The 144179-nt window shown below is 38.7% G+C and overlaps 1 protein-coding gene and 1 long non-coding RNA gene across 2 annotated transcripts; one reads left to right on the top strand and one right to left on the bottom strand.

The window, feature by feature from the left end:
- The first annotated feature begins 28534 nt into the window (after positions 1 to 28534).
- On the top strand, positions 28535 to 63802 carry LOC109144751. Its single transcript, XR_002045686.1, has 3 exons — positions 28535 to 28573; positions 47459 to 47538; positions 63721 to 63802. It is a non-coding gene; the product is annotated as an uncharacterized LOC109144751 (long non-coding RNA).
- On the bottom strand, positions 62762 to 132355 carry SH2D4B (SH2 domain containing 4B). Its single transcript, XM_019286512.3, has 8 exons — positions 127464 to 132355; positions 114584 to 114743; positions 113354 to 113501; positions 105451 to 105595; positions 97458 to 97668; positions 96309 to 96436; positions 72352 to 72572; positions 62762 to 69067 (listed from the first exon to the last, which is right to left on the bottom strand). Exons 1-8 carry the CDS (start codon positions 127645 to 127647, stop codon positions 68975 to 68977), a joined length of 1290 nt encoding a protein of 429 aa, XP_019142057.1. The 5' UTR covers positions 127648 to 132355; the 3' UTR covers positions 62762 to 68974.
- Positions 132356 to 144179: the final 11824 nt, after the last annotated feature.

Here is a 144179-nt window from a genome sequence, read left to right as displayed (position 1 = left end):
CTACAGGAAACTCTTAATTACCTTGATTTTAACCATTGCTAAAAGATAATCAATTTCGTCTTTGAAACAAAATAGGTTAATTTAGCTCATAGAGTGTGTCTGAATATTAATGCATCTGTTTTACATATCCTTCATGATTAGCAGGCATTTAATAAGGGAAAATAAATTGAAACAGCCTTTGAATGAATGGAGGGAGGTAAAAAAAGGAAACAGAAAATCTTCCAAGGAATGGTTAAGAAACAGGGTGGGTGAAATTGCAGTACTCCCTGCACAAAGGTCTTGACCACAACTGCATACATTTCTTCTGTGTTTGCAAATATATTTATCAAAATACCACCCTGCATTTATGTAAAAATATATCATTGCTTCTACTGACAGCAAAGGTTATCTCATTAGTCAAAACCCTGGCATTCCAGTCTCAGGCTATCATCAAAAAGACATATATGGATACACGGAACACACCATAAAAACATGCAATGAATTATGATTTTGTAACAAACCATCCCAAGAGCTCTAGTTTGTGTAAATATATTTCATTTCTCCATGGAAACATTAATATAGGTGTCTAATCTGATGGTTCAGACTTTCATGTTTGCTTAGCCTCTGTACAGTTTTAGAGGAATCGGTGTCACAGCACAACTCTGACATTAATACAGTCACAATGTAACCCTATTCAGAAATTGCAAAAACTGTTATCTCACTGCAAATTTAAGGCTAGAGCAATCTTCCCATGTCAATTGGTTGAGTATATCTCTGCTATTACAAATGTCTCATTCATATAATCGCATATATCACTTGGGGGTTTCAGCTTTCCCTGAAATTAGTGACTTTGTGACCAAACAAGTTTTGTATTAAACAATGCCTAAATTACAGAGTGTTAATATTGGTTTGTATATTTACATATACACACATAAAATACAAAAGCTCTGAGATTTTGTATTAAATATATTAAATATTAAATATTAAGACCTTCCTCTTCTTCAAAATCTTTGTTTACACTGCGTTACAGATTTGGCTTTTGGGAGCTGAGCATAACAAATGTTTCTTCATGACTGAGAATATCTGTAAAAATTACATCTTCCATAAGCATTTCCCAGTTAACTCTTCTGCTTAATAAATCAATAAATAGACTAGGACAGTTCAACTGGGTATGACTTTACAAATTTCTCTTGCCTTTGAATTATGTTTCATCTGGATGTAACGTTTTTCTCCCTCCCTTACCTTCCTTCTGCTGTAGAACTCAATTTTCAAGTTTCAATGATTTCACCACAGAAAATAATACAGCTCTGACAACAAGGTTTTATTAACCTTTATTGTTCTAAAGCCTACATCTGAGATGAAATCCCACAGCTTTAGCTGTCAAAGGTTAAAAAAGTGTTTGCTGCTTCTAATGGGTATCTGAAAGATGATCAGTTGTGTTTTCCCTTATACACACACTATTGAAGGAAAATATAGATTACAATAACTGGAGATAGAAGATTTCTAAAAACAAATCCATGGTGAGGTGTTTTGGTTTTTTTTCATTTTCTAGGGAAATAGACCTTAATTTAAAAGGGAAACTTTTACAGTTAAATAGTTTTGTCGTGCCTTCTCTTGCCTGCTCTATGTGAATTTTTCTACTAGTTTACTCAGGTAACACTAAACAGCAGACTTGCATTTTATTATGAGGGAAAAGTATGAGATTTCAGGAGGGATTTCTTCCTGCATTATCACTGAGCCACAGTGAACTTCCATGGAAAGCATAGCACAGCCACTAGTTTTAAAAAGCAACAACTGAATGGGTCTCTGCCCCAGAAAGGTAAAGATCTATACACATAATGATTATAAACACAGTTTCACCTGATTTTGCTGAAAATTCTCCAGTGAACCCATAGATAAAGCTTAATTGAGGGCTGAAAGAAGGTGCTTCTTCCAACACAGAATCAGAGTGTAGAATCCTCTTCTGAAAGTAAATTTCTCCCTCCACTTTTATGAAACACAGACAGAAGATGAAGTCTGTATTAAGGAGGCCGGGAGGGTTAATGAAGTTAGGGCAGGGGTTACGGAGCTCTTTCTAGAAGGGAAACCTTGAGTCATACCTTCTGATTTCTTCAACTGAATTGATTTATGGAAAGTGACCATTAAAAGCAGGGGCACGATTAGAGGCTGTAGAGCAGCACAAACCTTCTGGTCTGTGTTTTGCCACATATCGCAGAAATTCACAAAACAGCACAAAAATTTCACTGGCTTTAAGTTGGGTATGCTAATCTTCCTATCACTGATAAAATACAAGTGCAACTTTTGGGCATTTTAATCTGAAAATTGCTGTTGCCCTGGAGCAGAATAGAGGCAATCTCTGCAAACAGAGAAAATGTGCTGCTGTCTGCACATAGGATGTGATCTCTCTGCAGCACATCACAGGATGCAAGGAGGGAAAGGAGAGTCTTGTTCCCAGTCAGGCCATCAGCAGAATTCCCAGGGATGGCAGCAGTGCCAACCTTTCAGCTCAGCTAAAAATACAATAGAATACTTACCCAGTGATACAAGTAACACTTCATTAGACAAGTCCTGAAGTCCACATTGATCATATTTGGATTTGAAAAATTCACTCATCTTCATCACAGGCTACAGCCTGTAACTTTTATGTCTTGTTTCTCTTCATTAAAATACCCAAAAACTATATGAAGGTGAACATACTTCCATGTGTATTTCCTTGTACTGAGAATCCAAAATAAATAGATAAAGGTTCTTCTGCTCACTAATTTTGCTTCATTTTTCAAGTATCAGCTTCATAGGCTCGGTGATGCAGTATATAAATGAGGCAGGAAAAGAAAACTCCTCGCCTTCACAGTGGGGCACAGATCATGCTCACTTGCAGAGTGCCAGGTTATGATACCTACTCCAGAATCAGCCAAACAGGCTGCCCAGTACTGCCATGAACTGTAAAGCACAACAAGGTTCAGAGAGGATGACCACAGACACTTCTTTCCCTTTTTTGCCATCTATAGCAGGGCCAAATACAAGAGCAGGGCCTGCAGGCACAAACTGCTGGATGCTCTTTCTAAACACTCTGAAATTACAAAAAGACAGCACATGGACTTTGGCCTGTAAACCCTTTGCTGCAGAAAACAGATACTGTGCTCCTCTCCTGTGAGGCTGACATTTGACCCCTTATGTGCTAGGAGCTCTGGGAGAAGCTCTGCTTTGTCCTGCTCCTTTAGTGATAAGAATGAGGAAAAAGGTACACACAGAACAAGACAGAGAAACAATCAACAGAGGCTACACAATAACATGTGATTTCCCAGGGCAGGAACTTAGAAAATTTGGACTAGAACATCAGAAGTGTGAAGCACTAGGAAAGAAAAGGGGAAACTTTATACATTGAGATGCCTAGATGCTATGCAAATTCAATAGTAAAGAAAGATTTTAAAGGAGAAAACTATTTTTAAATAACCCAGGAGAAGTTTTTTCCTTTAAAATTCCATAAAACTTGAAATGGGCTGGACCATGCATCCATACAATTTCAGGCTGAGATAAAAAGCAAAGCTGCTTAGAGTATTACTGGTATTATTAGCACCATGCTCTGACTAGCTGAGTTAATGTTTCTCATTTGTGTCCATGTGTATGCATATACTTATATGTGCTTATCAATCAAACAACTTTCTGTTATAAACAAAAAGGAACTCACAAAAGTTTCTGGTGTCTCTGGACAGCTCTTTTTAAATCAGGTAGAAGTTTTTTTGATTAAATAATGTTCATGAAATACACAAACATGAGCTCAGGTGACTGTCACAACAGGGAATAAGCAGATGGGTGATGCTGATGTACTCGAAGGCAGAGGTCCCAGTACACCCTGACATGTTCAGTGGAACAGCAAGAGAGTGAGAGCACTGTTAGTCCCAGGAAGGGGCAATTTAGTCAGTCAGGTCTGGAATGATTCCTGCTACTTACGAGGTTTCAAACTAGAAGTTACACAAGTAGTTGGACTGGGCAATTGCAATGATCTCCCAGCACTACAAACTATAAATAGATGAAGCACTCGGCATTCTGTTCAAGTTGCCTACTTTTCCTCTTAATTCCTTTTGAACTTTTTCTTTAATCTGCTACAACCAGTTCTCTGAGGTTCAAACACATACATATCTCTACACCATTAAGTTTATAAACTGCGTTTTTCTTCCCATGCAATGCCAATCTGATGCTAATTTTTTTCTTTAGCTTTGATTTGTCAGCTCACATTCCTTTTTAGATGTACTTTTTATGTAAGCACATGAACAAAGGTGTCTCTTCATCTACCTTTCATCATTTAAGCCATGCCTACACTATAAGCTTTCCATAAAACACAAGTTGAAGTTCAGTAACTTTGAATCAAATGTTCCATGACTACAAGGCCTAAGAGGTTGGAGTCCTTCTAAATGTAGTACAAAGCTGTCTTGAGTAATATGTACTTCTGCAAGAATTATTTCATTGTTTCTACCGTTAGGATTTTAAATCCCCACTGCTGTTCCCGTCTGTGATCAAAATAAAGCAATGTTTCAATGGCTTCTTATACCAGAATTGTAGTGCTTTCACAACTAAAAGTAAATTTCTGGAAAGGACAGGAAGTATTTTCTGAATTTCTAAACTCAAGAATGTACATATATTAAAAAAAGAAAAAAAACACTAACAACAACAAAAACCAAGAAGTCAACCTACCAAAAACACTCCCCCGAAAAACTTCACCAAAAAAACTCAAACCTCCCAATACTGGTGGGAAGACTGCCTGCATATCTAATAGACCAAACATAGAGGAAGTTATGCCACCATCTAAAAAATGGTGAGAGAAGGTAAATACCCATTAAGCAGCATCGCAGCACTGGCTGGTTTTTGCTGTGTCTAATTCTAAGAGAAATAAGCAGTTGCCTAAGGCTGACAAGACATTCTGGTATCATCACTCCTTGCTCCCACAAGCTCCACATTTTCTTCTTCTGCCAACACTAACACAGGTACTGGTGATGTGAGGCTACTGCTGCTACTGATATTACTCTGTGCAATGTGTGTGTGGTGTGCACGTGTGCACATATGTGTGAAAAAATAATAAAGCATTCTAATACCTTTAGGAAAATCACATATTTTAAGCTTTTCTGAATCAAAAATATCTTTAAAAAGAACAAAATATTTTCAGAGCCGTACATTAAAGTTTTCATCATCCTCGGCTTTTCACTAATGTCCACTTGCCTCATAAAATTAATAATATAATGAATACACAGCCATGGTTCAGACTGTAAGAGCATTCATGCACTGCAAAGTAGAAAGAATTGCCGAAGAAGCAATTAAAGATAGCCTTTCTACAGAGATACAAGTTCTGGGACAGTCGACCTCGTCTCAAACCAGTTAAACTGAGTTGTATTGAAATGCAAATATATTGATTCTACAAGTGTTTCTGTGGAGACCTGTTAAAGAGATTTCCTTCAAAAGCTATTAAAGAGTACATTGGTTTTGCATCAAACCATACATAAGAACACAATAGGCTCTGTTAAATAAAGATAAAGGAGAGGAATAACCTTGTTAAACGCATGACTGTATAAAACAAGTTTGTGCATTTACCACTGTTTGACTGTAATTACGACTTGTAGAAAAACAGTATGTTCCTTGGGAATTAATGCAGTGGCTGCTCAATTCTTTTATACTTAAACCATTGTTCATTTTGGTTTCAACACTTTTTATTTCCATTTCAGTGTTTTGGAGGGCTTTATTTAATATATGGCAAGTAAGTTCAGTAAGCACATGCCAGCAAGAAGGAAATAACCAGGGTAGGTGTCTTATTTGTACTCTGGCTATAAGGGCTCACTGGGACTTTGTGGCCAATGGACAGCAGTGAACAATGGAGTTTGCAGGTACTTGGAAGCACATCCACAAATGGAACTTCATTTAAATCTGGTTTGCATAATCATTTAAACAGAGACAAATAAAACAGGCAGAACCCCAATAAATTTCCACTAAGGCACAGTCTAACTTTTTTATTCATAGTGGTGTCATGAAAAAATAACCAGAATTACAACTAAAATCAGGTCAGAAAACAAGCAGCTTATCACTATAGCTATAGGAGAGAACACTGGGCAACAGAGTGGCAGAACTCTGCCAAAATGAGGCAGTTGCAGAATTTATATATCTCTAGATTATTCAACTCCTTCACAAAAATTCGACCAGATGAGCCCAGTATGATAACATGAGCAATTGAGAACCTCCAGACAGCACATCCATTTACAAAGAATCTACTCCCTTTACATAATCCACTCTGTTGTTAATTAAATTGTGCTGACTGGCAAGGCCATTAGCTGCAAGTTTCTTAGCTAGCAAAGTCTCCTATGGGATGTTAACTGCTTTGCTTCCATGGGAGACTAAGGCTGAGGTAGCAGTATCCTAACTGGGTTCTCTATGTTTCTGTAGGACATGCATTTTTGGAGGGAGAGGCTCCTTCTTATTATACTTTTTTCCTAGGTTCTGAAATCTTGATAGTAAGTGAGGTCTATAGAGAGATCTGAAAAATAATTATTGCCCTGGTATAAATTCCCAGTATCATTTAGTCCCAGGAAATGAGTTTTGCACTGTGTTTCAAATGTATCTTTTTAACAACAAATGATTAAATAAATTAATTAATAAATATTGAGGATTGAAAAATTTTGCAGCAACAGTTTACAAAGATTTATGGTATAAATTAAGGTTTTTGAGTCCTTGACCTCCAGCTTATTTGTTGTATTTATATTGCTGAATTCCCAATGTTTATCACTATCTATATCAAAATGACATCATAATCCTTTTTCTGATACAAATTAGATTTAAGTCAGAGCTTTTAGCTTCAAACCATTCTGAAAAGTCTGAGGATGTATTGGTTGCCATAACACACAAGGCATCAGTTTTTCACCTCTTCCAGACTGTTACTTACAGAAATACCACTAGAAGAAATTGTCTAAATGACTTTAAAATGTTGACTGTGATCAAAATAAGCAACGCAAGATACCAGATCATTTTAGTTTGGGAAACAGATATAAATCTCCTTGGCTCTTGACATTTCTGTTGTCAAAACATATGACACAAACTCAGCTAACCTCTCTCAGCAGCTATTTTACTCCAGTGGCTTCACAGCCATCTGTTTCTAGTGTCAGCAGTGTATCAGAATTGAAATTCAGACTCCATCCTGAACAGGGAGATGATGCTTTTGAATAAACACCATCATCCCAAATATGTCCCACATCTCCAGAGCAATAATAGCAGGGGAGAAAAGAGTGGTGAGCTCTGAAAATGGGCCATCCCTCCAGCTGCAATGATTCATGGTTTTGTCTTGAATATATTGCTCATATCTGACATTGTCTTTGCACTGGCCTTGGATTTCAGTGGCTACAAAATATAAATTGCCTGTACACGTTCTGTTTACACTGGAGCAAATTGCCATGGTTATAGTACATTCAGGAAGTGCAGAAAAAGTGTGGAGCAAAAAAATGGATAAGAGAAAGCTAACACATGGTCATGGAAAAAGTAATGATCTTGATCAAAGCAAAGGAGGTATACAGACAAGAAAGGAGTTGTTTAATTTCAGTAGTTACTGGGGCTGAAACTGCTACAGATCTCTGTATACAAATTAAGCACTGTTTCAAACAGTATAATCAAGAACCACTCTGCACTTTACAGCCTCGAGAGGAGCATAACTAGAAATGTACAAAGGGCAAAATGGCAGTTTCGCTAAAAAAGTGAGATTTAAAAACACATATTCATTCAAACTGTAAGTGAAGACTGAAGTCTTCAAAATTCTTGAAGCAATAAAACCCCCTGTGTTTCCATGGGATTGTTAATATCTAATAATAAAGAACATAAAAATACATTTCAAAACATTAAAATAGAGAATTTTAATGTTGTTTGAGCTTTCAAGTATTCATCCTAAAAAGAAGTTTAATAAAATCAGCTTTGGGATTTTTTTTGTATTGGTGATGGAATACTGCCCTGACCAAGACTCAGCAAACAGTTTTGTTGCAGGGCTGGAAGTGTTCATCTAAAACTAAGTGAAATTACTTTGTCACATGCTATTCTCACGGCTTTTAGCAAAAGGAACACCTGTAAGTCAATCGATTGCTGTATGTGTGGTAGAAGACAGATCATCTCAAAAAGTCCTTTCCAACCCAAACTATTCTGTGAATCTATGATTGTGGGGATTCTGAACAAGAGTTTGAGACATACAGAATGCAGTACTGGATTGCAGGTGTACATACAATAGTGAAAACTAAGTAACATCACCTTGGCCCACACAACACTTAAAAAATGCTTTTCTCAGTTATCTGTGTCCTGCTCAGATTACTATTTACTGTATTTACTCTTCTTCATCATTTCTCAGGAGATATTGTTGTAGCCCATGGAAACTTTTGCAGCTGTGATAGTTAGCTGTCACTGATCACAATTTTTTAAAAGAAGAAAAGTTGGCAAACCTGTCTTTGTCAGCGTTTGTTGCTGTGACAAAGGGTAAGCGCTTCCTATATTGACTGCAATTGCAGTATGAGGCTTGCAATGGCATTTCAAGCGTCTCTTTCATTACCATTTTTAGATGAATTATCAACCTTGGCTTTTAATATCTACTGTAACTCCTGCTGCAATTGTGTATCTACTCTGTGAGTTCTAGTGGATTTACTTGTTAAAGATAAGCTACTTTGTATAGAAGAGACATTATAATGACCCCAGTGTTGGGCAGTAAACCATAGAGACCCAATACACTAAATTTTCTAGAAGCTCATGAAAATGACCTTTGGTCCCTACAGGTTTGCTGTATTTAAAAAAATCTGAATCAAAGTAAGAAAGATATTTCCTTTCCCCCTGCATTTTTAATGTAATTTATACTAAAATAAAGATCAGAAGCCAAACCCACCAGCCCACCTATACATGTATATGAGTTTATAACAGAAAAAGACAAAAGGGCGTACTGTAAAATCCATTTCATAGAGTAAGAAAGAGGTAGAAAGATATCAGTGGCTTTACCTAAAGTAAAACAAGAAATACACAGCAATAATAGCAACTGGCCTCCAGAAGCCAGAAAGTTATAATTCCTGCTAGAATGTGTGAATCTCCTTTGGTACCGTAATCAAGTCTCTGTCAATGATATACACACTGCCGCAAAATGCCAGCCATGAAGGAAAAGGAAAAAGTACTTACCTTGTTGTAGCAAGACTCATTATTCCCTCTTCTGACAGGGCTGGAGAGAGCAGTTTTCTTTAATACCAAGGTACTTCAATTACTTTTGCAGCACAAATACATTCCTCTTATTTTCTGCTTCTTTGGCTATAGAGAAAAGAAAGGATCGCTGTCCTGGACTGTACAGACCATGACTATGTTTTGCTCTCCACATGAATTTGAAGCCTATGTCTTTGCAGGCACAATTTTTCAGTCTTCAACTGAAACACTGCATATTGCTTTCATCAGGTCCTGTAATACTTTTAGCTATAACATTGTCACGAGTGTTGAATGTACTCAGCCTTGTGCTAAACCTGAGAAGTTTGTTCACTCCTATGGACTACTGACACTGCAAATAACACCTAAATTCTCCTCTAGGTAATGCAGTAAACACAGAAGTGGAATCTCTGTTCATCTGTATATATCCTTTAAAATTATCACTGCAGGTAAGCTAGTAAGAAAGTAATGTTCTCATGATTTTTACTTGCTCTTTTCTATTTACCATTTAACTTTTACATATAAACAAACTTGTAAAATGAAAGTGCAAAGTTAACTTGACCAAGCAGTTAAATACCCTTCTCTGCTTTTGTTAAGCTAAAGGTGATTTAAGAGGAATCCTGCTAAGAGGTGAAAAAAGACTTTGATATCACCATAACATGTATGTCTGAACACAGAGGTAAGATTCAATATTGAAGCTTTTTCAAAATATCACTACAAAGCAGACACAGTACAGATATAATAGAACAGAGAGCAAATGTCCTTTCCAGCAGAAAATGCAATGTTCATTAATTCATATAAGCAAAAGAATGCAGCATAATTCATCTTACCAACAGCTTATTATGTGAGCATAATGCAAAACTTGAAGTGCCCTAACACATTGTAAAATATAAAGTGATATAAATGAATATAAAGACCAAACTGGGAAGTATGTTACATAAGAGTTAGCATAATAATTATGAGGTGAGCCATATATATGCATTTATTATCAAGGACACACAAAACCTCTTGGATCTATCCTTGGTTTTTTAATATGGCTCTGTTATGTTAAGGGCAGAGAGGTGAACTGTGCCAACAGACAGGCAAGCATGGGTACGTGCATGACAAATCTATGACAGGCTGAAAATTTCCAAAGTATTCACATTTGTCTTTTAACATCTGAATTGATATTTTCAACACCCATGTTTCCATCCACCCACAGCTGAAAACTAACCAAAAGCTTTCAAGACACTTACTGTAAATATTTCTTTTCAACTGCATAGTATGTGAGTGCTCCCATGGTCCAGCTTTGACAAATGTCTTGAACAACACTTGCAGTGACAGAAATGCAAGAGTAAACAGTGTGAGTAAATCATATTGCACAAAATTATCTGGGAGGATATTTGCCCCAAATTATTAGTGTTAAAGTGAATCATCAGCTGAATTAAATAACTGAGAAATTACAGAGACTTCTGAAACAAAGACAGACTGAAAAGTATTATTGAAGCACAAACATTTGTAAGAGAGGGGAGATCTGGGAGGTGACACAGAGGTGGTCAAAACGTGTCTTGGTGCTGCTGCAAGTTGTCACACAAGCAGCACAGCCTCTGCCAAGGCCTGACAGAGCATCTTCATCATCAGACACCATGAGCAGTCACACTCCAACCAGGAGAATGAGACCTTGGGGTGCAGCAATTAGGCACCCAAACCTGGAGAGGGCACACACCACTCAGGGAGGGTGGGGAGCTCATGGGGGAAGGGGCTCTGAGCCCATCCTACTGGGGGTAGGATGAGTTACGAAGGGTGTTTCGAAACTTGTGGGCATTTGATAACATTTTGTGTCTAGTTTTGTGGATTACCTGGTATTGATTCTTAGTACATAGTCCACTGATTGTTAATTACATGTTGTTAAGTATTCAATAAAGTGATTTGATCCTGATTTGGTTTAGAATATGTGATCTAAGCTCTGTGAAGTATAGTTTCACATATCTCAATATTCTACTTCTTTTCTCCCTGACATATCAGCTGGACAAAGTTTATAAATACGAACTCCTAACAGTAAAAAGAAAAAAAAAAGGAAAAAAATTCAGTTCAAAAGTTTTCAGCTGGTGGTAGTGGCACTTTCTGTGTACATGATACCACACACTTCACAAGATTACTTTGAAACCTGAGAACCAGCAATCCCTAAATTCCATCTGTTACAGACAATCATATAACTAACTTTACACTTTTTTACAATTCCATAAAAATTATTTAGCTATTGCTCGAAACACTTCCAGGAAAAGTTAAATATCAGCAGTGTTAAGGAAAGCTCTCTGTCTGACCATTCAGGAGCCACAGTCCCACTCCCACAACCTGACCTGGGACCGAAGCCCCTTTGCAGCTGCACCCCCACACTCACAGAGTCAGATCAGGTTTCCTTACCCCAGGTTTCCCACAGCAAAGTCTCAGACATCCAGATCCTTCAAATGATTTAATCTTGTTGCAATAACTAAATAACAGAACAGCTTGAGCTGGTGCCTCCAAGGAGGGACCCCAAAAAAAGGAACCCCCGAGCTTTTATCCCCTCACAGTCTAAGTGTGTGATAGTCTGGGGTCCTCAGCTCCTGCTGTGTCCCTGAGGGTCCCTCAGCAGGTCCCCGAGCCCTTTGCCATGCAAAGGATCAGCAGCTGTCTTGGGCTCCCACTACCCAGAGCTCAACCTGCAGCTTCCACTGCAGCTGCACCCTGAGCTGCCTGCACCAAATGTATTTCTCAACAGTTAGTAACTCTATTTGCAGTGGACAATTCAGAGCATTTAAGTGAAGAATATTTCAGGTTCTTGAATGGGAACTAGTTCTGGAGGCATGTTACGTAATCTTTCTGGGAAAAATCTGTCTCAGTTCAATTTTAGGGACTTCTGTGAACTAATTTAACTGCCATGATTTCAGCTTCCCCACCACTGAGGAGGATGCAGTAACACTTGCTTACCTTCAGCTCCGAAGTTAGTACCCTTTAGCTGTCTTCTTCAGAAGAATCCAGAACAGCCCATGAGTTCCCTGGTTCCCTCATTTAATGACTGAGTAGATTAATGAATTCACAGAATTCATTAAAACTAGTTAAGAGAGAAGAGTAATGGGAATAATTGACTAAATCCTAGCTTTTGAAAATATCCAGGGCTTGATTCATGACTAAGGACAGCTTTGCATGAGGTGGCAATCCTACAGTCCTGCTCCAGCTGACTATAGGGAAAGTGCAACTATTTGTGTGGCAGCTGCTGAATAACCACAAATTACAGCCTGCTGTATTACAGAAACCCAGAGGGCAGTCTTGGTTTACCTCAATACCCTGGGCTCTGAAACCATGATATTTCAACTTTTGCTCATTGTGCAAATACCCAAACAGCTCAGTGAATTCTGTTTCTGACACAGAGGGTGAGCAGGGGGGTAGGAGCTGCGACATCAATCTTCTATCATGTGACTTGCACTTGCAATAACCATTTAAGTGCATGAAAATTTCAAATATTTATAGAGCTACTTGTTTTTAATGAATTAATTTCAAATTAATATAATTTATTTCTAGTTTCCTCCAGATAATTTATTCGCCATTCCCAGATTTGTCATATGTTGGCCCTTTGTTTTTCTATACTCCGTATCTAATATTTCCCAACTCAGATAATGATTTTAATTGCAGTTATATACTACTAATACATACTACGACTAAAATAATGCATTTTCAAAGCTGAAAATTATTTCATCTATGGCAAGTTGTCAGTTACAAGTGCTTCTCACACTACATCTTTTTATATCATTCTCATGAAATCAAAATGGGATTTACTATTAGAGTTTTCCCACACATTCAGAAACTTACTTCTTAATCCTACAATTACAACACATTTGTACAACACAACATAATATCACATTTGATTATTGTTGAAGAAGGACAGGCTTAATTATAACAGTTTTGGTAAATCCAGTGTGTTCTTCGTGAATTATCTCTCACACTGACAAAATTTTCACACAGTTGTCAGGGATGAAGGCCGAGACAGATCACATGGATGTCCTCCACATCTCCCTTCCTTAAACAAAGCAGAGGGAGGGGCCTGGAAACCTAAATACCTGTGTGCAACTGCTCATTGTCTCAGCTATTAGTACAATCCTGTTTATGCTGATCCCATTCTAACAGGAGAGCTTTCAGAAGACAGTTTCCAACGTGAATATAAAACTAATAGAACAGGTATTGTGAATCTAAGGTAGTTTAGAAGTGCATGGCAACTGTAGTGTAGAATAGATCTTTTTAATAGCACCTGCAAATCACCATCCACAAGTATTTATTCTCACATCTCTGCAATGCAGTGCTTTTCAGAAAGAAACCTTGTGATTATCTCAGTCTGGGAGCTACATTAACAGTTTATCAACAGGCTTAACCACCATGCAGTATTCATAGGCAAACTCACCCAAGCAAGTTTTGGAAACAAAGGCTAGAATTTACTTTTTTTCTGACTCTAGTACATCCTAGTGTGATCTTCAACAAAATTTTCAGTCTAAATTTGGTGAGTTAAAACTGAGTTTGACCAAGACTGCAGCAGAGAGAGCAAGCACAATATTGTTAAGAACTGAATTTTACAGTACTCACTTTCTGAAAACAAAATGGGGAGTTCTAATTGGGAGGGGTGAGGGGGTGTTTGGGGTTTTGGGGGTTTCTTCATTGTTTGTTGGTTTGTTGTTTGTCGTGGTTTGTTTTTTGGGGTTTTTAGTTTGGTTGGTTTTTTTTTTTTTTTTGACAGAGGAAGCAACAGAAACTTTTTAGAGGGTTTTAGCCACATTTTGTAGCTCGCACTGCTGTATTTGGTATTCAGGCAGAACATAATTTTAGATCCAGAATATAGGATAACTAAAAGTAGGCATAGCAAATTTGAAACACCACTAGTCTTAGTTCTAATCCATTCTATGTCTTGCAGTTTATGACATTTCCCAGAAGCATCAGCTACAGCTTTACCATTCAAACTGAAAAGTAAAAGCAATGCAAATTATGCATCTGAAAACTCAACTTTTTTTCAAAACCTACTATCTTTGGTGAATAAAATTATGACTCAGGTGAAAAATGTACTACATTAAAATATCATAAAGTAATGTAAAAATAAGTTTGAATGAGAAGAACTCTTGCATTGGACTGATTATGATTAGCTTTGCCAAGCAAAGTAATCTGCAGTGGAAAATTGGAAGGAAGGAAATGAACATCTCATCACATTTCCTTCCTAAAGATGATATCAAAGCTGCTCCATAAAAACAGATTTTGAAAAAGTATATAAACAACACAGACAGAGGCAAGTCTATTTGCAATTCAGTATTCAGCTCTTCAGCAAACTATGTCCAGACAAGAAACAATAGTTGCTACTTGATCGCTCCAAATTATCAACTACTGACTCAGGCAGTGTCTTCACTAGAAAAAGGACAATAACAGACTTAAACCTAATCTGTTAAAACCTGTACTTGTCCTTATTGACAGAGAAAGAAAATAAAAATTACACCTTTCTTCCTTCCGGTTTTATATGTAATAATTATGGCAATGGAAGGCATTATGATCTCAAGGAGCATCCTAATAAGGATTGCCACCTGATAGTGGCATCATAGTTACTACAACATATGGGTTTTTAGACATATATTAACTTAGTGTCCTAGTGATCCCTTCTGCAATTTCTATTTAAATGGGATTTTTGCAAGGCTACTGAAGGTAGTCGAATGTTTCCGCAGGTCACAAAGGACAGACATAAGCACATAAGTGATACTGCTGAGGTCTCAGGGTGGTATTCATCCCATGACATTGCATTTGGCAGATGATTTATGACTACAGAGATCCTTTGCCTCCACTTATAGCTCATTCCAGCATTCCTCCATTCTTCCTACTCTGCAAATGAAGCGCTGTGAATTGCTGCTTCATCATCCTGACACTGCACCAGCTCACTGCATTGTCTGCCACAGCTACCGAAATTTGAAATATACTTCTGCTGCCTTGGGGCTCTATCAATACACATCAAGGTAAAAGGAAAGGAAGGAATAAGATTTTTTCACACATAGGTAATACATTGATTCTGTGAACACAAATTCCATTTGTAAAACCCCTGTATTCGCTTCCACATTTTTTCAAAAGGATTACCACCAAAAGGATTTCCAAGCACCACAAACCTTTTAAAATCCTGCCTGAAGTTCATTATAGTCTGTAAATGAAAATCACACCTCCCTGAGAACTTCCACTGTACATCAGTCTCATTGCAGCTACAAAAATTCTGCCAGAAATTATTTTAATGGCTTTCATCCTCTACATAAACATTTCCTTCTCACAAATTGTGTCTCTTATATAAAATCTGGTTTGAGAAATAATCTGGTTTAGTCTGGGAAAATAAACAATAAACATCTTTAATCTTAGCGCAGTATTAAGAAGTGTGACATTTTGGTTTTATCTACGTATCATTCATAGTTAATTTGAAACAAAAGGATTTTCATACCAACACTTTCACCCCTGAAAATGATACATTGCATTGTAGATGTGGTAAGCAAGGCCTAAGTTGATACAAGGAAGCCATTAGTTCCTTATTAGACTGCACATACACTGATAGAGCTAAATTCTTATCCAACCTTGAATTCTCTACACAAAATACCATTTAGGATGTTTCATACACACTGAGACCTGACTGCTGTCATTTCAGGAGTCCCAATCCAATGATCAAAGCTCTTTATTCATCCCTAAATTGGATAGAAACGTGCTAGAGGAAAGTACCCAGTAGCTCCATCTGTGCTTGGCCTTGGCTGCTGCTGCTGCAAACGCTAAGGAGGTTGGCAGGGCAGCTGTGGCAGTGAGTCTTGTCTCAGCACCTGAACTTTGAGAAGGTAGCAGAGGTTATTTCCCCACAAGTAGCACATGTTGCCACGCTAGGATAAATTTCTAAGTGTCTTATTAGCTAAAAATTACAAACTTTGAGCTAATGAATGCTCCTTCTTAAATGGTGTGATGAATTAGAGTCAGTGTTTTCTTTTACACATTAATACGAACACAAAGAAAAATACCATTTTCATTTATGCCATTTGCCACGTTCTCTTACTTAACACTTAATTATCCCAGCAACGTTTATTCTCCTCCTTCACAGCAATGAAAACTGATTATTTAAAAGGAAAACAACAGAATTACACCCTTTCACTAATGTCTATGTCCTGTTTTTTCATTCAGTTCAGAGTATGGAATTTTTCTTTTCCTTTTGGATAAAAAAAGCATCTGAAGGATCAGAGTTAGAAGGAACAGTTCAGTTTTGTATATTCATACATCCACACTTTGCGATACTCTGAGGGAATAAAACATGACACAAAATGCCAGTCCTACTGAAACAAGTAGTGAAATTACCATCTCCTCTTACCAAGACTCTTCCACCTTCTGTTGCCATTTGGGCCTGGTTGTCTCGCCTCTCCTTCAAGTTCACGCTGTCTGCTGGAGTTGCAGGCTTTCCATTCCCTGCTGTAATTCCACATTCCCACTTGTAGGTCTGGAGCCTCTTCTCCCTGAGCAGGCTCAGAAGTTGATACAGAAACAATCTCTCCTGCTTCTTCCCAGTCTTCTTAAAAGAGCATTAACTCTTTTGAGTCATTGACTCACTGATGAGACAATTGACTCCTCTTTTCTCCTGAAAAGAAATTATGTTCGTAACATATTTTAACATGTAAACCCAGAGGAAACAGTGCATTTTGATAACATATGATTCTGACAATTTATTTTAATATGTTCTTACATGAAATACTTCCATCTGCTCAAAATATAACCCAAGACAGACATAACACATTATAAAACAGGTAGACAGAGATTTGAGTCGAAGTGTTCATAGAAGAAAGTACACATATCTTTCTAAGGAATTATTTAAGTATGCTGAACAGTTAAAAATATTTCATACAGCTATTTCAATAAAGCAGTGCAATTAATGCAATTACTTTAATGAACTACTCAAATTCAATCCTGGCTTGAGCTGCTTCTACTGAACATGGCCATCAACAGGAAAAAACAGAGAGGATCTTCATTTCAATTAGCTTTGCATCTGAACCAAGATTATCCCTTGTTTTGTTTGGTTTTATTGAAAGACGTTTCAATTGTTTTATGAAGGACAAAAACTGTGAACAAAATAGTTATTACATTTGTGAAATATTTAATTCTCAAGCAATTAACTGCAGCAGTGTTACCACAAATATGTTTCTTCACTGCTTTGTAGTATCTCAGAAAAATTATACATGTCAGGAAGGAATATCAAAACGAGAAAGATGGACGTTTTGAAATGAAAAGGTGAATATATGAAACTCACTTGTCACTAGAAGGGAAAATAAATCTGAGTAACACCTAATTAAAAGCAGTTTTGAATCAATTTGTTCCTTTTCTCACCTTTCTGTAGAGCTATAGTAACAATCTCTTTAAATGCCTACACATTTTGCAATATTTGCAAATTAACAGAATATTCATGAAATATACCCCCAAAGTTATACCAGGAGACCTTTATATGTAAATAAAAAAACAACAATCAGACTCCTTGAAAGTGTTTGAAATATGTCACTTATTTGCCCACTTATCTAGATCTTATCTTCATGAAATAAAGATGTAAACACCACTGACAGGTGGATATACATTCTCTTCAAATACATAATTCTACAGCCTGTAATCCCATGTGAATGGGGAGACTGAGCCCGAATTGAAAACCACCCATCTTTCCCTATTTGTATTTAGTGGTAGCTCTACTCTGACAAATGTGAAAGTTGATAAGGTAAAGGCTGAGGGAACAATGCTGGAATCCTCAGTTCTACTGGCAGGATTTTGAGCCACAAATATTATTTCTCTTTTGTCCTGTACTTCAGACTTCAGGGGCCCACTAATCTTAGATAATGCATTTTTTGGCACAGTCTTCTGTGAGATGAAATTTACCCTGAAAATAGTAACCAACGAGGTTACTGTTTTCTTTGTGGCTCTGGAGGCTGATTTTACTGGTCTGTTGTGGTTTTGTCCTGTTTAACCTTCCTTACCTTCCTTTGGTTTCCAGGTGGTAGCCTTATTTTTGAAGTTGCTAGAATTCTTTTCCCACTGTGATCCAAGTAATGGGCATTATTTCACAACTTAAATGAATTCATTAAAAGATATAAGGGGAGTTCTCTTGGTGTTCATTAAGCTTCTAATATCTTGTGGGATCTAGGGGGAGCAATACGTTACTTCTCACTGAGAGGGATCTTGACTTTCTCCACTCGCTCTCTATGGGAACTGAAATAACAGCCAACTGTGCTGTGTTTTCTGCTCTAATTAGATTTCAACTTACATTTTATTATTTCATTTTCTCTCCAAAGATATAAAAAGAAAAAAGAAAAAAAATCAATGGTCTAGTTATTGTTATGAAGTCTCATGTTAGTAAAGATGCTTCCTGCTGGCTGTAGAGATATTTTTCAGTCTCATGGCAATATTCTTCACCAGACTATTGGGTTGCCTTCCTGCAGCAGTGTACAGCTTACACTAAAAGTGGCTGTCCCTTTTTTTTCAGAGAATCTTTAGGTCTCAAGCCTTAAGTTGCAATAGTCAGCGTATTCATTTTATTTATGCCTTTTCTGACTTTCTGTTTATCCAAGGACTGTAATTATAGCTGAGAAAGAAAGATCAGATTTTAAAAAATAATTTATCACTAAAAAACTTTATTTAAGCACACAGACAAAGCATTCAGATTCCCAAATGAATTAATACAATTAATAAGTGCAATGAATATTCTAAAAAATTTAGAGATGCCATAAAGTCTGCCCTCATATTTTAGGATTTGTTGGAAATTTTCCGTTGAGGAAGGAAAAACAATATGTTCTGCTTTTTGCTCTATGAAATTGCCTCCTGCTGATAGTGCTGAATATCCTGATTTTCAAGAGCACCCTGAGGCTTGAGGGTCACCTGAAAGTGAAACAGCTACACAGCAGAACCAACCCTCTTACAAACTAACTTGGAGAATATGCCATTTCATATGTTCATTCTGCTCTCTTGGAATCCCTTTTCTGATGCCAAGTGTTATCTCATCCAGAGTTCCATTTCTTCCTGGAACCTGTGCTTGAGACTTTTAACTTGTAATGTGACCAAATTGCACATCTATAGACAGGGAAAAGAACAAATGTAATTCTAGGCCAACATTTCTAGGTAGGCTCCAGTCAAAGAGCAATTATTTATCTAACTCTTCACCTAGAGCTCAATTGAATTAATGCTCCAACAGGTGATTAAACTCCTTCCTATTTCGTTCTACAAAATGCATCCTCTACTCGCCAGAGAATATTACAGAAACTAAGAACATCTCAGCCTGTTCTTACAAAGTCAAGATAGTCCAAATCACAAATAGCTAAATGAAAGGCTCCACACAGCAGCAAAATCCAGCACCCAGCTCTCTCACCGCAGCCCTGAGAATTTCAAAAAGGGTGTATAGAAGTATGAAAAAAAATCTATGTGTGTCGTACCACAGCTTATAAACTGGACAAGCTATGGCACTGCAGTACAGGACATCTGATGTGTTCTTAATAGGGCTTGTATTAAGCAAGAAAGGCAGCAAGTTGGATACCCATTTTTACTATAATTAAGCATTCTTTGTTAATCAACAGTGAAATTAAACTGTGTCTTCAGATCATGGAAAAATTAAGTGGTATATTTCATGTGCATTGTCAAAAAAAAATCACTTTGATGGGAAAGCCATAAGAAATAAAATTCTATTTCCATTACGTAGTTTTACTGTTTTCTGCTAAAAAGAAGAAATATGTTTGGCTATGAAAACCTTCAAGAGTTGTTTTTACTCTGTGTAAATGGCAAAGTTGTAGAATCTCTAAATTAAAAATAAATCACAAAACTGCTAGATTTGTACAGGCAAAAAATGCATTAAATTTGATAGTTACACACAGCTCAATCTGTCATCTTAAAAACACATTCATTCCTATTTTCAGTATTCATGTAAAAGTGGATGTGTTTTGGAATAGTAGAAAAGTTAAACTCTTTTATTGCTTACAAGTTTCACCGACTTGATAAGAATAAAATGAAGGCTGGTATTGATATTCATTGAAAAATAGCAAAGTCCTTTGATTTAAGAATTTCGTATAACAAAAATTTATGGCAACACATTCAACCCATTGTCACCCTGGTGAACTCTGTCCTTTTGACCTGGCTGGGAAATGACTACCAAATGTGGGAAGTTCTCTTATGGTCTCAGTGGACTTATACATCTGAAATCAAACAGGTACTATTTGTTTGACTGACATGGAGATTTGTTCGTTGTTCAGAGCTTGCAACACATGAATTTACAAACAGATATCACTCTAGAACCTGATGACAATCTCTTCATTATACATGCTCCTTTGGTGATTTGGCTGCTGTATATTTTCACTAAAGTATTCAGAGACATAACTCATCTGCAAATGAGATGCCCTTTTCAATTACATTTCTGGAAAAAAAGTTGTCTAGAAAACTTTTTGACAGTACTTGGGAAAGAGTGCAAAGAATAAATTCTTGAAAAAGTGAAAGAGGTTTTTCAGGAGGGTTTTTGGGTTATTTTTCTTCCTGATGGCTAATTTAATTTCGGTTTGCTAGGTTAGTACTCTTCCCCCATACTGTGTTCCTTCAGTATCTACTACTTGAGTGATTTTGTAATTGACTGCCACACTGCTTATAGCTGTATAGGCAAAATTTACTGTGATTAAATCCAAATTAATTACTTCCACCCAAATACTAGCAGAGGAGAATTTGCTTGGGGGGGAAAAAAGGCTTTACATACCTTCAGCTGTCTCAAACAGAAAACTCATAACCCCTCCCAGAAAAAGGGTTTTTAAAAAGCAGACCACAATCTAAAGAATTAAACTGACATGTTTATTGGTGGCTTAATCAGAATTTTGAATTATGTATGACAGGTTGAATCTGATAAATTTGGCAACTCTGGACCAGTAGCCAAAGTCAGCCTCTGTAACAAGTGATCCATGAATGCACAGCGACCACAGTGGACATCCCTCTCAAACTGCAAAAAGATCAGGTGGTAGGGAAAACCGTAAGGGCACAGCTTCAGCCAGAGAGAAGCATTAGGGATTGCAATTCTTTTTCTCCTGGGGCAAGGATCACCGCACTCACTTCCAGGATTGTGCCACGACACCCTTCTGCCTTGGTAGTGTGCTAGAGGAGGTGGAGAGCAGCCATGGGTTGCTTTTGCTTCTGCATTTATATCACAATTTGCAAAGAAATTTCTGGCTTCTAAGGAAAGAATTAGTCTGGATTAGTGGTTACCACAATTTCACAGAGGGCATTTTAACTGCCGGAAACTTCCAGCAGCAAAACCAAGTCCTTTCCTGAAACCATGACCAGGAAGCACATTAAGTTGTACAGCCCGGGTTCTAGCTGGAAGACAACCACCATGATGTACTTTAAATTTTTCAGCAAAACCTTGTGATAGATTGCTTCTGGAAAAGGACTCAAAGGCTTCACTTGTAATTTGTGCTTGGTAAGAGGCATTTGTGTCACCGTCTTTACAAGTGTCTGCATAGATAAGCATAAAGAATTAATTTTGCAATAAGGGCTCTTACAATGGAATCTGAGTCTGACATTCTTAAGGCATGCTAGAGGATTTAGAAGTAGAAGCAGGCCAGCTGCACTTTCTAAATAAATGAATAATGTAGAAACAATTACTGCTTTCCACAGATACTGCACAGTATAACACACGATTATTTTTTTTTTTTCTTTTTGCAATGTGGATGTTTATGTTTACAATGGCACTTTTCTCTGGGGAAGTGACAGTTATGACAACTGAGGACAATGTGCTTTGCAATTATTGTACTACAATGGTAAAAAAGAGGAAAAATCAATGAAACCAATTAAACTACACTAACTGTAGTGCCCCAATCCAAACATCCCTCTGTATCCAAGCTTTCCTCTTAGAATCTACAGTCAAGACTCCAGTATTCGAATATCAAACCAAAACAAGCGACAGTGGCGCTGTTCATACTGACAGGAATAATCCCATTCGTTAAAACCTGCTGTCCTTAATCTGTTATTTATGCAGTTGGTAAAAGAGCTTGTTTGAAATTCAGTTTGGCTGATTTGAAAACAGGATTCTGAGAGGAAGCATTTTCAGTGGCCTCCAAGAGCAATTGGTAAAATGTGAATACACCAACCAGTTACAAACTTCTTTCCTTCCTGTGAAGCTTTCCTAGTGCAAATGTAACTGGAAGGAGTAGAGGAAGGTATTTCCCTGAAAGTATAAGGTGGGTCCATACTTGCCACTCATTCCTTATTTAAGAAGAATGTTGATTGCTATGTAAGAAGTGTTCTTTCTACTGGGTAGAAGCATTTTTACACTAAGTTCAAACACAGGGAAGCAAAATAAAAAACAAAACCAAAACAAAAAATACTGCCTTATGCAGATTAGGAAGCCATATTCTGTAAACTTAAATAATGCAGCAACTAAATCAGGTGTAAAGGTCATAACAAGTCAGGTTTGTTCTACATTCCATCTTTACTGAAAGGTTTGATCTATGATATTTTCAGAATGGCTTCTGAAAAAGACATCAGGAATGTAAGGCACAGGGAAGCAGTGAAAAGGTTACATACTAACTGCACATATAAATGCAATTTCCTAGCATTTAGCAGATTGATAAGAAGACATTTTCTAGTCAATGTTTCAGCAAGAGGCACAGTAAATAATTAGGAAACCTTTTGCCCTCTTGAGCCTTGAGTTAAATTTAGTGATGTCACCACATAAAAGAAGTTCAATATGTTTTTTGTGGATCCTAGGAAAAGTGATTCATATCACATGAAATGAAAGTGTGTGGCATCTGTCAAAGAGTGAAAGAGATTACAGCACAGGCTAGGATACTCAAAGTGGGAAATATGCTTGGATACAAACAGAAGTTCAGAGTGATGCAAAAAAGAGTGAAGTATGAAGACATGCAAACACAATGCAGTATTTCTGAAGCTCATTTCAGACAGCATTTTGGATCTTCTAATGCTTTGCGTTCTCTGATGTTTCCAAAACCTCAAAACTGAGTCATAAGAAAGGATAAAAAGCTCCTGACCTGAAGAAGTGGTGGGAGCAAACTATGGAATCTAACGTAAAAATGGGTAAAAAAAAGAGTAGCTTTTTCCATGGATATATAAAGAATGTGTTATTAGCTGCCCTTATTACAACTGTTTTTCATTCTCTGAAATCAAATTTCTATATCAAAGAATTAGGTCAGAAACAGGACTTTTTCTTTTAAAACAAATACATCATTTTACTGAATGCCTATTCTACAAATTCTTCACAAGTTATACTAGAATTTTATACAGGAAGAAAAGAACAAGCAATGAAATTATAGAATGCAACAAAATTTCAAATTTGTGATATCTTTCGTAACCCAAACAGGTGACAAATTTTGGATGGCATTCCTTTGTGTCCAAGTACCTGAAAGTGGATGAGAAGTGACACATGCAAACCTAGTTTGTCCTGTGATAAGAACAATGACAAAAAAGGGGTGACAATGCAATGCTATTACCATGAAACATTAATAACGCTAATTCTGTGCTACTCCTGAAAGATGATAATCCTTTCCTACAGTCACATCCTATTTACAGTCATTTTGCCTATGACAGTCCTCTTGCTGCTGATACTGTCTGATAGCAGGAAGCCATCTGAGACTTCATGGACCTCTTTCAGTTGTCTATCAGTTGTCATCCCCTCCCCAGTTGTCTATGGAGAGATCATTCGGTCTACCCTGAGCTATGGATGAATATAGTGTTGATAATATGAATGGCCCGTGGCTGTAGAAGCAGGCATAATTAAGTGCACTGTTTCCTTCACTGAGTTTTCTGAAAATTTCTAAAATTCATTGCACCCTGTTTGACTCCTAAGTATTGAGTCAGGACTTCATAAATCTACTAAACTCACGGTAGTAAGGCTAGTATTGAGTTGAAGGCCAATAAATTCTTAGCTAATCCACTAATACCTCTCTCAACCAGCTCTCATGAGACAGATCCAGCCGGCAAACAATCAAGCATTTCCCTGAACGCAGAAAGATTTTATCTAAAGCAGTGTAAATACATCATCACTACAAATTAAATCTTGGCCTTCTTGATAAGCAGTAAGTAAGTTAAGAAAGTTGATTCTAGCTAAGGATTTGAAGCACTTCTCCCTCCTCCCAGGCCTTCATGTTTAACCTTTAAAACTTAATACAAAAATGAATACTAATGCTTTTGTATTACTCTGCGTTTTCCCACTAGTGAGGGATAACTGAGATAACACAACACAAGGTATTATGTGATTTCTCTAATGGTGACAATAATGGTTTCAAGCTAGGAAAGGTATTTCCAAGTTAACTGTGTCATAGGTTAGCAAGCATAGTCCCGGAAGGGACGTCCTTGCTAAGGGGTGCTTACAGTTTCCTCTGGGAACTGATAGAACCTATCAGCTGGCCAGTTTGAATATGGACAATTCTCTAAGCCACTTAAAGTTGTGATCACCTCTGTTATCCACATTTAAGAATAGGCAAACTCCCCCTCCAAGCTCTCTCTCGTTTCCAGCGCTGGCACAGGTGGCTGCGGGCCCTGTGTGGTGGCCAGCGGGCCCGGCCAGGCCCTGCTTGGGCCAGGCCGGGCCGGGCCATGGCCATCCTGGAACCATGGACCTGTTCCACCTGTGGAACCCCCCCCACTGCCTTGCCGTGGGCAGCCGGAGCGGCTCGGCTCTCCCCCCTCTCCACTGCGATAAGAAACATTCAACATTCCAGCTGCAAAGTTGCAAGGCCGAGGTGAGATTAACTCTTTTATTGCTGTGAAGAGCTGAAAACCTGAGGGAAGAAGAGAGAGGAGATGCTTAAAGCTGAAATTCTGTTGTGAAGCTATGATATATCAGAGTATCCTGTTGTAAATTTCATGAAAGTATATGGGGGGTGGAGTGTTCAGGCTTGTAAGCAAAAGCACCTGCGCTGGAGATAGGCAGATGCTGAGGCAGCTGTAATTTCATGAGAAGTTTGGACAGGGAGAGATGAACCAGATGAGGACTTTTGCTCCAAATGGGAAAGGAGAAACCTCAGTCCCTAGAGATGCTCCCAGAGATAGTCCTAACGATGAAGATGATGAAGACCCTTTGCTCCCAGGGAAGGAGAAGGGCCTCTGTTTTTGTTTTCTGAACGGCTCAACCTTAAAAACTGTACCCCAAAAAACTTCAAGAGTGGACCCTCGAAAGCAGTTGTGGGAAAAGCTGCAAGTCGGGGGAAAGGACTCACACGCAGGCAGAGAGACTCCTCTTCCTAAATGGACTGAACAATATTTGGAAGTGGGCGGCCTGTTCTCGTTGTGATAATGTTTTCATAGCATGAGCAAGAAGAGACTTCTCTTTCTAAGTGGACTGAACACGGTTATTATGGAAGTGGTAAACAGACTGAACATCTCAAGGGTTGTCTTTTTACATTGTCAGTGGGAGAAGGGAGGAAGGTGGGGGGAGGAGGAGAGTTCTGAAGGTGTGGTATAATTTTTTTTCTTCCCTCTTTTAGGTCTGTTAATAAACTTCTTTATATTCTTTCAAGTTTGGTACCTGCTTTGCATTTCTCCTAATTCTTATCTCACAGCAGATAAACAGTAATGAGTATTTTGGACCAAACCACTACACTGTTGCACAGAAAAATGCAGACTACCCACCCAGCATGTGATAAAATCATTGATTTCTCCTTTCCAAGCAAAAATATCTTTGACTTCATCTTCAGAAGCAGGAAGTTCTTTAGTGAGGCTTCATATTTCAGAGTATTCTTAGAAAAGGATTTAATTAATTATGGGCAAACACTGAAGTTCTATAGATACAATTATATACGTTCGTGAATGTGTGTGTGTAAATTTACACTGAAAACATAAATTAGCAGCACTAGATCTCCAAATGTATTGAGGACAGCATAAACCTCTCTCCTTCACGAGACTGAAACGGTTTCTATTCACTCACAAGAGTCTGACGGAAGGTAGGAACCCACTTCTCAGCCTCATAAATTGAGCGGGTTATTAGGCAAGCAGTTCAAAGCAATTCAAAGGCTCTCATTTCATTCTCCCCACCCCTACATGCAAAGCTCTCATTGTGGCACTCCATGATCCCAGGCACTCACACCCACCTCTCAACTCTTACTCACTTCACACCCCCCTCTCCACGGCAAACCCTGTAATGACGAGTGCCACTGCCCCAGTGCACCCACAGGCAGCAGCTCCACAATGTGCTCTGGAGAAGAGCGGCCCATAAACCCCCAGGACAAAGCCTGATAATGAGTGAGATGCTTTATATGCAGTGGGAAGTAACAGTAGAAATAAACTACTCATAGAACCAACTGTTGAGACACAGTACACAGAGGATACAAATATCAGGAGATTAAATCAACTCCCAAGTAAGGATATCTTGGCAAGCAACTGGAAATTAATCCCTCATAGCTTGCTGGAAGCCAGTCTACAGCAGCAAAAATGACTTGGTTTGGGTTATTTTTCAGCTGAATTAATACAGAAACAGTTATTCTCAAGAGGCTGAGGTGGGATAGAAAGTGAGCTTAAAATCTGAATTCTCTGGGAAAAAAAGGCTGAAAAAAAAAGAACAGGTCAATAATATTTTTTTTAAATCTATAATATAAAGAAAATTAAGTCCTGAATAATTTGAAAAATCTGAATCTAAGGCTTCTCATGGATACATCCTGGCCTAGAGAAATTAGCATATCTCCAAAGAAACAGAGACATAAAAAAATGGCAGGATCTGGGCCCTAGAAACCTGCTTTATGTCAGTCCTGGGGAGAAAAAAATAGTTGCTAAGAACACCTTTCTCAAAACAAGTACTGACAGGTTAAAGAAAACATTCAGTTTCCACTGTTCCTTCCCAAAAAAAGAAGTGCTCACATAAACACCCATACATTAAAAAGGCAAATAATCAAATCTGTGCCAGTTCTGTAAATTTCTGACATCTCTTGTCTGACAAACATGCACAGCAATGCCACAGAGCACTGGAAATTTTTCAAATTTCAATGAGGAATTTAAGAGATTCCCCAAAAAATATTTTTTCTCACTTTCTCACACACACAAGTGTGCCACCTCTTTCTCTCCTTCCTCAACAAAATGGTTTCTTTTCAAGTGAGATTATTTTCATAGCTCTCTGAAGTTATGATGGAACAGACTGAGCTGCTGCTTCATTTCCTGTACATCCTCTATGTGGACTCAGCATTTTGAGAAGAAACTGAGAAATAAACAGTGACAGCCATGGCCTGCCTCCTTGTCCTTGAAGGGTGATACTGTACAGACTTAATGCAACATGACTTTCCCTAGTGCCTGCTTTGCTTGATGTCAGAGAGGAGTGCCTGGTTTTGTCCAGTCACTCCTGCATGCTTGTGCGACTTTGTGTCAGACGCTTATCCAAGTCCTACAATGGTTTGTTTGCCTTGAAAGTACTTGATCTTCGAAGAATGTGATAATATCAATTAAAAAAAAATAAAGTTAGGCTGCAGAGTGATGGAGAACTCTCTAAAATACTAAAGGCTTTTAAAATATGAACAAAATAAAAAGAAATTTGGATTTATTTTTTTTCTTAAAAAATATTTCAAATGTTTGGGCCTACTATGATTTATCTAGAGGAATAGCAGCAGCTCTGCAGATGTACCATAAATATTGCTAGCTGTCACACAGAAATAAGGAGGTGAGTTATTGCTCCTCAATCCCTTAAAAAAGACATATAATATAGTCTACACACTCCAGCTTCAAGGAAGTTCATATAGTACTTTTTGTTCTTTAAAGTGAGAAATACAAAGCTGGGTGAAGTCCTTTCAGGGTTGTTTTTCTTTTCTTGTTGTGAGATGCTTGCTTCCACTAATACTACAAGGTAACAATAATTGTTCATGCATTAGCAGCAAACAATCAAATTATTTCACAGCTATCTGCAGTACAAATGAATATTTTCTTCTAATTAAACCACATGAGTGTTAATAGGCTTCTAGAGGTACTGTCCTGCAAGTAACTTGGTGTCCTGGGTTGCAGTGTATTCTATTACCATCCTCAGGAGCTGTTGAAATCAGGAGGGGCAGTGTTTCCTTGCCTCCTCCCCCCAGACTATCTTTCTGTTAATGGCCCATCAATGCCCTGCTGCCTGACTCAGAGATAACTCCCTCCAGACTATCTTCTGTTAATGAGCCTAATCAATACTTGGCCTCATGACTCATTACCCCATTGTGAGATGCTCCACCCAGAGGGAGGAACCAAGCATCCCATCGTGGATAAGCTGAGACTGAACACCAGAGAGCCCCTTTTTTCCACTGGATTTCCAGAGGACAGGAGCTACACAGCCACCACTGGACTTTCTGAGGAAGAGCAGACCTTTTCTACAGGACCACTGCTTCAGGAGGACTGCAGCCACCATTCTACCAGACTGCTACCACCACCCTGCCTAACAGGGACTCAGGTTGTATCTTGACTCTGTCAGTTTGAACCAGTGTTTTCTTTTAGGGTTTTTTTTTTTTCCCCTTTTCTTTAATTTCCATTAAATTGTTATTCTGACTTGGTGCCTCCCACTGGTTTGTTTTCAAACTAGTACACTTGGTGAGACTTGAAGACAGGAAAATTCCTTTATAAGACTATTTAAGGATATATAGGTGGATATTTATGATTTATGACAGGTTATCACATAGTTGCAATGGAACTCTGTATTGTATTTACTTGAATACCTGAAGAGTTTGATAGCGTTGAAATTACTACAGTGATTCCATAGAAAACAGTTGGTCTGGTCTTCTATTTAAGATTCTCAAGCTGATTTACACCAGTAAAGAGAAGGAGAAGCAGACAGCCTCTGGACAGATGAAAACACATAATTAAACCTTGAAATTTTACCGTCATCATATCCTTACATTCCTTGAGCTCTTTTTTCTTTCAGTCTAGCTGTCACTCCTTTAGTTTTCTGTATCCTTGCTAAAAGTAAAAAGTATTCATTATGAAGAGAGACCTTTTATACCATTTAGTCCAATGGCTCTACTTTGCAAATATCACTGCCACTTAGTCTGAGTAGGATGGGAGGTTGTAAAATACAGTTTTTTACCAGTGATATCATCTTCTTTTCCACACAATTAATCTATAAATAATTAACATGAGTCGTCACCCTATTTAGAGGCTGGCATTGCTGAACTTCCATTCCTACAGAATATGCTCAGAGAAGGATGAGCCTTCAGAGCATGTCCCTTCTTGCTGCAGTAAAAAGGGCAAAAACGCTGGGAGAGAGCCATGAAAACCTGACAATATTGCACATTATGTACTTCACTACAACACAAAGAGAAGCTCACAGGTGGTCAGTTTGTCACGCATTAGAAGTTTGGTTGCTTAAATGGGATAGTGCAGGATATTACAGTGAGACACTTTAATATTCTGTGACCAGTTAAAGGAGCTATTTTGACCCTTAAACCACTGGAGTATGGGAAGAGAATTGTGCTGTATCAATCTGTATGAATCTGACACAGTGACAGGAAACCTAAACAGTGCCTAACAGGTAGAAGCCAGCCTTTAACATCACTCGTTCTAGGCTATGAAAAACTGCATGGTTTCTTTGCTTCTCCTACATCAGATACCCCATAAAACTGAATCAATGACACCAAATCAAACAGGAACTCTTGAGGAATTTTTTTACCCATGTAATTGACATTATTATTAGATTAATAAAAACCACTAAACAACAACAAAACACAAATTTAAAAAAAAGTCTGGATCCATTCACACTAATCTAATGAAGGAGCTTAATACTTGTGTGTTTCTTATAAGTTACTTCAGCTGTCACTCAGCATTATCTGTTATGAAAACACATTCTGCATTTCCCACCTGTAGTGGTAGATTATTAGCACTGTCATCTTTGTGTAATCATGTAAAACTCTGCACCTTAATTTATGCTTCAATAAAGCTACTATTTTGTCACATGAATAAGTAAGTCAAGAAATCACAAATTTGAGACAAATCCATGACTCTTGCAAAATATCCTTCTCTTTGGTCTAAAGCTGTGGTTGATTACCAGAGACATACATCATGGAGAACAGCGGGCATTAGGAAAGTGTCTGTTTTCCCAAACACAATTCTTACAATGCAACAATACTGCATGCACCTTGTAAAAACTATGTAAAAAATACTATTCTTTACCTTTTCAGTGGAAGAAAGAGATGTTAAAAGCCATAATAGCTTACATTTGTAGCTTTAGTCATCAATAAAATTCACTTGAAAAAATTTGTCTAGATGAACTTTGCTCCCAAGGGATGGACAACAAAGTTGGTTTTGTCAACACAAACTCTCCAAGAATCTTGAAGAAAAGTTGTTCAAAGCATTATAACAGTAAACTAGACAAATATTAGTCCTATTCTCCTTGAAATTTTGGGTGTTTGAGCATTAATCACACAAAGGACAATGATTTCAAATTGCATTTAATTTTTAAAACTAAGAGGAATTCAGAGAAAAATAAAAGTATTAAGTGATTTATACTGTTAGATGTTATTCTTCTAAATGATATGCTTACTTGGCTTTTTTTGTTTAAATTTAAATATTTCATGTAATTTCTCTATTGGATGGGTTATTTCTTTGAAGTGCCACCTAACCAATTATGAAGAGTATAAAATCATATCTTTGGTCTTAACCACTAGACCCCTCTTTCTAGATAATGAGGTTTTTTTTCTATCAAATAAACCAAAACCCTGTTGATGTACTTAAGCACAGCAATATAAATGGCTATAGGCTGGTACTAAAATATTTGTCCTTCTCTCCAGTTTCCTTTAGGGCTACAGACTGAGGTAATAGCTTTTGAATAAAAGGTCTAGACTAATACAATCTGGGTAGATTAAAAAACAAGTCTCATAAATCAGTTTTCCAGTGATGTTTATTTTATCATTGTTCCTGATTCTTGTCATGCAAACATTAGTCTTGTAGGATGTATCAGCTTTTGTTAAAGCCTTGATTTATTTCACATAAGAGAAAGAAACCTGTCATTGCATTAAAAGTTAATGGACTCTTAAAAAAATCTCTTTAGTTTGCTATGCAATTTTCTAAAATTCAGGCCAGTAAGGGCCCAAATAACCCTGGGTTTGTATTGCAATAACATCTTAAATATATATAATTATGTTCTCCATTAATTCATGGGGTTTTCAGTGTTGTTCAAAAGAGCTCAGATTAAACTAAAAAAATGGTTGGAAGGAAACTTGAAGGTGACATTGAATGTAGCTACCCCATGGATGAAGGACTAAGAAGTGGAGAAAAAAGGTTGGGTTTCACTGAGCTCTGGGTGGCAGTAGAAAAATCTCCCAACAGCCAAGCTTGCTGGTGACTGCAACCAGTAGTAGCATCCAGCAGTTGTAATCCATCTAAAACCTCACTTAGCTCAGCTTAACAGGAACAGAAGCAAGGCCCACTTCTCAAGGGCTGGAGGCAGGCAAACCTGATGGTGGGACCACTGCCATTTCATTTCCAGGAGTCTGTTTCTGAGTGAGAACTGCCAGATGAACAAATCTAGAACACGAATTCTTCAGACACCTCAGGGTAGGTGTAACAGAAACAGTGGAAGCATAATCTCCCTAAATGTGTTGGGCTAGAAATGGAACCACTTAGAAGCTTGGTCCTGTAACTGTAATTGTTCTTGGACCAATATCTTGTGCAGTGTTGGATACTCTGACTTGGTAGTTTTCTCAGTGGTTCAGATAGCTACTTCTGCATGGCCTTTTGCTAGGGAAACCTGTGCCCTTGAGAAGGGAGACCACTGATCCTCTACAAATGTGCATTTTTGGGATATACATAAAAACCCTCATCACGACAAATGCACAAGACATGTAAAAAAAATCATTTCTAGTCCATTTCTTCCTGCTGAAACTCATATCTCTAATACAAAATTACCATATAAGATAAAGTGATTTAAGTGACATTACCAGGCAAGGCTGTGTCAGAAATGGGAAAACAATGTCAAGTTCCTGATCCCAGTTAAGTGAATAAACTTCTAGATTATGTATTTTCAGTTGTCTAGTATGTTAGGTCACCTTATTTAACATCTAGATAAACACATCTTACCCTGAGGAATCAGATCACACGTATGAGGGAAGAATGAATAAGTTCAAAGTTACATTTTTCAGCAGAATTAAGTCTTACCTGTTGTGTTTACTGTTCCCTCTAAATATTTGCATGAATCATTAGAAGTGCACTTTATAAGTTACTTCAGTAACATTAAATTTGAGGCCAACCATGCAAAAGGAATAATATGCAGAATGGTACATGGCCTCCAGGACTAAGCAAACTCCTTCTGTATCTGGCTGTACACGAATTGTTTGTAAAACCTGATTTAGGTTTGTATTACAGTCCTTGCAAGGCTGTCATGTCAAAATATTGATGTTATTCTAAAATGCCATTAACCTGAGGGTGTCCCTGAGGGTGCATAATGCACAAAATTAAAAGGTCAATAATGACTTCGCAGCAACACCAACAGCCCGGTTCTCCAGGGCTGTTAAGCTTCTATGTCTGCCTTAATTTGTGCCAAGAGGATACAAAATGTTACAATTGGCATCAGTGACTAGGGAATACTCACTGGGTCATGGACCATGAACTCTTTTCCTGGGTAAATTACAGAGTCTTTGTGTGCAAGTGCCCAAAGTGAAAGCCCTATTGCCTCTGATAAACCAATTACAGGGTGCTCACAATATTTCATTTTGCTTTCCATCAATGGCCAGTTGCACTATTTAGCCTTAGAAAGTAGTAATTGACCAGCTGTCTGATTGCCATGTATGCCTTGGACTCTCGCACCTGGGAAGCCCCAAAGAATATAAGGCCACTAATTTTGAAAGTTCAAAGGCTCCCTCCATAATGAAAAAGCAAACACAAGAGTAATTTTACTGGCTGTCGTTCTTGTTGGATTACCTTATGCCTCGAAGCCCCGCATTACTCTGTTTAGACTGACAATGCAACCTGTGATTAGATAGTAAATTTACTGTTTGAATAGGATGAGCACCAGAACAGCAGAAAATGCCATTGACTGCAGTTGCAAATTCCAATAAAGTCTGGCATGCTCCACTGCCTATGAGCATCTCTGATGTAAAGAACTGTAGTTAAGCTTTCACCTTGCATGCTGGTCTAGAATTCAAAGAAAGAAAGGAAAGAAATCATCATAAGAAGCCCCAGCTGTTGTTCAGATTGTAACAGCTTTACTCTTGGTGAGACAAAATGTTTAGATGCTTCTCAGTATTGACTTTTTCACTCAATTTCCCTCTTCTGACCCCACTCTTTTAAAGATATTACCTACTGTGCTGCCTATGAAACACAGTTCAGGATGGAAGTTTGTTTGTGTAAGAGATTCAATGTCTTCCAAGTGAAAGGAGCATAGAGGAAAGCAATCAGAGCATACAAAACACCTTATTGCAGCAGTTACAGAATAGTGAGACTCCCTAGATATAAATTAGGTGATTTATTATGCAGTGTTGGTAGTCACTGGAGAAGACAGTCATGTAAAAGGAAATATTTTATCATGTTAAAATGCTAAATAAGTGCATTCTTGTTCTTCAGATTTTCATATCTGCTGGCATGGCAGAGTCTGATGACCCTGTGTTGTCTTCAGACTGATAAACAGTGTCCGTCATTGTCCTCTGGTTGAGACTCAGAATCCTTGCTTCAGTTTCCATGGACAAACAAACCAGGAAGTCAGTAATAATTCCCTCCAAATCTCATCCCACTAACATTTTAACTTTACTGAATTACAGTGTAGGCTGAAATGAGTGTAGGCTACATAAAGTCACTGCTCATTAGGGTCAGATGGAAATATATAATTTTCTCAATTATAAAAAAAAAAAAAAGACTAAGCTGATGGAAACATCCTGCCTGGTGGTTAATCAGCCTAATCAGGCTGACCTCTTTTGTGTCTCTATAAATAATAGACTCCAATTCATCCACACAGTGATTTTGTTTCTTTCTTGCACTGTCAGATTTTCAACCTTCCTTCAAAGAACGTGAGTACTGCAACTTCACACAGAATTTCAGTATCACTCTTATCTATGACAAAGAGAGATGAAAGTCCTTCCCTTCTCACCAATCTCCACTGTAAACAGCCAAGGACTTCCTTAAACCTCTTTCCATAGCTTTTGCTTGAAAGCTTACTTTTGTTTATCCACCCTAATACCTGTGTTTCTTGTACAACACACCACTTTAGAGAAAATAGAAAAACTCATATGGAATTTTAATATTCACCCTGCATACCTAATAAATGGATCAAATAATTTTTCTGATCAGGGACAGTAGTTTAGGTGATTACTGACAAAAAGGGCAGAAGCTGAGAGCTCTTAATAATCTCCAATAATTTCTCCTTAGCAACATAAAATACTCTTGACAGTCATGTTTTACAAAAGTCAACATATTAACATGTCAGGGAGGGGATGAAGGGAGAAATGAAGGAAATGCTTTGTCACGAGGCTGCCAAAGAAATCTTTCCTACTTCAACCTCTGCTTATGTGATTTTCTTTTTCAGTTTCTGGCCCAAACAGAATTTAGTATGTTTCTACAAAAATAAGTGAGAACTGGGCTGTATTGAGCATAAATGCTGTACTACTAAAGAGAACTCACATGGGTGAAGACAACCACTTGGATGGCTTATTTATTTCCTGTAGAACAAAGAGAAAAATTATTACCATATATTAACACCATCATTTCTTAGTCTGTTGAAATAATCCAGAACATTATGAGATGAAAAGCAATATCCACTTTCTGTACATATTTCTTTTGTTCTGTATTCTAAAAACTAAAATAGCAAGAAAGTTTTAGTGTCCTGGCCTCGAAAAGGTCACATGGGTCCCCAAAATCCAGCAGCTCTCTTACTTAATGTCTTCTAAATAAAGATGTAAGATAGCTTATATAAGATATAAGATAGCTTATAAAGATATAAGCATAGCTCATCTCCATTTCATAACCTGTCAAATGTTGGTGTCATAGTTTCAGGAATTTAAACCTTAATTTGAGTCCAGGGTGAAATCACTTAATGTTTAAGCAGACCTCACTAGTTAAGTACTATGAACCAGGGGAACCCACAAGGAAATAGATTTCATACACAGTGCATGAAGCATAGAGGTTAAAATGACTGAAGCATGACAGCAACCTCAGAAATATTCTTCCTCATCCTCTCTTTTTCTAAGAGCACTTATTCTCAGAACAACTCTAAGAAAACACAATTTCTTTTCTGGGGCTGGCAAACATCTCAGCATGCACACACAACCTGCCAAATTCCTGAAGCATGCATCGCACATACAAACATGTCCTAGCCCATTATTTCATTAAAGACATTTCTTAAAAGAAGATAAAATAAGTCACTTTTCCCCCAAAAATAAACCAACTGACAAAACAAATGGACAATACCATTTGTTTTGAATTACACTTCATTTATATTTTTTACAGTCCATTTCCTAATTTACACGCAGCCAAAATAGATGACAAAAAATGTGTTATCTGCTCAGGACTCCTCAAAACCAGAGAGCAAATACAGCCTTGAGCCCTGAAGAAGCATAAGCAGGGCAGCTACTCTGCTGGAAGCCTGACTGGAGGGGAGTTAGGATAAATCAAGCACTATGCATACAAGGAGGATGTCTTGCAATTGCAAGGTCAGCAGGAGACAAAGAGGAGCACAGGATGATCAAAACATACAGTTTGAGACATTTTCTCCCCACATCCAGCAAGCTGGGCTTGCCACAGATCAGGTGTAGTTTGCAACAAATGAAAGATGACTAGAAGAGGCTTGCTGCAGTGACAGCCTCCACTAGTGAAAAAAAGTAGGTAAACCACTACATTCTTTGCCTCCTTATAGCATCACAAAATTCTTATATCCTTGCAACTACACACAGTAATCTTGTCTGGGCAGGGAAGATGTGTTTATGTACACGTAGATAAAGACACCCTGAATGACCTCCCCTCAGCAGCAAGGCTAATGTTTTTATAAAACTAAGAACAAAATAATTTGCATGCATCCAGATGGCAATGTCATGTAAGAAATTCTCCAGAGCAGGGACTAAGCTCCACAGGGTACAAGATACACAGCTGTGCGTTATGAGAGTGCTCATGTTATTCTATGCTGTGTTGGGAAACAATTTTGTCCAGAGGCATCATATGTCCTTTGAGCAACAAAGGTTTGAAGACACATTCCTGAAACGTGCCATGTTTCATACCTCTGGGCACTGTCTCTGCAGTTTGATTATTTCTTATTGGTCTTAAGAGAGAATAAATTCTGATATTGCACTAGCATTTCACCCATGATGAGTCATATCAGATGTTGCAGAAATATCTGCACTAAAATGCCTTTTGAATATCCGGTTAGATGGAATACCTGCCTGGAAAGCTGCTAGTGTCTCAGAAGTGATGAGTAAAGAAACACTCTCTTTCATGAAGTGAAAAACATAGACAGTAACTGATTTCTGGATGGTTTCTGAAGAAAATATCAAGATCCTTGCCAAAAGCAGCCAGTTATTCTAGCTGTCCATAATACATTTTCAACGTATCATGGCCACACCCAAGTTTTCAAGCAGCTAAGGACAGACCATAGTCAGAATTGCATGGACCATGCCTCTTAGTCACTTTTTACTTCTTACTTGCCTGTATAAAGTCAAGAAAACTGAACACATAGTATACGTGTTCTTGCTCCATATAATTATGTATAGGAATATAGCTGACTTTTTTTTAAAAAGATATTAAAAATAATGAGTAAGACATCCCAACATGGAGAACCATGGAATTGTTTACATTGAAAAAGACCTTGAAGGTCCTTGAGTTCAACCATTAACCCAGCACTGCCACATCCACCACTGTCCATGTCCTTAACTACCACATCTACATGTCTTTACCTCAAGGGTTGGTGACACAACCACTTCTCTGGGCAGCCTGTTCTAGAACTTGGTCACCCTTTTGGTGAAGAAATTTTTCTATTATCCAATCTAAACCTTCCCTTGTGCATCTTGAGGCCATTTCCTCTCACCCTGTCCCTTGACTGACCCTCACCTTGTTACAACAAAGGCCAATGGCACCTGGTCGGGATCAGCAATAGTGTGGGCCAGCAGGACCAGGCAAGACATCATCCCCCTGTTCCTGGAACTGATGAGGCCACACCTTGAGTACAGTGTTCAGGTTTGGGTCCCTGATTACAAGGAAGACGTTAAGGTGCTGGAGCAGGTGCAGAGAACGATGAAGTTGGTTAAGGGTCTGGAGAACAAGTGTGGTGAGGGGCAGCTGAGGGAACTGGGTGTGTTAGCCTGGAGGTAAGGTGGTACAGGGGGGCACCTTACTGCTCTCTACAACTTCTTGAAAGGGATTTGTGGTAAGGTGGGACTCAGTCTCATCTCCCAAGTATCAAGTTACAGAATGAGAGAAAATGACCTCAAGTTGCACAAGGGAAGGTTTAGATTGGGTATTAGAACACATCCAAGCCACAAGTAGCCAGTTTGTCCAGGAAAATGCTGTGGGAAACAGTGTCAAAAGCTTTAGTAAAGCCCAGGCAGACACCATCCACAGCCATTTCCTCATCCTCTAAACAGGTCACCTTGTCATAGGTCAGGTTGGTCAAGCAGGACTTGCCTTTCTTAAAACCAAACCAGCTGGGTGTGATCCCCTGGTTGTCCTGCACATGCCACATGATGACACTCAAGAGGATCTACTCCACAACATTCCTTGGCACTGAGGTCAGCCTGACAGGTCTGTAGCTCCCTGGATTCTCCTTTCAACCCTTTTTGTAGATGGGCATCACATTTCCTGACTTCCAGCCAACTGGGGCTCCCCTGGCTAGCCAGGACTGCCGGTAAATGGCAGAAAATGGCTCAGTGAGAACTTCCACCAGCTCCCTCAGTACCCTTGGATAGATCTCATCTAGCCCCATAGACTTCTGTGTGTGTCCAAGTGGTTCAGCAGGATGCTGACCATTTCCCCTGCATCATGAAGCCCCCTTCAGTCTGCTCTCCATCCCTGTCTTCCAGCTCAGGGGGCTGGGTACCCAAAGAAGAAATATGCTATTAAAGACTGAGGCAAAGAACACATTATCCACAGGAATAACTTGGACACATCTGTGTTGTGTTGTGGGACAGTTTATCCCAGAGTGGATGTGATCAACATGAAAAAAGAGTGGGAATAACCCCTTGGTGTGTTACACAGACACATTTAATTGTGTTGTTGAATCTATTTTTTACCTGTCAACTGTTAACACATAAATGAAGTATGAAGAATGTTATTATTCACCTGCTAAGAATACTAACATTCCAATTGTAAGCATTTTTAAGTCAAAGTCTTTCTTCTTTCTTTTTCCTCTTGAGTCAATGTAGAATATCTCCTACAAGCTACACTGAGGAACTGTTTGCAGAAGTATTTATTCTTAGTTGTTATTCCTGATTCTTCTTATTCATCTTCTGTCATTGGTGTTGCTCTTTTGAAGTAAAAAAAAAAATACACAGCTCTGAATTAGCATACATTTAAATGGAAGAATGCAATTCAGACAGCAGCCATACAAAAACGAATCAGGAATTGTTACCTCCTTTAAACCCAAACTTTGCTGTAATACAATTCCACTTTAGCAAATTAGACCTTCATTGTGTTCAGTTTTACATCAATGGCAATCCTGAGATCTCATAGCTTGGGGAACAGCAGGAGTGAAATGTGGGCAACCATTGGAAGCTGGTTTGACAGGTGCAGGGAAGTTAAAAAATGCAACTGCAGTAACCACAATATTCCTATTCTTAAAAGTATTTCACATATTAGTACTTCCACAGGACGACACCAGCAGTATTGGTAATAGGATGCTTGGGAAGCAATTCCCTACAAGGCTGGGGCCAGCATTCATAAAGATCCCCCACAGGATGAATGTTTCTTCTCCAGTGTACAGGCCAAGATGCTGGGAGGACTGAACCATCTTAAATTCTGTCCACAGCTGTTTGCTGTGCCGTTATGTATTTTGTCAACATGCATGTAGTTTCTTGCAACCAAGGAGCAAAACTAGTCTTTAAAAACATGCTACAAGTAGGCTCTACTCAGAATCAGAACAGGTTTTATCCTGCTTGCAGAAAGAAACGGACTTTCAGCAGGAACAACGTGCAAATCCTTGTTCCTGTACACGGTTTTTGCTGCCCTCTGCATTTAAAGTGGTACAACACCACCTTGTCATGACTTGCAGTTTGAGACACATGCAGAAGACATCACCATGATGTTAAAAGAAAATAATTCATTAAAAAACGAGGGGGAGAGAGAAATCTGGTGCGGAAGCAGCTGTGCCAAGTTGATCAGCTCAATAGTGCCACCTGCTGAGAACGAGTTCCAGGTCCGGGCCGGTGGCTCGTTCACGCAGAACAGCTCATTTACACCGCTCATGGTGGGACCTTTCACAGTCCTGCCCTGTCCCACACACCGCAGGAAGGCTCCCTTCCCCTGGCCACGTTCCATTCTCCTTGAGAGGTGGACAAACACAGTCAGGGACAGCATCTGTCTGGCAGTTGCCTAGAAATCAGACTCAGCCTAGGTGCAAATCATCTGTGGATTTAGAAGGTGTATATTACCAACCTGTCTCTTCCTCAGATTACAACAGCAGGTTTAAAGGCTCCATCTTCAAATCTTTCCATATTTATACTTCATATCGTCTCTTTCCTTAGCTCAATAAGACTTTTGTCATCCTATATTAATAAATGCTAGTAGCTTATGCAAAAGGAGCTCTTTTCCTTTGTTACAGCTAAGAGACAAGCTACTTCAGAGAGAGATAAAACCACAGTGTGTATGAAAGAAGGAAAGGAAGCAGACAAAACATATTTTCTACTGTCAAGCTCATAAAACTGAACTACAGATCTTCTGTAAGTGAATGCTTGTATTTTCACATCAAAAAAATCTCAATCTGTGTCACCACTGCTCAGCTTCTACACCAGGTAACACAACCTTCCTATTAAATCTCAAAAAAAAAATTCTTACGAACAGGGTCAAGTACAGACAAAGAGCAAACACTGAGATGAAGATCTAAATCCTCTTTGGGACTGGATTTATTTCACTGTAGTGTCACGGCCACTCAGAAACAGGGGGTGGATGTTTTCAAGCACCTGAAAGGAGCCCAAACAACAGAAACCTTGCACCTCCAGGAGACTTGGACTGTTGTTTGTAAGACATAGCCTGCTATTCTCTATGCATATATTCAGCATTCCCATTCCCATACAAGTCCTGAAACAGAGGGAAAATTCAGGAAACTGAAGCACATGAGTTTGCTTTTTCTGCAACATCTCGTGGCAGGGAGAAACCACAAATCATCTTCCAAAGTAATGGAAGCATCAAGAAGGAAAAGGCTACAGACAGAGTGATCTGTTTCATGGTTTGTAAACTGTGTTTCCTAGTGTGGAAATGAAGCCTACATGAATAACCTGTTAGCAAGTCTAATTCAGGGAGTGTTCTGAAGAGAAAAATCAAGTGCAGCTCTCAGAGTTCATAGTGCACAGCCTCCAGAGGTACAGCAAGGAAGGATATCTTGGCCCACGGATTTTAAAGTGAAACTGGTAAACTCAGTCAACTGCCAAGATCTATCATGTAATACACACCAGTAGAAAGCACCCAGTTTCCACTGCACTGAAGCCAGTAAATCAGATCTAAGGATTCTCCTTGAAGTTTTTGTAGGTACTTGAGGAAAAAAAGAAATGAAGGGCAGGAAGAGAGAGAGAAAATTCTGATGATTGAGGCTTACTTGTCACTCATATTTTATTGCAAAGGGTGTATTAATTGGACCCCATGCAAGAAATCTGCCATAATTTTAAATAATCATAAACCTATAAAATTAAGTGCCCACAGGTGTTTTGATCCACTAGATCTGTTTTTATCTGAATTTTATGTTCTAATCCTCCTGATCTATGAATAAATGAAAACTGAACACTGCACCAAGCTTTCTGAGAAAGATGTTTCTGTGTAGTTGTGGTGGTTTTTCCTTTCAAGTGGTGTGTTCCAAGAAATCACATCACCAAAACTGCTTGGTCCCCTTGTCCACCACGGCACTCTTAAATGGACACAGTTTACTCCACCATTCAGAATACAAGTTGTTCTGTCGGCGATTGAATCGCGGACCCAGACCGGCAGGGAATCTGAATCGTTTATTCAAAGGAGTGAGTTGGTTTTATACACTTTCTAAGGCACAGTATTTCCTTATGTGGTGTGACCTATCCCATGTTGCCACATCAGCAGCACGCTTTCTCAATGTCCTTCTGTGGGATGATCACTGGCTGTTCACTGGTCTGTCAGCTCCCGGCAGGCTCCTCTCCGTAGGGCTCTGCCGTGTGACACCTCCTCCCCCCAGGGTCTGGTGGAGACAAACCTCTGTCTGCCGCCATGTGCCTCTGCAGGCAGGTTTTACAGCTCACAGCCCAATTCTCTCTTATAATTCCCCATAAGTTCTTTCACATAAATGCTCCGATCTGAAGTAGCAGCGATGTCCATTGATGACACAGGTGATCCCAAGTTCCTACATGACTTAGCTATAGGAGGGTACTCTAGACTTGGCCATCTCGTCACTTATTAAAAATTTCCGGGGAGGGGGAAGAGAGGGAGTTCTCTTTTTTTGCTGTGATGAAGAATGAATTCCAGTCTGAATAGCAAATGTCAACAGTGTGTTTGCAATTTATATCAAATCACAGGCAGACTACCATTGAGCATCACAGTATAATCCCAGTCTTCCTGCCATTTTTTTCCTTTGTGTAACTGTGACATGAACATTCAGGGTACACATAGGAACAAATGGTATGTGAAAGCATTTATAACTATTTTCATAAGTATTTTGATTTTTATTATCTCTAGTAGGCTGTACAAGACATTCTGTTCTACAAGCAAATTCTTCCAAAGGAGAAAAAGGTCCAGTTTTACCATGGGTTTCTTGATTTCTTTCACCATATGCTACCAAATGCAATGCTATTTAGGAGAAAAATGAATGCATTTGTCAGGTGGATTTACTTAATTTTCCTAGACATGTTTCAATCTGCACTTATACTACCCTGATGACTATTCTGCCAAAATATAATTTTCCCTTTAGTTTCAAATGATGAGGAAATTTTCTTATAGTTATAAGCAGGACGACAGTGACAGTTGACTTCAATTTTGCTTGTGTAAAAGTGAATGTACAAGTACATATGGAATACATGCATTGACATGACCAGCTAGGCAGGTAACTGCTAATGTCAGTGGAGCAATTTCTATAAGATGTTATCTTAAATAATAAACCAATATATCCATTCATTTTCACATAGAGGCAGCTAGAACAAACTAGGGAGTTCTATCCTGCAGAATTGTGTGGTGGAGAGGTAAAGGTAGAAGCCATTTCCCTGGTATTTACTACATATAAGCAGGCTGGAATGTACTAAAGTTACCTGACATAAATCCTACCTAAAAAAAATTAAATTAAAATTCTAGCCTACACTTCAAGGCAGTGTTATTTTTCTTCAGGCTGTCTAGGCTTCTTCTGTAAGGTACCTGTATACCTGAGACAGTGGAATTGTGGCATCATCAGTTTAGCTAAACCTGTTTTTTTATTCACTTTATAAGACCTTCAGACTTGCACAGTATTATTCAGCCAGAAATGAAGAAGAGGGAAAAGGGAATAATATCCAAAACAATGAGGATAGACAGAATAACCTTAAATAGATAATCATATAAAATAATTCCTTCATAATCTCTTTTATTCGTGACCTTTTTTTTCCTTATACTTCTAAAGGGGACAATATCAATTTGTTTGAGTTCATATTCATTGCAAATTCAGACCTCATTAACTGCCAAAACAATATCGGAGTGAATGTTTTAAATCTCTTGGTTTTGGAAGATGTTTCTGCTGAGGGGAATTTATGCAAAATTTTGTAAAGAAAAGCCTCACTCATTTTTCAAGATAACTTTTTTCTGCCTCTGGATGGTGCTGGCAGAAGGAATGAAAAGCTCTCTGTGGAATTTCAGTGCTCTGTCTTGGTGAGGCATGTGAGCCGCCTGATGAAGTGTCGAGGGATGCCAAAGCTATTCACAGAACAACATTACAGTGAGAAGAAGGTAATGTTCTAATGCAGAACAGCATTCCCAGGCACAGCAACAGCCAGGAGGACTGTACAGGGGTGGGCAACCAGAGCACACTCAAGTATCAGCTTCCTCAGCCTTTCACAGCACGTGCTGCCACCTGGTAGCATTATTCCCACCCTACAAAACAGAGCCAAGCCACAGAACCCAGGTAACCTGACACAGGTACCAAACCTTTGATAAGGCTGACCTTACTAAATTATGTTCCAGATAGATTTCATCACCTCAGTTCTCACACACTGCCTGTGCAAAGAAAAGCAAACAGACCTGTAGAATATAAGACTAGATAATAAGAATATCCATTTTGTTTGGTAAGAAGAGCTTTCAAATGTAAGGTTTCCCTGTAGAACTTAGATAGAAACCTGTTTTTCTATTAAAAAGCTTTTTGCCTTGTCCTTGAGATTTTATTTGAAACATTTATTCTTGCTGTAAAATTCTATATGAATCTTAACAAATTTTGTCTGAGATGTCAGGCACTAGCCTTACCACTGTGTTTGTTCCATCACAATAAACGTTGCAAGATTCTGTCAAAGGAAAATTTCCTGAATAATATTACACTAGCAAATAGCTTTTAAAACCATGTTGGATAAATGAAATTAACATTTGATCAGGAAAAGACAGAATGCTCTCAGAAGAGCACATTAAGAAGGACGTGAGCCTACACATTGTGTGCAGGAAATTGTCATGAATAGTAGCAAAGCTGTGGAGATAGAATGAGCCAGGATAAGAGCACCATGATCTGTAGTCAGGATGACTCGGTGCTTTTATTTATGCATTTACACCAAGGGGACAGAACAGTAATAAAGTTCATGTCTTTCTAGATCAAGGTCTTAAAAAAAGAACCAGACCAAGAATATGCACCCACTAGGAATTTCCCATGCATTCAACACACAACATTCCCCACTGCACCTCCAAGTCAAGTACTTCTGCTATGATCTGATTCCCCATCAACACTGCTTCCATGAATTCCAGTGGTGTAATCTATTCTTTTGACAGACCTGCAATTTGCCCAAACCTGTAACTTGCCCAACAACTTTGTCATCCAACTGCTTTGGCATCATGGAAAGGAGACATTGACCCTACCACTGTTATGCTACCTTGTACCAAAGCAGAAAATTATGGATCTCTTGCAAAGACAAGAAAGGAACTGGAAAAAGCATGAAATCACAACTACAAACTGTGCCACCTATGCAGGCAGGGACACAATGACCAAAGGTCACCATTACAAAGTGGATTGTCCTTCATATAACCAGATGTGAGAAAAAGCTCAGTTTGTCAGGGACCTCTGATACAGTACAAGATCTCATCTTGCAAGCTACTGTTGATGCTGCATTTGTGACTTTTTTTTTTAATTTTAATTTTCCCATACTCAGTGTCATCATCGACCATCAGTCTTCCAAACTTCTTTGGAAAGATTTTTTTTTTCTAAATCTGAAGTCAAACTATCAGGAAGGTTTAGGTTTTCCTCCTGTGTATGGGTAATAGGCATATTTTAATTGTTTGTCATATCTTTTTTAAAGATTGTCATTTTGTTCTCATTGAGTTGCTAAAATAAACAGCATTGACTAACTGCTCTTCAGACTGGATTTTTCTGTGTGCCTATGAGATACCTACTGAAGTATAACAGTGATTACCTAAAATGCTCAAAAATTTACCTGATTTGCTTTCAGTTCTCCTGACCCCATTTTGCTGGGTGCCAACAGAAATTCTTGATGGTAATAGAAGTAGGTGAGAGATTGCAAGTATTCTCTGTGGAAGGGCTCAGGGTAGCATGAAATCAGATACACAGGACTCCCAGAGAATTGATTAAGGGTCTTGACCCTTAACCATGGGGTATCAGAGCCAGATGAAATAGAGAAAACCAGCTTGATTACTTCACTCAAGTTCTAGTCACAGCAGAAGCAGCGTGAAGCTCTCTCTCTGCATGGCAACTCTGACACTGTACTATGAACTTTATAATAGTTACTTGTAAGCATGTGCTTCAAAACCAGGAGAATGGAAGTACCCAGGTTCCACTGCAACTATTTTAAGTATCAACAGCTGCATGGCACTAGGAACTTCCCAGGAAGTTACAACTGATAATGTCTTTAGTATATAGCAAAAATAGGGTGAACTCCTTAAGATATCCTTCTAAGTCACGTACAGTTTCACTCCAGGTTTTAATGCCACCTGAGCCAGCATTATTTATTTATTGATTTTCAGTAGTTTCATGGTACATCTCTACAACTTCCCAATTTGTCAACCAAAAAATTACCAAAGAGTTCTTGAATGTTATTAGTCTATAGGTATCATTCTGAAGGATTACTTGTTGGGCTCATTCTGAATAAATGTTTAGCAAGGTGTAACTAAGAAAAATATCTAATCTAGTTAGACTAATTTAAAGCAGGGAACTACTATTTTTACATTACTATGGGGACTGTTGCACATACACCATCTCCTTTCTGTATTAGCTACTAACACTGTTCTCTTTTTGAACATTCTCCCCTAGTCGCTTTTTTGATTAAGAGATACCAGTTTCACTTTAAGGCTTACATAATGTACCTTCCTCTTATAGAATAATAGAGAGTTCAGAGTGAGAACAAACAGAATTAGTAATTCCACATGTGTCTCCAACACATGCCACAATTATCACTGTCGATTATATATATTTACATACACGTTGTGCAAGTATGTGTGTGCATAAGTCTAGAAATAACTAGGGATAGAGAGTTTATTTATTTAGGTAAATGTACTCAATATGATCCTCTCTGTCACAATGTTATTCCTTTTTAAGCAACCACTTGTGGTTTAAAGCAATTCAAAACTACAAGAGCAAAAAGTTACTTTGCTTTAATGGAAAATTTGTAGATAATTTGTTACAAGATGGAAAATCTTGTATCACTTTTTTTGTACTTCTCCTTTTTTTTAACCTTAATCTCAGCTACTTAGAAAAATTTAAAGCAATTTTTTATTTTAAAAAACCCACCACCCCACAAGGCTTTTGTTTGAGGACACATGCCCTCAATATTCATTTAAGGATAGTTAGATTCATAGTCAGGAAAAATGAAAGAATAACTCAAATGTTCACAAAAGTAACAGCACTTACAATGACATCATTAAGATTTTGGAAGTTCTTTTATAGTCCCAGGCCATCAAACCAGCCCCTAAAACACACTCATAGCATATCATTGAAATTAATGAAAGGACTCTTGAGAATTTGGCTGATTCAGACATAGATACTGCGAAAGACCAGCACCAGAACTTTTCAGCTCTCACTCTTCATATTCTTATGAGGAAGAAATAAGTCATGCTGAAAAGTTGGAGTCACAAAGTTCCTACTAGAAGCCATAAAGGATGCATATAACAAGGCTTTCTGTCCCATCTCCAACGTGAAGGAGGTCCTTTAGAGAACATGGGGAAATTAATTATCATGTTGACCTACTATCCCTAAAGCTATGGTAATGTTTTATTAAACAGCAGCTTTTGACCTAACTGAAAAAATGCACATATGCAACTTGTAAGTCTCAATGTTACGAAAACAAAACAAACAAACAAAGGCGTTTGGTCTTCACTACAACTCTTGCTTTTATCGAGGCAAATCTTAGTAGAAGCACATTCAGTTTTACAAGAAACTTTAATTTCAAGGCCTAATGCACATGATGAAGTCTCAGGCAATAAAATGGATCACAGCTTGAATGTGTCATTCTTCCCTTTCAACACATAAAAAGATGTTTGCTCCTCAGCTATCAGACACGCGAACCCCCATGGGTTAGAAGAAACAGTTATTGCAACTGTAGGCATTTATTCTATTAAAGAATTTCTGAAATGTTGGAAAGACTTTTCTCAAAGTTAACAGTGTAATGAAAGACCACATATTGGGAGCGTAGAATCAGTTTTGGAATGCTGGAGTTGAAAAAACACAGGCTTAGGAAAAAGATATTAAATCCTCAAAACATTCCCTACTCACTATTAAAATTAGAAATGGAGTCTTTGATGTAGAAATCAGTATTTACAATTAAAATAATTATCTTACTTTCCCTAACTCAATCCCTTTGACCTTTTTCTGAAAGAAAAATAATGACACAGTGTATCTGAATGCCTAGTGAAAGGCATGATTATCCACTTTTAAGTTTGCTTTAGTTGCTGCTTAATGTTCATTAATTATTTTCATGTTTAAAAGGCTTTTTCTCCCCTATACTGTTAAAACTTAATTCCCAGATAAACTGTAGCTCCCAAAAAGGAAACCTGACACGCAAATTTTATCTTAGTGTCGATGCCTCTGTTGTTACAGCTCCATGGGAGAAAATCTCAGCTGGCGTACATGGCTACAATTCAACTGATCCTACGGAAGCTGGGCGACCTGCACTGAAGGTTTGATATTTGATTATGAGAATTTGCAAAACTCTGTTCTGTTGTGACATACAGAGCCTAGTTCGGAAGAGAGTATTGACTACTTGTAGCTGCCTTCCTCTAAGCTGTTAATCAATGACTAATTAGTCATTTAGATTACCTCAAAATAAGTCCTGCTTTAAGAGTATTTTCTCTAACCTTGTAGCAGTCTCAGCCTCCCACAAAGATTCCCATGGAAAGCGAGGCAGTTCCCAGAAATATCTCAGAAAAAAAATACATGGACAAAGGTCTGCTCCATTCCCTTATAAACCAACATGTTTCACCTGCAATAATCAAGCCACAGGGTTATCACCAGAGCTCAACAAGGGCGCACATTCTCACCATTCTGACATAATAGTGCTCTTTGTAATTTAGGCACATTAAAAAAAAAGCTCCTAAATTCAACTGGTCACCAAGTTAAACTTTTTCAGCACAGAAAAACCTCAGGAACAGCACTTTGACACCATTCAGCCAGGGTTACCATCTCCATCCATTGTAGTGCTTCCATGAGTTCCTGTACAGGACCTCTATTGTGAAGTGTCCTTGCATGGAATTCAGAGATGTGCTCTATGTACCAGTGGCATACATTTAACAGCTCTGCCCTGACAAACCCTGAGGACTTAGATACGCTTTAATCAATTTTACCAAACAATTGCAGCAGGCTAAAATACACTGAGTGGGTTTTTTATGCCTTTGCTCTCACTTTATTTGCTTGCACATGTCCAGTGACAATGTCCAGGCTCTAACAGTGCAGGCATTATTGTTTCAATTCTTAAATAAATACTAGCAATTAACCACCCATGCAACAGTGTTGATCCTTATCTAAATTGAAAATCACGGAGCAAAGATATCTTTTGAGACTTACATAACTCCTACTTTATTATTTTACTACCGTTTTCCACCATCTCATTTAGTTGGGGATTTCTTGTAACATATATTTCACTACAAACACCTTAATTTACCCACTGCATTTTAACTTATAATCAAAGTATATGTATATACCGTGTACGATAGCTAATAAAAATACAGGTATGTCTGTGCCCTTGCCTTCTCCCTACCCCTCCATTATGGAACAGGCAAATTTTTTGACTGTTGGGAGAATTGCGGGGTATGTTTGCTAATCCAAATTCGTTTATACAAATGGCTTAGTTTTGCTTAATGGTAAAAAAACCCTTCTATAATTCAGGCTGGGACAACGGTTTTCCTGTACTAACAGCTTTCAGCATTGTTTGCATGCCCTTATTCGTAGAAGGAGCACTGCCTATATGGTAGTCACAGCTGTAGCTCACATTTTCTGAGATGCTTCTGTTAATTTCCATCATAAGTTTAGGATGTGGAAATGAAGAAAATAATTATTCCATGTTCAGTACTTTTCATGTTCACTTACATCTATGTATAATGTGGAACCTTGGCAAGTACCACACCTATTTTACAGAGTACAAGTTAATTTCCACCTTTGAAAACATTCCTTTATGTATATTTTTTATCGTAATAGTGATATTGTGAGATAGGTTTTGAAAAATCTCTGTTGTTCTGTGGGCTCTAGCCTGCTTTTTCTGAACTCAGTTCTTTCATACAAAGACTTTTGGGAGTGCCTGAATACATGCATGCATGCAGAGTGACAGCAGAGAAATGCAGTGAGCCTGTGAGGTGAATAAAATCACAGCTGGAAGGAGCTCCCCCAGAAACACAGTGCCTATTCTTGTGCTTTGAGATCAGAAACTGATCCTGATACGGAGGGAGAAGTATGACTGAGATTGCAAAAACAGAATGAGAAAAGAAAACCTATTTTTAAAAGTGTAAGAAGCACCTGAGAATCACAGATCACCCAGCCATATGAGATATTTGGAAAATCCTGGAAGACTTGCAGCATTCTGAGAATAGCAATAAGTAAATAAAATAATTTCCTCCATGATGTAAACAACACATCTTACTAGAGCATGTGGATTTCCTTCTAGCTGGCTTAAGTGAACAAGGTTAAGCAAGAGATGTGCCACCCCTCAGGTTTAGTGAGGCATTTGACAATGACATGACAATTAACTGGAAATATTTGCAGAATGGCCAGCAAAATAATAATCTCAAAAACTCTTATGACTTACCAGACTAGGAGACTTTAAATGAGATCTTCCAGAGGTCTGCCCTGTGATTACTTTTTTTAACTATACAAGCCATAATGCCTGTAAGTTATTTGAGTAATTAAATAAACACAGAAAATTCACACATCACATTGTGCTGGGATAATTTAAAAGCATATTGAAGGAAAATATCAAAATTTGGAATAACCCTTCTAAGCCAGAAAAATGGTCTAAAGATAAATTAGGACCAGAGCAAAGCATTGCCCATTATAAGGTGAAATAAAGAGCATAAATATAAAGAAAGGAAACAAACCATCAGATTATACCAGGGAAAATTCTGGTTGTTAAGATTTAACCTGAATAGGAGTCAACTTATTCTGAATTGTATTAACAGGAATATTGTAAATCTGAAATGGAGCAAATTGCTCTGCCTTTCATCATCGTGGTGAGAGCCCAGCTAGAACCCTGACTGTAGTTTGGCCTGTCTACTTAAGGCAGACAAAAGCAAATTACCAAATCCTGCAGAGAACATTAAGGGTCAAAGTTTTAAAACTGTGAATGAAAAGGAAAAGCTTCACAAATTCAGCAGGGTTAGTCTAGAGAAGAGCAATCTTACAGGTGACATGACAACAGTTCTATAATATGAAAGCTGGTAAAAGTGCTATAGCGATAAATCATTCTCCAGTCTCACTGGGATGAGGAAAAAGAGAAACAAACTTTGGCTGCTGAAGAGATTTCAGATAGATTCTGGAAAAAAAATTCTAATTCACAGTGTTTCTCTGTCCAGGGAAGTTGTGTCACTGCTTAGACAGTGAAGGACAAAACAACTGTCATTGATGCTATCTCACTGAAAGGAGATGAACAAGATAAAAAGGTCCCTTTCTGGTGCTACACTTCTAAGATTCCTATGCATTCTTTTGCTAAAAGACACAAAACAAAATACTTAAAAATATTGTACAATACTGGTATTTGCAGTTTCACAGTCAACATGTCAAGCTGTTTTTTCTCCATCTTAAAATAACTGAAAGCCCAGATGGTCCCTGAAGTGCTTAAATTGCATTGATCATCACCTGTTCTGCATAGTACATTCTTTTGCACATTCAAGCTGTGAGCACTGTACACATTCATGCAGCTTTACAGGGAGAATGATAGTTAATAGTAACTTTTCCCAGGCTTATGTGTATGCCACCCCTGAATAGAAAATTTTACCATTAGTAGCTTGTTTGTTTTTTAAGCTTATTTTCAAGTCATTGAAAGAGTTAGAGTAACAGCTATTTTCTGCTATTCAATACTCATACTTTAAATCTGCCTAGTGTTTTGTAGACAAATTGTGTAAAAGAGATATGAAGTATTCATAGTAAACCTGTTCTGCTTTAAATCCCAGTTCACAATGTCCACTGCTATCATGTCTGAGGCCCATGGAATCTGTGCTGGTTTTCCCCTTATTTAATTACTTGTATTATGAGGACAATATGAACCCAATAATGCTGATTTCTCATGGAAATGTCAATACTGTATAATTTCTCTCTAATGATATTTGGGGCGTACAGTGCATTTTTTTAAATTAGCAAATGTGACTAATGATGCTATGCTCTTCAAGCCATTATGTCTGTAATTTAGCCTTGGCAGTACTGTAGTGCATTACAAGCATATTCCCAAAATTTAGGACTCCTTAACAATCTTGCCGTGTCTGAAAGTGTTTGCTTAAGGTATGCAAACAAGCAGGCAGACCTATATACCTGCCTTCTCCTGCCTGCTTGCTGAGTCACTTCCATCACCCTCCATTGCCAATAACCCTCCACTTACTCCTTTGATTAACTTCATGAGCTCACTTTTTCTCAGTTAGGAACCTCTTGCTCAAGTTGTGGGAGAAAGAAACTCAGGAGAACACACCAAAACCTGAGAAACTCCCCCACACACTCTTCCCCCTCAAACAACAAATTTATTTCTGGTGTCTTCACCCAGTGTTGGTGGCACAGCCACAAGGCTACAAGGTACATTAAGAAGGTAAGTTGATGACACAAATTCAGTTTCTCTTAATAGAGAAGTAAAGAAAAGGAAGGGAGGAACAGAGACAAGACAGTCAAAAGCCTGCAAATTATTTAAGCAACAACCTGATGTAAGAGACTGACATTCAAATCCTTTTTTGAAGCCAGTTCTCAGTGATGTCCATGGATTTAACTATTTTCAGTAGTCATCCGTAGTGGTGAAACTCTAGGTAATTTTCTTTCATACTAATGTTAAAATACCAAATTTAATTTGAGATATCAAAAGAAAAATCATAGTTTTAGTTCATCATGTTATTAATAGAAAAAACAAAGCATGTTTCTTAACAGCACTTACCAGGAGACCTTGAGAGCTCACACAGTCAGAAGAACAACTATTTGCAGTGATAATGCAGAAAAGAAGAAGCACCAGCAACAAATGAGAAAGGGACAGCCTGACTCCTAGATGAACTACTGTCTAGGCACTTGCTAGCAGGGCTTTATTTTCTTTCCACTTCATTTCAGTCTGCAAGGCTTTTTTATCTTGCACTGAAGTTTCCCATGCATTCCCATCAAAGGGAAAAGAGAATAAGGAGATGTCCTAAGTTTACATGAACCAGTGGAGATCCCAATGAACTGGTGGGGCAGAAGAGCACTCCTCATCACTCTCACCTGAGTTTCAGGGGCAGCTGCTGTCCTCCAGCTGCTCCACATCCACCTGAGGGTGAATCAGCCAAAAGGGCTGAAGTATTTCTTAGTATTCCTCTCCTTTGCAGGCAAACACATTTCTGTTCCTGCAAAAACAAACTCTACACATCACCGGATCAGGAGCAGCATTTTGTGTTTTGGCAACACGTCCCCATGCGTTCTCAAAAAGATGGTGGTGGGACAGATAGGACCTAAACACTCTTAATTAAGCTGGGTTACAGTGTTGCATCTGGGTACTCTATTTAGCACACATAAAAAGCATTCAGCAATTGAGCATTCTTGTTGATCACCATATTCCAGACCCTTAATTTTCTTAGAAGCTCTAATCATGAACTGTTGAGAAGGATTTTATCAAATAACATTGAAAGAAAGATTGTTCAAAAATGACTGATTTTGGGTGCCTCAATTTTTTGCCCAAGTTCCTTTGGAACGATTTGTTCTGCACAGCACTAACAAATATAAAACCCATAAAACGTCTCTAACAAAACAAGGCAATGCAAAATTATTCATCATGTTTGAAAAGCTGGGCTGTAGTATGTTCCCAGTCAAGACTGTGCTTGAAACTGAAATGCAAGTATATGAACTGCAGAGTGCTGCCAAAATGATCAACCCTGTCTGCTATATTTCTTGGAAGAGCATGCAATCACCCTGGTCCATAAATGGTACTGCTTTACAAAACAAGTAAATTTTTGTCTTCCTCTCTGGCTTTAATTTTAAAGGCATAACTCCACATGCAAGGCAAAGAACCAAACGCTATTACAATATTTATTTTTACAGAAGGTGCTGTCTGCTTGTCTCCTAAGTAGAAGGGTGATAAGAAATTGAATTCACTGACATTTCAGAACTCAGGCCTTTGGCAGTAACAGGGACTCACTAGTTAAGGAGGATTTTACGTCTGTTCCAATTTTACTGTGATCTGAAATGTTTTAAATTGGCCGTGTCTGCCAAACCCTGAGAAAGGTTTAATTGTGAATGTCCAGGCAAAACCAGAATGCAACCTACTTGACTCCACGCCTGTGAAAACTACCCTCATTATACATTTATGATAAGTTATGAACCCTTGTCAAATCCTGGCAGAATATTGCAGCAGGAGGTTCCCCATCGTATATGAAGAAAGGCTCTATTCTAGTGTAAATATATATATAATATATATATTTAAAGCCAACTACAAGGGGATGCTACCAGTTACTCAAAGATGTCCTATTATACCTAGAACAAATGGGAAAGAAATTGTTCTGGCTTTCCTCCTTCAACTTTGGCCTGTCAGGTGTTTCCTGACTCCAGCATTATGATTTATAGATGATCATCCAGTTGAGCACCCAAACTTATCAGCTGGGCTTAACAACCAGCCCAGTGTCACAGCTGAGTTAATATACACTCACTCTCTTTGGGGTTTAACAGCTTGCCTCAGCTCTGTGCTCACTGATTTCAGATCTCTGAGCATAAGAGGAACACTTCCATGTCTGCTTGCAGCAGGAATATGCAAAGCAAAAGATTTCACTCACATCTGTGTGAATAACAGTATTTAGACTATATTCTCATTTTCAGATTCTGTACTCTAGGTTCAAAAGGAAAGAAATTAGATATGCTGAACCTCTAAGAGAGTAATTTTTTCAAAGCCCTTCCCTTTACATCAATTTTAATGAGGTTTTAATTGCACTTTTCTTCCTTAGGCAGCACATACCTTTTCACAAACTCAACACACTGTTTGTGTAGCATTAAATATACCCTCCAAGCAAGCAAACATTTGGTACCTAACATTCTGCATTAAAGTATTTAGTGTTTGACTTGAAGTTCTTCCATCATTACCTTACTGCTATGGTGGTCTTTCACTGGAACTCAGCCCATCACGTAGCAAACACTCTTTCCAATTTTGTCTCCATCCCACATCCTATTGCCTTGTCCTACAGGTTGTGGAAACACTGTGTTCATGGCAAGGCACCCTTACAGTTTTTCCAGGATGCCAAGTCACCCTGCACAGCTGACCGGAAGCTTCAAAACAGTACCTAAGACGTGCACTGGCTGTGTGCTGGTGTTCTGAATGGGGCTGAATTTTTCTCTGGGAGGATAAGAGGAGCAGGCAATGTGAAGGGAAAACAATCATCTAAAACCCCATGTGGGGAATGAATTGAAGCTGAGGATTATATTCTTTAGAAGCAAAACACCCAAGGTATAGACTAGACTATGGAAAGGGCTTGCATTTACTTACTTTTACCTCAGAGGACCTGTTGTGATGACCACCAAACCCTAGAGGCCCATTTTTACATCTAAAAACTCTACTTTCTACATCTTGAAGTGTGCCTAGATTATCCTCTGGAGCTTGCATGTTCCATCCTTTTGGATGGAGATAATCAAGTAAGTTCAGCCCCAGTTGTTTCCTGTTCAAGTGTTAGAGGAGGGACACCACTGCAATAATCTAATCTGGACTCCTAGCAGAAAGCATTTTGAGATTCAGCTACACAATCCAATTTCAGCATTCTGACTGCTCAATTATGAACTGTGATTGAGAGCTGAGAAGGAAAAAGAAGCTGGAGAAAGAATCATAAAATACTTTCAGGAACCACAAGAAAAGCTACACGGGCAGTTCAGGCTTTAGTGAAATCAACCAGAGGTCTGCAAACTGTTCTAATGAGCCTGTGAGTAACATGTTTTAACAAGCAAGGTATGTGTTTGAAACTTAGCTACTATTCGTGAATTTGATTTTAAATTGGTTTGGTATTTTGAGAAAAACTTTGACACACATTTGTGGCACTATTTTACTCAGACTGGATTATTTATGGAAGTCAAATATAGTCAGTTTTTATTCAAAAACTTGATAATTTTTTCATTTCAAAAACATCTCTATTTGGAGACCTTGTACTGCACATTACTGAAAGCATGTTTACTGGTAAGCAAATATGTTTAACAGATGGATTTTACAAGGTTATTTTCCTTGTTCTTCTTTTAGCAAAAATTTTAGAGATCCACTTATCTCCTGGAAAACTTTTTTTTTTTCTGAATAAGTTATACTTTACAAGGTTCCTAATACTTCACATATGTTTCACTGGCCAGCAGCTTGCAACCAGATACCTGGACTTGCCCTTGTGAGTCATTTATTCAAGGACAACCCAGTTCAGGGTGCTCACTTACAGATGTTAATGTAAGATGAGCTGTGTTACATTAATGGGTAAACAGCTACCTAATTAGCAGTCAGAAAACCTCAGCAGGTAAGTCAAAAGTACAGAGTAAAATTCCAGCTATAAAATCGACAAAGCCAAGATGAATTTACAGTAACATGGTGCTGGAAGCCCAGCACTGTGGTTAAATGAGCTTGCACTCTGCAGTCCAACACCAATGTGTATCACTGTGCTCACACTTTTTGCCTTGAACATCACCACATTTTCTCTGATGGTATAAAATTTTCATACTATTTTTCCACTGACTTTTTTTTTCTCAGCTTCTTATATAGGTCTAACTTCTCTGCCAATTAACTCTATGGGATTTTTACAGTTGACCTACATCGAGGAAATACTGGCTTTAGGCCTATTGTGTTACAATTTCCACACAAGTAACATTAGAGAGGTGCTTTTTTCACTTCACACATGATAGAGAGCTTTTAAGGAATATGAGTGAATGGATAAGGTAACTAAACACAAGTCAGAGATCAAAACCCCCAACAAGATTAATTATGTAACATCCAAGCTTGTATTGTGAGCAGTGCAGTTTCATAAACAGTAATGACCTTTATCCAGAAAATGAATGGTACCTGAACACATACTAAAGGATTTTATATCTATTACAGTGATGCAAGATGATGACTTAAAAACAACTTCAAGTGGTTTCATTTAAAACACTATTAAAATCAAAGTTCTTTGTCCAGCAGGAGTTTTCTAACATGAACTTTACTCTAGTTCATTAGGCATGCAAAACCCCCAAAGATCCCTCTTGCATTAAACTGTATTTTGCTTGGTGCTGGTGGGACTGCTACAGGATAAAAGACTTGTGAAGATATGGATTTGAAGTATTACAAATTACTTTTTAACTGCATATCAGTGCCATTTTATTGATAATGAGGGATTTGCTGACTATTTACCACTGACATTTTGAGAAGTTGTTCTGTAATCCAAAATGATCTCCTATTCTTCAGCATTCATTTTTAAGCTAGGATCCAGAGGGAAAAAAATGGGCGTTCGGCACAATGTGACATTTTGATGTATTCTGAAGAGTTTTTAAAGGACTTACCATCCAAAATAGCAGGATAGATTAAAAAATACATAAGGACATTTTCATTAGAGATTAGCTCTTCTCAAAAAGTTCAGATGCTTTCATATGAAGCACAGGAGCTCAGACGCTCATTTGAAAGTGTTTCATGGAATTGACGTCTCTGGGATGCATCAGGGTGGTCTTTTGAGACTTCCCATTCTTTATATAACTTCTTGTAACAGATGTTTAACAAGTTGTAAAAGGAAGATAAAGGCAAACTTGTGTGGAGATCCAGGACTTTTGGATGAGGCAGGCACTCACAGAGCATCCTTTTAGCACTCAGATCAAAACTAGTAAGAACCAGGAGCTTTATGAGACCCTAAAGGGAGACTGGAAGTGGAGGCACTGAACTATTCTTAAACTTCAAGAGAGTTCTGTTATGGTTACCTATAAAACCAGAATGAATTCAATTTGTCTGAAATTGTTTTGCTTTCTTTAACTAAGTTGTTTATCCAAGGTTTTCTTCTATTTCTACAATAACTTTTCTACAATAACTGTTCTGGCACCTTTGCCAAAGGAATGTGTCAAGCACAGTTTAATGGTGCACTTACTGGCAAACATCAGATTGTAACACAAAAAAAAAAAAAAAAAGAGAGAAAAGGCAAGAGGTGGGAATTAAGAAGGGGAAGATGTCTGCCTCTGAAAGAAGCAAAATAACAGAAGGTCCTGGACCTGTAAAACTGAGCAACAAGAAAAATGAAGTAAAAATAATGAAGAAATAGTGAAGCAGTTCATAGACTGAGTTGTGCTACAATTATTAGCTGTTTATTGTCCTAGAAAACATGATCCATTCCTTTTATAGCCTTGAGATCACTAGTGATGAGGAACTCTCATAATATGTGTCTAAATACATTGACAGGAGCTGCCAGAACTTTCTGTGCCTCAACATAGGTTCAAAATTTTTTTTTTATGTCTATATAAAATCACAACTTTTCCAATATGTTAAACATACATTGTACATATAAAGTTTCATAGAATAATTGAGACTTCTCAGTTTGTCCATTTCTATTGAGGTGCCAAAATGTGAATCTTGGAGCCTAGCTCTGGACATGCAATTAAGACCTTTGGTTTTGGGATGGTTTAACGTAGTATAGTGTAATAATGTGCACACTACTTTAGAAAGAGAAAGAATTCAGGAAAACCAATAACCAAGCTGTTGATTCACACCAAAAATTCCCTGCCTGAAAGGAAAGCTCTCCATGAAGGAAGTTAATAACCCTGGTCTGACAGCCTTCCTGAGACAGGACATCACTCAGATGCTGGTACAAATTCATTGCCTATACATGTATCTATCGCAATATTTATTCATTTTCCTGCTCTCAGTAGTGACAAATTGTTTCCTTGCATTCTTTGGTTAGAAATGGGCCGCTTTTTCTTTTTCTGCTATACCTCCCAACACCTCAGACACTTTATCAGTCACATCTGTAGCTGTTACAGAACTCAGAGCAATAGCATTTTATTAGACATGCAACAACAACAATCACTGTAAAATAACAAGCTTAAAGAAGAAACTTCATGAAGCCTTCAACAAACCCTCTCGTATTCCATCACAGAGTGTTTTTTTAAAATAAAACAAAACCAAACCCAATGATAACAACCTCAACAAAACAACAAAACCAACAACTCCTCTATTGCTCTATGACTATACTTTAAGAATTTTAATACTTAATTTTAATACTTTAATACTTTTAATGCAAAAATAAAGCTTGGCCAAGAATTTTTAAAATATTTTTAAAATATTTTTCAGCCTTTTCAGTAGAACTTTTGCCCATATTCACACATAACAAAGTCCAGCATCTCCACTGCAATGTAAAACTAAAAGTTAAAAAACAAAAAAAAGTGTACAGCAAAAGCTCTACTGAAAAATGAGCTCCAGAAATGACAGCCTGAAAGACACTCATAAAAAATAAAAGGGCAGATCTGTTAGGTGGACCAATAAATTAGTCAGTTATGGTCCTCCAGAGGGTGTAGTGACAAGGAAAAAAATGAAATTCCAGCCGCTGAAAGATTAAAGAAAATTAAGCAAATTCCCAACAAATCCAGTAGATGCCATCTCAAAATTTTAGTAAAAACATGACTTCCAAAGGACCATTACAACCTCCAATTATTCCAAGATTCTACAATTCATCCATTCTGAGTCCTTTCTTTCATATCACAAAGCAGTTCCTTACTGAGTTTTGTGCTGTGCAGAACGAGGTCAGGAGAGTCTTCACCTTTTATTTGCTGCTTCTCGTCAACTACAATTACATTTTTATTTTCTCTTTTGGACTCCTTGGTTTGTTAAAAATTCAACTACCATGAAAAATACCCACAAAATATTAAATAAGCGTAAACATTTCAGCTGAACTACTTGATAAAGCATTAACTTTGTTTAGATGTTCTCTAGCTTTCTCTGTAATAAAAGGATGCATAGAGATTACTTTAGAAAAAGAAATCAGAACAGAATAATTTCATTGTGAAAACCAAGCAACACTGCATTCTTGATAGCCATTTACACTCCTTTTTATGCAAAAGCTTTATTGCATTACATTTCTGAGCATTATTTCAGTATGTGTTAAATAGTCCCAGTCTTTGAAAGTTTATAGACTGTATCAAAGTATATCAAATCATCCAGAACATAGCTGTTTGCCACTCTGCTCTCTAGCACAACAGTCCTATTTTGGACATTTCTTATTTTGACATTTCTAAGTCTTCAGACAGTTTTCCCTCTCCTGTACCTGAAATTGTGTTTAGTGCTGTCCGGAGCAAGGCAGTAGTGATAATATTTAAATTTACACTTTCAGAGACTGATACACTTTACTTCATCAAATAGAAACAGTTCCATTAAGGGAAACACAAACTCCCTGACAATGTGTGCCCCAGCTGTGACTGTGAAGGTGAGAAGGCAGATTTACTTTCTTTTGCCTTCAAGGCTTGACTCAAGACCCATTGGAACAATTGGAAAACATTCACATTTTTGTAAACATCCTTGATACTTAACTAATATATGATTTGTGTTTAGCGATTCATAGACATACAAACATGGAAAATTTTTCCTTTAGATTTGTTCTAAATCAGACTCAAACTTTGGACTTGGTTAACAAATCAGGGCACTGAACACTGACCTCCTTAGCAACCACTGTGGATGATTTTCCAGTTTCAATAATCAGCTGGTACCTTTCCTGCATTCCACCACTGTTACCCTGGCAATTCGGGGAAGCTAAACCAAAACACAACAAAAAAACGCATCTTAAGTCCGGGTCTGTCTCCATCATGTAAATATTACCGGAGAAGAGGGCTCCTTCCCTTGTCTTTGGGGACAACAGAGCAGCTTGCTTCCCTGGAGCCTTCCCACTTCTGTTGTCCAGCCACAAGTAGCCAGCTGAAGAGTAAGTCCTCTTCAGCAGGTGAAGAGTCCTTAAACCAGGACAGTTTGGCATTTCCTACTGCCAGTTTCATCCTCTCAATCTGTAAATTATCTGCTCTGTTCAACCTGAGGGGAATCAACCCATGGGGTACGATTGTACCACGCCTGCATTTCGGGAGTTGGTTTGGGTAGGGATCGGGAAACAGGAGACTTTTGGCTGAGGAAAACTGCTCGGAAAGCTTCCTCGAGCAAAGCTGCGGGATTAGGCCCCCAAGCCCCGAGCCCTCACTGCGCAGCGCTGCTGTGCGAGCTGAGACTCTCCTGCCCTCCGGCCACGGCGGCAGAGCCACAGGAAGCCGGCCCGAGCCCTCACGGGTCATGGGATGGCTCAGGTCGGAAGGGACCACGGTCCCCTGGTGCCACCTCCGTGCTCCAGCAGGCACAGCAGCGCTCCCAGACGGCTCCGGGATGTCTCCGCTGAGGGAGGCCCCGCAGCCTCTCACGGCGCCCGGAGCCGCGCCAGGGCTCCCCGCCCCGGGTGCCCACAGAGCCCCGGGCAGAGGCAGGAGCGGGGACAGGGGCGGAGCCCGCCTGAACAGGCGACAGAAAGCAAAGCCAGGCAACGAATCCCGACCGGTCCGGGCGGGTTCAAATCAATTAAGTGAATTTTACCCCCGTGAAAGCGAGAAGTGCTGTTTGTCTGGTACTTGTCTCGAATATCTCCGCGGGGCGGCCGCGGGGCTGGGCAGGCGCTGCTGCCCGGCCCCCCAGTGCTGCCCATCACTGCTCACACACCCGGCCCGGGGCAGCTGCGCCCTTACAGCGCTGCGTGGGACTATTCTGACAAAACTACAGATCCCACTGCAGTTTTCAAGAAGGGAACTCCATTCGTGACCTTGTACTTCCCTGTGCCTGGTTAATTACTGCATTACCCTGGAGATTTTTAAGCCATTTCAGATTCTCCCAGAATCCCCAGATCCAGAAGTTAATGCATTCCCTGCTACACCGCTGCAGCATTTATAAGGATACAGCTATCAGCTTCAAACGCCACGTTTTTCCATTGTCTCTAACAGCACAGTAAAAACCAAGTTCATTAATGCCTTCAATCTTTATTACAGCCGATTACAAAGATGCCACCATTCTGCAGAAACAAAATTATCAAAGAAAAAAATCTGAAAAATTATTATCCGTCTAGCCTTTGAGAACTTCACTTGATATTGAAGCAGGTAAAGAAACATAATTCAGTCTCAAGTAGGCTCTCTATTCCATTAAACTTTCATTGATTTGCTGCTGATAGAAAATGAACCACAAAAGACATTGATGAAAAATCTTTATAAAGGGATATGGCAAGTGATCATCAATTACTGAAGTGTAACTTGAATTGAACTTTAGCACTATGGGCAGGTGCAGACCCAGGACTACAAACAGAGTAATAGCTAACAGGCAGGTTTCTCCTTCATTGTTTTGAATTTGCTTCATTATTAATAGGTCTGGGGGAGGAAGAGAGATTAAAAAAAAGAGCCCTGATGCCTCTTAATTTATCGCCTTTATCTGTGGCCCAAAGTAAAAGCATCCCAGCCTTTTCAAAGCACCTTGACTGTCTCCTTGTCAGACAGAGTATTTTTAGCCCACTGGATCTGAGCTGCTCCGGAGAACAGATGGGTTAGCACTCCAAGCACTTCACGACTGTATGTGCACTGCTGTAGAACAGAATGAATAAAAAATGACCCGGCTGTGAAATCTTTATTCCCCACTTCCATCTCATTGACTTCAACAAATTGTGTACATGCCACCTCACCAACAGGAAAACAATGTCTGCCAGTTTCACAATGCCTCCTTTTCCCCCCATTACAAACTGATTCTTATCTAGGGTGGGGAAGGGGAAGTGTTTTTTTTTTTTCCTTTCATAGCAATATTTCAAGGTTCCCACTCTCTCCTGATCCTGTCTCCTCAAATAATCAGTGGTCTTTGGCAGAGGAGCTGCTACAACACTGACCTAGAATGCTGGATGAAGTGCCTGTTTCTAGTCCAGCCTGAGGAGAACAACTGGAGTCCAAGCTATTCATTTTTGCCACACCACAACAGCTGCTCTGTGGGATGTTTCACCTTTGCAAGGAGCTGGTTCATCGCAAATGTTTCCATTTGGTATTTGCATGCATAGTCTGAACTTTGTTAATCACAAGCCTTCATCCAGGAGGAGATTTCTATTGTGATTGATCACAATGACAACTTGGAAAATTAGATTCTTTTTCCTCTACAAAAGGTCATGAATAGGTTTGGTCTTTTACATAACCATTGATAGAATTAGCCTTTTTCAGAGAAACTGGAATAGTAGGTCTAATTTCCATTATGTTATTTACTATTCCATTTAAATTAATTTTTTTTTTTTGATGCTCAGACTTTTTAGTAGTGTATAAATGTAAATCATACTCTAAGGATCCAAGCATGTAACACAATACATTCAAAATTGTGGACAAGAGGCATCCATTCTTTTTTTCTGAACTTACTTTCCTAGCTTGATTTTTTTCTGGAGAAAATTATCTGGGGTCTCATTTAAACCTTCACGAATTTATTTCAGTCATCAAATCAGATATTTAATGGGCTTGACATTTTGAAGAACTGTTCCCTGGGTATTTTCATTCTCCCCTAAAAGGAAACTAGCATTAAGGGAGAGAATGGATACCTAATGAAATGTCAAAAACATGGACTATCTGCATTGAATTTGGAGCATAATGTAGCACTCTTTCTTTTAGAGATTAATAAAAATATAAAATTTTCTGTGTTGGATTTGAGCATATCTTTCATATTTTCTGCAATTAAAAACGCCTTTAGATACATTTATTCTTTTTTATTTTTTACTCTAAGGAACTGAAACAATTTTATGAAGCTTGGCATTTTGAAAACAGAACATTTCTCCATTAAATAGTGTCAATGGATTTTAGAGTAGCTCTGGGGAAAGTGAAAAGTGATTTTAACAGGCAGCCCTAATAAAAAAATTTCATATTTATCAGCTAAGGATTGTCACATGAACTCCAGTGAATGTTGTGGGAGCTCAGCATTGGAGTTCAGTGAACATTTTTGTCCCATGGAACAGTTTGCTCACATACATCCTGTCTCTACTCTTTTCTTATTTAAAAAAAAAGAGACAGATTCCAATATAGCATATAGAACACTGAAATTCAAAATTAATGAACTAGCATCCTGTGAGTACAGCACACAATAGGTAACAAAATATCTTCTAGAAGTCAGACCAGAATTTACACATTGCTGGTAGAATTTTATTTTTTTCTGGGATTCCTTGAGAGAAAATGTCAACAGTAAAAATGATAACAAAACATATACCTTAACACTTTTTCATTACATTGGATTTGAATGACTTCCTAAAAACATATCTCACATTAGCATCAGGCTATCACAAGCAAAAAGACTTTGAAAATCAAGAACAGACGTAAGTGCAACAGGCCGGCAATCTTACTAATTGTTCACTCTACAGCTCTCAGAAATGACTTGCTGTAGTCCATTACTAAGATTAAATTCCTGGATGAGAAGATATTTTCATGTTTACAATACTGACATTTCCTACAGGAGAGCAGAATAACCAGGGATACCTTTATTCTTCACCGAGTTTTTAAGTGCTGTAAAAATTACACCGACAAATTCATCATGCCTTATGTGGTATACAGTGCTTAGTTTCCACATTTGCATATCCTGATATGCATTATACATTTTAAAATTTTCTGCCCCAAATAACCTACAAGAATACTTAGTAACTTTTGTCTAAGACAACTATGTCTGATTTTCCTTTCAGGCCATCTATGCTCTACCAGTTTGTGGAATAGAAGGTGCACTACGATTGGCCACGTCTTCACATGCATTGACCATTAATGACAACAATTGTTCAATTAAAAGAATTAACTCCCACCAAACAAGAATTTGCAATCACTCCCAGTCTACACACCCATACAAAAAATAGGTCTTTACTGTGTTCTTGATCCACACTACTTCTGTATCATTCCTGTGGCGCTGTGATGTTACTTACTGAAAAACTTTTGGGTCTTTTTCTCACCCAGTAGGAATTCCTTCCTGTTGCTTTTGTGTGAGGGAAAATTAGTGACCACAGGTCTCAGTCTACGTCCTCTGAATGCTAGGCAGGAAAACCAGTGCATCTCAGGAAGTACTTAATCCAAGCTTTGCCTGATGTTATATGGAAATTTATACGGAATAAACCAGCTCTGCCTCCTCTCTTTTCTCTCCATGGCTCAAGAGCTTATGACCTTCTCCCACCCACAGTTCTCATTAAACCTGAGAACAGGGGAGAAAAGGCAGCTAAACGTTAAAGGAGACATTAACATGCAAAGTGTTTTCTTTGTACATACATCAGGAGGACACAAATAGGACCAAACTAAGTGTCCAGTCTCTTTCGAAGTTATTCCTCTTCCATAAGAAAAGTCACTCATTGATGTATAATAAAGATACCACAAAATGTTACCTTCATTTAAAACTACTGGAAGAAATTCCAAGAGAGAAGAAACCAAGCCCATTGAAGGCTCCAGCCTGGTAGAAAATTTGCATTAGCTATGGGCCATCATGTAACTATACAAGCTACAGGATTAATCACTAGCAGTAAACAAATATTTGAAGACAAGCTTTCACACAGCACTTGCATGGCAAGAAATTAGCTATAAAAATCAATTATGCATCATTATCATCTGACAGTATGTAACCAGGAGATTCATCTCAGGAAACACCAACCAAGCATCTGGTCAAGTGCAAACACCTCATTCTGCAACTGATAGCTTGGCCAGGGACACACTTCACAGAGGTCACTTACCCCATCCTCTTGGGAAGGGAAAAAGGAATCTTAAAGCAAAGCCATAATAAGACAGAAAAGAAAGCCAGTCCTTGGAAATCATTGAAAAATAAGCTGTGACCTGTAAATTATGAAAACAAATTTATTCATAGAAAGAGCTCCCACTGTGAACTACCAGAGTCTACCTAAGACCACGTCTGTGTTGTGGCTTTATGTAAATGGAAGAATTTAGACTGTAGTGAAATGTGGTGGAACTCCATTAATGCTTTATATTCAGGTTTGTGGTGACTCGAGGGAAGACCGAGCAGAAGTGGATTCCTAGTTCATACAAAACTAAAGTCTTTTACTGTAGCCAGTGTATTAGTACTGCCTTGCATTAACCAAGAAATAGATTTGTTTAATTTGATTCAAGGTAACTGAAATCTAGTGGAAATTCCCACTCTGAATCTGGTTTTTGGAAAGAGTTTCTACACAGTAAGCCTGAAAATAAATCTCTGTTATAAAAACCATTTTTATGTATCTCTTTCTTGAGGCAGGTGTTTAGCTTAGCATTCATTCAGAACAATAGGGATTTAGTACTTAAAAAATAATCCAGGACATCTATTATAAAACTAATATGCAAATACTCATACCACATCATTATTCCATTAATTATGAGAGTTAATAGACTGGCATCTACGTTCTTTGAGTACCTTGGAAATCTCATCCATGATTGCTGTCAATTTCTTGGCTTGGTTTTTGGGTTTTTAAGAGAAGAGGGCAGTACTAAATCGGAGATGCCTGTGTAAAATAACAGATTAAAACAAAATTCAAAAGAACAGATGGATCTGTGGATCCAGGAAGAAGCAAGAATAAATCCTCAAGAGATGCTTTTTTCAAAGATACCTGCAAACAAGCTTGGGACCTTGTGTGCCATATTTTATTGCTGTGAAACCAATAGGAGAAAAGTTTGATTCATTTTAAAGTTTAAAAGTTTACCTAACTGCTGTAGCATTTTTCCTTATGAAACACAATTACCATAGTAGGTGTCTCAGTGAATTCCTGGTGGTCTCATCAACAAGAAATACTGACAGGGAATCTTACAAGGAACCTTCATAACATACCCCCCTTACAACTCACCAATACCTACCATTAGAAATACAGGTTAGGAAGCAAGGCTGGAAGGTGCCAGGGGGATGAGCTAAAGCTACCCCTGGCAGCCAAGGAAATGGCAGCACCACGACCATTTTTCACTCAGTGATGAACAGCTGCAGCCAGCACTAAAAGGAGAGGCAGACAGAGGGAAGCAGATGCAGCATTCAAGGCTGTAGCACAGACCAGCCCAGCTCTTAGAGATTCAAGAGTGTCAAATCTCTCTCCAAGGTAGATTTAGCTCAAAGCTGAAATCTTGCAGACTGTCAGAGAGAAAAGGAGGTAGCAGTGCCCAGTCTTCCTCCCAGAGCAGCAAAAATCCAAAATGCTTGCAAAACAACAGGATAAGCACATTTTCCCCTTTCTTATTTCCTTAATTTTCCAAACTTACTCCTTCACTGCTTTGCCTTCTATTCTCCCTACTAACTGGGCTACCTTTCCATAGTCCCTTTATTGTCTTGTTGTCCCCTTAGGCAACAAGAAGCGCCTGTTCACTTAGACGACATCTCCATGCTTGTACTTCACTCAAGTGTATTGGCAACAGCTGCACATCTTCTGTTCCTCTTACTTTCTGCTAGCTATGATCTCCTTTTGTTTCCCTCAAAACTTGTCTTCAGTTAAGTGCACCATATTTCATTGCTGCTGCTTCTGGTTTACATATTGTTTGAATTTCTTTCTTTGTAACTCTATGAATTGGCTGGCTATTTTTCATTATTTCTGTGGGGCTATGGGGGAAAAAAAAAAGCAATTCCTTTGCTTTAGAATTCTGCCATTTATTAGGATAGTAAAACTCTCAGCAGAAATTGCAGTTTTCCAAGTAATACAATTTACAGGGGAACTTACAAGGGCTTTATTTGAAAGCTAGGTAAACCTTAGAGTGAGAAATGGATGAAATTCAGACAAAAAAATTTAGAAAATTAGAATTAGGAAATGTGCTCTGAAATGACAATGATGTTAATTACATCACAAGAGGCCACATAAGCTAAAGAGCTATTATTTCCAAGCCTTCTTGATGGCTAAACAAAACAGAAGCAGTTGCTGGGAAATGTGTCACTAGCTGTATTATTATCAGCTTCTGAATGTGAATTCCATGTGGAATAAGTTATTCAATATTCTTTCTATTAACATTCACAGAATTGTGTGCCATGAGTTGAGTAATCTTCCAAAAACTTTGGATTGCATGTCTTCTAGCATGCCTAGCACCTTTTCCACAGAAAAGGTAGCATTTCATGGGGTTTTTTTGTTGTTCTTGGTTTATTTGGGGTTTTTTTTCAGTGCATAAGACAAAAGACTGGTCTGTCAAATGCCTAGGTGTCTAATCCTATCCAGTTAGCTACTGCTTTCTGACCTCAGAGATAAGCCTATGGATACTTAACATTTTTTTTAAAATTTTAAAGGTCCCTTTCCATTCTCCTTTAAGTAGAGGTCCAGTAGTTCCATGACAAAACTGTGCAGCTGTGAATATCTTGAGGCTGAGGTGGTTCTCGAGGTGCTTCTGACAGAGGGAGCAAGTACAGAGCCGGCTTCTCAGAGAAAGCAGATCTTTCTTGCTCTTTGATTATTTGCAGTATCCTGACTTGCTTTGTCCTGAGGTGCTAACAGTAACTATTTAAAACCTCCAGAGCCAGTGTGCCAAGTGATCAGTACAGAAACTGCCCGGCTGTCTCTGTGAGAAGTTCAATAGAATTTTCTTTTCATGAAACACTGATGGATTAAATCACACAAAACCCAATGTTAACAAAGGAAAAGGTTCCTGACCAAGAATGAAGCTTGTGTGCAAAAACCTGTAATTTAATATGAGCTACACATAGAATTAATTATAAAACAAATATTGCTATTACTACCACAAGTATTTACTGTTGTAGCACCTTAAATGTTTAGTGTGCATTATTGGCTTGGACAAGACAAGTTTCTTTTCCTGGATGATTTTACCATCTAGATCAGTCACAGTATAGAAGGTAACAGTGAATCAAGAGTCAAATGATTGAGGAGAAAGGGATTTACAGGGTTTCAGGAGGGGTCTACAACAGGATTTTGAAGAGAACCCCACAGGGTTCAGAGACTGCCCAAAGCAATAGCTTACAGAAATATGCTCAGTGTGCCTTTCCTAGGTGTACTGTGATGAGATTTTACTATTTTTCTAGTCCAAACACTAAGCAACTGCTCCACAGATCTAGGCTTCTGGTCTACTTTCATGGGGCTAATATTTATAGCAAATAGATAGGAACACATTGTGAGCATCTTGTTTTTAGACATAAAATAGCATGATGATAATGTAATTAGTTGTACCTTTTCTACGTATAAATATACCAGCCCCACCTTCTCTCATAACTCAGATAAGGAAAATACCCAGTCCTACAGCAAAGTGAAGCTAACAATATCCACTGTGTCTCTTGCACATCTAAAAGTGGAAAACATGACAAGGCCAGTGAGAGAATTGCAGCAAAACAAACTGTTTTCTTTAGAATAAACTGACCACTTACTGTACGGGAGTAAAGTTCCTCCCAAGGCTGTTGGGCTGCATGAAAATGTAAATAATATGTGTATGACCTTATTCTGTTTCTGCTGTGGGGAACTTTGTAGGCCTGAATTCAAAAGCATAATGGCAAATTTCAAGCTACACCTAATTAAGTAAGCAATCAGAAACTTCACAGGGATGTTTTAAGACTGCTTCTCTTGTTAAAAGTGCACCACTGAGTAAAGAAATTGTCAACAGAAACTGTCAGACCTTGCTTTGGAACACAGAATCTGTTCACCAACACTGATACTTCATACAGTACTCTATGAATAGTTCCTGCCCATGCTTCTTGCTGTATAAAACATGAGAAAATTAAGACAGGAACTTAACATTCAGTGCAATTGGCCACAACCCCTTGAAAATTTTTTGGAAGTAGTCCTCTTTTGCAATTTGCTGGTAATTTCTCACCTTTCAAGTGCTAGCAATATGAATAATGATGATAATTCAGATGCAAACCAGAAATATTTTAGGCCTCCTAATGAGGATACTTTTTGGCCACAAGACCAGTGGCTTTGAAAGTTGGTTAACTACTTTCATTGTTTACTTTTGTAGCTATCTATTACTACAGCTATCCAGAATGCATTCCTGTTAGTCCTGGATCAGTTATTCAAATAAAGGGCTGTAGTCTGGTGGATTTTTCTGCTGTCCACATGGCTCCAGGAGTAGCTCCCCACCTGAGGATGTGATGATTTCTTCCTGGAAAGATAAAACCAATTAAGATATCAAAGATCTAAGCCACACCTATCTTCTAAGAATAGCAATGAAGGCCATCACTCCACAGTAAGTGATAAGGAATTATGAATAAACATTTGATAAAATAATTACAGACCAGCAAAAGGATCTCATCGATTAATCATTTTCTTCATGCTTTGTTTATCTCGTACTTATGCTGGTAGTAGCTTGTGCTACTATCAAACAGTGAAGTCAGTGCACACAAGAGGCTCTGATTTGTACTACTTGTAAGTTGCTGCACTACTTAGGAAACCAGCTACAGGTGCCTATAAAGGGTGTTCTCATGGGTTGATTTAACAGACAGATGCCAGTCTTACCACACTACCTCCCCAGGCAGACTGAGCAAGAGCTCAATGTTGAGTGCTCACACAGAACAGTAACAGCTTTCTGACTCATGACAGCAAGGTGAAAGACATTACCCTTGCTAGGGTAAAGGCAGTCTGTACTCATAGCTCTTACTCTCATTAATTAAATATTCGTATGCCAAGTGCATCATTCCAGTGACTGATTACCAAGGCACTTACTGGAAAAGTGGAGAACTTGGTCTTTGCATTTATTCCTACAGTAGTGATAGTTCATTTTTGTTTTTGCAGAAGTTTAAGATTGATAGATGCAACAAAATGAGCTGGAATCCAGAATTACATTGACTAAAATAGCAATCCTTCATCTGAAAGTTTAGATCCAAGTTATGGATCTATATATATGGACCCAACATTTTCAAAACCTATCTAGTTTCTATTGAAATTCAATGCAAATTTGGTGCTTGATTTCCTCAGAACACATGCAGGCTCCCAGCTGTTGTTCCCTCCCAATCACTACATAAGACTGAGAATCAGTTCAGAAAGTTCCTACACAAATTAAATTATTTTCAGAATCAAAGAATTGCAGAATCATTTAGGTTGGAAGAGACCTCTAAGATCATTGAGTTCAACCTTTGGTCAGTCACCACCATGCCAACTAGACAAGAAGGTTGCGAGGAAGTAAATACAAATATTTAGCAATCATCCACTTTCCACACCGTATTTAAATGCAAATAATGAAAAAAGAAGATGCCCATTCACACCATATTCTGTAAGCCTTATTCTTCCAGCTAACAGTTACCACCCCCTCGTGTCTGTCAGCTCAGTTGTTTGAGTGGCCTCTTAGGTTTTTTTAATCAAAATGAAACAAAATGAAGACAATAGGTATAAGCAAGTAAAAAATTAGTTATGCCAGCCCTGCTAATTTTGATTGAAAGTGAAAAGGCACTCAAAGAAAAATCCATGCAACCTTCGGGGTGGGGAAGTACCCTCTTGCCAAAAATAGTCCTGAGGAAAGCAGCACCTTATCCAAAAAATATAGCAATATCTGCAAGGGAAAGTGTGCCCACAGCCCAGCCAGTCACATACAGACTGCTTGGGGCTACCAGGAGGCCTGGGGACACTTGACAATGTACTTCACCAGAGAAGGCAGGCAGAAAAGCCTCTAAGAAAACCACGTGACAGGATAAATGCCTCCTGAAGTGATTGCCAAAGAGACCAGTTTGAATACAGGTATTAGCTAGACAGGGAAAAGAGAACTGTGTGTTGGCATTAAAATGTGGACCCGTTTCCCTGATAGGCTTACTACAGGGGCAGCTATTAACTCTTATCATGGGATGCCTAAGCAAGCTTTTTTCTTTTTTAAAATGGCAGGAACTAAAAGCCATTCTGCTTCTGACAAGCGCTCTACTGCTGACTGTGAACAGATGTGTTCCTAATACAGTGATTGCCTAACCATGAGCTGTGATGAAAATATGGGAACAAAGGTGGAACAGAGAGGGCTGGAATTGGTTGTCACTATCACCAGGAGCAGAGGGGATACTACATTAGCCAGAGGTACATCCTACATCCAACACCTGATAATCTGCATTTGAGGGGTTGCATGTCTGCTTTTTTTCCCTGACAAGACCCTGGTTAGAGTCTCTCCAGGTGCACTGGGGCTGGCTGGGATGGAGCTAACTTTCTTCACAGCTGCCTGTGCTCCATTGTGACCTTGTGTTTTGGCTGAAACAGTGTTAATAACACACTACAGCTTTGGCTGCTCCTGATCAGTGCTTGCACAGCACGAAAGCTTTTTTTTCCCACTCAGGCCCTGCTGGCAGAGTAGGCTGGGAATAAGGGAGAACTAGGAGGGGACACAGCCCAGTTGTTTAATCCAAACTGGCCAAGAGGATATTCTGTACAAGAAGGGTGTCAGGGATTTGGGCTTCCAAGGCGGCCCAAATTTAATTTAATTTCATTAAATTAAGGGAGGACATATATTTTAGTCAAATGTGATACCTCCCATCCCCCCATGTGGAAATACAATTTGTGCATGTTTAATGTCATAGTCATCTCCGAGGGGACACTAAGGCAACACCGAAAAGATGTTGTGAAACAGGTGAAATAAAAGCAAGATTTAAAAGAGAGACAATTCAGAAGAAAAATAAGCTGAGACTGAATACTTAAAATATGAAGATCTGTGAAGAAAAGGAGGAGCAAAAAATTTATACAGTTACTCTGAGAGAAGAGTAAGAAAAGGATAAAATAGGAAGGGGAACTAGGAAAGAGAGGACAAAGAAGAATTACAAGGGTGGCTAATCAAAAAGCAGAATTAAAACTGATGAAGATAGGGAGAGATGCCAGATGATGAAAACAACCTATGCTTTCAGAAACAGTGCTACTGTTTAGCTACAGTCTGGCAACAAGAAACAGAATTAAAGTAATTCAAACCCATCTAAAGGCGAATAGTAAATGACTCTTGTAAGATTGTTTTGGGTAATAAGGAGCGACCTTTAACACACCCCTAAAAGAGAACCCCTCTATGTTCCCTTCTTTACTACAGGGTCACGCTCTCTTGCTTTTGCACATTACAGCCCTCACATCAAAGGTAGAAAAAGGCTGAACTTTCATTGAAAGACCTTTCTATGGTATTTCCAATCCAATTTTCCACAGCAAAAAGGCTCAGAAAGCGTTACATCTGTCAGCCCTTATTAGTCCATTTGTAGCCAAGGAGAGCACACAGTGTATAAGGGGACACAAGTACACACTGGAGCATTTGAAAGAAGGGGAAAAGCCTTCTGATTCACTGCAACAGAAGTATGAATGTTACAGCTAGGCTTAGTGTACAATATTCTTTCCCCCACTATGGTCATTACTATTTTCCAGTGTGGTTTCAAATTACATGGCTCCTCATTAAATTATTAATCCATTCCACTCAGCTATTGATCTCCACCTAGCACGTGTTACCTTGTGAAAATCAATCAGATCTGTGAGTGTTGGGTGTCGGTTTGGATCAACCCCCAGGAAGCTGTAGAAATCCCCCGAAGCATCAACCAGGAAGTGCTTGAACCCGTTTTGCTGGCGGTAGGACAATGCGTAGCCCCAGATTTTCTCACTGACTCGCACCAGGAATGCGCCTTCAGATTTATTCATCAACAACTCCTCTGCTTCCTGACGGCTGATAATCCCTGGCAAGGAAAAACCCCATGGTTATGCAGGTAACAGGTCTGCCAGAGGCAATCAAATGCCACAAATACTGAACAGAAGTGAAATCATAATGGTGTAGCTGCTGAAGACTGGAATGTTTCTAGGAGGAGTTGGAGCAATGGAGACAATATTTATGCTGTTTGCTTCCGAACAATAGCTGTAAGAGTTTTGATGGAGTCTGCTGGGATATCTTTTTAATTTGATGATTAAGACCTGCTTTTTCCCATCCTTACTGCTTTTTCAAAGGAAGTGCATAAATGCAACTGGCCTATCAAACCAGAGAATTTTGGACACGTGATCATTTAAGCAGACTAGTATTGCAGTTTGAATTTGCAATACATTGCTGAAATTTGCAATTGTATTGCAGTTGTGTAGACTCTGTTGCATTATAATTGTTTTATAGGTCCTAAAGAAGGAATGTAAAGCAAGTGCCAGGAGAAAAAGTATTTCTCTGCTTTTGTACAGCCACACACATACATATCCATAGATGCATATAGGTAAACTGGAGGAAAAAGTTTAACAGGAGTAGAGTTTCAAGAACTTTCCCATTTTATTATTTTGTATTGGAAAAATCTTAATTTCTCTTTTTCTTTCTGATTCTGGGGCACAACACTGAAGTTTCTGGTGCTTCTGCTTGCATAGAGGTTATAAAATGCACAAACCCTGTTCTGAGCCCAACCCACAAGAAAGGTGTGATCAGAATTGCACCTGGCACTGAACCAGGTCTTACCATCCACCCAGAGAACCTGGTTCCAGTCTGTCTGGCCAGCCTAGAGGACAGTCAGCTCATGTCTCAATTATCTGTGAAACACCAGATGCTCACTTTCATCAGGAACAGATGTTGAATTAGGCCATTCGGAACGTGAACACGGCACATACATCAGTAAATAATGTATGTGAATGTTCCAAAGTTACTCTCTGTGGGGATAACTTTCTCCAAACAATACATGTAATATTTAATGGAACTGCTTGTCATCGTAGAATCCTACATGTCCTAGTGAGAGTTCCATGGAGTCCAAGTACTGAAAAGCCACACTGTTTTAGTGTAATAATAAACGTAGTTCAGGGATTATCGGTTTGTACAAAGAAGGGCTTACCTGAAAGTTTGGAATGCTCTAATTAAGTCCTTGAGGAAAATTATGCCTCTGGGAGACATAGGAAGGGACTGAGGAGATCTGGGTACAAAAGCAAGCACTGTGTGATATTAAGAAAGGTAGAAAAGCATATCCTTCCTTCATTTTTTTGTCTACTTTGAGAATATGAATTTCTTTTGCAGTTTTACTTGGTACAGTGATGAAGGGCTCAATGTCTATGGGGCTCACAGGTCCCTACGCGAATACCCTCAGTACTAGGAAGAAACACACACATATATAGTCTGCTGAATGACATACATTTCTCTTTTATGAAGGATATTGCATCATCTTTGCACCAGATATGAAAAACAGGCAGTAAACATGCAAACATAAGCATTTGTTTAAAAACAGCAAGTAACTGCTCGGCAATAGTGTCCATTGGTGCACTTTTCAAAATTAGAAATAGTTTTATTGGAGGTATTCCAAGATGAATTATTAAAAATTTTTGAACTCTGTTCAGATAAAAAGATAGCACCAGTATGAATCCATATGATACAGTGTATTATGGGAAGCTGTTCCAGCACATCCCAATACCAGGTACCCAAGAATTACACAAAAAATGATTCTGAAATCACATTATCTGTTAAACCAGTCTTCTCTCAAGCTGCCCTAATTTAAATATACATGAAAATTTTATTAGTGATTATGATGGCTACTGCCTTGACAAATCTCTGCTGGAAATAAATGTAGATGAGCCACACTACCAAGCTCAGAGCATTTAATGACAGGAAAGGATAAACAGTGCCATAACCAGCAAATGCTACATTAATTACAATAGATAAGTATTTATACTGTAATTCTAGATTGAAGGCATGCAGAAAACTTTTGAGATAGGAACTAGGTGCTGTCACAACCTCTTCTGGCACTACAGTGCCAGAACTGTTATGCAGCCCTGACAGGGGATGAGGTGGCCTAGACAATTCAGCCTCGACAGAGGATTTGTAAAACAGAGACAGTTGTAAAAAAAGAGGGGTTGTATTATACAGTGAACACTATTAGGATATTTCTAGGGTTTGAATCACTATCAGGCATATAACATGAAATTAATTTAGCATTGATTAGTTTAATGGCAATCTCTTCCCCTGCTCTGTGGAGCTGAAACACTGGAAGCTTCCACACAATGCCATCTTCTTTGCCAGACCTTGTTTTTGTTCTGGGCACTCCATATCATTGAGTAAGTGAGAAATGCTACATCGCTCACAGCCAAGTTCCTTTTTTGTTTCAATTCTCTCTTCTGCTAAAGATGGTGTAATAAATTATCAGCCAGCCATTTTCTTCCCTTTCACTCTCCTGATTCAGTTAAAAGCTCACAAGAAACCATCTCTGCCCACCAGCTCCTCCCTTTCTTTTCCTCCCAGTTATTTTATTTTTCTCTGGTTCAGTTCTTCAGAGTGTGGTTATAACAGCAATGAAAGTCTCCCTCTACCCTTTAAAAACATTATCCAAATAATGTTTTTAAAATAATATACAAATTACTGTAAAAATAAATTTTAAACAAATATTTGTTTAAAAACAAATGTTATCTAAAAACATTATGTTCTCAAGACAACTGGAAAAACAGTGGCACTACTCTCTCCTGAGATGGCTGTAGAGAGATAGACATCTGTGAAACCCCTACATTTAAAATTGTTTTAACTAAAGTCAAGAAACTTTGGTTTCCCAAGGCTCCAGTAAGAGGTATAGAATCACAGACGCTCTTGTTTGTGCTAGTTAGGGTATTAATTATAAATATTATCTTGAATAGAAACCACTGATGCTTTGAAAACTAATTTTCCCCTCACTCTCACTCTTGCTAATCTCCTAAAAAGATTTAAGAAAGGGAAAAAAGAGTCCAGTTTTGCAATGCTTACAGATATTAACATCTTGGATTCTTAGCAAGAGAATAACATTTTCAAAGACAGTTATTTCAAATCATAGAATATTCATCATCAACTGACATGTTCCTAACTAACAGCTTCATTTTTTAAAATACAGGGCCTGTAATGACAATTTGTAGATGATAGGCAAGTCTTAAATTTTTTTTGTAATTATGTTTTTTTTACTGCCACTGATCTTTCTAAAAGGAAAAAGAACATCCTAACATTTAGGGTATATTAAGCTCATGCAAGAAGTGATGAGTTCATTATTAATTTAGTGAGCCCAGCTAAGAAATCCTAATGCTGCCTTCCAAGTTTACAAGAGCCTCAACAGCAGAAAGTGCTATTCTGCAATATTCTGCAATGACCCCTCAGCTTCCCACTCTGCTCTCAGGATTATCCTACATACATCCTTGAATGAAACTCAGGAGATGAAATACATGTATATTTGTTACAAGAATTCCATACCAAGCGTGAATCCAAACTAGAAAGGCTGATAGACTCTGCCAACAAGGCACACTATGTACTAGAACTCTAGAATTATTTTTTCATTATTATACAGATAAAGTTACGTCATATCCTTGCTCGTAAAAGGAAGGGTCTGAAGTACCACATGTGATAGTCATGTCTATATAAAAAGATAATTCAGCCTTTAATGGCAAATATATTTTTAATCTATAAATATATATATAATACAAATATTATATATATTTTATAATATATTCATATTATAATATATTTGTATATGCCAAGAGGCCAGCTAAGATTAGAGGGACAGCAGGTGCAAACACAGCCCAGAAGCTTTCATTTACCCTTCTGCAACAGAAGTTATTTGCTCAGCCAATGCTTTCTCTTTTCATATTTTTCCATTAGCTTGATCTCAAACACTCCAGTGCATGAGGTCTTACTCAGAAAAAGTGTTACAAACACTGGCATGAATAAATGAGAACAATGTAATGAAAGCATTCATGCCAAAGTGCTTTCACGACCATTATGAAAAGCCTTCTATTTCGTGCAAAATTGATTTGATGAACAATTATGAATATTCACACATAATCAATGCAGAAGAAAGAGATTCATCCTGTTCATACAACTTAAGACATCTCACCAGGGTGATGTAGGTCACTAATCAGGATCCAAAACAGAGAGAAGCCAATACCAGTATCTCCTTTGTTTTCAATAGGATTAGATCAAAGCCCAGATGAATACAAATATGCCTGGCAATCATTACACGAATGATTCACACGCTAAAGGTCATAAAAACACATTACACCGAGAGCAAGTGTAAACAATAAATAAATGAGTAAACACAAGGAATTATGAGGAATTAGCAGATAACTCCTGAATAATGTAAAGGACTATATTTGTTCAATTATACAGGCAGATCTAATCAGTACTTGGAAAGATAGTGATAAAATGGCCATAAGAGGGAAGGATCAGTTTGCTAAGCATCAGCCAACCCCTCCCATTTTTTTGAACTGAAAAACTGAGCTAGGCAGACATACTACTCTAAATATAGCATTTAGAATAAGAAATTCCCCAATGGCAAAAGAGAAAATTTACCAAAAATTTCCAAATCAACTTTTCTCTTCAAGACTTAAATTTGAAAGTCAAAAGTTGGATTACACCTCACAATGAAACAAACCAAACCAAAAAAAAAAAAAAAAAAAGAAAAAAAAAAAAAAGAAAAAAAAAAAGGCTTAAATAAATTTCAGGTAAAAAAACCACTATAGAAGCTTGAAAATAACTTTTTATTAAACAGATTTTAGGGTCTTGGTCATTTTGAATCAAAACAGAAACGTTCTGGTTTGATGAGAGGAAAATACATCATAGGTTTTTTTCCCCACTTCATTTTAATTTAAAAAATCATGCAGTTGGAAGTAAATATCAAACCTACTTGGGGCCAAAATCTGAACAAAGGCAATCAGTTTTGAAATAAATAATCAGAAAAGTAATCAGAAGTTCAGAAGGGATTGATCCAAGTGCAGCCAGTCTGGTTTTGGAGGAGCTGAGAGGCTGTGTCACACAGCAGCACTAACATAAGCCACTGCCAGGAGGAGCAGGAGCAGCTTCTGAGAACACTCTATGAACCTCGTGGAGGGGGGCAGAGCTTCCATAGCTCACAGAAGATGAAGATAGCTTGTGTAGGCTCCTCATGTGTAAGATGAAAACTGAAGCTGGGGAACTAAAGTTTAAAATAGACCTGACCTTTTTGAGATCCCATAATAAGCTGGGATAGTAAAGGCTTAAAACAAGCACTCGAATGTATGGCACCAGCAACCCTCTCTGGTCTGGGAGAAGGTGAAAAACCCAGCTCCTTCAACCACTCAGAAAGATCAAAAGCATAAAAGCAGGGAAGATGATGTAATGGCTTCCCTGCAGTGCAAGAACTAGAGCGGCTATGGTTTATACTCTCCAGGAAAAGCATCACTCAAAGCAAGTTTCCTCAGGTTGACTTTTCCAGTTCTCTCCCACACGTGCAAGTCTATATGTGGACTCAAACTGAGTGACCACAGTTCTGGTTGTTCATTGGGAAGGACACAATTAATCTACAGCAGGGTGATGTCTAGACTGAATACTTTATGTCATCCTTGAGACTGCCAATGTCACACAGAATTTAAAGCACGCTCTTATCAGAATGGTGGTTTCTGGACTGCACTGCGACTGAAATAGTCAAAAAATAACAAACATAGTTAAGTCATACATCGTCACTTCTCTGGTGCTTCCAGCAGGAGTAGCATGCACAATTAAATAAGTGCACAAATATTTGCAGCAATAAGATCTTACAGTGCGCTACTATTAAAGAGGTTTCACCCTCCTTCCTTTTAGTCACAGTACTTTTTTGAATAATGCCACAAAACAAATAGTGAAAGAAGAGATCAATAGTATTGTGTGAGAAAAGCTATAGCTGAGACATAACAATAGCTCTGCCTCTGCTATTTCAGAATAGAAGCAATAAAGGCTAAAAAGCAAAGCAAGGGAGTAAATCAAAGACATCTGGTAATGGAAACAAAGCTGTTGAAGCTATTCACCATCTGCTGTTAAGGCAGAACAAACTCACATGGGACTAGATCTTCAAAAGGGTTCTGTTCCCATTTAGACATTGAAATAAATGGCCAGGTTTAGAAAAAACAAAACAAACAACAAAACAACAAAAATTCAATAAAAACTCAAACAAAAACCCAGCACAATGACAGGTACGTTTGCTGCGATTAAGGGGGAATTGTGGTTTTTTTGCTGTTTTGGGGTTTTTTTTGGTTGTTTTCCAAAATCTGGCCAGAAGTGTGGTGGCAAGAGCCCAAGAGCCAAGGGGTGCTGAATTCCTATTTACAGCTAGTAAGAATGTAGATATTTCATGCTGTGCTGCAGGTTGGCAGTCTAAGTCCTAGTAACCAGCAATATTTAAAGACACTGATAATAGAGAAAATACGTGCAATGGATCACAAAAAGCAAAACCTAAAATATGTGTACATAAAACCTTCCTGCCTCCATAGAACTGCACTGAGAGACAAAGCTGGGATGTATCTAGAAATCAACAGGTAAAATGCACTTTTGAAATATACTCACGTACGAGTTATGTCAGTGCTCAGGGGCCAGCATGGGGCCAGCTTCCTCTGAGCTACAGAAGCAAAGCTAAGCAAGGCTGCTTAGTGAAACTCTGGAGCAAATTTTCTTTGCTCCACATTCACCACCTCTTCTGCACAATTTCAGGAGTTGAGCATGCAGTACCATACCTCAGATGGAGATGAATCTGTGCTGGGGAAAGGTGAGCAGAAGCCCATTAGCCATTCCTCACCACTCTTTTCCTTTGTAACCATCCTGGCACAGTTAAGGCATAGGCAGGATTGGGAAGCAACACATCAGTGAGACTCAGCCATCTCCCCAGTGTGCCTGGCTCAGTATAGGAAGCGTGCCCTGGGCTATGCACAGGCATGTATAGGAAACCAAGGCCCAGAGGAATAATGTATTTCTGATGGCAAGAGATCCCTTTAGGCAAAGATGAGGCACACTGATAATCCATCACACCCTAAACGAGCTCTCCTTGAAGAATTACTTGGTGCATAGGATTGTCTTGAGTCTCTATACACAGGAGAAATTCAAGGAAAAATATCACAGGTAAAAATACATAGGCCTCATTTTGTTTGGGTGGGGTCTTTTTACCTGGTTGGTTTGGGTTTTATTTTTTCTAATGTGGATTCAGCTCTCTGTTTTGTCAGGGTACAACAGTTCTTAGAATAAAGCAAACTAAGTCCTCAGGAGATTTCGTAATTCCCTAAGAATAAGATTTTCTAAAGCAATTAAAAACCTACGGAAATTCTGAAAGAAATGGGTGCCTTACTCCCCTGGGAATCTTAAAAAATCCCATCTAAATGAATAACACAGTAATAATGGGTATTTTTCTTCAGGTTTGCAGAAAATCAGGTGTGTTACATTCCTTGTTGCCAGGGTGGCTCATAGTTAATTCCCTATGCACTTCATGAAAATATACCTCTTAATTGTCTCCTTCAGAGTTCATTCTACATCCAACTATAAAATACCGTAAAAACCCTTTATGCCCACTGTCAAAACATTTACACCTTATTCACTAGCAAGCAGTGCAGCACAGGAAAGATAGGTGTTGGCATTACTTGTCTGAATATACCACTGTATAATAGAGCTGTAAATTTTCCTGTTAATATCTCCTCAAAGCCTGTGTGGTTGGTTTCCTTCCTTCTTTTCAGAACAGCCTGTAGAATGCATTAGCTGGGGGGAAAACAATTTAACCTCTCTCTTCTCTTTGTACGTTATTGCCACGTATCAGAAGAGAAAATATAGCACAGAATACCTTTAACCTTTTATGTCATATATATGTATTTATTTTTTCTTTAGATGGAGGCTCTTCTGACCTGAAATCCCTGCATTAAATCTCTGCTATTACTCTTTAATTTTTGTGAGTTTTCTCTTCTTGTCTAAATAACTTCTGAAAAAAACCTTACATTAAAAGATAGAACAGTTATCTGTTCCATTTTCAGTGGTTTCTCAAACTAAGTTCCTGTGTGTAGCTTACTGTGTATGATCAGTAAATTGTCAGAAATTATGAGTCAAGAAAATTTCATTTTGTACTGTTTTCACTGTTGGAACACAGCTGTGTTTCAAAGTCAGAAGCCTCAATGTTCTAGTGAACTCAATGGGAGATCAACAACTGGAAGGTTGCGTGTTTGGTTTTGCTTTTGGTTTGTTGGGTTTTTAAATCAGTAAATACTTTCGGCCTATATAAACGTTTTAGACTCTCTTATAGATACCTGACATTTCCTGCAAGGAGCATGGAAAATAAATATATGCACGAGGATGTCTTCAAACTTGAGAAAATATCAGTACACTAATCCAAGTAGGGAACTTTGTTACAAATATCACTCCTGTAGGATGCATTCGCCTCCTTACAATACAGATGAGATCAAATTTTTATTTCTATTATGTACAAAAAAGAAAACTATACAGGCCATCAATAAACTTCTCTGATGTGACACATGCAGAGCAGATATTAAGGCCTTGTTGTATCTACTGAAACATGAAAATTTGTTTAATCAGTAAAGCACACAGCAATATCTCACTAAAGCCTGACAGGGCTAGAAATTGTACAGTGGTGTAATAAACACGGAGCAAAGAAACTGATTTATGCTCTGATCCTGGCTCAGCAAATTAAAACACATCTGTTCTGGTACAATAGTCACTGATACTGTGTTTTGTGTGTAAATGGAAAAGTGTGACAGTTTTTTTTAGAAGGTTAGTGGGCAGTATTCATCATCCTTTCTCCAGTCAGACAAAATGTTTACATTCATTCAGTCTTGGTCTTGCAAGCAATAAATGGGAAATTCTACTTTGTGGGTGTCTTTTGCAAGCACTTCACTTGTTTACATTACTCACCTTGTTACTTCTCATCTAAATTCGGAAATTTTACTGAATTTGAGAGAGAAAACCCTTCTAGTACGCAAATTAGATCTAAAGCAAGGAAAAAGATGAGAAAGTTAATACGTGAAAGGAGAGGAGGGGAGAGGAAAAGCTCTCCTGGGATCTATTTATGTTTTCACAACTCCAGCCATCATTAGGCTCTTGTTTCTCCTAAATACTTCTGAGGGAAACACAGACATGAGCAAACATGGAAGATGAGCTTTTACCAAACCAACTGCACAAAACAAAACAAAGCCCACAGTGAGATTCTTGTTTACTTTGGACATCTGCAAATAGGCAGAGTAGAAGAAGTAGTCTCTTAGTAGAACCTTCCTGGCTTTGTACAACTCATTCCAAGGCAACACTGCCAGGTGGAACTCCAGGGGGAATACATGGACCAAAGATCAAAGACAGACCAAGGACCAAAGACAGTGCATGGAACAGCACTGCTGCTAAATAGCCCTGGCTGGGATGACCTTCCTGCAGAGATCCCAAAGAGCCCATTACTGGCTGATGGGCAGTTGCTGGAGGGGACGTGGGAGGTACAGTTCTGAACACACAGAGACTGAGGAAAGTTTGTGAAGCTGGGGGTAATTCTTTCTGGAATCAAAGACTCCTTTAAAAAATAATTTAAGGAAATCTATAAAAGCAGAAATTATTTGCAATTCAAAATCAGCAGTCACTGAACACTTCACCCTCTGAAGGCATTACAATCAGAAGTGAGTGCCAGTTCTCTGACTTGCCGTGCAAGCTGCTTTTGGATCTCTACCCACTGCTCACTCAGTGCATGGAAATGTTACCCTTTCCCACTTCCTGCAAGTGGGAGACAAGGGTGAAAAATTGCAAGCGTTAAAACTACTGTCAGTCTCAGGGACTGTTTTTGAAAAAAACACATCTCCTCAAATTTTTATTAACTTGCAGCCACTTCCTTCTCTCAAGCCTGTATGCACATTTAACCACCAGGATTTTCTTTTAAAAACAGTGTCAGAAGAAATACTTGTACTTGCAAATCTCCAGGTGTTTAATCTCAACCAGAAAGACAAGTCAAGCACAAAACTTCAACTCTGCAGCCTCTTAAAACAGCTACATGTTTTACTGTCTCTGAAATAAGCATTACTGACTGAAGTGTGGAATACTTCACAGGACATGCAAATCCATAATCACTATTTAAAAAATTAAATACTAATATATATGCATATATTTACTTCTTTTAGCACCAGGTTCTGTTTCTGCACCACACATTTTATTATCCTGATGTTTCTTAACAAGTAAGATGTTTCTTTTTGTCTTCAAATAATTTTGACATAAGAAAAATACTATATACTAAACCCAAATATATATTTTTTCATTCACTGTCTTTCAGTATTGATACGCAAATTAGTTTTGATGCTTCTGAATTGTGAATACTTGGCTGCTTAGGCACATGAACATTTAAGTTTGCAATGCAGACTGGATCCTTTGTGTAACCTGTTCTAAAAATATGGCCATATTTATGGATGTATAGGAGACAGTAAATAATGAACATTCATTAAAAATGGCTGCTGTGGGCCAAGGAAAAATGAAGTTTTTCCCAGCCAAAAGCAGGGCATTACCCCACCATTTGTGTGCTCTATCATGAATATACCACTTGTAGAGGAAAATGGGATTTAATTCTGTGCCCATGAGTTTCTTAATATCTACACTGTGACTGACAGTATACTGAATAAATCATATAATAAATCAGCATAAACTCTGGCAAAACAGTTAGGGCCTGATTAGATTTTGCCTCTTATACTGTGCAGCCATTCATTCTGGGGCAGTTTTTGACCCACTATACCCATTTTTCCATCATGTAATTACGTACAGAAAATACAGAGAAATTAAAAAATCAGGCCCGTGTTCACACAGACTGGACTGAGACAATCAGCTGCCAAAAGCTTTCTAATAATAATAGCAAACAATTACTTAGAATTGTAACATGCTCTGATTTCCTATCAAAATGAATGAGTAAGACAGCAACATTAAGTCCTAGTGCAGCTCCCTGAGCCACTATTGCCATAGCTGTAAATGGCTGGGAAGCAGGGTAACTGGATTTACTAAATGCAGAAAAGGAATGAATTGCTTAGGTAATAGGAAGCTACCAGCAAATTTCATCAAGCCAAGTGAAAAGCAGCAAAATGGACGAGAATATTCTGAAATCATGGCGGCCGCATGACACAAACGATAAGAAGGCAAACAAAAGCAAAGCAGATGTATCTCTAACACCACATTTTATGGGTATTCCTGCCTTTATCACAGCATCTCCTCGAAGCATAAAAAAATCCAACAGCAACAAACCAAACAAAAAACAACCACGAAAAAAACCAACCACCAAAAACTGGAGGGAAAAACAATGCATTAGTTATGAGCCAAATTATAAAAAGCCTGCAATTCCCAGTGGTTAGAACTCAGAGAAAAACAACAGTGCCACTTTGTCGAGCTCATCTCTAGAAAAATAGGAAAGTAATTTTAGAAAAAGGTAATTCCCACGCATTCTTTCCTTCTTCACATTGTTATAAAGCTTTTCAATATGTCTGGTATAAAAGCAATATAATGTTTTCATTATAAAAACAAAGTATGTTTAAGAATACTTTCAATACATATTTCAGTTTTTCATGATTTTGTTGAATTAAGATAAATCCCAACACTTCAAATTTGGACTTAGAAACTGAACTCACTGTCTTTATTAGAGGTTTCACATGTTTTACTTGGGTGTAACAACACAACCAAAATATAGACTATAGCTTCAGGCAAACAGGAAATATATCCTAGTGCTATTTAGAAAAAATCTTTAAAAAAATAAATGGGATGTACTGAATGAAGGCACATTTTAGAACATCTGAAGAACAATTATCGTGTCGGTGTTTATAAAAAGGAAGACAACTGCACTGGCTTTAGACGAGCAGATGGATTCAAATAATTTTCTGTATGATGCATCTCTGAATGAATATTTAAATTACTTTCCATAAAGGCAATTAATCTGCAGTTCTACCTGAAACAAACAAGCTTCACAATGACTTCAATGAAAGAGTGAAGTAAAATGTTGACATGAGTGATGACTCTTAGGTATTCAAAATCTGCTTGTGTGTAAACTGAAACTCAAAGCTCTCCACAAACATCCACGCTTAGTAAGGTTTATTCAAATGTTAGATTTCTGTGAACAAGTGTCTTGAATCGTGTAACACAGAGTACATGGCTGGGTAGGAAAGGTTTTGTTATTCTACAGGTTACCAACACTGAGGCTGACGTTTTGGGCATTATGAATGTTCAGAGCCTTCTTTGGGAGCCTTCCTGCTACATTGCTAGTTTAAATGGCTTTATTTATACTAATATTGATTTACCATTCGGTACACTGGTAATGCATTATGAATAAAACATCATCAATTTAGTGGTCTAACTGTAAAAGCAGTTGCCCAATGAACAGAGGCTGAAATGTCTAGAAGATAATTGAGTTACATGGTAGTAAACAAAATACTACACTACAGCCTCTGACAAGCTGCTAATTTGCTAGAGCTGCTAATGTTTTCCACTGGCCTTTCCATATTGATACTGATTTGTATTGATGTAACTATGGTTTCATCTGACTACATGGAAGTTAGGTTTTTTTGATTCTTCATTGCATCCAACAAGATTCTTCAGACCTCTAGTTTAACCTCCAGCAGCAGGAGTTGGCTTTTAGATCCTGGCGCCCTTCCTCCATGTGTTATGTTTCTGAGTGCCTTAGGACACAGCCAAGGGCTGCTGCATGCTCCCAGGTGAAACTCTTCATTTCAGGAAGAACCGAGACTATGGCCACAGATTTGGCCCACAGTTTACAGCCACTCTGACACGCCCTCGTGAATACCCTGATACCCAGCTGATAAAGGCAGTCACATGGTGCAACTGGCTCTGCAATCACCACAGCAATTTGTGAGAAGGAGGCAAGGAAACTTTCCAGGAGGCTTTAATGATAGTGTTCTTGACCTTGAATTAGACAGAATTGAAAAGCAGTGGAAAGCATTCTCAGTTTGCTTTTAACTAATAAGGAAGCCCTCAGTTTTTAATAAAAATACAGGCCACAATCAAAAATGACTGATGAACCCTTCTCTGTTCTATAATTAAATTAATAGATCCAAAGGTACAAAATTCTGACATATATAAACACATACGCATGCTCATGATGCATGAAGCACATATATCTTACAGCTCACCTAGAACACTATGATCTCATGGGTGTTGAAGAAGCTGTCAAGACACATTTTCCAGAAACCTAAATGACAACTGTGCTACTGTAAATCACAGTGTCAGCAGAGTTCACTCTAAAGAAGGAGAAAAGCAAAAGTCACAGTTGACATGGAGCCCTGGAAAATTCAAATTTTACAGCTGAATGTTTCAACAGATAACTAGGCAGAAAATGTACTGTGTTCTTTGCTTTTCACACTTTTCTCTCAGGTGAAGGAGAATGTTTACTTCCTTAAATATATTCCCTTTGTGTAAAGTTTAAGAATACATATATTTTTTACGTATATTAGCAGTCGGAAATCTGAAATCTATTTTCATCTGTGAGAAGCTTCCAGATGACATTACTGAGCTCATAAGAAATCTTTCTACATGTTTTTTTAAATCAAGTAATTATTAGAGCTTAAGGGATATGAATTTAAATCGTGGTATACCTGGAGTATTTTCCCATATTCAAATTAAAGCAGCAGTTCCAGAGAGATTTCTACAAAGCATTTTCTGTAACTACTTAAGAAACTGTACTTCTTTATCTAGTTCAAAAAAAAGTAAATCTAGGGATACTATTGATAACTAATTTTTCTTCTCACACACTTGGCTACATTTGGGAACTTTAGGCTAACTTTGTTAATTACAGTGCTTTCTAGCTGCTTGCAGCATTCTTGCACATTGATTTTGTGTACTGCTCCTCAGGGGAAAAAATTACCTTTAATCACTCAATAAAGTGAACCAGACACTGGAGCACTGTTGAAAGTCAAATGAGAACAACATTGGGATAGTAAAAACTTCACACCTAACGAGTGGCAGTGTAATAACCATGTGCAGCTCTGACAGTGATCCAGTTCTGGACATCCTCTGGGGTCTGACACAGTTCTCAGTTAAGCCACTAAAAATCAGGCACTAAATTGCCTCATTTCCTACCAGCAGTTGAACTAAGGTAAGTGAGCTAGCAGCTCACAGCAGGATAATCTGAAAGGGGTGTTTGAAGCCACTACTTGGAAACAGAAATTACTTTAATGAAGGAACCAACTCCATCTCAACTTCTGAAAAAGTTATAAACAGAAGTAGACACAAATTTTTACTTAATTTTTGAATACAAAGTCTGGAATTAAGATTCTTTCATTTATGCTAAATTTCACAAATGAAACATGATAAAAGGAACTGATCTCATACAGCAACTGTGCAGAATAATTTGTTCCTACCACCTCCTCAGTTCTCAAAGCTTCTGTCCCCACCCTGTAAACAGTAGTGTGGTTACGAGAGAAAATAGGAGAGGGAGTTCTGTCCCATGACTAATGAACGACTACTTTCTTGTAGTTTGGATTGAATATCTATAAGTGTTTATAGTACACTTCAAGTCAAAAAGATTCCTTTCATCAAGCATATTGGAATGAATTTATAATAGCCATATGCACTCATGAAAGATCCATGCTGTGTTTAATTGTGAGAAGCAGTGGTAACAGCAGTGGCAGAAAGTTCCACGGAATTACATATAATTTAGACCTCAGTCCTCTCCATCGTGGACTAAGAACTCCTGTGTATTTTATTATGGATGTTAATCTTGGATAGAGAGCTAGGGTTTGAAGCAGAGCCAATGCCAAGCTGCACAGCTCTTTTGGAGTTTTACCTCTTCAAAAGAGTCGTGAATTTGTGATTTGACAGTCCCATTCACTGAAAGGCCAGAAGAAGAAGGAAGAACTGACCTTTCTGAAATTGAAAAGGGGAGGCAGCTGTCATCCCCTTAATGTTTGCAAGGGTAAAGGCAAATTTCTGTTTCCCACACCCCACTCCATTCTGCCTCCATGCCAGCAGCACATGGTGCAGTGACACACACAGGTTAGTTGCCTGCAGTCACAGAAATCGCTTCCCTTTGTTTTCCTACCATCTCCTACTGTTTACCTCCTGTGGGGAAAGCAGTTTAAGTGTCAGGATCTGCTCCTAACTGGGTGAACTGGAATTAAGCTAAACCAGCAACAGCACTTCACACAGCCCCACACTTTCCCCCCTGCATGACTACACACAATACCTGCTGGCACCCTCCTTGAGAGAGCTGTCTTTGCTTAGCAGGAAAATAGTATTGCTTCAAAGGAGCTGTCAAACTACTAACTTGTAATCTTTTCCCTTGAGGCTGGATCAATAGGACTGCAGGTTCAATACTTAGCAGAGCAAGAAGAAAGACCAATAAGGTGTCCAGCTGCTGGGAAACCAGGGAAATTTACTGACCTTGGCTCTGCAAGTGCTTTCTGGGCTTTAAATAGATAAAATAATAAATATAATTTAGTCTATCGTAAGCTGAAGCCTGTGAAATGGAAAGCACATTCTTGCAAGTGTGCAGGCAAAGGAACAAGAGCTGGAGGCATGGCTGATAAGCACTTAGATATAGACTAACAATAAGCAGGATATGAGCAATTCATCCAGGACTAGCAAGGTTCTAGACAGGATGCCTGTCATATGCTAGAGGGGGCGATCAGGAAACAAACAGATACAGCATTTAAAGATGCACAGTATGAGCTGAATGTCTTGTGCTGGTAGTGACTGACAGCTAAGCACGCCTTGTGCATGGATAAACTCCAACTCACACATACACAATGCCACTGGAAAGAGAAAGCATGGTCCAGCAGGTAAGGACCAGACTTCAGTGCATGTAAAAGGGCACCACTGCTCAGATTCAGGCTGCTGGACAGAGGAACAAGGCTTTCTGCATTTGCTTTGGTCACCATCAACAATCACTATGATTTCTTTCAGTCTTACCATAAACAACCTTTGTAGATGTCTGGGCTTTTTACTTGTATGCAACACTCCTTATTTTGTGTAAAAGTGTCACTTTTATATCTCTACATATGAGTTCTTCCAAATAACTCTTCCTCTTATATCACATGGTTTTCATAAATGATTCTTCATTTCCAAGCAGTAATAGCAGAGCTTTCTGTCCACACACCTCTCCTTTTTGTTTTTTTGTAATGTGATAAAGCCTGAAGGAGCTGCAGTAATAGAGAAATATACTCACACGCAGACCAGTTCAAAATGGAGAGAGAATGGTAATGAAAAATTACAGGTAAATACAGTAAGCTACCATGATGGCTTACTAAACAAAATCATAATTGCTCACAATGGCTGCTCTAATAGTAGCAGATAGAGAAGAAAATCTTAAAAGTGTTTTAAATAAAGGGGGCAAGAAGTCTTCAGAATACAAAGCAATTTGATTTTCAATATTTTTTCAGTAAATCCACCTGGGAGTAAACTCTCTGAAAAAGTTGCTGAATATTCTTCACAAATGCAAAGAACTGCCTGACACAAACTTGAAAAGACTTTTAAAAAAATTATTAGTTTTAACTAGCCCTGCACTGTATAGGCTCTGTACCTGACATGTTTGTGTCCATGAAACTGTTAACACACCACACCTGTTTCCCCTTTGGGATCACATGTTCTTGATTATCTCTCATTTTTAACATCTACCATACCTGCTAAGAAAAACTGCTGCCTTCTATCTTCAGAACATGCCAAATCTTTAGAATACAGCTTCCAGTTAAAAAGCAGTCAAGAAGGACAATGTATTGTAAAAGAATAAGAAAGCTCATTTCACATTAGCAATTAGCCTATTTACATTAATTATTCAATTGCCTCATTCTACGATTTCCCTGATGTTCTTTCGTGCTTCCTTTCTCCTTGCAGCATGTTACAGCTCACATTACCTCACTTTGATACTTTGCTCCCTTCCAATGGGAGCCATGAGTCTAAAACATTTATTTTGTTTGCTAATAACCTGCCTGTGTAGACACTTTGGAGCTCTAATGGCATAAGAAAAACAATTCCAAAGCCTTCAAAGGAACTGACAGACTGAAACAATCACTATGACCTAAGTAGAATGAATTAGTGTGTGAAGGATCATCTTATTTCTCAGAAAAGAGCAAAACACCTCCCCCTTTACTTATAAAAGAAGCTGAGAGCTGAATTGAAGCTGAGGAATCATTTGGGTTCTGTTATGTTATGGGTCTGGCTTGAGTTGAGACAACAATAAAGTACCAGAATCCACCACAGAACCTCAAAACTTAACTCCAAATACTGTGAGATCTTTGAAAAATACTATCAGAGCATTTACAGCAAATTTTTGATAGGAATATGTTCAGGAAATACAGAAAAATAATGTTCCACAGCAAGTAAACAGATTATCATGACTCTAATAACATTTCTCATGCTTATATCCACCCACATAGAGAATATCTATAAAACTGCAAGGACTGGTTCATATTTGGTGCCCCAAGAAAACCTCTATGTGTAGGTTATAAAAATTACTGCTTTATAATAAAGTAAAATTACAATATTGTTACTATTTAAATGCAATGGTACAAACCCAACATGAGCCTATCCTCAGTCCTTCAACTGCAAGACAGATTTTCCAGCCACACAGAGGGTTTAGCAACCCCTCTGTATAATACACCAGGGGGCTCTCATTCATCCTGCAGCACCACTGTGACAGGAGTATCATCATCCTGTGCCTGAACTCAGTAGTGATGGAAAGCACAGGTCTAAGCAGCCTTGGAAACTCCTGTGCTCCATGTAACCACAGGATGGGGACAACAGAGGTGACAGCTGAGCATGCCTTCCCACTCAGGCCAAACTGTACTTCTCAACCCATTTTCTAATGTAAGGTTCTGTGATGAGAGTGTCATTTGGTGTCCAAACTTATTCCACATCTGTTCTTCCTGCCAAGATTCCCAACAAAGGAAACACCCATTCCTACCAAAGTTTTCTGAGGAAACCACACAGATTGGGGATGGTGATTGACACTAATTGACTGTGGCATTACTTCTTTTACATAAAATCAAGCAGGTGGCAATAACTGGCAGCTTGTGTTAACCCAGGTGTATCCCTGCAGCAGCCATAACCCACAAAGTCTACAGATATTTGATCTGCTGGTCACAACTGTGTCAGTCCTCTCTGAGAACTGACTGGCAGACAACAGAGAACTCTACCTTTTTGATAAAGGGAGTAAAACATAATCCCTTCTAAATCTATCATCTTGAAAGTATCCTTTTCTTTTCTAATCTTTCCCAGACAATGGTTCAAAATAAATTTTGATATTCTGTAATCCTTCTTTTAATCTCACACTTTCCCTTCTCCATTTACTTGCATAAATTAGAGACCTGGAGGTGTCCTGCAAATGTGTGCAACATAACAGGTACATTGTCATACACAATTTTTATTTGAGTCAGGAATTCTCTGATTCCATTCCAGATGTTTCCCAGTCACAGTTCCAGAATGTTTTAGATACCAAGCCTTGCATATAACTATTCTTTTGCATCCTTCAGTTCCCATGGAAGACAGTGAAAAGCTCTCAGTGAATTCAGGAGATTTTAAACAAATTTTTTATCTTTTTTTCTGATAAAATACTACATCAACTACAATTCTAGAAGTGACATAAATCCCAGACCCCTAGGGCTCAGTTTACTTAAGCAGATATGTACACTTTCTCAAACAGAAGTAAAACCTAGACAATGATAAAGCAGTGAATTAGAAAATAGATCATTAATATCGAGAAGGCTGTACTTCTGCTGGATTTACTTGCTTTACATCTTCCTAGAAAGCATTTATTAAAAAACTGGAAGATTCCTCTTCAAGAGCAAAAGAAAGAGCATGCTTTTGTGCTCAAAGCAGCAAACTTTAGTCACTGTCGGAGGTTTTTCAAACAAACCACTGCCACTTCTGTGTCCTTCAAAAAATGTTACAATACAAGCTATATTTTGTAAGATATATTTCCCACAGTTCAGCTATATGAATATGCCCACTGCCCTTTGCTGCTGCTCAAGGATCCATAATGAATAGACCTTCAGAAATATTCAGCTCCTTTACTGAGAATGCCTGATTTGCAGAACCATTATCACTATTTCAGTGTGCTAGATTTTCCTCTTGAAAACAAGTTTCTTCCTGAAAACATTAGCCATCTGAAGTTAAACCTCGATCTGTAAACATCTGCAACACGTTCCTGTTAAACTGAAAATTTTCTCTTCCCTGGCTCCCCTGATGTCAGAGATTATTCAGCTTCTGCATCTCTCAGCATTCTTTCAATCCATCCTTCGACCTGCTCTGATCAGCTCCTCCACAGATGCCTGAACTACACCACCACTCTGAATTCCCCTGGTAAAATAGTTCTTCTCCACAACAGCACCCATGCTGCTGCAATTATGTTTTAAAGGTACAGCTTTTAGGGTAACTACCTCATGTTTCCAGATCTGTGATATCAGCCTCTGAACTTTCCTTTCAACCTGAAGGCAAGTGGAGACCCGATAGTGCTACAGCAGATGCTTGGCAAGCATGCACACAGCCACCTACAGACAGGCAATGAATAAATTCTGTGCTATACTCACTACACACCTGAGAGATCCCTGTTATACTGTGTATGAGCAGCAACAATCCTAAAACATTGCCCTCCACTAAAGCTGGGGAAATACTTTGAGATCAACATCCTCTGCAAAGACCAGCACTCCTATATTCTGAATGGAAAATAACCAAATGCAGAACACAGTATGTGAGGGTGAAAAGTCTAACATCTGAAGTTAAAAATATCAAAAGTATAAAAAGTAACAGCTGACAAACTAATTGGAATGAAAAAAAATGCTGAAACAGAGTTCAAACACAAGAGAAAGGTTAAAGGACAAATGAAAGAGCCAACATGGAAATAATACCTGTTTCAGCCACCTGCAACCTTTTGTTAAATACTTATGGGATGAGGAGTCTTTAGTTTTGTTGCCATATGGAATTCTATCCCCAGTGTCTTATGCCTGCAATAAACTGAAAACTACAATTTGCTAATGTCTGTGACAGTTTGGCAAAGCTCTTCACCCCATAGGGAAGGCTGATAACTTTCCCTTTACTTGGCATGGGTCCCACAGCAGTTTGAAAAGAAAAATCCAGCTCAAAGCTAAACTTGGCCAAAACAAGGAATGTGTTCCTCTTTCCAGCCTGTTTGAGACACAACTCTTCTATCCTAAATACCAATTTACTGCCCTGCTTTCCCAGCAACTGGGATCTTGGCAAAGAATGCTCTTAATTCAGACTAGCACAAAAACCTTTCATATAACTTGATACAACATTAGAATGCCCTTATAAGTTTGATTCATATGCTTATACCCATCAATTAGCAGGTAGGAAATCAGAACACAATTATTAACTTTCTGGTTATCACACTGTACAGAATTTACCTTTAATTAAATTCAGACCAATTTCTTAATTTTTATAGTCAAAAAATTGAATAATATTTCTTATCATTCAAACCTTAGGCAACTATTAGACAATACAAAAGAAATAGACACTGATTACGTTAAATCCCAAGATAGTGCTGGTGACACCTTCATCCCTTGCTCTGATTCTTGCTTGTTCTAACAGTTTGAGAATTGAGTGTAATTGCCCTGGGGCCACAAAGTAGGCATAAGTTCCTTTAAAAAAAGGTTCATTGCTTCACAACCAAAAAGAAGATCATATCATATAATTTTATGATTTATGTCAGGATTAAAATTGGTTTTAATTTATAAAAAAAAATTGAAAATAGATATTTAATTATTTTTTCTTTGCAAACTTAAAAAAAAATCATTCTAGATTGCAAGGGCAAATGAACTGGGTTTTGGCAGGGACCTGTTACTCAAACAGAGCAAAAAAGATTGAATTTACATCCGGAATTCAGCTTTACATTAAAGTTTGTATCTTTAACATGTCGATTTTTTTAATGAATAAAACAGTAAAGCCTATTTAAAATGAGCTAAAAACATCTGCTGAAATTTAGGTAACTGATGATAATTTCAAGAGACAAAGAGAGATGGATTAAATTGAAGCTGATATTCATTTAAGGAGTAACTTTTTGTGAATAAAGAAAGAAATGTTCTGATTTGAAAGACTTTTTGTTACCCCAGATTTTACTATTCTGCTTCAAATGAAACATTTTGTAGTGGTTCTTCAAATGAAGACAAAAGGAAAACTTCAGGTACATTAAGCATGCCATATGTTTCATGTACCATGAAAATGCCCCAGACAATGCACATTTTTAAACAGAATCCAGATCAGTTTGACAACTTAAAGTGGAAAATAAGCCCAATATATGAGATAAAGACATTTGCATCATTATTTTTACTTTGCTACTTTAGCTAAACACATCTGTCTCAAGGCTTCATCTCTATATAACCAGAATATGTTGTATGTCCACTGTACAATTTGAAGATAGTGAATCATCTAATGCTTAACTTCAGCTAAAAAGCTGACACCTGACAGTCAAAGCAGGCAAGCCAAGCTCTATTGACCCTGGCAAAAAACGTGTAATTCTGCAATAAACTGATATCTACTTTTTCAGTACTGCTGCAATAGCTCTTAGTGCATTGCATTCAAAAAGCCCTTTACATGAGGCAGAATACTAAACTCCCATTTAATGGTCCAAAACTGAGATATAAGAAAATACAGAAGTTGCTCAAGGATGTGAAGGACCTGATTATACCTGTTGTGAGAGATGCTCGAGGCAGCCCCAGTGGTTCGAGTTGTCAGCTGTAATTCTGGGTTTTCTGGAATGGCTTCCATTTGTACTGCCAATTTCTTAAACAAGTCAAATATATTCTGCTGTATTTTTGTTCACAAACAAAAATCACAAAAAAATCATATTTAATGTCCTGGTTTCCTGAATACAATACAAAATAACAGGAGGGCCAGGAGTTGGACTCGATAATCCTTGTGGGTCCCTTCCAACTCAGCATATTCTGTGATTTTTTTGGTTTTCCTCAGAGTTTGTGTCCATTACAAACTGTAACATAGACATCACATAACATTACCAAACATTGACTACTGCATCTGTAATAACCTCTTCAGATTCCACTACTGCAGAAGAGTTACAAGACAGTGGAGCTGTTCACAATTTACAGTTGTAACAATTAATCTGACCAGAGCTGCAGAAGCCAAAACAACTCATGTAGGAAATAGGTACCAAAACATCAGTGACATGGGTCCCTGCAAAGAAAACCACTGAGCTTTAGGGTGGGAGTGTATCTTAATTATCTTTTGTCAGGCTCGTGGAGTGAGAGAAGGAAAAAAAGAGGTAATTTGCTTACTTTTATAAGTCATTGCATTCAGTTTCTCAAGATATGAGCAGCCTGACCTGAGAAACCAAAGAATGATCATGAATGTCTCAGTTCTTGCAGTGATTAACAGACTAATTCAAAAGCCACTGAAATTAGTAGAAAGACTGCACAGGCATTGGCTTAACTCCAGACACCTCCTTAACTGTAAGCATAAATTATGTTCATAACTACTCACGGCAATTTATATGGATGTGAACTTCCCACACGCAGGGAAAACATTTATCACTGGATCATACAGAAAGATCCTGGTTGGAAGCACTTTTGGCAAATCTCCACAAATGAAATTTTAATCAGTTTGCCTCTCAGAAAGCAGCCATACCAAATGTCTTCTCTAAGAAAAAAAACAATAGTGTCTGCATCATTGTTCATAAGAAATGAAAGTATGTAGCATTTACAAGCTATACATGACTGACTTCAGTGTCTTTGACTAATTAAGCCAATGAAGATACCAGCTTGTTGATGTCTTTTAACACAGGGATTTGTGTATCATAGAAAGAAATCTGAAGTATGTGAAACACTAAACTTATTCAGAAATTTCCTTGCCTGGTTCACTTCAGAACACCCACACAACTTCATCTTAGGGTTGGAGAATCACGAATCAGATGAGGGTCAGCTTAGTGCTTTGAACAAAGCAATAAACTCATCAAAAGCAGCAATGGAAAAAAAATTGAGATTTAACTTTAAAGTCTTGCTAGTCCCTCAATTATGTCAGCTATTAAGCCAGAACTCTTTTTTTTTTTTGATGCCTAAGATTACTGACTATAAAGATCATTGCTAATACCTATGAAAGTAGGATGTCTTACCTGTGAATTTGATATCAAAGATTCAGCTGCATAGCAAATACTATACAAAGCAAAAGTCTCAGAGATGCTAGCAACTCCAGCAGATAAGACAGCAAATTTTGGATCTGGACATTTCCCATTTCAGGAAAACCGCCTAAAAATATACACTCTCAATTATTTTTGAGGAAAAAAACCCCAGTAATTTTTGTTTGCAAAAGAAAGCAAGAAATAAAAAATGCTAGCCCAGCTTATAAAGTATAACAAGGATTAAAAAGGTATGAGTTCAAGTCATTCTTGCAAATCAGGTAAATCAAAAACTTGAATGTCAGTCATCCACATACCATATCACTGTAGTATTTGCCAGTTAATTTTGGAGTACTTCTCACCCTATGTTGGTCTCAGTACCCTTGCTTGGCTTGCTATTTTGCTGCAAGAATATTTTGGCCAAAATATTCCTGAAAAAAACTTTGGTGATATGAGTCCCAAATAGGTCTACTTAATTACTAAAAAGGAAACAAGGAAATCCTATGCTAGTAGCAGGAAAGATGCACAAATCTGGTTTTAACAGGCACTCGGTTTCACCATGTCAGTAGACTTTGCTTTTTAGGATGAAAGCTGGCAAAATTCATTTCCTGAGCAGATGCTCCCAGCAAATGAGGGACCAGGTATTACCATGGAACCACTGAGCAATCCTGTTGGTATTCCTCTCAAAGCCAGCCCGCCGAGGGATCTGCTCCTCCCGGAACCAGCGAACGATGACGTCTCGGGAGAAGGGCCGAGATGGGCGCTCCCAGATGTTACTGCATGGAAAGACACAGCACCAGCAGTGTATGAAAACAAGGGGCAATATAAATATTAATCCTTTTTTACATATTTACAAAACACAGAGCTGCAACTTCACTTTTTAAAATCTGTTTAAATTACTTTGTGTTTTTATGGAAACCACAGTGGTGTGATTTTTGTATTTGCAATGGCACCTTAAACATTTTCTTACAGAATTTAAAATGAAAAACAATTTACCACAATAGACGTTTCAGTCAGCTTTCCTTTTCCACCTCATTTTTATTCTAGTGTAAATATTGCCAAGCAATTTTTTTTTCAGTATATTCCTTTTTACTGGCAAAAAACTCTAAATCAGTATCAGCTATAATGCACTCTGTCTCCAAACACAAAACACTAAGTACAACAGAGGGAATGTTTTGTTTAAATTTTTATGTTTCCTTTGCATTCTCTACTTGCCTGCCTTACTCTTTCTACCACTTTCTATGTGTTTTAGCTAGTAGGAATCATTCTCCATTTTGCATTTTTTTCCTCTCCTGCAATTCATTGTGCTCCCTAAATAGTCAAATGAAAGATTAATAAATACCAAAGACACTTGGTTTTGCCTGAAAAAATCTACAAAAAAACTAAAAGCCTCTGAAACTTAGGACTGCTCTCTTAAAAAAAAAAAAAAAAAAAAAAAAAAGCTGTTAAGCAGCAGACAGCAACAGAGAGCAGCAGCAGAGGACAGCAGCAGCTCGAGGCTTAAGACTTGCCTAAGAATTTGTCCACTTGACTTTTCAATATCACAGCTTCATATGCTGATCTCACGCCGTCTTTTCAAGGCCTCATCTCTGTGTGAATTCTAAGAAATCTGCCTGAAAAATAAATGGCATTTAGCTTGCATTAAATCTGTTTTTCTTTTCCTTTAAACATTCTTTTTCTGATCACCAGGAAATAGCAAGACTGAGGACTCCCAAAAATTGAATAGCCTGTTGAAATGGTGGGGATTGAAGAAGGAGCAATTGAACAGAAAACAAAATCACTGCAGCACAAACCAACCTGGACGCTGCAGACAGAGCCAGCAAAGGACTGGCACTGTTGTTGTTCAGTTTGATCTCCTGCTCACTGTTCAGGTTTGTCCCCTGGAACAAATGACTCAGGCCAGCCACTCTTCCCTTCTGGATGGCGCGCAGGGATTGCCGCCGGTACTCGTCCCGCGCCCTGCGCGCTTTGTGGCTCCTCTCCTCGTCGGCAGCCTTGGAGCGGCGCACTGGGCAGGAGGAAAGGGACGAGAGATTGAGGAACACAAGCAGCCATTTGCTGCTTACAGAGCTGCTTAGTGCCTTTATTCCTCTATGAGCTGATTTGAAAAATGCATAAATTGCCACACGTTACCAAAGGTGGATAACTGGATGACTTCCCCGATGCTTCAAACACAGGCCCACCACGAGAAGAAGCCTCAAATTATCAATGATCTGACCACTAGTGGCAGCAACTGAGACTCTACATATTGTGATTAAATCTGACACTTCTTTTGGCTGTAATAAGAGAAATTCTGCTTGAGGGCATCTTTCCCCCTGGAAGTGCACCAAGTGCTATGTTTCAAGAAAAGATGTTAATTACTGCTTAAAATTAAGTCTGTGTCTAACAGAGTTCTTTGCCACTATGAAGACAACTAGAATTGAAGGGTCAACTCCCAAAATTTGTCATTATAAAAACTGACATGTAGGTTGCACTTTGTCAGTGCTGTTTTCTTTCTGAAAGGCATATGCTATTTTTGTCATGGTACTTATAATCACAGACATCTCCAACTTGAAATTCACAGTCTAAAAATTGTTTCAGTAACAATGGATAAATAAATAGCCATTGGAAAGAGCATGCTGATGCTATGGATGGGGTTGTCTCACACTTGAGTCTCTGAAATTGTGTATGGAGGACCAGAATTTATGCTGGAAGATTTTAATACACACCTAACAATGGCACTGACCAGGGAGTTACCCATTTCTGTAACCTGAAATGAGACTGCTGCTCTGGCCACTGGGGCTCAGGCATCTTTCCCTAAAGCTTCTTCTTTTGAAAATTAACGTTGCAACAATCCTTTCTTTGACATGGTATAACTTAAATGTACCGAGAATTCTACTGCAAATAGTCATCATCTATCAGCTCTTTTCTGGTGCCTCAAACCCCATTTGGATGATGTTTTTGAGTCACAAATAACTGCAGCCAGGCAAATTATTCCAGTGCAAAACAAACCTTTAACATACAGTGAAGCAAATATTAAAGGAGCTAGCTATGGCCTCCAGTTGCAATTATCAATCCTGCCATGACTATCTTGGCTAGATCATACCCAGTTCATAAGGTGCACACCCCATTTCCTACTCCCCTGTGACTGTACCTGTGACTAGGAATGCATTATACAATACCAGACAGCTGCATTTCATTAGGCTGCTTGCATCCCTCTGGTTTACACTCCCAATTTAAAGCAAGCAGAGGTATAACTGGATTTAACCTCCAAATTCTGAGCAGGATTAATGGAATCAAGAAATAAAAGCACTCAAAGCCAAGTGAAATGAAATAAAACCTTGTGGGCAAATGAGGGAAAGAGAAAAGACCTTTAAGCTTAAAATTATATAATATTATCATAAGTCGAAAGATATGAAGGACTAAAAGCTCATCAAGATAGCATAATAAATGAGTCATAGATGCTTCATATGCATACAACTGGCAGGATTTCAGTTTCACTTAACTACATACCCTGCAGTTTTGGCTAAACATAGTAACAAACAAATGTACAGCACAGGAAACACAAGTAACAGACTTCACTATTGATCTCCCAGATCATTATTTTTAAGGGTAGATAATGTCATTTACATATACTGCTTCAATGGCTCGAGTATTTGTGTGATTTATCCCTTATAAAGCCACTCAGTAATGGTCACTTTAAACGTGAACTTTGTTTTTGCAGCACAAGGAGAGACTGCAAGGAAGATGAGTGCAATGCAGCTTTGCAAGACATCTAGAAACCCACAACTGTTTGTCACAATCACAATATTCAGATTGAGGGCAGACTGCCTGGAGCTTGCTGGGACTCTTTTCTACTGATGTACACGCTGCCTGGCAATGAAAAAGGCAGGGTATCTTCACGCCCCACTTCCATCACTCCTTTCAATAGACATTCCTATTGTATTTTTGCTAGCCAACAAATCTGTACCATCAGAATTCAGTGACCCAGACTACATTTTCCCAAACTATCAAACTTTAGGACTTCTTATCAGCAAAGTATGGGGTGAGGCAGCATAGTTTGCAACTGTTAAATATCAACATTCAGAAAACCTTTTGAAAGTGTGTGTGACATGCAGGCTTCCCTATGAATACATACACAGGTATGTGTGTGTGTGTTTACATTTATCTGCATACCCATACATGTGTATATGTGTCTGTACACACATAAGGATAGGGAAGGCTGCATAGAGATATCGAGATTTTATATACAGAATCATCTCTTTCACGTTATGAAGAATTTTTATTGAAATTTCCCAGCTGAGGTATCTGAAGAATTGTATCATTGACCATAGAGATGCATAGGATCTCTTAATCCATTTTTTTCTCATTACTGGAGTCCTGATTTTCTCCCTATCCCATTCCGTATAGTTACTCCCAAATACATCCCTCTCTTTCCTCTCTACCTGTAAAGTTGTCTAGCACAGCTTCAACTGTGGACCTGCGTTCCTATGTTACCCTAAATTTCTTTTAATCTCTGACTGGTCAAGGGGCTTTGTGGGCAAATAATCAAAGTCACCGGCATCAATAACCATGTTTGGTGACTGGAAATAGTATTGGGGATAAAGCAGTCTCAGTCAGGAATCTACAGAAAGGTTTTCCACTACACCCCAGACAAAATGATATATACCACATGAACCATCCTCCCACACTCACACTTCCCACAAATTGATCTATCTTGAGAAAGTCACTCAGAGTCTGGAGGTAAATCTGGATGTATTTCAGTAGCAGGTTTTTCTTACAATAGAATTTCATGACTATTCATATTTCCCTCTGTGGCTTTGAACCCATCTCACTAGGAAGAAGAACTTTATGTCTGGATCAAGTCTAGCACAAATATTTTAAGATAGAAGAAGCCAAAATTCTACATTACTTGTATTTTGAGACACATTGTAGCCTTTCTGGTAATAAGAAAGCAAAAGTAGTCAGGAATTCTAGTACTGTCTTAAGAAGAAACAGATTATTTTTCTTAGCTGGCTGTCCTTTAACAGTAAATTTACTTTTGGCACGACCCCTGTGAAAAACATGAGTAGTGTAGTCAGTCAATATCCTCAGTAGGGAGATTAGATATCTGGGAAAAAACCCTAAAAGCTCTGAATCACCATAACAGATCCATATATCTAGCATAAAGAATTACTACAAATAATAATTTACATACTCTTACACCTTTCTTTTATTTTATGGAATAATGTAAGGACTGACAAGATAGGGAAATGAGGAATTTGTCAAGCTCATGAAAGATCTACAGTGCAGCCAGGTCCTGTAAGATCAGCTCCAAGACCAGTTTTCTCTTCTGGTGTTGGTGATACCAACAACAGGTACATCCTCCAGTGCTTATAAAATGAAGAAAAATTCTGTCCTCATGGAAACTGGAGCTTGTGTAGAAATGCCTGAGCTGCTCAGAGAGGCGTGTACCACTGTGACTGGAGCCTCAGCACAGCAGGCCAAAACTGGGCAACCAAACCTTCCTGGAAAACTGGTAAATACATCCAAGACAGGTGCATGCTGCCATCATTATCCAGTTGTCATTGCTGGAAATGAATAGTTGAAGCCAGCTCAGACATGTCACTGTGCCCTGCAGTGTGAACAAACTAAAGAGCAACCCACAGAACTGGGTGTGCAGGGGCTCTTTGGATCCTAGAGGGGTCAGCTTGAGTTCCCCTTATTTTCCCTGAACAGTTTATGAGAATCTATTCTTTCTCTATTCTCACCTAAGCTGCCTTTTGCAAGACTACTTTCTATATTTTCTTAGAATTGGGAAATCCCTGTTAGCAAAGTTCTAATACCAAATCTTTTGATATAGATGTGGATTAATTCATACTGTGCTGCAGCTGAACTTGATCAAATCATTTGTGAAAGACTAGGAACTCTCCATTTTCTATAATCTATTTTGTGCTTTTGAAGAGCTTTAATTTACAGTCAGATATGTGAAAGCAGGAGAAAACCCAAACATATGCCATGAATATGCATTGTAATTTTTAAATTATTTTGTTTTAGCTTTCCCGTTCTTAAAAATCCTTGGAAGCTTGTTTATGAGCTATTTACAATGACTACCTGATAGATAAAATTCAATCTTCAGATTTTCTGAGTGCATATACAAATCACGCAGTGTTTTTCTCCCTTTCCTATTTGGAAAATAAAACTTCCCACAAATACTCTGCAATGTGGCTTCTGCTCAGCAATCTTGTCTGAAAGCACGTGAATAATCCCACTCCTATTCAACAGTGCACTGTGAGACCTATTGGAGTTCAGGGGGCACCTACTTAAGGTTGAGCACTTGCTTAGTTAATGCATAGCTAACTGGGGACCACTCACTTTGAAATTCAGCATTTTATCAATGCTCCTGCCAGTAAACTCACTTGAATTTTTGGGGAAGATAAATATCAAATGAATTCCTTTAAAAGTCAGGCAAAAATAAATTCGTAGACACATTTGTAGAAGAACATAAAAATATAACAATATAAAAGAAGTTATAAGGAATCAGCCTGGTATCCTTCTTCCAAGAGAGACCAAAAGTCAGTGCTCAGGGAAAGACATAAGAATAGATCAACTCACTCATCTCTGTCTACATTTTTACTGGAATAATTTTTTTCAGGAGATGAATGAAGCTGGTGAGATGGTATCTGAGCACTTCCCTGCCTGATGCGGTTTGCAGGGGTTTGCAAGTGTATTAACAGAATGCCTTTTGCAACATTCAATCAGATGAATATTCATTCTACAGCTTTTCCTATCATGTTTCACAAATTCTTTTTTTGCTTTCACAGAAAGAGGCCACACTTAAATACACTAGAAACCTGAAAAATGGGACAGCACACAGAAAAGTCCCAAACTAACCAGAATATGTACCCTCTGCTATACAAGCTTAGTTTTAGTTCTCATTTCTCAGTTTCAAAAAATAAGTGTTTTGAACAGTAGACCCTCTCAGTCAGTCTTTTCCACTATTCATCTTTTCACTTGCCAACCAATATCCCTGCTGCACTTACCAATTTACACCTGGCCTCTAAAATACCCCAATATATATCTGTTATATGAAATCAAAGTGCAAAATTGCTCTTACAATGTCATTTTTCCCTTTTAGCACTGATTTCCCAAGTTATCCTACATTTGTTATTTAGTATACTGAAAAGCCCTAAAATCATGTATTTCAATTAACACAGCAGTTCTATGGGCCATTATTGTTCTTTGGCAAACAGCAGAGGCAAACTGAACCAAACAACAGAACCTAATATTAGCACCACTTTGCTTATTGCCTTGGCAATTGAGGGATAATGTGAGGAGGAGAGATGAATCCTCATCACATTCTGAATTCCATCTAATAAAGGAATTAGTAGTGTCATCAATATCATTGGCTACATTTCTCTCCCCAATACCTGCTCTAGCACTACAGTTCCCCTGCAGCACTGACCCCCGGCTCCATGGAACAGGGCTCACTTCAAGGAGGTAACACCCAAAGGAGCCTGGACTTGTTCCTAATGGGCAATATTATCTGCACTGGAGGTGTGTAGTGGCAAAAAATGTAAATATTTAATCTTCTTGTAATTCTCTTATGCATTTATTTATTACTTAGAAAAGCTGACTAGTGGATAGGTTTGCCTAACTTTACTAAATTTCCTCTCAGTGCCCCATAGGAATACTTGCAGACAAAATGGAAGTATTACCATAAAAAGAAAAAAAAAAAAATCTGGAACTGAAATAAAAAATGAAAAATCTGGTGAACCTGAGGTACCAATTAATTCCATGGCAACTTCAGATGTTCCCACTTCCAAATATTTGTTACTATCTGCTGCACATTTTGGCTTCTGCAGTAAAGTTAAGGAAATGGAAGATGTTAATATGCCTGAGGAAACTCAGTGCAAAGTTGATAGCATAGTCCAAACCAGCCAGCAACTGGTCTCAGATAAGGCACTAAACACTGCATCTTCCTATCTTCAGTAGTCACACCCATTTGCTAATGGAGCACAGTTCTGAGCCCTCAAACCAACGGGCATAAATTGAGACACTGAGATAAGCATAAGAGGATAAACAAGGATATGATACACTCTAGTCATTAGTCTGCAGTTAGTTTAATGCTAAATCAATTACTGCTAACAGCATAACTCTGGCAGCACAGAATTTACAGCGGGCTGCAAACGCAGCAGCGAGAGAAGGTGCTGAGCTTTTGCTGTGCCTCAGCAGCGCTGCTGCTGGCGACCAGGCTCAGCAACTCGGGGTCACCTGGGCTGCTCTTGGTCACCCTTTGGGCAAGGGGACAGGCCTGCAGCTAATGAGGCGTACAGACTGGAGGTGATAGAATTCCTTCAGAGCCTACAGAATACCCCAAGGCTTCACAGGAAAAAAGTGCTGGTGGCAGACTATCCCCACCAGCATGTGATGCAGCCACAACTGTTTTGACTGACTAAAAATGCCATTACAGAACCCATGGTCAAAACATTTCATAGCTTATTCCTTTTTCTCTCTCCCTTCTCCCATAATCATCCTATAGCATTTTTGATGTCTATCCCTGCACAAACAGCATTCCTCAAGAAAACAGAAGAACAATTTAAAACATCAGTTACCTCATTAATGCAACAGTAAGAAAATGATACCTGGTTTTAGTAGCGTTTGCAGTATTTTGTTTTATTGCCAATTTCAGTGTAAAGGTAAGCTGGATTCATATTTTTCATTTAACAACATTTTCTCTCCTTATATATCATCAAAGAAATCCTAAAGTACATAATACCATCCTCTATGCTGGGTTACCAGCTGATGCTTATTTTCTGCAAAACTAAAGGGCTACTTTTTCCTCATTCTGCTGTTACATATCCAAAATACAGAAATTAAATTTTTCTTTCAATATGAGCATGTATACCTCGATTTAGATAATTCTCCAGGAAATAATTACCTTATCTTTATTGACTGTGTAATGTACAGAGGTTTTATTGATCAAAATTAACATACCCTGGTATGAGCTTGGAAAATGGCACAGTGTATCATATAGACTTAATTCATCTTCTACAGAATGATTCATTATCAAATCCATTCCAGGTAATAGCACTTCAGTAATTAGTCCTCAGGAGTTAATGAAGTGATGACTAAAACCATAAAATAAACTCAAAGTATATTTTGAAATTTATTCATAATGTGGACCTTTACTTATCTACAGTATAAACGTATACATCTATATAATAAAATAGTTGTTCTGCTCCTTATAGCTTTTAAAAATCACTGAAAAAATTGAAATTAATCACAATTATGATGTTAATAAAGAATTTCAGGCTATCTAAAAAGGAACAGCACTTCCATAGAGTAAGATCATCATCATCAGGTGGTTTTTTTTAGAGCAACAATCTAAGTATGATTTACTGTAATCTTTTGGAATGAAGTGAGTTTCATCACTGATATCATAGCTTCACCCCACTACCATATGGAAGCAATTAAAATACTGATGAAGACAGATTTTATCTCTTCAGAGATAGCTGAGGACAAGCTGTCAAAATAACTGTGTCCTGAATTATTATTACTAAGCCAAAACTGTTAATTAAGTACATTAGACAAAATTTAATGATCCCAGTCATCGTACATGAAAAATTTTCTATAAGGCATTGACACAGATTCAGAAAGAAATAAGAAACTTCTGCTTGTAATTTTAAGATGCCAGTTTCCACCAAAATAATCCAGCACTTTGTATTTCTCTAGGTAGAAGAGATTTTTTGGCCACACCTTCTCCATTCTGCAGGTGTCCTTTTGCCTGCTTTCAGAAATACAGTAATGCTGGGAAGGGAATTTTACTCACACTGTTCTTCCCACTCCTGGTCATCGTCGCTGTGCTGACTGTGCTGCTGAGCTTGCTTGAGGCTCAAATACAGCTCCTTTGCCCGGATTTCTTCCTGCTGCCTGATTAGCTCCTCACCCTTCTGTCTTTCCTCTTCTTCTCTTTTCTAGACAAAATGAAGTAAGCCAGAAGTGACTAAGAAGGAAGAATGTGCCAAAAGTTGAGACACTGCTTCAGTGGCTTCCTGTCACAGAGTAGCTACATTACTTTGGACAAATCACTGTCTCTTCTAACTTTGGGCTTCTCACCTATCACCACAGGCATCATTGAATTTTCCCACCTCTTAGGAATTTCTGAAGAGGGTACATTTTGAGACCACAGGTAGCACAGGAATGAGAAACATAAAAAGCATCTAAGATCTGAAAACTATACAGAAAACATTTTATCACGTGGCACCAAAGCCTGTGCTATCCTCCAGGTTTGAGTCCATGTGTACCCCCACTGAAGATACTGCTGCCTGCAAGCACTACACACATCTTCCACAGAGCCTTAGAACTCAGTAACTGATTTACTGCTGTTCTTGGTTTAGCAGCTGTCCCAATGTGCCATCATAACCAACACAGGGAATAATATTTTCCAAAAATCAAGATCACTACATTCTGGAGGAAAAGGCAGATCCTTCAGCACCCAACAGTCACTTTGCAAAATGTAACTAAGAGTAACACACCAAAAAAGTTCCCTTCCAAGAAAGCCTTAAAAGAGATGAAAATCTGATAAAGATTGCTTCTGCAGCTGGCCTCACTCATATTATCAATAACACAGGAGCTCAATTAATGCAGATGTAGGAATCTGTATCTGTTGATCCAATGAATTTTCCCAAATCCCTTTGAAAAAAGCAGATTTGAATCATACAGTTTAATTGAAGCCCACAAAAATCCCCAAACTGAACTTTATTAAGTGCTATTATATTACTGAAATAACTTGAATTACAAATAAGAACAGTTTGTATTTAATTTTATAATGGAACCAACGCTATACCCTTATGGGTAACAAAATTATAGATAAGAATTTTTTTATAAATCACTGAATAAAATCACCCTGAATGACTGTCCTAGTTGCCTGACCTAAACTATAAGTAAGGGAAACCCAAAGTAGATTGTTGCAAGATGTTAATCCTGTGAAAGTTCCAGGGTGAAGGTTAAGAGTCCAACCCTTAATATTCTACAATTCTCTGAACAATACATTAGGCTGATCTTATTACTTCTGAGAAAGAAAAGCCTAGTATTGTTCTTCAGTCAATTCTAATGCTAGTATCTTGGATTATTTCTAAAATCATCCTCCCATTGTCATTTCCTGGCTCCCAAAAACATGAGCTGAGTGGACAGTTCATTATTTTTGAAAAGTCAATGCTTTTAGACAATACTAATTTCAAAGAGCAGCAGCTTCCTCAGGAAAAAAAAAATTATCTTTTTAAATATCTCTATAGAATTAGGGATTGCATATTTTAGCTGCTAGTAAATGGCTCTATTCTCTTCTTCAAAAAAAATATGAGAGCAGCTGTTCTTTATTCTTATGAGGAGAATATTTATTCACTTAGCTTCACTACCTAAAAGAATTCAATACCTCTAGGCTATCTTTCAGGAAGATGGACAGACACAGAAGTAATCCTGGGTTATCAGAATGTTTTCTATCCAAGATCTTAAACCACAAGGTAAACATAAAATAGAAAAGAGGGAAAAATCAATCTCACAGCAGTTTCCCTGAATCCCATAAGAGTTGGTACATTTGGGCTTGGTTTTTAATGTAGCTGTTTTTGAAGCATTTCTAGTGAAAAACAAACAAAAAGCCCACACACACACATGCACCAAAAACCAGAATTAAAGCAGAGTTTGAGTTCTTAATGGAAGGCAACAATGCCAACTAAGAAAATCCTACCTTTTTAACTGAGAAGGAGATTTAAGTCAAAGAAGAGACAACAACAAAAACTTAACACTGGCACTTGATTCTGAACTCACCAAAACTTTTTCACACAATTTTCCTTTTTACAGAAAGAAAAGTTTTAACTTCCATGTATTAAATTAGTGCATGGATCTGTGTACAGGTATATTGCTCAACTCCTTAAAGGTGCATGTGAGAAGAAACAATCCTTGCTAGGATGACACAGGAAAGAACACTCATCCTTTTGTCAAGTATGACTAAACAGTACGTGTTTGTATTTAAAATGAATAACAATTGAACTTTCAAATTTACTCCACTGGGAGAATACAGCAAGCAGTTTGTCTGCTTCTCCCCATGAACCCAAAACTGCACATCAGAGCTGGGAGTGAAGAGCTGTAATACCTATAAACACCACCTTCTGCCTGACAGTTGAGAGAGATTGTACTCTGTGCCTGTCTCTTTCAGCTCTTCCAGAATAATTAGGAAGGTGACAATTCAGTACAGAGTTGCAAACTGTTGAGAAATACCAAGCTGCCAAAAAACATTGCACTGGCAATTCAACAGGCAGCAGTAATCCTCTCCAGCCTTAACTCCACTGGAGAATCTGAACATGCTAAATGATCTTATCTGTCCTCCGGCAGCTGAGAATTTACCACAAACTTGTTTCTGTCTATGGGTGTCTCACCATGTTTGACATCTTTACTAAGGGCAGCTCTAAATAATATTTAATATTAGCCATGGTTAAGTTCTAATGTTTCAGTCCAAAGCAGACAAAAGGAGATTAGGTTAGCATTTCGGTTTTGCTGCACAAAGATTTTAAAAATACACTGAGGAAAAGGCAAAATAGAGCAGTGGATTTTCTTACAGAGGAAAACTGGGCTTCTGGCTGCCACAGCTCTTGGGGCCTTTCTGGGGAGTCTTACAGGATGCAGGGCAGCTGAATGACCACCATCCTGCTCAGGGCAAAACCCACAAGATGTACTTGCTACAATAGCCCTCTCTGAAGCAAATAATGCCTGAGATTCTCTCAGTGCTTCAGGCTGGCAGGAAGTGTCTTTGGCGGCCCTGAAAGCTGCAGCCAGCCAGCTGCACTACAGCTGCAGTGAACCTCCTGAGCCCACTCAACAACCACCCACTCCAGGGAAGCCATTCAGGCCACCTAACACACAGCTGAGAGCCCTTAGGGACTCCCTGCTCTGAAGAAGGAAATCTGGAAACCCCAGGGACCCCGGCTGCAGGACAGGCTGCTCTCAGCAAGGCTGACACAGTCAGCCGAGTTCAGAGATCAGACTTCTCTGCAAACCCACCTGACAGGTGCCAACAGAGCTCTGAGTAATGGCAGAAATATGTCCATCTCCTTCCCAGCCTTTTTCTGAGAAAATTCTCTCACTTGCATCAGAAAAGAAAGCATTTGCAGAGGCATTATTTTCTTCTCTACTACCAGTGTCTCAAAAGGAACACAGGGTTTGCATCAATTCACTGTGCATGTATTTGCACAGAGACAAATGTACTAAATGCACTCATGCCTTATGCAGGAGCTACAAGATTTCAGCCATGCTTTATGCAGAAGCTGCTGTTTCAGCCATGGATGTGTCCCAGGACATGCTATTCACACATACAAGGAGGTAGTAGCACACTCCAATTCACAAAGATCCTGTTTTCCATGAGCTGGAAAACAAAGCTAAGGACTGGGAGAGATCTGACATTTACTGCACATGCTGGAACAGACTCTGCTCGAGTAATTTGTCATAGATTCAGTGACCATCTACTTAAAGTTTGTCTCTGGATCGTAGAGACTTCATAGCTTGAATTCCAAAAATGTAAGCTACCCTCATCAGTGGCTCAGATTTTCCCATTTACCCATAGAAAACATCTGAGCTTTGCTAGGTTTTACCAGCAATCCAGAATAAAGACAGTGGCTCCACCACAATCATTACTGATGTCACTGAGGAAGAGATGTTTCTTTAAAATTAATATCACAGTTACTGAAAAGTAGGATAGAGAAAATCTGAAGACCCAGTTTCCAAACAAAACTAACAGCTGCCTCATTTCCAACATTGTTCAAGAGGCAACTGCATAGGAAAAAAATTGCTGAACTGTGGCCACACAAAACAAAATGAAGTATTACTTAATTATTGTAATTGCCACTGAAATAACCCAACTAAGGCATTTTCAGAATGAATTGGGTGCCAAACCCCAGCAAGAAGCTGTTGTCATATTCCTAGATTCTAAATATGCTGTCTTTGGGAAAGAGTTCAATGTTTTCTTGGCACAGCAAAGCACAGAGCTGAAGTTACAGCTTATTTGCACTTAGAGATAAGTCCCACTCAAGTGCTTGACGTTTACTTGGAGACAAGAGTTTTTTTCAGATCAAGACAGAATGCTCACTGCTATATCATAAGAAGCCCACAGTACTCCAAATGGCAATGGTGACATTTCACTGTATTCCTAAACTCTACATCTGGCAGCAATTTTCTGAGGAATCAGGTCCACAGCACTTGGGGGCACAGTAAAGCATTCAGTCATGTGTTGAAAGCTCATCCAAGCTCAATAGAAAGTGTATTCTTTCTACTGAGCATAAGGTCAATTAGATATTTCCTGAACTGAAGCACTAATTGTTCTGTTCTCTGAAGGTTGATTCTCAACCTGTCTTCTTTGATGAGACACATTTCATCTCCCAGGGAATTTTTAAGAAGCAATTTAGCTCTGCTGTCAACTGTGCTTTTATTATTAAATTTGGCAGATATCTGATGTTGTCATAAGGACAGCACTTTACTATTAATACTCTCTTGCTTTGTGTAGACCACATGAAGAGTGAACTGAGAGAAGATCTCTTTTATTTCTAAACATAGGTGAAGGATACCCACCCCTGGCTGGATGACACTCACACCTTTAATTTGCCTTAGCTCTGCACATTGTTCAGACTCTTAATGACAGTTACTGATAATCGCAGAAAATTATGCCTATGATCTCAGAGCCTTTGTGAATTAGCAAAAAGGTTAATGACAGTAATTGGCTCTCTTATTTGTCCTTTGCAATAGGTGCATAAAAGAATAGCTGTCCTTAAACTGCAAAAATAGAATAGTCAACGTTTATATTCTAGCATCATAAATTAAAGGCATTTCTGCTTAAGAAACACCAAGGAAAGCAATACTTTTCTAATAGTGTTGGAAAAGGAAATAGGGATCATCATTCACTTTGATATGTGAGACATCATTTATCTACTGCAGACAGCCCTAACATCCCGTGTTAGGTCAAGAAGAATAAAAGCATCTTAAAAAGGAGTGTTTGTGACACAACATGGTTAGAAATTAAACATGTCAGCAGAAAGAAGAGAGTTTCAATTTCCCAAGTCAAACTGCTTCAAGAGGATGAAGCATTAGCAGAGACTGAACTTTCCATACCTCAGTCTGGAGACCTTTTTAAACATTGTCTGGTCATCATCACAGAAGGATGATTACCAGTGCATTAAATATTTTCAACCTGTTAAAGTGGGCTTGCCTATTGATCTGCATCAAATTCCACACACTTTTCTTCATTCTTTCAATTACTTCAGTCATACATCAGTAGATTCATTAATTCATCTTTTCCCAATACCATAGTTCTATTCATTCTTTGTGGTTGGATGTGGATGCCAGAAACACAACTTTCTTTTCCTGTCTAGGTACCTATCCACTCATTCAGCTTGTAAATATTTCATGTACTTCTTCCACTGTACAGAGACATTATAAAAGAGCAAAATGGGAAGAAGAAGGAAAGCTGAGTGAGCTTAAATAAGTCAGTGGGCAGCAAAGCTACCAATTCCCCCATGTTAGCCTGTGAGATTCACCTGCCTTTGAAATGCCTTCACTGTTTTGAAGGAGTCCTACAGCACAATGTACAAAATCTGATCTTTCCAGAGCAAGTAACAGATAAGCTGCTTTTCTGAGTAGCAAAGGAGTGGTGTCAAAGCATCAGGAATCAATCCTGCATTTGGATGTCTGCTGGTGGAACCCTATGTCAGTTCAAGTCTCTCCTGACAGATCTCAAATTATAGACCTAACTGAAGAGCCAATGCTGAAAGTGGAATTAGACTCTGTTGTTGGATTAATACAGGAAATACTGGGAGAACACTCAATAAAGGGCATTTAAAAAAAAAAAATCACTGCATCATATCTTGTTTCCAAACCAATTATTTAAGCCAAAGAGCTCCTTTCTGCTGGGTTTTGTTTTAAAAATTTTGGTCAGTTTATTTAAATTTTTGCAAATTCTGTCTTCAAATGCTTGACTTATGATAAACCATTGGGAAAGAAAGGGTTTCTGTTTCCTTGACAGAATAAATATGTTGGCAACTTTTTGAACAGAGATAAATCCTGGCCAAAGTCAAGTAATTGATATTCAAAGTAGAAACTGAACCATAGTCCCATCCCACTTACAGCAGTGTTCCTTGCTCCTACCAGGCACACAGCTGGAGAGCAGATGCCTGCTCATGTCCTGGGAAACAGTGGAAACACAGATCACTGTGACATTACCTTTCCATCAATATGAAAATAAGCAGAATTTGGTGCCATTCCTTTTAATTGTATCAACAACTGAACAACTAGTTTTCCTTAGTAGAAAACTACGAATACTGGCCACTGAAAGTCTCAGAAGTTGCTCACCCTGCTCTTTGAAAAAGTCTCTTTGAAACAAAACAGTAACAGTGAGCTTGTGGACATTTACCCCACCAAGTGCCCTGTAAATCAGCCACAGAGATAAAAGTGAACACTGTATCAGCCTTTGTTCAAGAGGGCTTTGCTTGCCAGAGAGCAGAGGAAAGAGTGTTTAATAAGTTGCTCTGCTCATTATTCATACATTAATAAAGCACTTGAAAGGTATACTTTCATTACTCATTGACATCGAATTTCAAAGGCCCCATTCTCTCCTGTGAATCCAAATGAATTGTGCAAAGGTAAATCAGCAACTCTGTGCAGCCTCCTCTGCAGGAGCTGCCCTGGCTTTGTGCTCCACAAGCACCTCAAACCCCAGGCCCACAGTCTGCAGAGTGGCAATTTGCTCTTTGCAATCAAACCACATGAACTTAACACCCAGTTTTCAGCATTCCTCCCGTCACAAAGGGACAAGGGGAAAAGTCTGTCCCCACTTTCCACACCTTAAGTCACTGCACCGGGACAGGAAAAAGAGAGACAGCAAGCTGTCAGCAGGGGAGAGGCATGTAGATGGAAGTTACTGGATCCTCAGAGTCATTTTCTACAGGCCTCCTCCGTGGAAACTCAGCCTCACTAATCCCAGGCTCAGAGGACTGTCATGACTTCTCTGCACACTGAAGCCATTATACTTTACTTTCTCAATTTTAAACATGTTTTTATCTTTATCAAGTAATATGAAAAGGGTGGACAGAGGCTTTTCCTATTTAGTTTTTAAATTGCTATTTTCAACTAGAAAGTGAAAAAAAAATATTATTTCAAACAAACATGAAAATACTGTAACTGAGCTCATAGAAAGTTCATTATGAAGTCAATAAAAATCAGGCAAATGAACTCCTCCCAGCAAAGCCAACTGGACTTTTCCCATATGTTGAGCAGGGGAAGGATCCACCCCTTATTATTTTGAAGGAAGTAGTGACACAATTTTGAAGTTCATTATGTGAACAAAATCATCCAAAATACACAGAATACATTCAAGCAAACTAACTTAAAATGAGATCTTTCCCAATTGTGCATTTTTTCCCCCAGTATGATTCACCCGGCACAGCTGACTGAACAATTCTGTTAATGTGTGAGCTGAATAACCAGTTTGATTGTTCTGGCACTTCTGAATGAGACCTGTAATTTTTTCTCATCACTCACCCAGCTGTTCTGGTGAACACCATGTAGCTGTATATTCCAGAATGAAAAATTACAACTCTGGATTTTAAAGCTTATTAATAAACATGCACTGAAGGTGACAAGAACTGTGAATCTATATGAAAACACTGTTAAGAAAACCTAAATTGCTCTATGCAAACCTTCAGTTCCTCCTGAATTTTTTCTTCCTCCAGTTTGGCTGCTTTCCGATCCTCCATTTCGATTTTCCATTTTTCTGCCACTATTCTGGCTTTTTCTTGAGCCATAGCATCACGGAATTTCTTTGTTATTTCAGCTTCCTTTTGTCTCCTTCAGAAAAGGATGTGAAAATAAAAATTTAATGCACTAATTTTCTTAAATTGACGATCAATACTTACTCGCTGGTTACAACAAATAACTAGCATAAGACTTCATGGAAGGATGCAAGCAAAGAATTAAAATGCACTTAATGAGAGACCTACCAGAAATCAGTTTTGAAGAAACTATCCAGAAAGCAGACAACTTACAATTTTTGATAAATTACTAATTAAAATAGCACCTTCTAAGTTAGACAAGTACTTCTTGGATGTCTTTAAGTCATACCTTATATTTTTCTATCAGTCTAGCAAAGCATGATTGGGAATTTATTGTCTATCAAGTATCAGTATAAATTTCTCCCAAATTCTTATGCTAGATTGTTTATTAGTACTGACAATTTAAAAAGAATTCAGAGCACAAGTTGAATGTTTTAATCCCTGCTTAAATATGCAATCACTCGATCAAGAAGAATCTCATATGAAAAAGGATAATATAGAATAACCTGATACTTAAATAGTCACTCTTCAGTGCTGCACTACAAAGGCAAGTGTGTGAGGCAGGTGGCCTAATTCCTAACAATATCAAGCATTAAAACACTTTTGAATCTCCCCCAAACCTGGAAAAGGCCCTGCTAGAAACAACAGCATGGCGCTTTGTATAATCAGTTTTTGAACTGCTGGAATAAGAATTAATATAAGCAAAATGCAAATAAAACCAATTTCAAAAAGGATTTTTTGTACCAAATCCCCATTGTGGGCTCAGAACTGTGATATAGCAAACATATTTAATTTAATAATCTCAAAACCAGACTGCTTCATTTTTCTTTATTTACAGGCTAGTCAACAGTTTAGCTAGATTCCCAAAAGAGAAAAAAGTTGGCTCCACTTTTTTTGTGAACAAAGGGTTTTGGTTTTCAATACTCAAAAAACACAAAATTCCATTTTCAGCATGCTGAAAAACTAACAAAACGAGTGAAATCAAATGTTCACAAAACATACTTACCAGTTTTACCCACCATTACCTGCCACCTGTCTACAAGGTCATTTCTCCCATTATGCCAAGTGGACCCTGAATTCAGATTCTTAAATCCTCACCATAGTTCTTCTGCCTCCTTCTGTGCCTGCTGCCTGGCCCGCTCTGCTATGAGCTCCTCTGAGATCTGCTCGTAGGGTTTGTCACCTGGGGCTTCTCCCATCACCCAGACCCAGACCTCACCGTCCTTCCCCCGCAGCCACTGCACGTGTTTGCCATTACCTGCAACAGCCACCAAGAAGAAGCCAAGATATAAACACTGCCTCAAATCCTATGTAAACAGAGATTAAAAGATGGGAAATCTGCTATTTAGAAAACATTAAGCTTGCAGTTTACAATTCGGAAGAAAACATTGCTCCAAGGTTCAACGAAATCTTCAGATTTGACCAAATCTGGTCAAATGCTGGGGCAAAAAAATAAAGGGGTTTGTATGCTGTGGATCACACAATCTTTAAAGACTCACTGTCCCACAAAAATAAAAATTATTACTTCAGGCATGCATTTCCCAGAATTCCAGTATTATAATCCCTTTTTAATTGCTTTATATTCTTGCTTCCCACAGCAAGAGATGAAAGAAGAGCATGGAGAAAGAGATGGGGCAAAACCAACAACCAGGGGCATTACGCGACTAGCAATGCTTTGTGCACAGAGAATGTTGAGTGTTGAGCATAGAGAGACTTCATGGGAACACCTTCAAAGAATCCAGGAATTTTCTGCTCCTACTGTGTGAAGCAGGAGATTCAGGGAGCCTGCATACTCGGAGCACACCACTCAGTGCTGCCGAGCCTGTTCTGCTCATGTAGGCAATTGAAAGGGATTAAATTTCTGCTTCGGTTTTCATGACACAAACTACACAAAAATCTACAGTTACTGTGTTGACAGAGTGATTTTAAGGATATCAAAAAAAGCCTGAGAGCTCTTTACAAAACAGACTTCATTTGGTGAACCACCAAGTACAAGAACCAACTACAGGACTACAAAGGGCACTAGATTAGATCCTACCTGAATACATTTTAATAGTTATTTACACTACCTGGCTTAGTGTGGTTTGGTCTTTTCCTTCTGCTTTTATACATAGAACACTCAAATATTATAAGCATTTTAGAGATTTGTAATAAGGAATTTGTAGAAACACCTCTTATGTGTCCATTTGTTTTATTTCTTGCAAATTTGTTGAAACTGTTCTTCACAAAATGAGACTCTGCCACAAAGACCATTGCCAAGATAGACAATGCATTTATTTTAAAGAATCCAGACTGCAAGGCCATAAAGGGTAGCAGTTTGTATCATTCCCTGTACATTACATCCCCTAGATTTCACCCCCTCACCCAAATATTGATATGAGAAAATTGTGCATCACAGCATAGCTTCTAAAGGGAACCTTGTCTCCTTTGAAAACATAAACACAAAGACAGGGCACCATTTTCTTAAGTAGTTTTTCTCCAGTGTTCCCATGAGAGTTAAAAAAATCCCCATGTCCTATTTGAACAGGCAGGCTTTGCTCCCACTTTTCCTCCATCTCTCTCTACTCTTACATCAGCTTAGCTACTCTCACCTTCAGCTACCACTTGTTCTGCACGAGGACATATCCATTTAACCAGATTAAGTTCCCCAATGCACAATCAATAAAGTGTTTCTGACATCCCAGGCTGAAGGGAGAAAGCTGCAGGAGGCAGTGGAGTGGGGTTGTTGACAGCAGGCAGTGTCAGTGCCAGCCCACACTCACCAGTGTTGACAATCCAGACTGAAGGCAATGAACGGATCGAATCTCGCCATGAAAGCTAATATTCTATATCAAATTTGAAAATGTAATTTATACTAATCCCCAGTGTTGGCCTAACGGTACTAACTTCAAAGAGGGGTGGAAATTTAAGCTAATAGTGTTTTCCTTCAATAACTCTCAAAAGCATTTGCTCTTTCACAGTCTATCAGATTATGTCTCAGGTTATAAATGTGAATGTATTTCATTGTGGTTCTTATTCTGTACGTTTCTGTGTTCCTGTCAACACAGCATTTATGTTGTATTTTTTGGATACAGAATTAGAATACCATCTGCTGAGACCTGACTGGCCATATCACTATTTGCCTGCAAGGTTTTCACCTACTGCTTTTTATGGTAAAGTATCTTGAAAAGTATGGAATAACTTCCCAGGAGTACTGATCCCATATAACCAATGGCAGCTTCTGTTTTAAAAGCATTCCACGTCCTCTGGAATCTGAATATCCTAGTTGCTCTCCTTTATTTAGTACTGTAAAGAAAACATTGCAAACAACACAGCTTGTATTAATTGATCTGTACCATAACTGGTAGATAAAAAAATACTACTCCTGGTTTGAGACAACTTCACTACTTCTGTTAATTTATGAGCTTATCAGATGGAGCCAGGGGGAAAAAAAAAAACCACACCAAAAACTTTTCAGGTAAGCAGACAAATTTTATCTTTGCCTCTCTCAAGGTTTTCTGTGCCAAAGGTTTATTAATGTGTTTCTCAGAGGCACAACTTACCCATTGCAACCCAGCCCCATAAAACAAGTAGCTGGTTTGTACACATTTCTTGAGAAATTGTTCTCTTTCTTCTTTTAAAACAATGGATCTTTTTAATAAAGTTCTAGCCAGTAGATGTATAAACTCCTTTGAAACCACCAGTATAACATATTTTTGGTTCAGCACTACACACAGTACAGAACTCTACTGTATATGCGTAAAGTAGAGTTCAACTATAGTTCAAGTTAAAAAATCACAGCAGTATTAAATAATCTGGCAATTTTAACCTTCAGCATTAAACAGATAGACCTCCACATATATTATTTTAAAACAATTCAACTTGAGCATATATGCCTTAATTCAGGTTTTTCTCTAGAAAAAGACAACCTTTTCACATCCAACCACCGATTTTACTTCAAGAAATGACTCCCATGCAAACCTTCCCTTAAACCTATGCTCCCATAAAGCTGGGCTTTACTGTACAATCTGATCATAAAACTCAGTAGCTTCTTAGCACAAAATAACATCAAAAATGAGTGTGCAGAAAAAAAACAAGCACCTCAGGGAGAAAATCTGGCACTGTGAAAACAGAATTTCTGCCACACAAAAAGCCTTTGCAGCCTGAAGAATCACATTCACAGTGAGAGGGTTAGCTCTTCTAGGCTAATGATATTGGTCTTGCACTTTTAAACTGCAGAACCTATGGCAGGATCAAAGATGAAAGTACTGAAAATTATTTTCCCTAACACTTGTAGGAAACTAGTGTTGTCTGCTTTGCAAGCAGAGAATTACCACTATTGAGGGCTGATTATAACAAAATAATTCCTGCTTTAAAGTACCTCTCGAGTATTAATTTCTTTCTGCAAAATAAGATGTTTTGTTAATACACTTTATTTCCAAATGAAACAGAAATTAAAAAAAAAAAATAAAAAAAGGAGCTACAAGCCCTGACTAAACAAATTTGAAATGTAGGTGAAAAGGAGGCAAGAGAACCCCATGTTTCCTGTTCAGAAGCAGGCTTCTGAGCACAAAGTCTAATGCAGAGTCAGGAAACAAAAATTAAATCTCTTAAGCCCCAGTCTTGTGCCTTGACCACAAAAATACTTTTCTCTTCCTGGAGAGACTGTGGCAGGCTGCAAATAATAACCCTTAGGAAGCAGTGGACATCAAAATTAGGCTGGATTGGAGAGTAGAAATGGAAGTATTTTAGAAACAGGCACTGCTTACTTACAGGAAAACTTACTGAATAATTTACCAGGTCTCCTCCATCCCTACTTTTCAGATCAATGATTTATCAGCTTTAATATTTCACCATTTTTAACTTAAAACAACTCTGTAGCACTGGAAGAAGACAACATAAACTCTTGAAGTTCTTTTTACCTGAAGCCCATCCATGAATTAGTATCTCACATGGAGTTCCTCTAAACTTACACCTATACTGCTCTGAGACCAGTAAACTGGCTTCTGGATATTGCTCCTTACTCCAGACAAATGCCAGGTCGGAAAATGCAAAATCAGGTCTCTCAAATTTGCAGCACAAAGGGATCACAGCAAAACCTTTCTTGGAGACCTAAAGCCAGAACCAACAGCAACTCAAGCTTGTACATACGAACACACAATCAAATATAAGACCAAATCATGTTTTCTATTTGTCTGTTATTTGCACAGTCAATTCTATAACAGCAATGAAAGTGTGAAGCAACGCCCTAGAGAGCAGTAGGAAACTCAAGCTCTCACCTACAAGAATTACGAGGCTCTGCCAGCAGCGCTCCTGATCTCATACACAGAGTGCTGGAGGGCTACCACGAGCTGAGCCATGGGGCACCACAGGCTGCCTTTGTGCTGCCCCAGGGTCAGCAGGGCATTGTCACATCGTCACTGCCATGGCTGGACACTGCCAGGGAACACTGACACTGCCTGCATACCTGGGGACAGAGAGAAGCACCACGGCCAGTGGGGATGGGAGGGGGAATCCCAGCCGTGTGCAGAGCTCAGGCCACAGTGGGTTCCAACCCTATCAGCTCAGAGCTCCACGTTGTGCCTAAGGCTTGGAACAAACAGAGATACACCAAGGAGACCTGGGCCTCACGCTGCCTCTGCTAACCAGAACAGAGCAGCTGAGCCACCCACTGGGTGCAGGAGTTTTATGGGTTCTTGGGCTCCATTTTTACATCTCCAAATAAAAGTGCTTTAGAAATAATGGTAATTAAACAAACAGAATACTTCTGGAGTCAGCTTCCTTTCTCCAAACTTGTTCACCATTGCTTTAACAGTTACAGAATCCCCAGCAATCCCCATTCATGATCCATGCCCAGTGTTTACAAGAGAACTACTCCAAGGGGCACTAGAAACCCGATTTGGTGTCAGGATTCCCAGCTGTGCCATCAGCCAGCCACAGTCTGCCTGCTTAGTCCAGCAAAATGACAGAGAGCACCAAGCACCCCTACTGCCTTACTGTGGTAAGGGATACCACAGGCTGTAAATTCAGAAAATTATGGGATCACTGGTTTATAATCTCAGAAACAGGGGACAGCATTCAAAGTCTGCTGAAAGTTTTACTAAAGAATCTGCTATTTCCTTGAACAGCCTTGTTTCTCTGAGGTTGGGCTTCCCACCATAATTCTTCTGCTTGGAAGCTACAGATCTCTGCAGTAGCAATTGAGCATCCTTCCTCACCCACTGAAAAGCTTTGTAGTCATACAAGGATCTTTTGACTCTCTATAGAAAACATGTCTATTCTTCTCTGTCTGGGCTAGAAAAAAACTCCTGAAATTTATTATGCATCTGAAATAGCATTAAAAGCTGATCAGTCTGATTTACCATGGAGAGCTAAACCATTGCTTGTTGAGTTTGCTGTGTTTGTAGGGTTGTGGGGTTTTTTTTCTTCTGCAATTCAGATATCTGGTATACTCTGGTCTAAGAACAATGTCCTTTACTTGAGATTTCTTGGCTTTCCAAGCAAATTATTTTTACAGCTTCTTTAAAGTAGAGGCTTGAATTTTGTTAATCTGCAGGGTAGATGAGGTTCCATTCAGAGTTTCATTAGCTAGAGGACATGTGTTGGAAGCACACTGATTAGGATGAAAATGAGGATGTGAGCTTTAGGCTGTTCTCAATTCCTTGAGCTTAGCCAATATAAGTATTGAATTATCCTTTTTTTATACAAACACACAAATAGGCACACATAATTTCACTTCTTTCTAAGGAGAAAACCTAGGAAATTACCGTGAATGTTTTTGAGAGACTATTCAAAGGACAGAATGCACTTCTCAAAACATTAACTGCTGTAAATCCATTAAAATACACACAGAATAACTAGATGGTAATGAGGAAAGTAATGAAAATAACATCATCCCACAATAAACTGAAGACCTACAATTAATTTGTGCTCTACCCCCACTAATAGTCATGGGAGCATAGAATCCCTCTCTCCCCAAAATACATTCAAAAAACCCCTTCATTTCAATTCTTAAGAAGAATGGGGGAAAATTCTGCCCCTAATATTTCAATTTACACACCTTTGAATTTCAACACTGTGTTATGTGCCTTTTTATTTAGGGGAGGATTTGCAAAGGGAGAAAGAAATTCAGCTGATTACATTAATATATCAATAAGGGTTGCAGGATTTCAGCTTTGCTGAAAAATCAGCTCTTTATGGCTCTCCAGCTGCTTCCTGATCATATAACAAACTCAATCTTCTGTTTATGGAATTACAGCCTGTTACCATGGAAATAATTATGCTGCAATAAACCCCTGCAGGATCAAATAAAGGAAGAGTGACTGAAGAGAGCAAATATTAAGGGAGGAAACGGTTAGTCAAATAAGACCCTGGTAATTAACAAATGTAGCAGGGATAACAGTACACAACACTCAGAGGTAAGTGGGTTCGTGGCAGGACATGGTAAGTAAATATGCAATGTACACATATAGGTTTGCATGTTGTAAACCAAAAAGAAGAAGGAAAAAGGAACACAGAAATAAAATATCATTTATGTGGTGTCTATCCCGTCTGTTCAAAATAATTTTGTGGCTCCCTGGCCAAGGCAGAATGTTACATGGAACAATTTTGTAATTGGCCCAATTTCAACCAGGAGATAACATTGAAAACTCTTTCTTAAAGACACAGTTCTAATGCCTTGTACAATCTAGAGTCAGCCTCTTGTCTGTCCATTTTAATGGCTGACTCTTTCCCTGTAAACAGCATAAAAATATAGGTAAACATCAGAGGAAAACTGAAGGTCTTAAAATCATTCCCATCAGTATTGCTCATTTGAGATTCTTTTTCTTCATTAAAAAAACTTAAGAACATAGCACCATATTTTCTGATTCTTCATCCAAACTGAGTTTTGCAAAGTGTAAAAGCTATATACGGGGCTTGGTTTCTCACACAGACCTATCACAAAGCTTCCAGGTTTTCCCTCCAAGAATAAAATAAAACCAAGTCCTCATGGCTGCTTCAGGGTCTGCTGGAAAGTCAGAGCAGGAGGACAAGTGTTCTGTGTCACAGAATGAACAGAGAATGATGGGTCATTTTCTGCAACAGGCTCTCCTACTTAATGCAGTGTGGCAGGTTTGCACTGGCTCCTTTTGTCAGGCACACAGGACCACAGAAGCAGGAAGAACTATACCCTACAGTGAGGTTTTTTAGCACCACAGCAAAGTGGACTCAAAGGTTATTGAACTGACATCAGTGTCTGGCTAAACCCACTGCTGACTTGAACACATTGAGTTTTCCTGTACCTTCCAAATCCTGCTCTCAAAACCTGGTTCCTTTGCCCTTGAATGTTTTAGTTATTTATGTTAAAAAATGGCAAAATCAGCAAGAAAATATTGAATTAGCTTGGGCAAGTCCCATTCTCCCCTTGGCTGCAGTTCTGCCCTCTTTCCACATCAAGTATTCATGAGTGTGCAGGCAGTCACAACCTCGTATCATTACCGAGGAACGGGGGCGGGGGGGGGAAGTCTGAGCCTCCGTGTCCAGGCTGGCAGAGGAGCACAACGCTGCAGAGAAACGCAGGAATGCCCTCCATGCCAGGGGCTCCACTAACACAGCCTCTCTCAGAGATGTCTCAGGCAACAGCAGCACTGAGGGCTGCACGTGTGCAAGAGAAGGCCCCAGGCAGGGAGCAATATTCTGCTGTCACTTTTCTGCAAAACATAGAAATCAGCTGCAGGCCAAGATACGAATCCAAAAAGCACAGACTTATGGCTGCTCATAGGAAGGGAGAGAAGTCCTTCTGGATTTGTTCCATCTGGTACATATCTAGGTCATACAGCAATTGGAGGTCTCTTGTTAGCACTGGGTTCAGAGAATAGAGTTTAGAAGCTGCTGTCTAACCCTACCTCAGCACTCAGCCACACCAGGCACGGGCCCTGAGCAGCTCAGCTCTGGCCCAAGGTACACAGTATTAACAAAGCTGCAGAATATCTCAAGCTGAGTGTTACATTAAAAGTTATCCAATGACTTCAAATTAAGTGGCTCAGTCCCCTAAAAAAAATTGTTTTAATGTTCTTGCTCATGTTCTCTTGTTACTTTTCCGTCCATATCTGAATTGAAAACAAAGGACAGGACTCTACAGAATTCAAGACCACATAAGGCCAGAAATTTCAGAAATACTGAAGTCTGATGTCTCTGGTTAGACCCATATCCAGTGATACAGGGAAAGAGACACTGAACACTGACAGGAGCTCGTCTCCATAGGAGATAAAATCTTAGCTAAGCATTACCAGGGTCTGTAGAGGTCTGAGCATAAATGAGGAATACATTTCCAAGTTCAAAGTCAGAAAAAAATGTCACTGCATGCACACCCACTGAAACACATGCCCACTCACTGGCCTTCCTCTGACACTGACATATTCTCCAACCATCCACTTGGGATACTTGAAATACTTGCTTTCAAATAGCATCATCTGTTCTCTAATGATTTTCTAACACAAATATCATTTAGAAAAATAAATTATTTTCTAGCCATGCTGTGATAAGACAAGCCTATTTTCTCCCAGCTACTCTTGTTAAGGACAGGTAAATAAGAGCATTTACAAATAGCTCCCATCTGAGCACCATGAGCTGCAGTTCACAATGAATAAATGTCAGAATTAACAGCAGGAGACCAGCATTGTCTCCCCTCCCACATGACTGTCCTTCAGCTCAATAGTTTTTGAGATCTCATTTTGGGAATGCTGACAGTTCTGGATGCTGCATCAGTGTCAAAATCCAAATTGGCAGGGTCCTTTGCTTACCCCTAGCTCAGCTATAGTGGCTAAAGAGCTCCTGCTTAATCACACAAATACGTTCCTTTGCAAATTGCAAAGCTCTCTGTCAGTCAACTCTCAGAAAATCCCAAAGGGATCTTGAAATTTTGAGGAGACTTCTCTCAGTGATTTCAGCACAGTAGGAACAAGCAAACTGTTCTATTACAATGAAGATATGTTCCTGAAAGATCTGCCCAGGAGCAATTTGTAAGTGAAGATGGACCTCCAAGAATTCAACACACCTGTGATGCTATTCCAGCACCAGCCAGCAGTCATTATTTAATTAAAATTACAAAAGATTTCTTTACCTTGAATAAGCTCACTAAATGCTGTCATTTTGGGAGGACCCATATGATGCCCAAATTCTACTAATAATTTTAGGCAAGGTGAAAATAGCAAAAAAAATGGGAACAATTTATTCAATGTCTTCTAAAGGAAATATTTCATTATGAAGTGATGTTTATACATTGCTTCCCTTTAGACATCAATCTGTGTTTTTTAAATGGCAAAGAAATTAAAACTGTCGAATAATCTGAACACATTTCATTCACCCCCAAAGTGAAACAATTCCTTCAACATTGACTCATTCTGATACTAATTTCAATTTTAACCTTTTCTCAAGACACATGGAACCAAACAATCCAAATACAGAAGCAGGCACAATTTAGCACTAACTGCAGGTGATTGATATTATTTTCTTTAGAAATTAAGAATAAAACTACACAGATGGGTACAGTATTTGGCTTGCTAAACACTCTCAACAACTGACATCTTATTTGATAGTTTGGACTTGTTTGTTTTCTAACCAGCAAAATTTATAGTACTGAATAGAACAACTGCACTCAGTGGCACTGCTGTAAAAATCAATGCAGATTTGGGGCCTTTGGTAGTTAATTTCCAAACAATTAAAAAATGATGATGTTAATGAGCCTGTTGGTGATTTTAACTCTAGCACAAGGCCTTTCTGATCTTCATATGTCAATCTTTTTGCCCCCAACTCTGCACTTGTGGTTTCCATAGGACAATGCACTTAAAACACAAGAACACTTCATCCTCAAGTCACCGTAGGAAATCAAAATTGAACTCACAGTCACTGCTTTGTTTTGAAAAATCCAAGCCTTTTTCTGTGCTGCTGGGTGCACACATCACACTGTGGCTAAGCTCTTGAATCGATGGAGAACTGTAGCAGCTGGGGTATAGAACTCCAGATCAAGCAGAAGGCACCTTTCAGAGCACTTTTATTTAGAGAAGTGTCCCTTGTCGCTAACTGCTTTTGTTCAATCTCACCATATCCCATCCCAAAGAGGTGGGGAGAAAAGTTTTCATATGTGGCTATTCAAACTTTGAGGAAAACAAAAGGATTTGAAAGTCAGTGCTATAAAGATATTTCCAGTTAAATTAGTACAAAATTATTTCATACAAATGCTATGGTGCATTCACAAACAACATCCACGTTTTCCTGTCAACTATAAGTGTTCAGAAACTCAGCACAACATTAGAGATACTGAAGTCTCACATCTATTCTACTCTGTCAGGCTACAAAGATATCTATAAAGCCAGAGTAACTCTCGGCCTTAAAAAAATAGCACGAACATAAAACATGTGTCATGCAGTAGAATCAAAAACAAAACCCATAGATGAAAGAGCTCAAACCCCTCAGTTTCAAGGCAATAAAGAACATGTAATTGTGGTACCTCTGCAATTCTTGGTAGCCACTAATTTAAAACAGGAATAAAACCACTCTTAAGTTCTACACTGTATAGCAGGGGAAGAATGTTTGGAAATTCACTTACACATCAAGGACAACTGAAAATTAAGCAGCTTCAAGATCCAAAAAATGATTATGTCAATTGTCTTCTAGGAAAAAAATATTTTAAGATAAGAAAATATTATTGGTATCTACCCTGACCCCTTGAGTCATATAGGCAAGACTATTCCACAGTAATCACTATTTTATATCCATAATTTGTTGTTGGCTTTTTTCATCTTTCCTGTTTTAAACAAGGAACCATCTTCACTGAGAGACCATTTAACATCACATTGTGGAACAGAATGTGCAGTAGAAATCAGTTGCAAGTGTCTGTACAGTTAATGAATAGCACACCTGAAAGAAGTTCTATTTTCTAATTCTGGTGCACATCAGTTCATGAAAGTAAAAAAGGATTTCCAGTAGAAGCAGATGCCTGACTTGCAAATCTGATTCCAATAGTTCTTCAGTACTGTTCTGAAGAAAGTAGAAATTTCCTAACAGTGGGCGAAAGTTAAACATAAGTAATACCTCTAATTGGCAATTTAAGAAGGTAACATGGAAATGGGCTATTGTGAAATTTAAGTCAGTATGTATGTGTGACTACCTTTGTCAGAGGAAATATAATCTATAGGTTACTCTGCTGTTCTCTTCTCCTATTCCTTATAAATCAGAAAATTAATTACCCAGAAAATGGTCTCCAGTAGTAGGAAGCCAAACAGGTTTAATGTATAATTTATATATGGAAATGTAGGTGTCAACACTGTGACAGTTCATCAAATAAATATTTTTGCAGTTAGATTTTTTCTGTATCTGTCTCCCTCAAAGAATGAGCATGTTACAGATTATCTCAATGATATGATGATGTTTTGGTATGTGGAGCTGAACTGCATTTTTAATTTTTTGTCAGCTACAAATCAATCAAAATGAACAAGGCTTTTGTGCTGTATGAGAGAAGCTGTTCTGATGCCATCCCTCTCAGAGGGCCACTCACAGTGAGAGCACTAACATGAAGAAAATAGAAATTAAACAGAATGAGGTTTGCCAACATCCACCTTGCCATCTGTGAGGAGACATTTTAAACTCCTGTTATGGCTGACTCGGGTGTTCTGAACATTCCCCCCTCATCTTAAGGCTACCACTGTAACTTAGTCCAGTCATTTCATGCAGGTCTGTGCTTCAAGCGAGTCTTGGAAAACAGTTTTGCTTTGAAGCACATTTCTAAAAATAGTCTTTGAATTGATAACTATCTAAGGGGCACTTTGTAAGGTTCAGAAGCTCTAGATATTTCAAGTCTGACAATTGAGTCCAACAATGTCTCTGTGTTGGGGTGTTTTCTACCGTGGGTGCATTCAAGTAAGCAACAGTTGAAATGCTGATTGCAGTCCCATAACCATTAAAGAGCTTTCTCAAAATAAGCTACCAAAACTTATTAGAAATGTTGAATATTCAAGCTTTAATAGATTTAAAAATAGGATAAGATCTTTGGCAGGGAAATGAGTGTTTGATGTGTCTCTGTGACATTTCCCAGTGGAGTGAGGAATCACTGTAGTTACATTTCCAAGATGAAAATGTTTTCTATCTTACACCAGCCTAACAGCTTCATCCTATGAATGGGGAAAGAGCTGGAAAGCCACTTACCCAGAGAAAAGAGCAAGTAATTAAGTATTTCTGTATCTTTGAAACCACTTGGACCCAAGACCAGTCAGTTGGAAAAGATATTTGAAGTTCTTTTTGGATATTTCTTCCATCAGTCTCCTATTTGCTTTTTAAGTCAACACACACATTCAGCATTCATAGCAGCCTCTGGAAGGAGCTCCATGTTTTAACTACATATTGCATGCAAACACATTCCTGGTTTCTCATATTTGGTTTTGGTTGTTGGCTTACCACACTATTATCCTATTCCCTAGACACAATCTCTTGGAGACTATTTACTTATATAGCTGGAAATTTAGTCTCCTATGGTATGGCAGTTTTGATACTACTTCTTATTCACATAGACCCCTTCACAAGCAGCTCAAATTCATAAAATTATCTCCTACTCCAGCCAGCTGGAAATATTTAATGCCAAGTCAAGGAACTACAACAGCACAGGCTTTTGCATGACCTAGAGTGAGGGGTGAGGATGGCAGGTGAAAAAAAAAGCCTTAGGAGTAGAGGGGAAACTCAGTCATGGTGCATCAGTTATCACTGACAGAACAGCAGCAGTGACTCCTGACAGGCACTTCAAAACAACTCCCCTCACTCCATCACTAAGATGCTCCCAAAAGAAAGGACCGGCCTGGAGATACAAGGAGCAAGGACATGGTGCTTTTACTGTCCCAGACTGTCATTTTTGACATGGGGACAGCTGGCACTCATCCTTGCAATCTCTTCTAGATGCCTGCTGCACCACAGCCAGTTGCAAGCCCACCATCCCCAGCTCTGAAGTATAGAAGGAGATCACAAATCTTACTTTGGTTGCGCCTCGCTGTCTTTCTCAGCACCGCTTCCTCCATTCGGGCTTTTTCTTCCCTTTCCCTCCAGCGCCTCAGCTGCTCTTCTCTCATCTTGTAGAACAAGATCTGCTTTTGCTCTTCGTTCAGCTCTGCCAGGAGCTCAGGGTCAATATACATATCACGCAAAATTTGCTGCAGCATGGTGACTCCAAAAAAAAAAATTTGTAAAAAGACAAGGAAAACAAGAGAGAGAGAGAGAAACCTCCTTCCAGTTATGCTCACTACAGTGACAAAACCCCACTGATGGCACTCCAGAAAGCAAACTGCAGCAAAGGAGCTCTCCCACACCTGCCTGCCCAGGAGAGGTTTGATTCTTGCTCTGGCCCTTTATGTGCAGGCATATTCTGCTCCTTGTCGTTACAGGGACAGAGCTCTTTGCTTATCTCATCCTCTGAAGGTTGGGACAAGTGTCAAGTGAATGTAAGAAAAAGGAACAGAAAAACATAGGGAAAAAACATAAAATGAAAAGGCTGGGAGGAAAAAGAAAAAGTCACTTCAGTGCTCCTGACTGCAAGCCAGTAAAAATAAGGGATTCTTGATTGAACCCAGCAGCTTTGCTCTCTTGAGCAGAAGGAAATTCAACATAGAGAGTCTCAGACTTTCAGGTCAAGCAGTTCCCTTCAGCAGCAATACACTCCCAAGGGTGTGAGTGCTGCCCAGGGGTTTAAAGTGATGTCATGGTTAAAGGTATCACCTACACCAACAATATCTATGTCACTTTGGGAACTGATCTCCCCTGATAAGAGAGGAGTATGCATATTTTTTCTCAGTCTAGCCTGTTAACCAGTCTCAACAGAGTAAGGCATGTTAGAGGTCATAGTTACCTGGTGTTGACAAATACTGTCATGCAGCAAATTGACTAAAATGCTCTAGAATTAAAAGCAGCTGTAACAGAAGCCACAAGAATCTTGTTATCACTTTATAAATAAATTAATATCAATTAAACAAGACTAAGTTCTCAGCAATTCACACAGATTATGCAAGTCCCGATGTTAATTCATTTTCCACTTGGTGACTGGAGAAAGCTACAATGCTGCTCTTCCAGGAGATCATGGCTTTTTACTATGCAACAGTCTTATAAAAATCGGTAAAAATAACATTTCACCACCAGGGCCAACAGCCACTTAATTATGTAAAAAAAACCAAACCAAACCAAAGCCCAACACACTAAAAAGAAAACCCTGCGGATGTGGGAGCCTGTTTTCACAGGGCAGTGGCTCAGCTCCTCTGGGGAGGATGGCACTCTGTGGGAAGGCGGCCACTTTGTGAGACAAACCAAAGTGTGGTCACTCAGGGGCATAACAGAACACAGATCACATTTGCAGGCTAAGCCACATCCCAGTGCTTGATTTTTATACAAGGAAGAGAAAGAGCAGGACTATATTTCCTCACGAGAAACCTGCTTTATAGATAAGGATCTGTCAAAGACATATCTGACTTCCATGACCTCATATTCAAAACCATCCTGCTAATGCATCTATTCATATGCCCTTCTTTTGAGGTATGTAAAATACTATTGTCCTAATTTAGGTAGAAAATAAAACTGATATAAACCAAAATTCCAGGAAAGACACTCTATCACCTGGAAGCACAAAGCCAAAGATGCTTCAATGATGCCTTCAGCTGAAACAGGATTTCAGAACCCATCATGTATGGGCTGTAACAAGTGTAGTCCACATGCTACTCTGCAATTCAGGATCTGTCTTATGTACAGATTTTGTCTCCTAAAACAAATGCCTTTATTATTTACTATTATTTTTAAGAAATACAGCTTGGCAAGAAAAAAACCTAGAGTAAGAAAGATTTTGTTATGCTTCTTTATTTTACTTAGGTACAGAAAGGGGAGACCCTGAGGGGGTTGGCTTTCGTTTCTCTGCTTCTATTCAATTATATTAGAGCTGTGCCTCCACATTTTGGCACTAATTGAAAAAGACTCGCCTTTGCAAAGGCTTCAGGGTAAGCAGTTTCACTGTTTTACTCATCTGTCATCATTCTTATTTTATTTTGCTTGACTTCACAGACCAGAAATTAAATCCTGATCAGAAGCTATCACAGTGCAAAGAACAAACTCTTCATCATGGACTATGTGCATTTAAGCATGATAAGTAGCACCATTTCTGAACAGCATTCAGCTGCAGAAGTAGCTCAGGATGGAGATACAAGACAGAGTACAAACAAATATTCGGGCAACTATTTGTAATGTACAATGGGCAATCACACAAGAAAAACAGCAAGAGCAAAGAGATGAAATGACACTTCATGAACAACCCATTGCCTGAAGATTATTCACCAAAAATATTTGAGGATGGTAACCAAATGATCAAGTGGAATTAATCTGTGTGGGAATTTTTTTTTTTTTTTTAATAAAAAGTCACATTTGGAAGTGTTATCATCTAATCAGAGCAGCAAATCTGATCAACTGTCTTGTGGTAGATTTTCTTTGGGTAGCATCAATCCCAAAATAAAAAACTGGAAATACAAAGGAGAAGTAAGGAACATAAAGAAACATCCCATCTGACGTAAGCCAATATCCAACAGAAGTAGAAACAAACATCATAAATTTTGCCATTAATTTCTTGTCCAAGGTAAAAAGACTCTGCCTCATAACTCTTGGTCATCAAACTCTCACGTGGGTGGTAGTTTTTCATCATGTCTCTCTCTTTGCTTTCACTGCTAGCCAGGTTTGTTTTAAGAGTTACATTCTTTTATGGGATGGAAAGCCCAGGGGATCAGTGAAAAGAATCAAGTTTTTCCACCAGTCCCTTCTTTTCCCTTTCCAGTTAACATTTGATTTGATAACAATCTGGAAATGGAGAGAATGGGAGGAGATAGCTGGTTACCCACCTGCAGATCCCAAAGGCAGAGAGAACCTCAGTCATGCGGGTAAATACTAGGCATGCTTGAAAATCTGATGATCCACTGATCAGAAAAGACTGATGGTGGATTGTATCCCCAGAAATACATGGTGTGGATATTTTGGGTCAGTGAGGTATTTGGCCCAAACTAGGCCGAGCCTATTGTCTTCATCAGGAGCTGAAGCTCTGTCACTAAGAGCTGACAACACCCAACCCATCTATGCTGAGCACCTTGCAGGGCATGAGAGAATTTGACAGCAGGTCCACCTTCCATATACCCTCACCAGAGCAGAAGCACTAAGAAGCAATAAATAACTCAGACAATTAAGTGTAGTCACTAAGCACTACTCCAGTACCTCAAATTTCTTCTGCATCTGACACAAATCCTTTCAGAGTCACATTTCTCCTCTCTGAAGGAATACTCTTGAAGAACTATTAGAAAAATCATTATTGGGCCCCTTTAATACAGTCAGAATGACCCCAAACATGCACTGCAAGGAATAAAAGAAACCTGACTGTACAAAAGGTACTCATCTACCCCCTTGTAATAACCATCATGGAGTAGATAGACTATGGAATAATTCCCCCCCTCATTCTTTTTCCAGTCCAGATTATTTTCAAGCCTCTCCACTTGCTCTCCTGCCCACTGTGACAAAACTTCTTAAGGAGCCAGTTTCCTCACTAGCAGTTCAAATGTAAGAACCTTCCTGACTAGCTGTGATCTTTTATCTGGAATGAAATAATACTTGTGTATAAACATTCTATTTCTACACTGCTTGTGTTCCTTCCTGTGGAGGCATCTGTTTAGGTGTTACTTCACACCCTTCCTTTAGTGTTTTTAACAGAAAATTATTTTCAAGCCCACTCCTGTAACACACAGGGGTGCCACAGGCATCAGCACAGCTTTGCTTCCTGCTCACCCTCTTCACTAAGAGCAAGCCAGACACTCAATTCCTCTGTGGAGAACCATCTCTAGAATGATGTCAGGTGAAAATTAACAGATTTTTATATGAGATGTCTACCAATCAAAAATTCAAAGAAAACAACATACTTAAAGTCAAAAAGTGAGAGGTCACAGATTTCCTTGCATAACTAAGAACACATCATCTAACTCTGAACCTCTCCTATCAGAGGGAAAGGAAGAAAACGATTATTCTCTTCTTTGAAGACGTAGTCCTATTCAAGAGATAAAAGAGCTGCTTCTCTCTTTGTTATCCCAGTGAACCTGTTGTCTTGTATATGAAATATTCCCAGCACTATCCTGTGCCAATTCAAAACTCTATTTTTAACCTAGTAGACACTGATTCTCATTGCAGTTCATGTTTCCACGAATATTCCAAATACATAGATGGAATTTTCACAAAGAAATTGTCATGATCTCTCCTGATTGCGCCGAAAATTAACCTAATCTAGGAGGTCCAAAACAACCTTGAAGAAACACCAAACCTACCATAACAACTCTTGCTATTGCTAGGATTAGCTCATATTTTGTAAGGGATGAGGTTTGCAACTCCAACCAACACAGCCAGAAAGCTGAGGGATAGGAAATAACTCAAGCAAAACACAAAATAAAACTTCTATTGCAAAATAATTATTATCTCTCTTCCCTTCCTTTCCCAAACCTGATTAATACATGGACGAATTAATGACTCAGAAAAGCAGGGAAATTTGAAGTAAGGATGCCTGCTTCCTGATTGTGGCCATCCATCATCTTTCCAGCTTTCCTGGGAAGCATTTTTAATAGTTTAGAAGGACAATGAGCTCTCCATTTCTTTTCCACCTCAGTTACCCCTAGTTCAACAGCTAAGCTAAAATCATTACAGAAACATTACAAGTCAACAACCTATACACAAAATAAAAGTGACTATTAATGGAGTTCTTTGTTGGCAGTCATTACCTTACAATAATTGCCACACAACTTGATGCTCTAATTAGTAGCAGTGTCTGCAAGGAACCCAGAGCTGTTTAAAATTTAAGTTTGGAGTTTCCTTTGATCTTAAATGGCACCTTCTGGGATTAGACACACTCTGTCCCATCTCTGGTGTAGCATCTTTCTGGCTAAGCACTCCTCAGCACTGCCACTAGAATCCATCTGCTGGGGAAGGGGAGGGAGGGAGAGGAAAAGGCGCAGAAAAACATTTTCATTTCATTTTTTAAGAAAGGGGGAAATCCTTAATTGGCTAAGGCCTGCCAAGTCTCTTCATCCATTTCCCTCTGAGCATGTGCATCTTCCATTCCCTGAACTGAACAGCTCACTGGCAATGCTGATTATTGCTGAGCCAGCAGAACAGCATTTGCACTTGGATTTTATGACACAACCATATAATCTATTTTAGCCATGTCATTTACATAAAAATATTGTGCTATAACCTACACGTTACAGGGGAAGAAAGGGCTGTAATGCAGCTCTCTCCTTAAAGAAAGGGATAGGATTAAGAAAAGAAAGAGAAACAGAAAATGCAGCGATCATGTTTGCCAGACTGTGAACTACATGGTCTTAATCAATTTTTTGTGGCTTGTGTCTTTATATTTTTCTTTTTTTAAGAGGAAGCAGCATGCAGTATTTTAATTTTTCAATTCCTGCTGTGTTAGAATCAAAAGGAGAACAGTAGAACCTGGAACTGAATGTTGCCAGAGGGAGCTGACCATGTAGAAGGGGAAAGGTAAAATTAACATTTGGTTGAGATCTCCTAAACCCTACAAATCTGTCACTACAAAAGCAAATATGCTTTGGCACTCCCCATGAACTAGCCTTGTGTCTGATTTGCAAGTTGCTGTTAATTAAAAGCTAGAAAAAACCAAAACCAATTGATAACCATGCCTTCCCCACCTCGTCTGTCAGAGATGGGTGTCATAAAACCAGCCTGGTTTTACTGCATTTCCATAGTCAAGTCTGTGGCTCCCTCTAAGGGCTGAAATGAGTTTCTCAGCAGCACAATCCGCCGGTGGATCAGAATGATTGTTTCCCTGAAAGCTATTCCATTACAAAGCACCACATAAAGCAAGAATGAGGGCATGTTTTTTCAGACCTTCCTTTTCCACAGAGAGCTAGCATCAGTAAATCAGACTACAGCCTGTTTTGCAACATGGGCAGGCTTTGCATGCTCATCATCTTCTCTGTACTAGTTCAAGATTGCTATTTCTACCAGGCAGTTTGTTAATTAAAAAAGAGAATAAAAAAATTGAGATATGTATAGCAAAATAAAAATTAAATAAATAGATTAAAACCTCATCTTAATGAGATGAAATGCAGGAAGAGAGCTACAAACCAATCCATGAGTAAAGATGTCTTATACTGTCAGTCTTACAGCTGCAAGTGAAACGATGCTAACTGGGGATTTTAATGGTGCAATGAAGATTTACAGTGGCAGGAGTCTCATCAGGTGGATGGGTTTTGTTTGGTTTTATTTTAATTCAAATCTGTTATTCCTCAGTCCCACACAGAAATTAGACAACCACAGGTACAGAGAGCACTGGCAGTAGGGAAAGCAAAGGGATGAGAACTAACCCAGTAGTATTTGAAGTCCAGGGCTGCAGACAGCAGAGGCATCTGTCATTACTCCAGTCTCCCAAGGTTAATTCTGTACTCTGCAACATGACTTGCCCTTCAGAAGAAGTCCCATCAGTGATTATTTTTGCCTGGCACTGTGGCAATCCTACCCAGCAAGATTACTTTAGGCCTAACCCTTTGTGTTTCCTGCCACAGCTGTCATACACACAATTACACTGGAGCCTGTGATGCCTTCAAGGTTCAGCACAATTTATTAGAGATTTGGGAAGTGGAGTGGAAAGGGCAGCCCTCCAATTTTTCTTCAAGTTGATAATAGATATTTAAAATTCTGACCTGCATTACAAAGGTCTGAGAAGTATGTAGAACAATATATACTTGATGTTTATTGCTATTAATACACTAACAATAGCATGGCAGAACAAAGAGCTGGCAAGTCCCATCATAATTTCTCAAATGGAGAATGAAGCATCCACTACTAAAATAATTCAGAGTGAAAGCTAGTATACTAAACAGAAAAAAAGCCAAGATTCATTGACAGAATTCATCTGAGAAAACATGGTAAAAAGACTTGCAAGCAACAACTGGTGTTCCAAAAGCCAGGCACTGAAGAGACTTTGCAGGGGAGGGGCAGAAGATGATGACAGAACACTCCCATACACTGCAATTAACTAAAACAGAGTTCTTGGTACTTCACCAACCTCTCCCTGGGATTGTGCTGTCTAATTCAATTGGCATATGCCTCATTTACAAAGCAGTAATCAAGCTCTTCAGGCTGGACCCTCAGCTACAAACGTGGAGTACTTGGTTGGCGGGCAGCAGGCTCTACTTAGGAAGCGATTCCAGCTCACTGAATGTCTGTAGGGATCTGGCCTTAACAGATTAAAGGCACACTGGTAACAGCCTCCAAGGACCTTCTTAGTTCAAAAAGACACGCAGAACGCACTGCCTCCTGCTCCCCTATTTACACTTCCTTGCTCACATCAGGTCCTGATGTTATCCTGCACTGTATGAAACACACCAGCTTTGTGCTGGTTAAGTACAAAATACATCAGCCCATCTGTTTCTCAGCAGAAGTCTCCACAGCCAAAGCAGGCCATCCATGACCCTTCAAAGCAGAACTGGTTGCCTTTGAACTCTGCAGGGATAGGCTTTTCTTAAGGCTCTACACACCTTTTCTTTTTATTGATTTACCTCTATCTGATCTTTATAATGATCTGTTAACCGAGGAGGAAACTCTAAGTGCAGACAGCTGCCTAAAGAATATTGCTGTGGTCTGCTCTTCTTTCCCTGTCCTTCAGCACACACCTTTCCAGACCCAGCTCTCTGCATAACAACAGGACACTTATCTTCAAGCAAGAATTCTGTATCCTCCTTTATACGAATTATTTCGCTTTGTGTATCAGCAAAGCCCAAAGAGACCCTTGAATTCCATGACCTAATTGCTACATGAAATTATTCCAGCATTTGGTATGTTTTCAGTGAGGTTCACTACAATGAGCTACCCAAGAGATATCGTGCTCTACATTATGTGAGTTTCTTCTCTCAGATACATATTAACTTATGAAAATGCTCAGTAAGTTCACTTTTTTCCATCTCACCCTAAGTGCATCAGAAAGTATCATGTGAGAGCTAACTTTCATTAATATACTCCCTGGTACAATTTAGCTGCATTATACATAATGCAGCAGTTGTAGCACATCAACTTCACATCATATCAGACACTGCATTATGGCAGCTGAATTGATTACTTGTGTAATTAAAGGCCACCGATAGGAAAATTTTTAATCATTTAAGTGACTCATCAGCTTTATATACAAAATGTCTTGCTTTAGTGGCACCATGCAAGTGACTTACTTTCAGGGCATAGCATATTTGCCCATTTAAGCCACTTCTTATTCTTGTCATCTTTGCTGGCAATACAATCCTACAGATTTACGAAAAACAGAGCATAATCTGAATGCTGACTATAAAGGATTTCTTTTGCCTATCAGACTCCTGTTTGCAAGACCTGATCAAAATACAGCTAGATAAAAGTAGGGGGGTTTTTTCTGATGGGAGTTTTTGTGGGTTTGTTTTTGTTCTGTTGTTGTTTTTTTTTTTAATTTTAATATTTTGCTCACCATAAGAAGCCAGCCTTTTCTTTGTTCTCAAGGGTCAGATGGAAAAATCCACAAACACTTGTGGTATCATATTGTTGTCTTATTTTTAGCTTCACCTGCTGCCCACCTCCTAAGGCAGCAAAACCTCTGCTGCAAAAAAGTGCCTAACTTCCAGCTGCAGATCACATTTAGCACTTTCCACATCTATACACTGAGGTGCTGTTCAAAAGTTTAAAAAGCAGTACCTAAAGGATTTTGAAAATCCTTCCCTTTTACTTGAAGTCTTATTAAGACGTCCACTGCTGTCACATACAGTGGAACAAAGAGCAGCTCAGGACATTCATGAAACCAACTTGATTTTTTTTTTCCCCGCTCTAATCATCTTCACAGTTTCAAACCACAAAACCTTGATTAAGCCCACTGGCTCATTTTCACAATACAAGCCTGCATAGATTTGGCATTCATATCTGTGCTCCATTCACCTGACAGAAAATACCCTCTTCAAAGTTATTTGCAAAATTATGACAGATCCAAGTTTCACAATAGGGATGTGTCCCTATCAATCCCTTACGGCAGACTTACGAAGTAAGACCAGCTCTATTTCATTCTCTCTGCCCTTGTCACATCCTCAGTCATGAGAGGCACCTCATTCTTTTCCAACAGTGCCATGCACTGCACTTCTTCAGCTTTTTATTTTCTCCTAAGTCTCTGCATTTTATATTTCTGTTCTGTTGCTGTTGCTTCCTGCACTAAGCCTCTGCCCACTGTCAGCAGCTACTGCCTGAGAAGAATGACCAGGTCAAGCAATTTCATCTCTGCTCCTCTCACTGCAACACAGGACTGCAGCATGTCTGTGGTATCCCACCTTTCCCCTCTCCCAACAGGAAGATGAGCACCTCTACATTCCCCATGACCCAAACATGCAGATGCAATACACTTCATTACATTAAACATATTATACAATATGGCCACAAAATTACTGAAGTACCCAGAGGTGATTGAGGAATTTCTTCCTACAGAAACTCTTGCTTTGGTGTAACTAATACTGTACCATACAAGCTAGTTCATGCACAAAGACACATTACATATGTTAGGCAAATATTCTTGACACTTCTGAGTAACAATGGATTTAAGCAGGTTATGCTCCAGGTCTTTCTCTCCTTTTAGTAAGTCACCTTAAGCCACCTCCATGCCCACAATTTAAAAAAAATAATGTTATTTCTAATTGCTAAACAAGATTATTTTCACATGTTCATCTTCAAATTCTTTGAGTACCTCCTTATTTTACCATGGTACAATGAGTGAGCTGCCCAGGGGGTAGGTGATGTACCACTACCAGTGTTTTGTATTTTTCTACTCCCTCACTGCTACCCATATGGATCTGCAGCAGCAAGGATCTCTTCCATTCCCTGCAAAGCATTGGAAGACAGAAACTGCTGTCAAGTGCCCTCAGAAATTTGGAGTAGGGCTCAAATTCAGCCACCAAAGTACGCTCCAGTCATGGGCATAGTTGTGCCTGCAATGGTGAGAGCCTCCAGTTGAAAACCATTCACAGATGGCTGCAGCTGCTGTAGGTCCATTTCTATCCCAGCTGGAATAACCTTTAAGTTTGTTAGCACATGACCAATTCAGGTCCTGTCATATTTTCAGGATTCTGATGTCTCATACTGAGGTTTACTTACCCCACTCCACACCAGCAGCTGCCTTCCTAACACTCCCTCTCTTCTCTTCCACAGAGCGCTTGCCCCGACCGCACAACGGAACAGCTCAGAGCTCTGCTGCGCTCACACCGCCACGCACTCCAGCAGCTTTCAGCTAAGTGTTCTGCTCCAAACTACAGAGCAGCGCACTGCTCTTTATCCTCAGCCTTCTTTCAGTCCTCTCCTCACAACTCCAAAGCCCAGGCCAGGCTGGCACACAATCCCACGGCCACTGTCTGTGCAGCCTGTGGCCCAGCTCTCCGTGCTAGTCACAAATCTTCCGTAGAAGCTGGGCTAACGCTGCCCTTTAGTGTGCTGCTACCTCCCTGCTAGACCTGCTAGTTAGAAAAGATCATTTATTCCTCATGAGAGCAAGCAAGAGAGCAGGTCAGCTTCTGAAAGTGAAGGTGAGGCTCGGGGAATTCATCTCACAGTCAAAATAACAGCACTTGTGGCTCCAAGAGTGAACTCTGGAGGAAGACCAGGTCCCTCTGATTTGACTGGTAAAATGTGATTTATTTAGTAGAGGTGGGAGTTTTTTACATTAATACTCTCGAGAGTTTCAACTTACTGATCCAGTAGGTTACATCTTATGGATACAAGCAGATCCTTTGACTAAATTATACTGATAATCATGAGTCCCTCAGTGAGATGAGTCATACACTGACATGAAACAGGTTAATGAGAACTTTTTAATTTTTCACTACTGGCACTACAAAGAGTTCTTTGCAAACTAAATTAACCATCAATTCTGAGCACTAGAGTGCTCCAGTGAACCACATGAAGCCACCTCATTTTCTCCAATGAAATTCAGAAAGGTCATAGATCTCACATTCAGCCTTAAGAACAAATACCACAGGGATAACTGGCTGAAGGTATAAATGGCTTGTGATGATCAGAATGATCCAATAGTCCCTGCTGGCTTATTTACTATGAATCTATAAACTCACCCAAGAGTGAGACAGACTGCTCCTAAGTGGAGCTGTCATCAAGCAGATCAAAGAACTCAGCACTTAAACAGGATAAATGCCAGAAGGCACTGGAGCAACGCAGGACTTGTACAAAAAATTTTATTTTTCATCTTTATTCATTTCAATTAATAGTTCTTATAACCATAATTATTATGGAAAAGAAGAGAGTTTTCTGTCCCTCTCTAAATTTTATTGGAATTGCCTGCAGATTTTTCACCAGCAGAGCCCCTGCTTTGTTGGCCCAGTTGTTAAAGGAAGACAGACTGGAGCAAGCATTTGACTTTATGCTTTAGTAAAATCAATGGGATTAGCTAGACTGTGCAATACTATAGAGCTTTGTAGGTCACTGAAGAAATGGGATCAGGCATTGCATTTTCCCTGAAAAAGCACAGTAGCTACCAGGGACTATTATGTGATATGTAGGGGAATACAGGCCAAGCTCTTATCCCAGATATAGCCCTTAGGAAGCCACAGAGAAGTTCACAAACCCAAGCAAACATTCAGCTGAAAGGCCAAAAAGCTACAAAGACCCTCTAGAACAGGCAGGTTATTTGGAGAAAAAATGCACACATCCAAGTCCCTTTGGGCCAAGAAAAAGTAGCCAGAGCACTGCAACTACCTTGAGGCTTCTCTAGGCTACACAGGAGTTTGAACTGCCCCAACTCCACTCCAGGCCCTTCCCACAGTCCCCAAGGCTATACAAAGATTTTGGCTCAGCTAAACAGAAAACTGGTCCTGGAGATTGTATCTTACTGCATTTTCTCCCTTTCTATTTAGCCTCTTTTCCTATGATCCTACAGAAATACTCAGAGACCATAATTTCTTTAGTTGTTGTTGTTGTTTTTCCGTAACAAAAATGCTGCGTTAAAACTTATTTTCTAGAAATAAAATCCACTGTAGAGCAAGATGGGCAGTGTTTGCATTCTTTAGGAGCGATAGTGCAGACATTCAATATGTAAAACAGAGACTAAATGCCTATTTAGAAAAAAGAAAACAAGCTGCAAGAGGATGCAGATGGTTGATACAGGAAGTCAGTTTAAGGTCACAGCTGAATTTAAGGTCACAGCTGAATTTAAAAAAAGAAGGAGAAAGGAAAACTGTTACAAACTAAAAATAAAATAAATAGACTACACTGTTTCAATAAAGCAAGGGCCCATATTTTAACCACTAATATTTCATTGTAATCTAGATCTCCAAACAGAAGCTATTCTGGACAGGTGGAAATTGTGAAATTGCAACCAAGATCCAGATTTCTGTGATGTTTACCTTCCAGAAATTCATTACCTTCCAGACTGACTATGGTCTATTTTTCATTATGAGCAAATTCCCTTTTTTTTAAATTCAGCAGTAGGTTGAATACAAATGGGGTTCTCTGCTGCTGGTATATCATTGTATCTTGAAGCTCTTATATTTCAACAAACCAGCTTGTACCATTAATGATGTCTGAACTCGTAGTATGTAAAGATATTTTATAATTTTTTTTCTAAACGTTCAATAAACAAAATCATTTATAAGGATATGTTTCTGTATTTACACGTCTTCACACAAAGACGTGTGATATCATATATGTGCCTCCACTCAAAAGAAAAACCCTAATTTCATAACTTTTTATGTCTAATGATATATTGTCATCACCAAAGTGGAATGAGGTGAAGAAAATCCACAACAATCTCAGAACACACTCAGTTCTGAGCATCATATATACTTGCACATATCCTTCCCTTGCCATTTTTCTTTTTAAGTTCATGTGTATCAGCAACAGATCTTTTTTGTGGATTTACAAGGCATTTTACAGGCTCTTCTATGCCCTACAAAGTCAGAAGCTCAGGTAGTTTCAATCATTTCTGGTTTTCTTTAAAGAAAAAAAAAAAGCAATTTCTTTACCTTCCAAGCAACTTTATAATACTATAAGTAAAATGCACAAGCCCTTTTCTCTGAACAAAGAAGGTGCTGGATTGCTTTGCTGCTCTTCCAATATCCAAGAATAGGCCATTCTCCACTCAAATGATGGAGAAGTATTTCATTTCAGGAATCTGTCACAAGGAACAAGTTCTCTGTATCTTCCAGAGTCCCTGCCAAGGTCAGCTGGAATGATCTTCCAATATCCCTAAGCGAGGACTCAGGTCATTTTTTATACAGCTGAGCTGTAGGACCTCTCTGCTTCCTTCTCTTGACATTACAGTTTCCACTGCCTCGGGAGACAGAGAGCTGGAAATAGAGCACCTCAGAATTTGTTCAGTGGGTTTTGAATCTCTCTTGAGCCTCAGCATGTGCAACTAAAGGAGAATCAGCCTAAAAAAACCTCCAGCTATTAATGAAAACTATTGGAAGCAAACCCTCAAATACTCAGAGGGCCTAAGAAAGAATTGACACCAAAAATTAATCTCAGCAGTGAAGAAGTTCCTCTGATCTCCATTATAAACTGAAAAAGAACAGCAGGATTTATATAACAATAGGTAATTAAAAAGTGGCATAGAAGATACTGAATATTTCACTAATGTTAGTTCTTACAGTGTCGTTTGAATTCTGCAGTCAAATACATGAGTTCTCTGAGCCTGACAGAGATAAAGCACAAATAACTGAATCTAATGCCTGCTTCTAAGCCTTTCCCCTGAGCAATAAATGTACTAATTGCAGAAAGCAGGATCTAGCTTTCCTTTTGTGCTCCACATGTTGTCACACATGGATGGAAATAATTAGCATTTATCAGAAGGGTTTTGGCTCAAAAAAGTTCAGTGAAAGCCTAAGTATTTTGGAGACTTATCAATACACATTTCATAAAGAAAGGCTGGTTGGGGCTAGGTCTATCTATGAAAGTGAGACATTCTCATTGCTCTGGCCCTAATACTAAAATCTTGGATGTACCTGAACGAATTCCCATCTAAACCTGCTCTCAGCAGACAGTAGGCAGAACAGAGGAGTGTGCATTGCAGCCCATTCCCAAATCAGCTTTATGAGCATAGCTGGGTATCTCTGCAGCCTTCTAATTGAAATACCAAGGCTTCAATTCCAGAGATGACACCTCAGTACAGCTCTGGCTGTGGAAGCGTAAAAATGAACCTGAAGTCTTCCCAATGTAGAAGAAAATGAAATGTCAAAACCTCAAAAAACTTTCCTGAAACCAAGCTTCTGTTGTGTAGCCAGCATTTATTGTGACACATGTTATGAAGCAAATTATCTTTTTACTGAACCAGACTGGAAGAATGAAAAATCTATAGCTAATTTAAAATCTGCCTGCTACACACAATATCTAAAATATTTTCCAAATGCATAGTGGCAGAACAGTTCCCCTAAACAAGGGATTTGTTCAGTTGCCCTCCAGATCATTGATACTCCCTTAACTATTGCTTAGTTTCTAAAAAAGTTCATTAATTTTCCCTCAGAAAGTTTCTTACCAAGGTCCTGAGTTAAAAAAAAAAAAAAAAAAAAGGATTTGAAAGTAAGTTACATGAAAGGACATGACATCTCCGAGCCTCAAGAAAACTAGGGAACCCATAGAAAAGTTACTATCCCCTCTCTCTCTTTTTTTCTCCCCTTTCTTTTTTCACATGAATAAAGTCTTACTGTTAACCTCTGACAACTTAGGATTTCTGCTATGCTGTACATTGCAGCCAGAGAAACAAGGAATGGAAACCTGGCCTGTACTCATGATAATAAAGGATTCTTAGATAAAAGAGGATTGCAGTGGTTCATAGTTATACTGTCCTTTGGTCACATAGATCCCCAGCTCCTGCCCCATGGGGCAGAGCTCAGGAACATGTACTGAGGTTGCTTAGCATTTACTGCCTTAATGCAATTCACAGATTTCTGATTCACTACAAGGACTCACTACCTAATTACTGAGGCCTCAGTACTCCAGGGAGAAAGGGAAATATTAACCCTGCTTTAACCCCTTCAACAAAAACCTGCAAAGAAATGAATCTGAGTATGCAGCAGTTCAGACACAGCTCCATCCGTGCAAGTCTGTGCCACGGCCTGAGGAGTTCCATGGGCAGCAACATCTGCACAAACCCACCAGACATGAACACAACAGCAGCAGACTGCATCACAATAAAGGTCTGTGTTGGTCCACTAGGACTGAAGTGCAAGACTGACAAAGTAGAAGTGAAAGTCAAGAGTGTGAATGACCTTCTGGACTGAGCTCACAAATCATTTGTCCCAACAGCACTCCTTAAAATGTGTGAAGTGAAGGACAGTAAATCCAAGCCCACTGTGCACGGAACTCTCACTCCTCAGCATGAAGTGATTTGGTCATCATCCCGACACTACTGATGCTTATGCCTTGGAGCTAACCTGATTTCTTCTGTGACACTATTCCAGCACCAAACAAGACTAAGAATAGTGTTTTGAAAACTCTGAGAAACATTAGCATGCAGGATTCATAAAAGTGACTCACAAAAAGTAGAAACCAGAGCATTGCAGCATTACCAACAACTTGAATCTTCACATGCAAGCTTCCCAACTAAAGTCAAACTCTGCCAGGATCACGAACTATCATGTCTATTCCTGTTAGTCATTTCTTTGCTTTCCAGAAGCATCTCTTAGCAATGAGGACTGAAATGACTGGTATTTTTCACCTTCCCCTTTTCTTAAATAGGGTAGTTTCTTTCTGGTTCCTAAAATCACAGACTTCAATTCCATCAGGTCTCCGTGCATCACAGGAATCTCCAGATAAGCTTCTTTGAAATGGGAGTCAAGGGAAAGGCAGGATATGGTGGTGGTTTTTTCCTCGGTTGAAGACACTCAGGCTGACAGGCATCTGATGCTTTCCATTTGGTATTTTTGTTCTGTACTAAAAAGTGTAAAAAAATCTGTGAGTGTATGTATATTTTTATTGCACCAGCACCACACAAAAGAGAAAGCAAGAAGTGGTGCATAAAAATTGCAGTAAGGGAGAACAAAGACAAAACTATTGAAAAATACATAGGTTTGAAGGAGCCAGATACTTCATGGAGGCATAGAAAAGGACACCTGAAGTACTACTGACTGTCATTACTATAAGTGTTTCTGCTTTTAATTAATTAAGAATACCAAGCTAAGCCAGTCTGAAAGTGAAATAAGAGTGACAGCAGCAATTCATACACTTATTGAACAAGTCTTTTTTCACCATCAGGAAATGTTCAATTTGAGAATATGACCATTAGGTATACCCAAAAAAAACCCAAAAAAACCCTGACCTAACTGCCAGAACTCCAAACATGGTCCCTGGATATGCATAAATTCTCTCTCTAGCGAATACATAGGGACCAGAGTGCTCCATGTACATAATGGCAATTTGTCCTGGATTTGGTGATACCTGTAGCCTACTCAGACCTGGAGTTACAAGAGAATTGCAAAACACCAAGAAATACATGACAAACAGCATGCTCAGATCACATCCAACATGCACAAGAACATGCAGAGTAAATCTAGTGCACAATAGATTGTGCTTCTTTTCAGGAAATCTTGGACAGAACTCTGGTAGCTGTAATTATGTGTTTTTACCTATAAGAATATACCATGATTTTCATAATAAATCAGAAGTGTACCTCTAAACT

The sequence above is a fragment of the Corvus cornix genome, chromosome 6, assembly GCF_000738735.6.
Source record: "Corvus cornix cornix isolate S_Up_H32 chromosome 6, ASM73873v5, whole genome shotgun sequence".
Lineage (NCBI taxonomy): Eukaryota > Metazoa > Chordata > Aves > Passeriformes > Corvidae > Corvus > Corvus cornix.
Note: the sequence above shows the minus strand (reverse complement) of the source record. Positions and strands in the feature narration are given on the sequence as shown.

Excerpts from the sequence above, each read along its gene's own strand:
- SH2D4B (XM_019286512.3), bottom strand. The coding sequence starts at position 127,647 with ATGCTGCAGCAAATTTTGCGTGATATGTATATTGACCCTGAGCTCCTG. Across the intron at positions 97,669-105,450 it reads CCAGGAGTGGGAAGAACAGT|TGCGCCGCTCCAAGGCTGCC; the intron begins GTGAGTAAAATT and ends CCTCCTGCCCAG. Across the intron at positions 72,573-96,308 it reads GATTGCTCAGTGGTTCCATG|GGATTATCAGCCGTCAGGAA; the intron begins GTAATACCTGGT and ends TTTCCTTGCCAG.